This window comes from Balaenoptera musculus, chromosome 3 (genome assembly GCF_009873245.2).
Source record: "Balaenoptera musculus isolate JJ_BM4_2016_0621 chromosome 3, mBalMus1.pri.v3, whole genome shotgun sequence".
Taxonomy (NCBI): domain Eukaryota; kingdom Metazoa; phylum Chordata; class Mammalia; order Artiodactyla; family Balaenopteridae; genus Balaenoptera; species Balaenoptera musculus.
In genome coordinates this window covers 93,201,623-93,345,801 of record NC_045787.1, presented here as the reverse complement: position 1 = coordinate 93,345,801, position 144,179 = coordinate 93,201,623, and the positions used below count along the sequence as shown (strand labels likewise).

At 37.3% G+C, this 144,179-nt stretch overlaps 2 protein-coding genes across 2 annotated transcripts; both read left to right on the top strand.

Moving 5' to 3' along the window:
• The first annotated feature begins 44,363 nt into the window (after window positions 1-44,363).
• Window positions 44,364-75,836, top strand: CCDC112 (coiled-coil domain containing 112). Its single transcript, XM_036849344.1, has 10 exons — window positions 44,364-44,648; window positions 57,271-57,392; window positions 61,006-61,127; window positions 64,294-64,383; window positions 68,108-68,183; window positions 68,581-68,971; window positions 72,106-72,519; window positions 73,965-74,060; window positions 74,775-74,893; window positions 75,107-75,836. The coding sequence occupies exons 1-10, from the start codon at window positions 44,532-44,534 to the stop codon at window positions 75,135-75,137; spliced, it is 1,578 nt and encodes a 525-aa protein (XP_036705239.1). The 5' UTR covers window positions 44,364-44,531; the 3' UTR covers window positions 75,138-75,836.
• A 2,871-nt stretch (window positions 75,837-78,707) lies between these two features.
• PGGT1B (protein geranylgeranyltransferase type I subunit beta) lies at window positions 78,708-138,134 on the top strand. Its single transcript, XM_036848124.1, has 9 exons — window positions 78,708-78,857; window positions 86,340-86,458; window positions 97,812-97,879; window positions 101,662-101,813; window positions 103,155-103,287; window positions 116,293-116,338; window positions 124,172-124,356; window positions 129,904-130,012; window positions 133,902-138,134. Exons 1-9 carry the CDS (start codon window positions 78,718-78,720, stop codon window positions 134,081-134,083), a joined length of 1,134 nt encoding a protein of 377 aa, XP_036704019.1. The 5' UTR covers window positions 78,708-78,717; the 3' UTR covers window positions 134,084-138,134.
• Window positions 138,135-144,179: the final 6,045 nt, after the last annotated feature.

The window sequence follows — 144,179 nt, the reverse complement described above, 5'->3', positions numbered from 1 at the left end:
CTTTAACCAGACAAGCACTCCACTGCCTTAGGGCCTTTGCATTTGTTTTTCCCTCTGCTTGGATCACCCTTTCCATAAATATTTTCACGTCTCTCCCCATCACTTTATACAACCTTAGCTCATATGTCACCTTCTGATCACCCTGTCTAAATGTTCACCCTTTAATCTCTATCCCTTTACTTAATTTTCTTTATATTCTTTATCACTGCTTACTTTATTTTTATTTTTTCATGTTATTGTCTATTGTCCCCACTGCATGTAAACTCCATGAAGGCAGAGATTTTATCTGTTTTATTCACTTCTGTTTTCCCAAAGCCTAGCAAAGTACCTGCCTTAGAGAATAGTGTAAATCCTTCTCTGGGAATATATGGCATTCTCCAAAGCCTCCACAATTTTTCAAACCCAGTGTCCAGCATTTACTTTTAAAAAATTCCAGGCATACCAGGAAACATGACCAAAAGAAAAGAAATAGGCAATAGAAAGAGACCTGCAGATGACCCAGCTATTGAAATTATCAGGCACAAACTAAATTAATATGTTTTTAAAAACCCAGATTAAACATATGAGACATGATGAAGATACAGATGCAATATGGTAAAAAGATCTAACATGAGTGCAGTTGGACTCCTAGGGAAAAAGAGAAGAAATAAGGTAGAAAAAATATTTGAAAAGATAATAGCCAAGAATTTTTCAAAAGTGATATAAAAAAAAAATCCATCCACAAACTCAGTCAGCTTTCCAAGCCCCTAAAGGGATAAATACAAAGAAAACCACAATGAGGCACATCATTGTAACACTGCTAAAAGTGACAGAGAGAACACCTTGAAGAAGAAGGAGGAGGAGGAGGGGAAGGGGGAGAAGGAGGAGAAGAAAAGGAAGCTGGAAAAATAAGGCACTGCCTTCAAAAGAATAACAACAAGACTGACAAATTAGGTCACATTGGAAGATATGGCAGAAGAGAGATGGTGGAAGTCAGAAGGCAATGTAATGGCATCTTTAAAGTGCTAAAAGAAAACAATTGTCAACCTAGAAGTTTCTGCCTAGCAGATATATTCTCCAAAGATGAAGGTAAAACAGTAATTTCTAGACAAATAAAATCTGAGAGAATCTGTCATCAACAGACCTGCACTGAAAGAAATATTAAAAGTTTTTCAGACAAAGGGAAGATTATTTCAGACAGATGTACAGAAATGTAATTGATAACCTCTCTGTGATCCTCTCAACATGGAAACCAGCTCCTCCAAGGACTCCTGCCCACACTGGCACTCTGATTTCCTCTGCAGGCCACCCACACCTTGCCTTGGGGCTCCCATCAAGGCCCTGCTCCCTCTGCACATCCTCATCTCCAGTTGCTGATCCCCTGCCCCCACCTGCATTCCAGAGAGTTGCTTCCTGCTTACCCAGTGACTGCAGACCAGCTCCAGCCTGGGCAAACCAGTGGACTCCTCTACTATCCAGTAGTCTAAGCTACACCTTCTCCAGCAAGGTCTGAACTCCTTCCATGTTTGTCCTTTCTTGAGTACTCTCTCAGATGTAGGATACCATGTAGATTTTCCTTATACTTTATAGTCACTCTTATCAGGGTGTAATAATTGTTTATTAAGCCTATTAACTTTATTAAACTTCTACTGTTTAACCCACTGATTGGATTCAGATTAATACAAAGGACTATGTCAAAATGATAAAGGGTCATTCCACCAAAGAGATAGAACAAATTCTAAATTTGAATTCAGCTAATAATATAACTTCAAATTATACAAAGCAAAAATGGACATAACTAAAAAGAAAAATGAATTAATATATAATTATAGTGAGAAATTTAATATCTCTCAGTAATTGATAGAAAAAGCAGAGGTAGCTTCACTAGATATAGAAGATCCAAACAATACAACTAACGCACTTGATCTAATTGATATCCAGAGTACTCCACTTAAAGACAACAGAATACAGACTCTTTTAAAGGGCACATGGAACATTTACCAAAATTGACTGTATGTCAGCTCATAAAGGACACCTCAACACGTATTAAGGTATTGAAGTCATTTAGAGTATGTTCTCCTACCACAGTGGAATTGAGTGAGAAATAGATCATGAAAAGAAAAAATTCCCAAATATTTTGAAAATCAGCAATATAGTTCCAAATTAGGTGTAACCTTGTGAGGTTTTGGACCCATTCTAAATAATGTTCTCTTTGTTTAATGTAGTTTAAAAACATTGCCTTTAAGTTATACTTGGATCTACCATATCAAAATCACAGGCTCATTACTCATATTTTACAAGGTTACATGTTAATTCAACTTGATCTATGTCCTACTCCCTGTCTTTTATTCACGTCACACTGAGTGACTTTGCATATTTCAAAAAAAAAAATCAAATATGCGTTTAAAGGACAATGGCTCGCTAAGATTAGGGTATTTTTAAAGTGGCCTGCCTTCACCACTTAACCTCTCCATGCCACAGTTTTCTCACATATAAAATAAGAAAGTTTGAATTGGAAGTCTTTAAGAGCTTTCTAACTCTTAACATTTTATGAGTAAGTGAGCTCTAAATATGTACAAGTATTTTATTTTAAGAAGTATATATATTAGATTACCAGAAAACACTGTCAAAGACCATTAATTAAGCTAGATGCAAATATAGTATACTATAGTCTTCATTTACATGGTTTCTTTTTTTTTCTTTCTTACAAATTTATTTATTTTATTTATTTTTGGCTGTATTGAGTCTTCGTTGCTGCGTGCAGGCTTTTTCTAGTTGTGGTGAGTGGGGGCTTCTCTTCGTTGTGGTGCGCGGGCTTCTCATTGCGGTGGCTTCTCTTGTTGAGGAGCACGGGCTCTAGGCGTGCGGGCTTCAGTAGTTGTGGCATGCAGCATCAGTAGTTGTGGCGCACAGGCTCTAGAGTGCAGACTCTGTAGTTGTGGTGCACAGGCTTAGTTGCTCTGCAGCATGTGGGATCTTCTCGGACCTGGGCTCGAACCCATGTCCCCTGCATTGTCAGACGGATTCTTAACCACTGTGCCAACAGGAAAGTCCCCATTTACATGGATTCTTGATTGAGCAAAGAAATATGAACAGTCCAAGTCATTTTTTTTCCAGAACAGTGGTTAATTTTTGGACTTCGGGGTGACTGTGAGATAAAGAAGAAGTAAATCTAGGAGGTGTTAATGATGATGTGACATACTAATGACAGTGTTTAAAATATCCTGGGATTAATCTTGAACGTGCTCATGTATGCTCTCAAGATGATGTTAATGTGAAAGGCCTTTCCTGGAACAGGTTTCTGGTCATCTAGTCTGACTTGAGCTGTCAGATCTACCACCGGTAAATAATTTGAACATCAGATATATTTTATTATATATTTTTTCTCTATGTTAATATTATTATTATTAGGCTATATCGGTATGTTTCCTAGGAGGAGTGGGGAGAACTCTCAATGATATACAGAAGGGTTAACACTGATATTACCTTTGCATTTTCTTTGGAGTTCTTAGTAACTAAAATTTGAATGCAGCCTTTTGCAGTGTGCACATAACTTCTTCATATTTATTTGATACTTGGGAGCATCATGATGCATCAGAAAAAGCAGGGACATTTAAGCCAGACAGACAAAAGCCACACTTTTCAGTTCTAGTGTGGCTATTTCCTTACTCTGAGCCTTCCAAGTATTGGTTTGGCCAAAAAAGTGCCTTCGGTTTTTAAGTAAAAATAAAAGGCACATTTTTACTTTTCACCAAGAACTTTATTGAACAATGTATTTATCCTTTTTTTTCCACTACCTTCTGCCATTTTTGAGGCAACTTCATAATTCCATCTTCCCAAAACTTTTTATCTTTTTGAGCAAAGAACTGTTCCAGATGCCTTTTACAGTCTTCCAGGAAATTGAAATTTTTTCCATTAAGAGAATTTTGTAAAGACTGAAATAAATGGAAATCCGAAGGTGCAATGTCTGGTGAATACAGTGGATGAATCAGAACTTCCCAGCCAAGCTGTAACAGTTCTTTTCTGGTCATCAAAGAAAGATGCGGTCTTGCATTATCCTGATGGAAGATTATGCATTTTCTGATGACTTATTCCGGATGCTGTTCGTCAAGTGCTGCTTTCAGTTGGTCTAATTGGGAGCAGTAGTTGGAATGAATCGTTTGGTTTTCTGGAAGGAGCTCATAATAGAGGACTCCCTTCCCATCCCACCATATACACAACATCACCTTCTTTGGATGAAGACCGGCCTTTTTGGTGTGGTTGGTGGTGGTTCATTTCACTTGCCCCACGATCTCTTCCGTTCCACATTATTGTACAGTATCCACTTTTCATTGCCCGTCACAATTTATTTTAAAAATGGGACGTTTTCATTACATTTAAGTAGAAAATCGCATGTGGAAATACGGTCAAGAAGGGTTTTTTCGCTTAACTTACGTGGAATCCAAACATCAAAGCAATGAACATAACGAAGCTGGTGCAAAAGCATTTTCAACACTTGATTTGGATATTTTGAGTATGTCGGCTATCTCCCGTGTGGTATAATGTTGATTGTTCTCAATTGATGTCTCAGTTGGATCACTATCAACTTCAGCTGGTCTACCCGACCATGGAGCATCATCCAGTGAGAAACCTCCAGCACGAAACTTCGCAAACCACTTTTAACATGTTCGATCAGTCACAGCACCTTCTCCATACGCTACACAAATCTTTTTTTGCATTTCCGTTGTGTTTTTACCTTTCTTGAAATAATAAAGCATAATATGCTTAAAATGTTGCTTTTTTCTTCCATCTTCAATATTAAAATGGCTACACAAAAATTCACCAGTTTTGATAAGTTTGTTTTTAAAATGCACACTGATATGACAGCTGTCACAATACAATCAAACAAAATTGTTTCAAATGAAGTTAAAGACAACTAAGCCCTACTAGAGCCATCTTACGGAAAAAACCGAACAAACCTTTTGGCCAACCCAGTACTTACTTAATGTTTCTGTGCATGCTTTTGACTGCAAGTAACTGAAATCCAGATCGAAACTAGCTTAAATGAAAAAGGCATCTGTAGTCTTTTAATTGAAAAAGCCTAGAGAGGGCAGCTGTCAGGGGCTCTCTCGCCGTCCCTCTGTGACTGTTTTGGCTCCTCCCTCCTCTGTGTGAGCTTCTTCCTCTGACTGGTAGGGGATGGATGTAGCAGTTTCAGGCATCACACTTGAACATCCTAGTATAGCCTTACCAGTTATTAATGTATTAAAGTACTTCGGTACCAGTTGATAAGTACCTGCTAAGTGCCCCCAACATCCAGCTGCTGCAGCATCACGCCCCAGGACTTTCCCACAGTCTAGCACCTAAGGGGGTGATATAGGGCACAACAGGGAACTCCAGACCCTGCTTCAGTATTATGTCCAGCATTCATTCTGATTACCCTGCTGGCACATATCAACATTTGGAGGAAGAGAGTCTATCTTTCCCTATGGCTTTGTGTAAGAGCAAGAAAACTTCTTTCTCAGAAGTTCCCTAGTTCACTGTCCCCCATTTCCCTTTGCCCATACTGGATAATGTGTTCATTTTCTGACCAGTTTCTATGGCTAGGGGAATGTCATGCCCTTATTAGCTTAGAATAAAGTTCAGAAATGGAAAAATGGGATAGGCTCACCCTTAAAGTTAGAGGAAGTGATGACTTCCTTGCTGGGTGCAAAAGGGGTGGATATCAGAATAAAAGTCAGAATATAATTGAGAAGGGGGAAATGGCTAATAGAAAGGCAGCCATCAGTGCCTGCTCTTTTAGTCTCAGTATCATCAGCTATAAAATGGTGTTAATGTTATCTACTTCACAACAATGTAGTAGAGATTAAGTGAGGTCATATAGTACATTACTTAGAACAGAGTTTGGTTCATTGATTCACATTAGGTGCTCAACAAATAGTTACCAACAGTACAAACAATAATAATGATTTGCTGTTGTCAAGGACTCTGAAGGATCTGAGATTTCACACCATTTGCAAGCTTAACGAGTTAGCCTGCCATAGTTTAATGGATCTTGGCCGAATGTACAACACCTCTAGGTCAGAAATAAAGAACTTTTTCACTCCTGGCATTAACAGTAGCCAGAGTATCAGCATTTACTGTGCCAGTTCCTTGAGCCCCAGTTCCCACGTGGTGATTCTAAGAAGCCCAGGTGACACCTTGAAATGCAGTGAGTGACATTATAAGGGAGAAACTCTGAGCTTAGGGAAGCCAAATATTTTATAAAGGCAGTAAGCATGCCTGTTCTTTGCTCCAGAGGGAGACATGATCTCTGTCTTCCAAGGCTGTTCTCTGTATAAACATTCTTGAAAAGATATCTCAGAACAAAAGCAGCCTGCGCCACTAGTCACAAGACATGCAGAAATTCAAGAGTCCCCGTGGAGAATTATCTTCCAACAGTTGTTTGCTGGTAAATGGGGAAAAAAGTTTAAATATTTTTCCTTAGCAAGCAAGTTTAATTTTTCTTACTTGAAGCAGTTGACTAATATTCTTTTAATGTAAGATTTGCCATGTGTATAATATGTTGGTGGGGGACCAACTGTTCCTGGGCCTTTATATGAGAAGTCTTAATAGATGAAGTGAAACTTATTATGTATAATCATTATCCATGTCCACTCACAGTTTAGTGTACACTGATAACTGGGCAGGTCTAACTGGAATGCCTTAAAAATAACACAGGTTAGTATAAATTCTACCATATCCCTGTAAAACCCAGCCCAACTCTCATCTGCAACAAGATAATGTCTCCTCACTTTAAATTAAGTGGACAGGCATTGGTCCAAGATGGCAGACTAGAAGGATGTGCTCTCACTCCGTCTTATGAGAGCACCGGAATCACAACTAACTGCTGAACTATCATCGACAGGAAGACACTGGAACTCACCAAAATGATACCCCACATCCAAAGACAAAGCAGAAGCCACAATGAGACGGTAAGAGGGACGCAAACACAATAAAATCAAATCCCATAACTGCTGGGTGGGTGACTCACAAACTGGAGAACACTTATACCACAGAAGTCCACCCACTGGAGTGAAGGTTCTGAGCCCCACGTCAGGCTTCCCAACCTGGGGGTCCGGCAACAGGAGGAGGAATTCCCAGAGAATCAGACTTCGAAGGCTAGCGGGATTTGACTGCAGGACTTCGACAGGACTGGAAGAAACAGAGACTCCACTCTTGGAGGGCACACACAAAGTAGTGTGTGCAATGGGACCCAAGGGAAGGAGCAGTGACCCCATAGGAGACTGAACCAGACCTACCTGCTAGTGTTGGAGGGTCTCCTGCACAGGGCGGGGGGTGGCTGTGTCTCACCGTGAGGACAAGGACACTGGCAGCAGAAGTTCTGGGAAATACTCCTTGGTGTGAGCCCTCCCATAGTCCACCATTAGCTCCACCAAAGAGCCCAGGTATGCTCGAGTGTTGGGTCGCCTCAGGCCAAACAACCAACAGGGAGGGAACCCAGCCCCACCCATCAGCAGACAAGCAGATTAAAGTTTTACTGAGCTCTGCCCACCAGAGCAACAGCCACCTCTACCCACCACCAGTCCCTCCCATCAGAAAACTTGCACAACCCTCTTAGATAGCTCTGCCCACCAGAGGGCAGACAGCAGAAGCAAGAAGAACTACAATCCTGCAGCCTGTGGAACAAAAACCACATTCACAGAAAGACAGACAAGATGAAAAGGCAGAGGGCTATATACCAGATGAAAGAACAAGATAAAACCCCAGAAAAACAACTAAATGAAGAGGAGATAGGCAACCTTCCAGAAAAAGAATTCAGAATAATGATAGGGAAGATGATCCAGGACCTCAGAAAAAGAATGGAGGCAAAGATCAAGAAGATGCAAGAAATGTTAAACAAAGACCTAGAAGAATTAAAGAACAAACAGAGATGAACAATACAGTAACTGAAATGAAAAATACACTAGAAGGAATCAATAGCAGAATAACTGAGGCAGAAGAACGGATAAGTGACCTGGAAGACAGAATGGTGGAATTCACTGCTGCGGAACAGACTAAAGAAAAAAGAATGAAAAGAAATGAAGACAGCCTAAGAGACCTCTGGGACAACATTAAACGCAACAACATTCGCATTATAGGGGTCCCAGAAGGAGAAGAGAGAGAGAAAGGACCAGAGAAAATATGTGAAGAGATTATAGTCAAAAACTTCGCTAACATGGGAAAGGAAAGAGCCACCCAAGTCCAGGAAGCGCAGACAGTCCCATACAGGATAAACCCAAGGAGAAACATGCCGAGACACATAGTAACCAAATTGGCAAAAATTAAAGACAAAGGAAAATTATTGAAAGCAGCAAGGGAACAACGACATACAAGGGAACTCCCATAAGGTTAACAGCTGATTTCTAAGCAGAAACTCTTCAAGCCAGAAGGGAGTGGCATGACATATTTAAAGTGATGAAAGGGAAGACCTACAACCAAGATTACTCTACCGGGCAAGGATCTCATTCAGATTCGATGGAGAAATCAAAAGCTTTTCAGACAAGCAAAAGCTAAGAGAATTCAGCACCACCAAACCAGCTCTACAACAAATGCTAAAGGAACTTTTCTAAGTGGGAAACACAAGAGAAGAAAAAGACCTACAAAAACAAACCCATAACAATTAAGAAAATGGTCATAGGAACATACATATTGATAATTACCTTAAACATGAATGGATTAAATGCTCCAAGCAAAAGACACAGGCTCGCTGAGTGGATACAAAAACAAGACCCATATATATGCTGTCTACAATAGACCCACTTCAGACCTAGGGACACATACAGACTGAAAGTGAGGGGATGGAAAAAGATATTCCATGCAAATGGAAATCAAAAGAAAGCTGGAGTAGCAATACTCGTATCAGATAAAATAGACTTTAAAATAAAGATTGTTACAAGAGACAAGGAAGGACACTACATAATGATCAAGGGATCAATCCAAGAAGAAGATATAACAATTATAAATATATATGCACCCAACACAGGAGCACCTCAATACATTAAGCAACTGCTAACAGCTATATAAGAGGAAATCTACAGTAATACAATAATAGTGGGGGATGTTAACACCTCATGTATACCAATGGACAGATCATCCAAACAGAAAATTAATAAGGAAGCACAGACTTTAAATGACATAATCATGTCCTGGGTCACAAATCAAGCCTCAGTAAATTCAAGAAAATTGAAATCATATCAAGCATCTTTTCTGACCACAGTGCTATGGAATTAGGAATCAATTACAGGAAAAAAACATAAAAAACACAAACACATGGAGGCTAAACAATACGTTACTAAATAACCAAGAGATCACTGAAGAAATCAAAGAGGAAATCAAAAAATACCTAGAGACAAATGACAATGAAAACACGACGATCCAAAACCTGTGGGCTGCAGCAAAAGCAGTTTTAAGAGGGAAGTTTATAGCAATACAATCCTACCTCAAGAAACAACAAACATCTCAAATAAAGCATCTAACCTTACACCTTCTCTAAAGGAACTAGAGAAAGAAGAACAAACAGAACCCAAAGTGAGTAGAAAGAAAGAAATCATAAAGATCAGAGCAGAAATAAATGAAATAGTAAGAAAGAAAACAATAGAGCAAAGATCATTAAAACTAAAAGCTGGTTCTTTGAGAAGATAAACAAAATTGATAAACCATTAGCCAGACTCTTCAGGAAAAAGAGGGAGAGGACTCAAATCAATAAAATTAGAAATGAAAAAGGAGATGTTACAACAGACACCGCAGAAATACAAAGCATCCTAAGAGACTACTACAAGCAACTCTATGCCAATAAAATGGACAACCTGGAAGAAACTGACAAATTCTTAGAAAGGTATAACCTTCCAAGACTGAACTAGGAAGAAATAGAAAATATAAACAGACCAATCACAAGTAATGAAATTGAAAAATCGAAAAGTGATTAAAATTGAGAAAGTGATTAAAAATCTTCCAGCAAACAAAAGTCCAGGACCAGATGGCTTCACAGGTGAATTCTATCAAACATTTAGAGAAGAGCTAACACCGATCCTTCTCAAACTCTTCCAAAAAATTGCAGAGGAAGGAACACTCCCAAACTCATTCTATGAGGCCACCATCACCCTGATACCAAAACCAGACAAAGATACTACAAAAAAAGAAAATTACAGACCAATATCACTGATGTATATAGATGCAAAAATCCTCAACAAAATACTAGCAAACAGAATCCAACAACACATTAAAAGGATCATACACCATGATCAAGAGGGATTTATCCCAGGGATGCAAGGATTCTTCAGTATATGCAAATCAATCAATGTGATACACCATATTAACAAATTGAAGAAGAAAAATCATATGATCATCTCAATAGATGCAGAAAAAGCTTTTGACAAAATTCAACACCCGTTTATGATAAAAACTCTCCAGAAAGTGGGCATAGAGGGAACCTACCTCAACTTAATAAAGGCCATATATGACAAACCCACAGCAAACATCATTCTCAATGGTGAAAAACTGAAAGCATTTCCTCTAAGATCAGGAACAAGACAAGGATGTCCACTCTCACCACTATTATTCAACATAGTTTTGGAAGTCCTAGCCACAGCAATCAGAGAAGAAAAAGAAAGAAAAGGAATACAAATTGGAAAAGAAGAAGTAAAACTGTCACTGTTTGCAGATGACATGATACTACACATAGAGAATCCTAAAGATGCCACCAGAAAACTACTAGAGCCAATCAATGAATTTGATAAAGTTGCAGGATACAAAATTAATGCACAGAAATCTCTTGCATTCTTACACACTAATGATGAAAAATCTGAAAGAGAAATTAAGGAAACACTCCCATTTACCACTGTAATAAAAAGAATAAAATTCCTAGGAATAAACCTACCTAGGGAGACAGAAGACCTCTATGCAGAAAACTATAAGACACTGATGAAAAAAATTAAAGATGATACAAACAGATGGAGAGATATACTGTGTTCTTGGATTGGAAGAATCAATATTGTGAAAATGACTATACTACCCAAAGCAATCTACAGATTCAAGGCAATCCCTATCAAATTACCAATGGCATTTTTAACAGAACTAAAACAAAAAATCTTAAAATTTGTATGGAGACACAAGAGATGCCGAATAGCCAAAGCAGTCTTGAGGGAAAAAAACGGAGCTGGAGGAATCAGACTCCCTGACTTCAGACTATACTACAAATCTACAGCAATCAAGACAATATGGTACTGGCACAAAAACAGAAATATAGATCAATGAAACAGGATAGAAAGCCGAGAGATAAACCCACGCACCTATGATCAACTAACCTATGACAAAGGAGGCAAGGATATACAACGGAGAAAAGACAGTCTCTTCAGTAAGTGGTGCTGGGAAAACTGGACAGCTACATGTAAAAGAATGAAATTAGAACACTCCCTAACCCCACACACAAAAATAAACTCAAAATGGATTAGAGACCTAAATGTAAGACCAGATACTATAAAACTCTTAGAGGAAAACATAGGAAGAACACTCTTTGACATAAATCACAGCAAGATCTTTTTTGATCCACCTCCTAGAGTAATGGAAATAAAAACAAAAATAAACAAATGGGACCTAATGAAACTTAAAAGCTTTTGCACAACAAAGGAAACTATAAACAGGATGAAAAGACAACCCTCAGAACGGGAGAAAATATTTGCAAACGAATCAACTGACAAAGGATTAATCTCCAAAATATATAAACAGCTCATGCAGCTCAATATTAAGAAAACAAACAACCTAATCCAAATATGGGCAGAAGACCTAAATAGACATTTCTCCAAAGAAGACATACAGATGGCCAAGAAGCATATGAAAAGCTGCTCAACATCACTAATTATTAGAGAAATGCAAATCAAAACTACATTGAGGTATCACCTCACACCAGTTAGAATGGGCATCATCAGAAAATCTACAAACAACAAATGCTGGAGAGGGTGTGGAGAAAAGGGAACCCTCTTGCACTGTTGGTGGGAATGTAAATTGATGCAGCCCCTATGGAGGACAGTATGGAGGTTCCTTAAGAAACTAAAAACTGCATTACCATGTGACCCAGCAATCCCACTACTGGGCATATACCCAGAGGAAACCATAATTCAAAAAGACACATGCACCCCAATGTTCATTGCAGCACTATTTACAATAGCCAGGTCATGGAAGCAACCTAAATGCCCATCAACAGATGAATCGATAAAGAAGATGTGGTACATATATACAGTGGAATATACTCAGCCATAAAAAGGAACGAAATTGAGGCATTTGTAGAGACGTGGATGGATCTAGAGACTGTTATACAGAATGAAGTAAGTCAGAAAGAGAAAAACAAATATCGTATATTAATGCATATATGTGGAACCTAGAAAAATGGTACAGATGAACCGGTTTGCAGGGCAAAAATAGAGACAGAGATGTAGAGAACAAACGTATGGACACCAAGGCGGGAAAGTGGCAGGGGTCGGTGGTGGTGGTGTGATGAATTGGGAGATTGGGATTGACATATATATATACCAATATGTATAAAATGGATAACTAATAAGAACCTGCTGTATAAAAAAGTAAATAAAATAAAATTCAAAAGAAAAAAAGAAGGAAAAATAAATAAATTAATATATTAAGTGGACATTTAAGGTCTTGGAAGAATATGGAGAAAGGGGGATTGGGGTTGTCTGGGAAAAGAGAGAAGGGCTAAGAATGTACAACAGGAAGAGATCCATAGCTACTCAATTGTATTATTTAACCATACACAAAGAGATATAAAATTTTCTCTAAATGTATAGCAGCACTAGCTCTCCCCTCAAGTATCACGACATAAGCTGACCTTTGCTTCATCAATTCCAGTGTGTAGGACTCTAGTGGACTTTGGAATCAAACAAGATGTTCCAGCCTCTGCTGCTGACTAACTCTGTGAGTGTCCACAAGTTTCACATTTTTGCTTCTTAACTGGAAAGTAGATATAATAATAGCACCTACCTCATAAGGCCATTATGAAGAGTAAATTCTGAAAATTTACTCTTTAGCATAGAGTCCAGTATACATTGTTAGTAAATGGTAGCTGATATACATGTTGAAAAAATTTTAGTGATGATAGTCTTAATGATATATGAAAAAAAAATATGTCCTGTCCTCCATCCATATCCCTCATACATGTGGGACAAAAGCCATTTTATAAACCAACTACACATGACGAGTGTAGACTGGTCATCTAAATGATGAGGCATCCCAGAGACTCAGTGCCACCTCCAGGCCACCATGAGGTGTCTCTGGGTAATGTTCATCTGTCCATTTCCTGTACTCTGTGCAGTCATAGAGCCTGTTCCCAGCTCCAGAAGATGGGTGTAAGATGCAGTAGTTAAATTTCAGAATGTTCTTTATGCATTCTGGTTCCACTTCTTTTTTTATTGAATTATAGTTGATATACCATGTTGTATAAGTTTCAGGTGTACAACATAGTGACTCACAGTTTTCAGGGTTATATTCCATTTATAGTTGTTATAAAATATTGGCTGTATTCCCTATGCTGCACAATATATCCTTGTAGCTCATTTATTTTATGCATAGTAGTTTGTACCTCTTAATCCCCTACCCCTGTCTTTCCCCTCCCCCCTTCCCTCTCTATATCTGTCTCTCTTTTTTTTCTTATATTCACTAGTTTGTTTTATTTTTTAGATTCCACATGTAAGTGATATCACACCTTATTGTCTTTGTCTGACCTATTTCACTAAGCATAATACCCTCCAAGTCCACCCATGTTGGTGCAAATTTTTATTCTTTTTTATACATACATATACACACCACATTTTCTTCATCCATTCATCTGTTGATGGACACTTAGGTTGCTTCCATATCTTGGCAATTGTAAATATTGCTGCTATGAACATGGGGGTGCTTGTATCTTGAATTAGTGTCTTGGAGTTTTTGGGGGGATATGTACCCAGGAGTGGAATGGTTCCACTTTTTGACTGTAAACTGATAAACACCTCAACAAAAAGTTGTAATATTTAAATAAATTATGTTTATAAATTTCTAACTAGCACCGTTTCTGGCACATTTTACACATTCAATAATTATTTATTCTTTCTTTTTCTCTCTGTTGTATTAAGGTGGACCAAGTATTTTCTCCAAGTGGTTGTCAACTGACACTTTTGGGGTCTAGAAGGAGCAACTCGTTCAGCAAATCTTAAAGTCCTTAAATTTTAGTGAGCATCAGAATCACTCAGGGAGATTGTCAAAAATGCAGAATTCCCAGGCCCCATCCACAAAATTTTTGAATGAATAAATCTGAGGTGGTGCCCAGTAATCTGCATTTTTAACAAACTCTCCAGGGGATTCTTCTGGTGTCAGGGATGCGTGGACCACACTTTGAGAAATATTTCCTCAAATGTACCAAACTGTTTTGGGCTCAATTATCTATGTAATATTATGTATTTCTATTTCTCTCTTACCATATTACACTATAAAAATTTGCTTTTTGGAATGAGGTATATAGAACAGTGGTAGAGAAGATCAAGTAGGGTGAGGGAGGGCAACTCTTCTATTTCCACCCCAGAGCACTTATTTGTCAAACCTAGAGTTGACACTACAAATAAAAAGTGAATTTTCCACTGATTAGGAGACTCTGTCTTGGTTTGAGAGAAGAGAAATGGAGAAATTTTCTAACTTTAAGGGTACAGAAACACATGAAAGAAAAAGGTTATCAAAGAATAATGAAAAGGGTTTTTATTAAGTAAAAAGAACACCATCCATTAATGTGGTTGGTCAGTGAGGATTCAGGTTATTATACAGCTAAATACAGAAGTGGTTTATATGTTTTCAGTAACGAAAACAGACCCTCACGTTCTAATTATGTTAATTAATATCTGCTGAACTTGAGAAGAGAAAAATCATAGGATAAAATTGATAATAAATACTCTGCACTCTTCCATGGTATCGTGTTGCACATGGAAATACCTGATGGGGGGTGGCTGTCAGTTTTTCCCTATAACGCAGGCCTGGGGACAAGTGGGGTATTGTGGCCTGTTCCCAGCTGGCTATTTCTAAGAAATGAAGGATTTCTGTGACAGAGACTCTGTGTTCCTGCAGGAACTTCCCTATTCATTATTCAAATCCATACAAATCCCTGGAACAGGTTCAGCAGCAGAAGTTCCTTTGCTTCAGGACGGTGAGGTATAAATAGTTTTGTAAGATTGAATGCCTAGGTCATCTCATAATATTGAGAATATTGGAAGGTAACTGTGAATCAGGTTTCAAGCTGTTGTACCATTTCTTGAAAAAAAAAAAGTATATTTTAATTTATCTCTCAAAGGTCTAATGAATTTAATTGCTCCTATTTTGAGCCTGGCTTCAAACAGTACACCCAGTTAACCTGGCTGTGTTTAAAGGAGGAGGAAAAATCATCAAATCAAATAAAAAGGCAACACTCAGAGATACAAAACTGAAGACAGTGTTACTCTTTATCGAGTCATTTTTTGAGAGGAGTTGTGTGACCTGGAGGCCTGAAATCTCCAGGCCACCCTAAATTTGGAGGTGAACATGGACGCAGTGAAATGGAATGGTTGACTTTCTTCACCAGGAGGAGGAAGCTGATCTACAGCCCAGAGAAGGGAGAAGAACCTTTCTTCTCTGTCTCTGACATAGGCAACATCACACCCCAACACCTTCCTAGGAAAGAAAAGCCTTCCTCCACCACCTTCCCAAATTCTATCACAAAGGACGTGATAGATGCTATGAGAGATGCTGATCCAAAAGCTTTCCTACAGTATTTTTAAATGAAACAGAACACCGTTTACCAATTATTTTCAATCTATAAGACAACTGTGACTTACTGTACATACCTCTTTTCCCTTGCCCTTACTTAGATATAACTGTCCAGCTATACGTCCATCTCTTCCCTCCCACTCTCAGACTCACTGTTCAGAGATCACTTCCCCAACCCTTTCCACCGTGGTCACTGACTTGTCTCACTTCTTATTCCCTCTGTACAGAAATTATCAAAGGAGATTGATGAAACACAGAAAGCAGTAACTGCATCTTTAAGATGCATCACAATTTCTCTGTGCGTTTGTGAAAAGCACTGGGTTTGAGAAAACCAGATAACAATAACCAGCTGATACTTCAGGAGCGCTTATCATGTGCCTGGTCTTGTTCTAATTTAAATACTTCATCCTCATGTCAGGCCTATGTTTATTATATCCATTTTACGAAGAAGTAAATCAAGGAGGAGAAAGGATAAATGACTTGGCCCAAGGTCACAGTTCACAAGGCTTGGAGCCAGGATTGGAATGCAGGCAGTATGGCTGTAGAATCTCTGCCGCTAGCCACTGTCTAAACAAGAAGATTAACCAACAGTGTGCCGTCAACCCCCATTCTCCTGGCCAGACCTTCAGTGGACCATGTGACTTGAATAAAAGTGGGGAAGAGGAGGCACTGCTGCTGTCCCTCAGAGTCAGGAGGACCAGCCTCACCCCCAGCTGGAGAACCCTCAGAGGGAGCTGACGGTAATGTTACGTGAGCCCCCTCAGACGTGGGCTCTGGAAAATAGGCCTCCCTCTTTCCTGAAGCCACAGGACTCTAAAGATCAGTTGACATTGTGCCGAGCAGACTGTCTCTGAGAAAAGGGAAAAGTTTCATTTCCCCTTTAGGTGTCAAGACCCCCATCACATGTGTCGGTGGGGAGGGAGGCCACTGTCTTCTGCCCTGGCTCTGTGGTCTTGAGCCTGCTCAGCTTCATTCCCTAAAGCAGAGGTGCCAGAGCTCCCCTCCACCGCCCCTCTGGTTGGACAGAGGTCCTGCGCTGTGAGGATTTGGTGCAGATGGAGGGGTTTCCTCCCGTGAGCAAACAGGACCCTCAAGGCCCCGGGGGTGGCAGTGGGAGGTGCTCACCTGAGAGAAGGAAGACACGCTTCTGTTAGGGCCTGGTCCAGCGTGGCCCCTGGGCACTCACACAGCGAGCGACACTCACGGGCATCTTTCCTGTAGTCCACTCACTGGGCAGCCCCTTCTTTAGTGTATCCCAGGATCAGATTCCAGGTGCAGAAGAGTATGTAAATTATACCTGTTTTAACCACTTCAGATATATATATAAACTCTCAGAAAAATCGCTAGGTATTGTCTTCCTTTCTCTTTTTCCTTTCTCTTCTCCTCTGTTTTTCTCCCACACGATGAAAGCACAGAGTATCTTCTGCGATTTTCGACAGCAGTTCACTTGGCTTATATCCCCTCCACTGTGTTTTCATAATAGTGCTTCCAGTAATTTCTAAACTTCAACATAATGCGAAGCTTGCTTATCTTTGACAAGTAGAAAACCACTTTTAGAGAAACAAAAGTGCATACTTATGTTGACATATGTTTGCAATAACATGGAAAAAATATGTGAAAAGAATACACCCCAGGTCATGAGCATTGGTTATCTTGGAAAGGGGGTAGTAATAGGGAGGTAATGGAGGCAGAGTTTATATTACTGTTTTCCTTATACATATTTTTATTGTTTCACTTGTCAGAGTAAACATGTTTTTTTTTGTAAATTAAAATAGAGAACATTTTAAGAGGAAAAAGTGGACTTCCACTTCTAGAAGGATGGAATAGACATACTTTTCTCTATTCCTCCCACTAAGTGCAACTAAGAACCCTAGACATTATATATAAAACAAAAATTAAAATACTCTGAAAGGTGGAGAGAGAAGGCAGACCGTCCACGGACAGAGGAACCCACGGAACAACTTGGTGTTTAATTCTCTGGGTTCTCCTTCCGCCTCCTTTATCCCTGACTTGGAGCTAAAGAAGCCAGCACCCAGAAAAGCCAGTGGTTGCAGACACAAAAAGAGCCCAACAAAAGCCAGCGCTCTCTAACCAAAGGACCCGGAAAAGGGCAGCCTAGTAAGACAGAAAGCCTTTAGATAATAACCACTCTCCTCCAGCCAGACACCCAGCGAAAGTTAAGTGGGGAGCCTAGACTTCCACCCTCAGCAGGCTGGAAGGAGATGGTGTCAGAACAGGCCAGGTCGGAAGCCATCCCTGTCAGACAGTAACAGGCCCTTCCCTTGGCGGTGTCAGGTGAGAGCGTGGGGGAGCCTGGCAGGGTCAGTAACGAGGCACTCCTCCTGCTTCCCACCGGGGTGGCGTCAGGTCAGTCACCACCACCCAGTGGCACTGAGACTCCCTCCCTCCCCAGTCAGTGCCAGTGTAGCAAGGGACTTCCAACCCCTCCCAGCCAGGGAGGTACCCACGGAGGCCTAGTGAGAGCCAGAGCTCCATCCCTGCCTAGCTGTAGCTTCTATCACACCAATTTTTAAAAGCTGTGAGACTCAGAATAAGCACAGTGAGAAGTTGCATGTTTACTTGACTAATGAACTACTAATCAGCACTTCATTAAATCTGGTGCCTTGGATGTTTGAAATATCTGGTTTCCTCTTTGTTCTCAAAACTTGAATATTTAAAAAATTTACATAAAACAAGAATATATTCTAATTTGTTTTAAAAGTTCAAAGTATATAGAGGTATATAGAAGAAGAAGACAATCATGGCTAGCAGTTTGATATATGTCCTTCCAGGTGATTTTATATCCATTTATATAAATACACATGTATATATTTATAGATCTACGGATAGAAAAATGTCCATTGAAAATTTTAATGTAAGTGGAATTAGGTTTTATGGGTTGTTTTACTACTTTTTAAAAACTTAGCACAATATCATGGAGACCTTTACATACTAGTACATGATAGTTACATGTCAGTACAGTTTTTTTCTCCACTGTTGTGAATATATCACATGTGTATATCATAACTCCGTCATTACCATAATGAATATCTTTGTATTCTTTGGGCACATATATATATATTTTTTTCTAAGGAAACTAGCTAGAAGTTCAATTTCTGGTTTGAAAATCACGCACATTTAAAATGTTTGACCCATGCCGCCACGTTGCCATCAGTAACGCCTGTACCACTGTGTACTCCCAGCGTTGTGGGACCCTCGTGTCCCCGTATCTGGGACCCAGCGTCTGTGATCCGGGAGCACTTGCCCTCTCCAGCAAAGTCCTCTATCAGCCAGCCCTGTCTTCTCGCTGTCTTTCAGGGAATTTTCAAAATGTCTAGTCCATTAGTGGCAGTCCTTGTTTTTTAGCATGACTTTATTATTTATTTTTAAAATATGTATCCTGTTAATTGAGAAGATTTAGAGAGGTAGGTGTGTGTGCTCAGTCTGACATCTTGTTCTGATCTTTCAGCTCTGCATAAAGGAAGATGAGTGGTTCAGAATTGTCACAAGAGAAAGACTTGCTAAGAATCTTTACATAGAAACTCTCTAGGAAATTTTCCTCTTTTGGAAATCTCTGACTCTGAAATCTGCCAGTGGGCTCTGTGAAACATCATCTGTCATGCTAGTTTTTTTTTGGTTGAATGCCTCTAGCTGTGGGTCATGGGGGCAGAGGACATAGATTTTTATATCATCCTAATGGATTAATGGCTCGAAGTCAAATCCTGGCAGAGTATCAAAGACTCACATCAGAAATGCAAGGGTGAAAGTTCCCTCTCTTGAAAATGTATAATTTGGGACTTGTGTTTTAAACGTTGAATATATTTATCATTTTCTTTTAATCTAAGAAATCAAAAGAAAACCACATGGTGCCAAAGTAGGAAAGAAAGCCTGCAAAGAACACAATAATTTTGGAAGCAATAAAATCTACTTTAAAAGATTTGCTTCTTTTGAAGAGCAGCTAAATGACCTCATGTTTCATATCAGATTCTCAAATCTGAACGTTTGTATTCTGTCTGCTTAAAAGTCCTGTACAGGAGTCCAAGCAAATGCTTTGTTCAGCTGCTTTGTTCCCTGAGCTGCGTCTGCTGTGACAGGATTTCACCTGCTTCAGTTGGCAGGAAGGTTTCTGGCCATAAACTCCACACTCAGGGCTGGATCTCAGTAATGTTGTGAAGTGAAGAGATTTTTTTTTTAGCCCCCGGCTTCCCAGTTTGAACAATCTTTTTCTTCTTTCTCTGCATTTTCTTCTGTCTCCTACCTGTTAAAAAACTTTGGTTCTTTGTTAGATTTAGGTGCAAATAACTGACAATAGCTTAAACTTTTACCCCTTTAAAAGTACCTGCATTTGATCATTGGTACTGTAACTGTGGCATCCTGGTGTCAGCAAGCAGGTGAGGGGCAGGTGAAGCAGGACTCTGTGGGCACCAGGGCCTTCCAAATCCCACATAGGTGAGGGGGAGGCTCTTTCATCTGCTGCCTGGGTGCCATTTCTCTTCTCACCAGGACTCTCACCCCATTGTGGCCAACAGGGTAATACTTTTATGCCTCTTCTGTTCAAAGGAGAGTCAAAAGTCAGCAGGGCTTCATATAGTAACTGCTTCAGTATGAACCCCTCGGAGGCCTCCAGGGGAGGGAATTGGTGAGAGCAGGTGGGGCTCTGGCCCCTCCCCAGCCCTGTTCTTTAAGCAAAGCAATTATTTTTTCCTTTTCTTCAGTGTAAAATGTTTGAAAATGGGGTTCTGTGGCCAAAAGAAGGAAAACAACAGTGAAGGAGAAAAAGTTCTCTGGAATGGGAAAGATCTGGGCTCTAATTCCTGCTTCCTGAAGCTCAGGTGAGTTCAATATGCAGTGGGTGATATGAATGAGTCTCAGTGCCACGTCTGGCCAAAGGAGATTGTGCCCTACAGCCACATCCCAGCTCAGGACGCACATTTGTAGAGAGGGGATCTCTTCACTCCATCCTTGGGGCAGGAAAGATAATATACATGAGAGGGACATTTTCAGTAAACATGGAAAACCAGACTGTGGTAAATGACATGTGGTATTTTCACTAACTCTCCAAGCCTCAGTTTCCTCATCTGTAAGATGGGAGTGATGGCAGCAACCTCATAGGGTTGTTGTGAGGATTGAGTAACGAGTAACATGCAAAGCTCTCTGCCCAGTGTTTGGCCCACAATCAGTGTAAGTGCCAGCTATTACCATTAAGTATATGCTGTTCTATTTCACTCTCCAGTCTCTTCATGTGGGACCATGTGTCTCCCAGATGGACAGGAAGTGTTTGGATGGCATTATACTTCTTATCCTATATTTTTAAACTTCCATTTCCCTACAACACCTAGCGCAGTGTCTGGCATATCATGGATTCTCAACAAAAACCTGTCAGTTGAGTCATTAATATTGCAGCTGAGATCATCGACTCTTTTTTCTTCTGCAGTCCATGAAATTGTGTCACCTCGGCTGCCCTCATTTCTGTTTGTTCTTTATATATAGAATGCTACCTTTACTTCTACCTTTACTTTTGATTTTTTTTTAGAAAAAGAAGTTTCTCCAGTTTGATCTTTTGGTCTACCTACATGAAAATGTAAAGGAAAAAAGGGATAAAAATCAACTTCTGTGTTTTTTTAAATGTACTTTTAAGTCAACTCAATAAGAGCTTATATTTTCTGCTCTTAAACTGCAGGATATTGGAAGAATCTTTTGGTTTCACTTTGCTTTATACTCTCCTCTTGTAAAAAGAGGAGAAAAACATGTTCTTGAGTGCTGCGGAGACTGTCTTGTTTTTATAAGATTAGAGAGGCAAACATCAATAAAGATCAACTGCATAAAGTGTATTCAGTAGTAGGGACATGAAGAGGATTACATTCTCTTCCATCATTGGGTGGATTTTAAGTTAAAAATAGATCTGATATAAGGTTAACTTTGTAATTTATGAGGTGGCAAAGTAAATGATTTAAGTTTTTAAAATATGAATAATAAATATTTTAGCTAATATTGAATAACAAAGGAGTTTTCTTATTTAATGTATGCTTTAAAAACAAATAGGAACAAAATGGTATAGTTACTCCAGAATACAGTTGGGTAGTTTCTTTAATACTAAACATGCACTTATCACATGACCCAGCAATTGTACTTTGGGGCATTTATCCCAGAGAAATGAAAACTTATGTTTACACAAAAATTTGTACATGAATATTCACTGCAGCTTTATCCATAATAACCCCAAACTGGTAACAACCCAAGTGTCCTTCAGTGGCTAAATGGTTAAACAAACTGTCGTCCATCCATACTCAGCAATAAAAAACCCAACTATTGTTATACACAACAGGAATTATGCTGAGTAAAAAAGCCAATCTCAAAATATATGATATTACATACTATATGACTCCATTTGTGTAACGTTCTTGAAATAACAAAATTAGAATGATGGAGAACAGATTAGTGGTTGCCAGGGGTTAAGGAGGGAGGGCATAGCTATAAAAGAGTAGCATGAGGCAGCCTTGTGTTGATGAAACAGTTCTGTGTCTTGATTGTGGTGGTGGTTACATTCATCTACACGTATGATAAAATTGCATAGAGCTGTGCACACACACATACAGGCACACACATAAGGGCATGTGAAGCTGGTGAAACTGAATAAGCTCTGTGTATTCTACCAATGTCAGTCTCCTGGCTTTGGTATTGAACTATAGCTGTGCAGATGATACAGTTGGAGTAAACTGGGTAAAGGGTATTTAAGACCTCCCCGTGTATCTAACTCCAGATATGTCTATTAATCTCTTAAAAATCCAGGAGCGTTCCCCAGCATGGCTATTAAAGAGCACACATACTTATCCATATTTTTAGAGAAATAAAATGAAGCATAAAATGTCTCACTGGATGTATAGTTTATGCTACCGAATTTCTGTTATGCCAGAAATTCTTTATTCTCCACAGTTCTCTATATTTCTTTCCCTTTTATTTGATCTTCACAATAATCACATGAAATATGTAGGGGAAAAAACAGAAGTAGAAACATCTTAGGCTGCTAATATTACTGTTCTTCTGTGAACTGCCAAGATGATCACACATACCCAGGCACAGGTGTCCTCAGTAACCCAGAGACCCCTGGTATCCCTCAAATATTACATCAGAAGGGCAAGGACACAAAAATGTGGAGTGCCTTGACCACTCCTCCGAAGCACTGTGCTGATGCAAGCATTGTACTGTTTGATTCATTCCGTTCCCCAGCAGTTTGTTCTTTCACAGTCCTATGAGGTAGGCATCTTATAAAGAATCCAGGTAACTCGTAAACTTCGATGAAGTCTGTAGACGACTGAGCGCAGGGCTAGTCCTGGCCGTGGCACACTTGAGGTGCCTCTGTGCTCAGTGTCCGGAGTCACTCTGTGTGGGTGTGAACTTCAGCTCTGCAAGGTATGAGCTGTGCCATCCAAGCCAGTTACATGGCCCCTCTGTGCCACGGTTCATTTGTAAATTAAAGGCTATAGAGTGTTTTGAAGATCAAATAAGTTAGTACATGTAAGTCACTTAGACCACGGGTCATCAGTAAGTCATTTAGATCAGGAGCTGTCAAGCTGTGTCCTGTGGGCCACATCTGGCCCCACCCCTGTTCAGGAAAATTAAGTTTCGCTGGAACACAGCCAGACTCGTTCCTTCCGTATTACCTGTGGCTGCCGACTTACTACAGCAGCAAAGTTGAGCTCTGCTAGCAACAAGACCAGATGGCCCCCAGACTGAAAACACTTCCTGTCTGTTCCTTTACAAAAGTTTGCAAACACCTGAGTTGGATGAATGCTTGGCGAAAACTAAGTGCTCAGGAAGTGGTGGCCATTGTTGTCACTGTTATTGTTAAAGTTGACCCTGAAGTCTTGGAGAACAGGCTTGCACCATCCATTGAGGGCTGGCACAGTTCATACTTCAAGTAGTTTATCCTTCAGTCATAATTCTGAAGTCTCTCACTTAGAAAACGTATACAGCTAGCCATGTTTTAGGCCTGTGTCCTGAGGGCAGTAACCTGGTAGAACTGGTTTATACTTTCAGAGAAAACTACAGTCACTCTAATTAATCAAGTACAGCTGACCTGTCAAAAATTCTTGGTTTTTGGCAGAGTTGCAGCATAGCTTTTCCAGGTCAGACAAACAAATGTGTTTGCTAGGAAAGCATGAGGCAATGGACTGATTTTCTCCTATACTAGGTCATGATGGTCATGTTCTCTGGTGCTAGGAAAGGTCATCACCTAGAAGGCCCTGCTGTTTCTGGAGGTCAAGTCTAAAGATAATAAGGAGAAACATCAGAAGCTAATCTGGATTTGCAAAAAATAGGAAATAAAAGTAACACTGACCCCAGTAGAACTCCTGGATGAATTGGGATCAGCCCAAATTATAAAGCTAAAATAGATCCACTTGTCACATAGCATTCAGCTCCATCTTTGACAACACAGAGCAGATTACATCCCTTCCTTGACTAAAATCTTCCACCAACTTCTCCTTTTAGCATAAAGTCAGAATTCTATGATCTTACACTGCTACTTCTCTGACCTCAGTCTGCCACCAGTCTCCCCCTTGCTCACTTGGACGCATCACATAAGCCTTCTTTCCTTCCCAGCACGTCCAGAGGCTACTGCCTGAGCTGTTTGCACTTGCTTTCCTCTCTCTTCTCTCTGCCTGGAACCCTGTGTCCCACATCTCCACAGGGCTGGTTCCTGCTCATGTTTTGGGTCTCAGCTCAAATGGCACTTCCCCAACCAATTTTCTCTCAAGATCACCCGCTCACATTCTCCATTACATCTTCCTGTTCCATTCTGTTTGTAGCCCTCCTCACTAACTGAAATGATCTTATGTATTTGCTTACCTGATAACTGTCCTCCACCATTAGTATACAGGCTCTGTGATAGCCTGGAATTTCCCTTGTACATAACCGGTGCTTAATGAATAGTTGTTCAATGAAGAATGAATGCTCCAGCAAGGTTTTTACCTCACAACTTACCAAAAAACTCTGAGGTAAAAAAAAAATAACTCTCTAGGGAAAATTAATTTAGGTCAAAGAGTAGGGTGTAGTTGGAGTGCAGTAAGGTAGCAGAGACTGTGTCAAGCAGAGCTCTTTGGGATGTGCTTTCGAAACGTGATCTACTGATGCATGCATCCTGTCTCCTCCCATTTAGGCAGGACTTTCCTGCTTACAAAGTCTGTGGAAGTGTGCTTTACCTAGCAATTCCATTCCTCCTTGTTAATCTTCATCAAGCTGCCTTTAAAGCCAGCAGACGAATGGAATGTCCCTGAGTGTTGAGTTCACCTAAATGCCTGCAGGTAATTTTTCCTTTCAGGTAATTTTTCCTCTGGCATCGTGGTCAAAAGGTCATGTCCCTCTTTCAGTACAGAACAAAAATCACTTATAAACACTTTTTGAACTTTTTGTTAATCGTTCCATTTCCAGTTTTTAAAAAAATGTGGAAAGTTATTAACACATAAAAGCCCATTAAGGAAAACAATTTTGTATCTGAGAGTAGTTCTCTAATATTTTCACAAAAAGTAAAACTGGATTGTCATATGGAAGAAATGATGTCATTAACCCTTGGAAAGACCTCTAACAGAAGTTCTTTTGTACTACTACCAAAATTAGACAAACATTCCACCCAGAATGAGAGATCTAAACAGCCCCTTAAATTATCTATACTGGCAAAATAAGGCTGCTGTGAAAGCAGGCATCCGTTCTTCAGGAATCTCTCTTAGGACCAAACATGTCTAGTTCGTTTGTCAATAGCACGTGGGTATTATCATTGAAAATGTATTTAAATTTTCATACAAGGTAAAATGTACACAGTTCATACATGTGAAAGGTTCTAGATTAACTTTAGAAATGAAAAAGAGAGGAGAGTTAAAAATAATTAAAACTACTGGTAAAACTCAGTGCATTTAGATGAAAAAAGCTTAGCCTAGTACAGATCTTATTTTCTAGCCCAGATATTATTTTTTTAGTTGTGTGGTAAAAAGCTTGCTGGTTCATTCACCGTTCATGCATTCATTCATTCATTCAACAGTTACCTATTAAGTTTCTATTATGTACCAGGTGAAATTCTAGATTCTCACAGGACTTATATACTAGCAAAGGGAGACAAACAATTATCAAGAAAGAAATTTAATTTCAGATTTAACACTGGAAGTTTTAAATGTCAAGCAAGCTGTCTGAAAGAGTTACAGTCTTGACCAAGCTTTAATATTCTTCATGTAAATTATTGGACATCGATCTGGGCAGGCTTAGGGAACATTAATTCTAGCAAGAATTCAGAATTTCACATAGACACAGATTTGAGTGAGAATTTCAAAGTGGGATAGATGAGAAATGTGTCTTCCAGTAGGATTTTATTTTTATTGAATTGAAAGAGGATTGGGCCCAGATTTTACTGAAACAAATTAAATATTGGGCATTTGCTCTAATTATGTAACTAAATGCATTTTGTAAATGGAGTTTATAAAATAAAAAAAGCTTTTCATCTATTTGGTGGATGAGAAAGACCAGTCTTTCATGGAGCGATACGTTTTGCTGTTCTCCACGGAGCGCTCCTCTGAGATGGGTCTCTGAAGGGGAGCACACGTGTGTAGGAAAACTCAGGGCCTTACTTGCTGACTGCTGGGGCTCTGCCATGTGCAGAGGGCTTTATAGCCATCACCTCATTTAAACCTCACACACAGCCCACCAAGGCAGGTAAAGGAAATGGACGGAAACAGAGAAGTAATTTGCCCAAGGTTTGCACAGCTAGTAGGTTAGTGGGAGGATCTAGATTCAAATTTAGGTCGGACTCAAGAGCCCGTAAGCCCTCAACCACTTCACCGGGACCTCTCTCAGTTGAGAAATGTGTGGTGAACTTGAATTTGAATCGAGAAAGCGTTATGGGCTGTTTGACTGTTTCCCTAAAGTGAACTGCTCAGATCCCCTGGACAAACTCCAGGCATTTGACAGGCTCATTTTGACGATGCCTGACAAAGATATTTGGTCCCAGTACATAGTTTTCACTGTGGATCTTCACTGTGGATTTTGCCTTAAATTTTTGTTTTTCCTACAAATTTATTAATAAACCCTATCAAAAGGAAATTCGTGACATAGTTAAATGCTAAGAGACCAGGGGACAAACTTAGCCCTGGAAATAGTGACCTGATTTCACTAGATATTACAGGAAAATTACTGATTTATAGGTCACTGGTTTTTTTCTACCAGAAGTGTTTGACTAAATTAGGTTACAGCCTGCAGGCCCTTCACCTGTCTCTCACATAAATAAAATTTCCCAAGAGTGCCCTCTCAGCCCTACTCACTGCATGGCTGACACAAAGACATTTCAGCTAGTCTAAACTACCTTTTGTTTGTTTGCTTATTTCAGAAGAAACTCGGTTCCCTCAGATGGATGTGGGAGTGATAGGAAGATTTGCTTAAAGCCAAAGGTGAGTGATAAAACGTAATAGTCTCTAAAAGGATCCTTCTATGATTCTAGAATTCTTTGATTATAGGATATGGAATAGAAATTAATGAGACATGTTTCACATAAATGAGCAAATCTAGGATTAGAAGTATGTCATAATTTAAAGACAACCCCAAATTTATTTTTAGGCTGCATGAATCCTTCAGGGTCCTTGATTTAAAAAACAAGAACAAAAAACAAAACACATTCTAGCTGGTTTAAGGAAAAAATAATTTTTTTTATTAAAGGTTTTAAGTAGTTCTCAGAATCCTGGTGAGGGCCAGAGAATCAACTATGGATGCTCTGAGACCAGGAGCTACATGCAGGTTACATAGGGGGATGGCCCTAGGGGACACCTCACTGTCCCTAGGCCTAGACAGCTCATCTCTCGCCCCCAGTGGTGGACCCTAGAGGCTACTGCTAGGACCTCTGGTCATGGTCTCTCGAAGGTGCTGCTTCTCCCTCCACCTGCCATGATGGATTCCGTGAGGAACCTTGCTCCCTTCCCCATGGAGTTCTCAGTCAAGTGGGTCTGATTGACAGAACCTGGACCCTATAGTTGGACATTCTCCAAATATAAAATAAGCCCAAAGATAATGAGTAGCCAAAAAACATGACAAATGCCCACTTCAGTAAAGCAGTATAACCTCAGCTTCTCCTCGGTGCCTGGAGACACTGAGTCATGGCTTTCCAGGGCAGTTAATGCCCCACAGGGCAGACTTATGACCAATGGGAAGTGAGGAGTGGGAAAGAGCTGACAGATAAATTCCTTTCCCTTCCCTTCTCCTGATGGGCTGCCTTGAGATGCAGTAGCTTATCTGGTCTTACTGAACACATCGCATGAGATGGAGCGTTAACTATACTCGTTATCAACCACAGGCTGACTGAAGCCTCCCTCACGTTGCCTCTGCCTCACTCCTTTTCCCCTCACTCTTGTTTCCCTGAGATTATACCTCCCTAGAAAGTGGCAGCTCATCAGCTTTTCCCTTAGGCTCTGGATTCTTGCAACCCAGGCTACAAGAGCATCTCTTGCAGTTGCAGTGTATTCTCACTAGAGTCTTTGCCTGGTCTCTAAGACCAGCTTCAATTATTTTCTCTAGAAAGCTAGTAATAGTAGCTCGTGCTGATTTGAAAACCTGCGTTTGCCATAACTGTCACTCATGTGGAAAACTTTTCTACTGTCTCTATTTTTTCCTTATGCACAAACAAAAAAGAAAGAAAGGAAGGAAGAAAAATTCACTGGGAGGTTGGGTTGTGAGAGTGGGGGTGGAGGAATTAACTTGTCATTGAGTCTCCTAGCTTCTAGTTGACGCTCTTCTAATTCCCTAAACAAGCCATTGTGTCTCATTTCTCTGCGCCCTCCCTCAGATTATTTTCTCTTCTAAAAAGCTATTTGGGGCTTCCTGGTGGCGCAGTGGTTAAGAATCCGCCTGCCAATGCAGGGGACATGGATTCGAGCCCTGGGCTGGGAAGATCCCACCTGCCGCGGAGCAACTAAGCCCGTGCCCCACAACTACTGAGCCTGCGCTCTAGAGCCCACGTGCCACAACTACTGAGCCCGTGTGCCTAGAGCCCGTGCTCCGCAATGAAGAGTAATCCCCGCTCACCACAGCTAGAGAAAGCCCGCGCGCAGCAACGAAGACCCAACGCAACCAAAAATAAATAAATTAAATAAATAAATTTATTTAAAAAAAAAACTGTTTGCCCTTTCTTTATTTTTACAGTTAAATATTTCTTGTCCTTGAAGACTAATCTTGGGTGTCTCCTCTTTAAGGAAACTGTCTTGACCCCCGACCCAAATCTAATTTACATTGAGCTGTGTATTCCTATGGTACCCTGTACATCGTATTTATGTGGGCCATGCTGGACTTCAGCTATTGGTCTTCCCTAAAAGCCTGTCTTCCCTAAAAGATGGTAAGTTTCTTGGGGACAAGGACCATGTCTCATTTGGCTTTGTAGCCCTGGCTTAAATCAATATAACTGGCACATAATGCTTACTCAATTTAAAAAAAGCTGTTGAATATGTGATTAATATATGTGGAATAACTGGTTGAATAATTCCATTCAGGATCCCTGTGCCATGTTGTGGCAGTGCCTGGAAAAATCCCCCATCTAAGCCCTTGGCTGGGTGGAAGAGTTGTTCCACCCTTGCACCCACCTAAGAGATAGTCAATAATTGCACTGCACTGTTCTACTTGACAAATCCCAGTAATTTCCCCAGGAAAGAAGAAAACCCTATGAAAGGGTTTAGTGTCGTATTTTTTCTTGGCTCCTAAGTGAGTGAGTGAGGGTAATAAGAAACAAAATTTCTACTAAAAAAAATAAGTAAAGTGTAATTTCACCTAGAACTTGCCTCATAGGTGACCAGTGTTTTTGTCATCCACATACCACTTGGTCAGTGGACAAAAATAGGTGTTAAAAAAAGACATTTAATTGTTCCCATGTTTGGCAGCCCTGTCTAAAGTTAATCCTCATTTCATATATGTGTCCAAATGTGTTCTAATTTTTTGTGTAGAAGATATCTACTCATTCATTTATTCATGGATCCATTTAACAAATATTTATTGATGCCTGCAATGGGCTTGTTTTGGGCTAAGGATGCAACAGTGAGCAGAACAAAGCTCATTTCTCATGGAACTTGCATTCTAATAGGGGAGGTGTACAAACATTGTAATCCATATTCAATAATTCTTTCTTTAAATAAATAATTTTTAAACATTATTTATTTATAAATAAATAAAAATAAATAAGTAAATATAAATTTATTTATATTTATTAAGCACTACTGATGACTAGATGGTAAAGATATAAGGGTGCCCCGTGGAGGCTACTCTCTAGATCAAATCAAATGCTGACAACTGTTAACGAAGGAAAAACAGATGAGAAGGGATCCAAATTTCGGTAGGGGTGGAGGTGGCCAAAGAAGGCTTCCTTGGGAACTGACATTCAAACCGTGTGCAGAAGGATCATGACTAATAAGATAAAGGGAGGGTTAGAGGTTCACTCTACATTGCACTGCTAACATAGGCAAAGGGATACTTGGCACATTTGGGGATCTGAATGAGGCCCAGGGTAGCTGGAGAACCAGGAGAGAAAGAGTGGGAAACAAGAATGGTGGTCAGGGCCAGATCACACAGGGTTTGTAGATCATTTAAGGAGTCTCGTCACACACACCAGGGGATAATAGATTATCGAAGACTGAATGAGATTGTTGGTAAAAGGAGTTTGTGAACTTCAGAGTTACTAGTCTCTATTCTTTTGGCTTACATTCTAGTATGAGTAGTTGAGCTTTTTAACTGTTTACATCATGTAGAAATTAGTATTAAAAGCTGTTCTAACAATTTTCACTAAAAAGAACTCAAATTTAGTATAAAATTTGGGAAACTCAATCTGTTTAAAAGACTTGAATGTCAGTTGACTATATTTGCGAATCTGAATATGAGAGTAAATGTTTTTACTTTTCTGTCTGGGTTTTAACTGGTATGTGCCTTCATATCCCTACTGCTGATATATCCTAACAAGAACATTCTAATTTTTATGCATGAAAGATGAAAATATTATTCTTTTGCAAAGAATCAAATATAGACTCCCCACTGTTGTTTATTGTTTCTCAGGTGACATCTGGTGGATAAAAACTGAAATGCAATTCTCTGTAGTTTAGGAAAGGTGAGGTTCTCAAATGTCTTTGGGAGGAAATCATTAAAGAATATGAGCTAAATTGGTTGAAGATTAATTTTGCTTACACTTTTGGCATTATATTTTCTGCATTAAGTAGGCATTATGGTATCAGATGTAATGGAGAGAACACTCCAGTGCTCCGCTGGATTTGGCAGGCTTTGAGTTCTGCTCAAACCTCTGACAGTAAATAGCAAAGTGATTTGCTTTTGTTTTTGCTTTTCTAAAGAGCTTCCAAATTAAAGCAAGAGATTAGCTACAGAGGGACAAGAATCAGATTGCTATTGGACTTCTCAGTGGCAATACTGGATAAAAGAGACAAGAGAACAATATCTTCAACGTTCTGAGGGAAAATTTCTTTCTATCTAGAGTTCACTACTGAATCAGGTTCTCCTTCAGGTATGAGCAAAATAAAAGCATTTTCAGACATGCGTGGGTATGAAAGTTATCCTTTTGCATAAGTCCTCTCTGAAAGAGTTACTAATTTAAAATGTCTTTGTTAAGCACTATGTTTCAGTTTATTTTTAGATATTTTCTTTTTTGCTATTGCAATTTTGGTCTTTATTTCCATTATGTTTTCTTTTTTTACTTTGAGATGTAATTGACATATCCATGATGTTTTCTACTGGTTGTTTGTATAGATGAAAGCAACTGATTTTTGCACACTAATTTGATACCCATCCATCTCATAAGTCCTCATACTGTTTGCAACAGATTTTTAATTGAGTTTATTGGGTTTTCCAGGTATACAGTTATCTATAAATAGTAAAAAATGTACCTCTCTTCCAATGTTTATACCTCATCTTTCTCTTATTGCATTGGTTAAACCTCTAGAGTTATGCTAAATAATAGTGGTGACTGTAGACATAATTGTATTGCTGTTGATTTTAATGGGAATACTTCTAGTGTTTCCTCATTAAACATAATGCTGGCTTTTAAGATCTTTCCTATTTTATGAAGATTTTTAAAAATTAATTATGGATACTGAAATTTATCAAATGCCTTTCCTGCATATTTGAAGAAAATTGTACATTTTTTCTTTCTTTTAATCTGTTTTATCAATCAGAGTTCACTTGGCAGAAAACAGAAAGGGATTTAATACAGGGAATGAGCTGCTTATAAATCAGTGGAGAGCTAGAGGTTCAAACTCTCTAGAAATAACTCCCAAATCCACACTATAGAACTGGCCCACCAAGAGACCTGCTCCCTCTGCCACAGTAGAAAGTCATGCTCCCACCGTTAGCTCTAGGAACACACAATCTTAATGTGATCTGGGAATGAGAAGTTGCCACCAGAATTCTTAGCTGCCGGAACACACCTTCTTATTTGTCACCTCTGAATCAGAAAACTAATGCTAGAACTGTCAGCTCCAGAGTTTCACTATGTCTGCTATAATGCGTCCCAGTAAAATGTGTGCCTTGCTACTATGTCTTCCCCTATTTAAATGAGTTCTGAAATCGAATTTCACACAAGTGTATCTGATTGGCAAAACATAATTTACATTGAGGACCCTAGCTGCAAGGGAGCCTGGGAAATGAGGGTTCTGAGCTTTCCAGCCTCTGCAGTATACATGGCACACTAAAAAGAGGCTGAAATAGATGCTGAGTGAGCCAACCAACTGTACCCAACCACTTCCTAACATAGGAAATGAAACTGAATCATTCTTATGATACTGGGAGTGGGGGGAACTAGTTTTCTTTTAATTCTTCTAATACGCTGCTGGATTCAGTTTGCTAAAACTTGGTAAACATTTTCTGCATCGATATTCATAACTGATTTTTGTCAGTAGCTTGCTTTTTCGTGTTATTGCTGTCAGTTTTTGGTAACAAACATATGCTACTGTTATTAGAATTTGGAAGTCTTCCTCTTTTTGTCTCTGCTCTGGAACAGTTTAAAAAGCATTAGAGTCTGTTTATTCTGTAAGATTTCCTAAAATCAGCCTATGAAGCCCTCAGGGCCTGGTGCTCTTTGGGAGCCTACCATTTTAACAATTTCTTCCTTTTTCTTAGGTTTTTAATATTTAATGTTTAGAATTTTAATTTGCCAACTTTAGTAAACTGTGTTTTCTTAGAAAAATGATTCATTTCATCTGGATCTTCAAATTTATTTGCAGATAATCGAAAAAAATAGTCTCCTGTGATTCTTTTTTTTGTATTTTTATTATGTATATTTGTGCTTTCTTAATTTTAATTCTTGATCAGGTTAGCTAGTGGTTAATCTGTCTTAACTGGTTAAATTTATTCATTAGGATTATCATTTCTCTGTTTTTTATTTTATTATTTTTTTCTTTCACATTTCTTAATTCATTTCTCCTTTTTTCCATTTTTGATTATTGATTATTTTTTCCCCTATCTTCTTGAGCTAGGTGATTAGTTCATTTATTTTTATTCTTTCTTATTTATTAAGGTAACTACTGAAACTGCTAATTTTCTGCTGAGGATGGCTTTAGCTGTATTACATGGATATTAGTTTGTAATATTACCAATGTTTTCTAATTAAATTGCAGTTTTAGTTTTGATATCCTCTTTGACTCAGGATTTTAAAAATTTTATGTAATAGGGGCTTTCTGTCTTCTCAGTTGATTTCTTTCGTGACCAGAGAATTATATCTGCATTATTTCTGCTTTTTGACATTTATTGAGGTTTTTGTGGCCTAAATATATGGTCATCTTTGTGAATAGTTTATGAGTGTTAAAAAAGAAAGTATAGTCCCTGTTTTCAGTGAATAGAGTTCAGGATATGTCAAGTAGAATTACCTTATAAATCTATCATCTAGTCTACTCTTTATTGAAAGCCCCTTGTCTGTGACCTTCTCCAGGTAGTCTCCCCGTGGCTTGGCAGCCTTAAAGAAGGAGAGCAATTCTGATATAGGTGTCTGACAGCTACAGTCCCAAGCTCTGCCAAGAAAGTGAACATCCCTGCCTCCCCAGCTAAGAACTAGTCCTTGCAGAAATATTGATAGGCAGGGGAAAGAAATCTGAAAGAACTAGTCATTATGTCTTATTCATTTACACTGACCAATAGCCAAGTCAGGCACACACTTGGCTTTACATATTTGTATAAAACCAAAACCTTTCCTTTTTTCTTTCTTTCTTTCTCTTTTGATTCCACTGAGGTTTCCACCAAGTACTTCCTGCAGACAGATGTGTAACACCCTCTGAGCAGTCTTTCAGTGCTGCCTACTTCCATGCCCAAGTCAGGATGGCACTTCCTTGTATTTCCCTGTTCTTGGAAACCTGGTTTGGTGTCTACAGTCTTTCCTTGATAACGGCCCAGCGCTTGTTGATTTTCTTTCCAACGTGAGCAAGCCATGCAGTGTCTCTGTGCTCCAGATTATGCCCATCACTAGACATTTACTGGTGTTATCAGCACCGGCTAGTGTTAAAGTGTTAAGTTTATCTCAGTCTATGTGTAACAAAAATTCAAAAAGCACTGGTTTTAAAAATAGTTCTTTTTCTTACATAAAAGGAAGCCCGGAGGCATCCGGTACAGCTGCTCAAATTAATACATGATAATTGTAAAAAATCTCAAACATTACAGAAGTCCCAACCATTCGGTAATATTTTCTTTATCATTTTCATGATGTACAATTCCTTAACTTCCACATTTATATATAGAGATCTGTTTTTGATTTAAAATTCTCAAGCAAGAGTATAAACACTTAATTGAAAAGTTATTTTGTTCCTGTGAGCTAGGAGTTCCTGAAAATTTTCCCATAAATCCAAGGGAATATATAGATGATATATGAGTTTAATTTTCTATCTAATTGTAGAAGAATGACCCTGTGATAACTTCTGAAATTAACTTTTTAATGATAGGTTCCTGTTCATCAAATGGGTTTGAATTTTCAGGGAAAAGTGCTCTATTGGGACTAAGTGGTGTAGTCATAAAACTGTCAACCATACTGAAGATTTTTCATTTCCCTGAGTCTGATCTGAAGGATGTAAACCTGGGACTACCTGCAAAAGAATAATCAACATCCATTCAAACACAAGTGATTATCTTCTTTATTTTCTACTGGCATCCAGGAAAAAATTATTTTTCAAAAGAAGAAAAATAGACTTGGAGGTTTTTTTGCTTTAGGAAAATAAGTTTTAACTATTAAGTCAGATCCAGGCTTGATGCTTGGCTCTGCCATATTCTAGCTGTATTATCTTAGAAAGTTTGTTGACTAAGATTCTCAAACTTTATTTATTTACAGCAAAGAGTAGCTATGTGTGTTGTTAAGAGTGTTTGGCACACGATAGGCCATCAAAAGTAAGGATTATTATTTTTAAAGTAAATATTCACATTTTTTCCTTTTATCTAGACCTACCTTTAAATTGTTTTAACAGCTACGTTTGGTGTAAAGATTCACTGTTGTTGCTTTGGCTGTTGTTGTTATTGTTCAACAATAAATATTTTTGCCCCATCAGGGAACTGACAGTCTGTTGGAGAGTATCTGGTTAGGGAACTCTGATATTACTGAGGAACTATAAAAAAAGAGCTGAAAGACTGGGAAGTCTTTACACCACTTTCTCTTTTCTGTTTCTAGAAATATAGTTCAGTTTAAACAATTGAACATTTTGTATGGGGATAGTCATTTAAAGGTCAGTGGAAGGAGTTCAACTGTTTTTATTTGAGAATAAAAATTGTGGAGGAAGTTATCACCCCTTACATAAGTAATATTGATTAGCTTTTTTTTTTTTTTCCGTTAGGGGTATCAAGAGGTATCCTTTTTTTTTTTAACATCTTTATTGGAGTATAATTGCTTTACAATGGTGTGTTAGTTTCTGCTTTATAACAAAGTGAGTCAGCTATACATATACATACATCCCCATATCTCTTCCCTCTTGCATCTCCCTCCCTCCCACCCTCCCTATCCCACCCCTCTAGGTGGTCACAAAGCACCGAGCTGATCTCCCTGTGCTATGCGGCTGCTTCCCACTAGCTATTGATTTTACACTTGGTAGTGTATATATGTCCATGCCACTCTCTCACTTTGTCCCAGCTTACCCTTCCCTCTCCCCGTGTCCTCAAGTCCATTCTCTAGTAGGTCTGCATCTTTATTCCCATCCTGCCCCTAGGTTCTTCATAACCATTTTTTTTTTTTAGATTCCATATATATGTGTTAGCATACGGTATTTGTTTTTCTCTTTCTGACTTACTTCACTCTGTATGATAGACTCTAGATCCATCTACCTCACTACAAATAACTCAATTTCGTTTCGTTTTATGGCTGAGTAATATTCCATTGTATATATGTGCCACATCTTCTTTACCCATTCATCTGTTGATGGACACTTAGGTTGCTTCCATGTCCTGGCTATTGTAAATAGAGCTGCAATGAACATTGTGGTACATGACTCTTTTTGAATTATGGTTTTCTCAGGATATATGCCCAGTAGTGGGATTGCTGGGTCGTATGGTAATTCTATTTTTAGTTTTTTAAGGAACCTCCATACTGTTCTCCATAGTGGCTGTATCAATTTACATTCCCACCAACAGTGCAAGAGGGTTCCCATATTGATTAGCTTTTATTCTGATTGCAGAAGTCAATATGAAGCAACCTTATTCCAGCCCTGTCAGTTTATACTGGTGAATTCTATAGCTCACCATAAAATTATCCATTTGTTAGTGTATTTAAGACAGTAATACAAATATTTTGTTAATAATTAAGCCTATATAAAAGAATAAATCTGGTGCCCAGGCATAAGAGTATATTTGATTGTGCCTAACTGTCTGGAGCAATTCCACACACTTTCAGCGTATTATTCTGTAGCTTTGGGATGGATCATAACTGCTTCACCATTGTTCAATTTGCAATAGTGATCTCTACATAATTATTAAAACAAAACATTTGCCTCTTCTAAGTCCTAGTTTCATGATCTGACTTCAAGGAAACCCAAATTGACAGCCTTTCTTTTTATGTTAATTTTTATTGGAGCATATTGCTTTACAATGTTGTGTTAGTTTCTACTGTACAGCAAAGTGAATCAGCTATACATATACATATATCCCCTCTTTTTTGGATTTCCTTCCCATTTAGGTCACCACAGAGCATTGAGTAGAGTTCCCTGTGCTATACAGTAGGTTCTTATTAGTTATCTATTTTATACATAGTATCAATAGTGTATATATATCAATTGCCAATCTTCCAATTCCTACCACCCCCCCCTTCCCCCTTGGTATGAATACATTTGTTCTCTACGTCTGTGTCTCTATTTCTGCTTTGCAAATAAAATCATCTATACCATTTTTCTAGATTCCACAGATATGCATTAATATACGATATTTGTTTTTCTCTTTCTGACTTACCTCACTCTGTATGACAGTCTCTAGGTCCATCCACATCTCTACAAATGACCCAATTTCAATCCTTTTTATGGCTGAGTAATATTCCATTGTATATGTGTACCACATCTTCTTTATCCATTCCTCTGTTGATGGACATTTAGGTTTGACAGCCTTCTTCCATCTTCCTCTCTGGAAGAAGTGTGAGAATTGGAAAGAAAGCGATAACATGATCTCTGTTTGCAGATAATGTAACAGAATAAAAGGAAACCCTAAGATAATCATTCTAAAAATAAAACCAAAATTAAGAGAATTGATTAAAGTAGCAGTATAAATAACTAATAAAGAAAAATCAATAGTTTCATATATCCAAAGATTAAATAGCTAGATGATATCAAGGGAGGGGAAATCACACTTGTAGTTGCAAGAGAATATTTTTTTTAAACTTAGGAATAAGCTTAAAATGTTTACTCTTCAAAGATGCAAAAGTAGACTTGAACAAATGTAAAGGCATCCCTTGTTTATGGGTAGGGCAACTCTACATCATACTTATGTTAATTCTTCCCAAGTTAATAAAGAAATTTAATGTGATTCCATTAAAAATATTGAGATTTTTCTCTTAAAGTAGACTATTGATTCTAAAGTTCTTTTGGGAAATGAGTAAGCAGGAAAAGGAAGGGAAACCCAAAAACAAGAACAATGAGAGGAACTAGCCCTGTAAGATATTAAAACACTGTATAATTTCCCTATAAATAAAAAAAGCATGTTCACTGATACATAACTAGATATACAGAATGATAGAATAGACAAAAAATTCAAAATAGAACAATTATATGTGAAAAGTTAAGTGACACCTCAAATCACTGGGGAAATATACTTTTTTAAATAAATAGTTTTGGCATAACTAGATAGCCTTTTGGGAAAAAGTAAAATTGAATCCATATGTCATCCTGGATATCAGAATGAAATCCAAATTATCCAGATATCTAAATGTAAAAAGTAAAACTGCACAAGAACACAAGGATTCATTTCTTTATAAACTGGGAGTGAGAAAAGCCTTTCCAACTATGATTACAAATCCAGAAGCATCAAAGAAAATACTAAAACATTGACAAACTTGACTACATAAAAGTAGAAAGAACTTTTTCAAAGCAAAAAAAAAAGCAAAAGTCACTAAACAAATTAAAAACCTAGAAGAAAATATTTGCAATTTATATGAAAAAATTATATCACAATCACCTAATTGATAAAGAGCTCTTAAAAACTGGGAAGACCATACACAAAAATAAACTCCAAATGGCTTAAAGACTTAAATGTAAGACCAGACACTATAAAACTCTTAGAGGAAAACATAGGAAAAACACTTTTTGACATAAACTACAGCAAGATCTTTTTTGACCCACCTCCTAGAGTAATGGAAATAAAAACAAAAATAAACAAATGGGACTTAATTAAACTTAAAAGCTTTTGCACAGCAAAGGAAACCAAAAACAAGACAAAAAGACAACCCTCAGAATGGGAGAAAATATTTGCAAATGAAACAACAAAGGATTAATCTCCAAAATATACAAACAGCTCATGGAGCTCAATATCAGAAAAACAAACAATCCAGTTAAAAAATGGGTGGAAGTCCTAAATAGACATTTCACCAAGGAAGACATACAGATGGCCAAGAGGCACATGAAAAGATGCTCAACATCACTAATTATTAGAGAAATGCAAATCAAAACTACAATGAGGTATCGCCTCACGCCGGTCAGAATGGCCATTATCAAAAAATCTAGAAACAATAAATGCTGGAGAGGGTGTGGTGAAAAGGGAACCCTCCTGCACTGTTGGTGGGAATGTAAATTGATACAACCACTATGGAAAAAGTATGGAGGTTCCTTAAAAAACTAAAAATAGGACTACTATATGACCCAGCAATCCCACTACTGGGCATATACCCTGAGAAAACCATAATGCAAAAAGAGACATGTACCCCAATGTTCATTGCAGCACTATTTACAATAGCCAGGACAGGGAATCAACCTAAATGTCCATCGACAGATGAATGGATAAAGAAGATGTGGCATATATATACAGTGGAATATTACTCAGCCATAAACAAATGAAATTGAATTATTTGTGGTGAGGTGGATGGACCTGGAGTCTGTCATACAGAGTGAAGTAAGTCAGAAAGAGAAAAGCAAATACCATATGCTAATGCATATATATGGAATCTAAAAAAAAAAAAAATGGTACTGATGAACCTAGTTACAGGGCAGGAATAAAGAGGTAGACATAGAAAATGGACTTGAGGACATGGGGTGGGAGGGCGAAGTGAGAGTAGCATCGACATATATAGACTACCGAATGTAAAATAGTTGGCTGGTGGGAAGCAGCAGCATAGCACAGGAAGATCCACTTGGTGCTTTGTGATGACCTAGAGGGGTGGGATAGGGAGGATGGGAGGGAGGCTCAAGAGGGAGGGGATATGGGGACATGTGTATGCATATGGCTGATTCACTTTGTTGTGCAACAGGAACTAACACAGTATTGTAAAGCAATTATACTCCAATAAAGATTTATTTAAAAAAAAAAGAAACTGGGAAGAGGAAGACTAAATACCATTGGGGAAAGATGTGAACAGAGTTTAAAGAAAAAGCTGACATTCTTCAACTTACGAAAAAAGGCTTCATTCATAACAAAAGAAAGGTATATTAAAATTACTGAGAGATACCATTTTTCACCTATTCAGATTGCCCAAAATACAAAAACTTGAAGAAATACTGTGATGGCAAATAATAAGGAAACAGGCACCCTCAGGCATTGCTAGTTGGAGTACAAAATGGTACAACTTCTATGGAAAGGAATTTAACAATATCTAACTACATTGCCTTTGCATTTATCACTTGACTCAGCAATTCCACTGAAGATACACTTCCCCAAATATGAAATACTAATCATTACTTGTCATGGGGTTCAGGGCGGGCCACCCCAAAATATGCTACTTTGGCATATTGATTGCTTTGAATTCAAGTTACTTGAGAAACAGCCAGTGCAAGATGGACACCCTGACCCTTCCCTCTTTCCGCCTGAAAGCAGGAAATAAATCTCCCATCTGAAAGGCAACCTCTGAGCACCAAGACGTAGGGACATTTTTACCTCCAGGGATAGAAAATTCAGGGTGGAAAAGGCTATGTAAACTAATTCTGCTTAGTTTCTTCACTAATTAATACCCAAGCCTAAGTGTCTTTGTCAGTTCTTCACAAATTTATTGTTTCTTTGTCTAAAAAGTATAAAAGCTGCCTGCTTTGGTCATTTCTTTGAGTCTCATGTTTCTGTGAACTCCCATATGTATGAAATTAAAATTTGTCTCCTGTTAAATCTGTGTCATGTCAATTTAATTATTAGACTCTCAGAAGAACCTAGAAAGGTAGAGGAAAATTTTTTCTTCCCCAATACTTGTAACAGCAAAAGATTGGAAATAACCCAAACATCTGTCAATAGATGCCTGGTTGAGTAAAATAGAGTGTTATGCATCCATTAAAAAAATGAGGAAGGTTTCTGTGAACTTACATCAAGCGAGTTATAAGATATATTGTTAAGTGAAAAAATGTAAGGTGTTAGAGTATTATATATGTGTTATGAGTTGAATTGTGTCCTCTAAAGAGATATGCTGAAGGCCTAATGCCCAGTACCTGTGAATGTGACCTTATGTGGAAACAGGGTCTTTACAGATATAATAAAGTAAAGATAAGGTCATACGGGATTAGGGAGAACCCTAATCCAATGACAGGTGTCCTTATAAGAAGAGGGAAATTTCGACACAGAGACACAGACACATAGGAGAGAAGGCCATCCAACCATACAGGCAATGACTAGAGTAATGCTTCCACAAGCCAAGGAATACTACAGGGTGCTAGTGACCACAGATGCTGGGAGAGAGGCATGGAACAGATAACTCACTCTGAGAGGAAGGAACTCAGGAACCAACTCCTTAGGAACCAACTCTGCCGCCACCTTGATTTTGGACTTCTGGCCTCCTGAACTGTGAGAGAATAATACATTTCTGTTGTTTTAAACCACCCAGTTTGTGATACTTTGTTATGGCAGCACTAGGAAAATAATACAATATGCTACATGTTTTTGTAAGAGAAAAGGAAAAATAAGAACACATATATATACTCATTTTTGCAAAAAAAAAGTAAAAGAGCAAGCCAGAAATTAATAAAAAATGGTCACATATAGAGGATCAGTTGAGAAGGCCATGGAGAGGATGTGTTTGGGGGCAAGACTTCCTTAAATATGTCATATCATTTTGACTTTACATATATTACATATGTTTTACATATTTTTTAAAAAGGATACCAAAAAGAAAAAAATAGAGGAAACACTAAAAGTGAAGACAAATACAATCAAAAGAATCTGACTCATAAAAATTGATTCTTTTACCACCCAGAAAAGAGAAATTTCAGAAAACTCTTGAACACAACACTCTGACTGAATATCCTGTGCAGGACATATTCTAAGGGCAAAAAGAACTACAAAATGATCTTAAACTTCATTCAGTAGGTTTACTGTTAGTGGTAATATCAGAATTGTAATTTGAAACTACATAATTGTTGCAAGAAAAAGCAAATAAGTAAATATGTTGATATTCTAAGGAAATTCTAAGATTTTTAGTGTTTAAGAGAAAAGAAATACAAATATAAAAGAAATTAAGGAATGACAAACTTCTGATGTAACGTTAGAATTAGTACAAAATGTAAGAAATGAAACAATACAATGAAAATATATTCTGTAGCTCTGGCCACTGAAAGGGCCCCAAAGTGAGGGCCCAGGCAGCTGCCTAATCTTCATGTTGCAAAGGCCTGCTCTGGTTTTCTGTTTACGAGATTCTTAATCGTTTTTTGGAATTTTTCATCCTAATAAACACAGTAAAAAATCTTAAAGCGGCCATCTTGCGTGTTGTTACTATTAATATATTCCCTTGTAGTATCCAGTCCAGTGTTGTCCCCGGCAGAGACCACTCAATTCAAGTAATTGGTTGACTGTTTTCCCTTGAGGCTACCAGATTATTCTAGACTAACAGTTACAGGAACTCAGTGCTGTGACAACAGACCTCATTTTGGGTGAAAGGTAAGTACATAAATTAAAGAGGTCTTACCTTCTCAATACCCTGAAGCTTCTCTCTTCCTTCTAGTGCATGGGGAAAGGAGAGCAGCCCATGTTTTGTCTCCAAATCTGCCAACCACCTTGTGCTGCAACCCTCCAGTAAGGAAGAGCAGGTGCCCCTCTCAGAGACCAAACTTTCCATTTGTGACCTAGACTCCAAGGTACAGATGCCCTCCACTAGTCCCCAGCTTGAAACATACACACACACACACACACACACACACACACCCCACATGTATCTTCTTTGATCACACATCTTCAAGCTACCACCTCATTTCACTGGTCACCTGCATCACAGAATCATCAAAATAGTTGTCTAAAGACATCATTTCTACTCCTCACCTTCATCATCTCCTCAACTGTCTCAGCCAGGCTTTGGCCCTCACCACCCCACTGACAGTGCTCTAGTCAGGGTGGCCAGTGGCCTCCTCATTGTCAAATCCAACCATCAGCTGTCTGTTTTCATGTCACTCAACCTCTGGGCAGCAGACCACACAGTTGATCATTCTTGAAACACTTTCTTCCATAGGATTCCGGCTTTCCTCCCTTCTCACAGACCTCTCCTATCAACTCCTCCTGTCTGTGTCATCTGTGTTGGAGGGCTCTAGGCCTCAGTTCCCAGACTTCAATTTATACTCTCCCTGAGTGATCTCATTCAGTCTTTTAAGATGTTTTCTACATGGAGATGAAGACCAAATTCATTATTTAGCTCTAGTCTCTTTCCTGGGCTCCATCTGCCTGTTTAACGTCTCTACCAGGATGGTCTCTGGAGTTAGGCCAGCTAGGCTTGTATCCCAGTTCCTACTTGTATATAGTCTTGTGTTACTTAACATTATCCATGAAATGAAAATGATAATAGTACCTACTTTACTAGATTGTTTAGAACAGTGCTGGCACAAAGTAAGTGCTCGATAAATACCCTGTTTGTTTACTTGTTTGAATTCCCTGGTAGAAGTTTGGAGAGAAGGAACTTCGTGTGTGTGTCTAATTCAACAGTTAATTTTCAAGGTCTGGCATATAGTAGCAGCTGGATATTGATTGAATTAATGAATCGATGAATGGATGAATACATTCGTTTAAAGGAGGAAAACGCAATGCATCCACAAATCAGCTGAATTGCCACTGGTTTCCAATGCCTTGACTGCAGGAGTCATCTCTGGCTCTTTTCCACCTTCCCAACACTGTATCTTTGGAGTCTCTCTTCTCAATGGCCAAGTCCTAGGAGTGTGACATCCCTGCGTCTGATACCTGATAGTGTAGGGCATGCTCTGTTTTTTTGTTTTTTTTTTTATAAATTTATTTATTTAATTTATTTATTTTTGGCTGTGTTGGGTCCCCGTTGCTGTGCGTGGGCTTTCCCCAGTTGCGGCGAGCGGGGGCCACTCTTCGTTGCGGTGCGCGGGCCTCTCATTGCAGTGACCTCTCTCTGCTGCAGAGCACAGGCTCCAGGCGCACGGGCTTCAGTAGCTGTGGCTCGCGGGCTCCAGAGCGCAGGCTCAGTAGTTGTGGCTCACGGGGCCTAGCTGCTCCGCGGCACGTGGGATCCTCCAGACAGGGCTTGAACCCGTGTCCCCTGCATTGGCAGGCGGACTCCCAACCACTGCGCCACCAGGGAAGCCCGGGCATGCTCTGTTTTGTTTGAAAATGTGAAATATAGTCTGTCGTTCAGGCTCATCAATAATGTTTTTTCATTTAGACTCAGTTTCACCAGAACTTAGCAGAAACCTAGAAAGAAGTTCTATTATGTAAAGTATATCTCTCTATGGATGTATAGATATCTATGTATATCATATATCTCTGTATAACACGAATAAATTTAAGTAGGACAGTGAAAAACAATGAATTTTCCCGGCGGTTAAGGGACAGGGGCCGGGGAGAAAGATTTTTTGCCAAATAAAGAGTAGATAACGTGCACTGTAATACAACCGCGCCGCAGAGCACAGCGAAGCCGAGCCCGCCACCGGCCCGCGCTCCCGCCCGCGCTCGGGCCCCGCCCTGATCCCGACCCCGCCCCGCCTTGCACCGCGGCCCACCTCCGCCCTGCACTCCCGCCCCGCCCTGCGCTCCGGCGTCGTCCCACATCTCGGCGGCGCTCTCCCGCCCCGGGGAGCCCTGCCGCCCAGGCGGAGCCAGGCTCTCCCCACGCCCGAACCCCTCCACCCCAGGCCTGGGGGGCCGCAGCGCACCGAGCGGCTCGGCGTGGAAAGATGGCCGCCCTGACGACGGTCGTGGTGGCGGCGGCGGCCACAGCTGTAGCGGGGGCTGTGGCGGGGGCGGGCGCGGCCACCGGGACCCGCGTGGGAGCAACGCCTGTGCCGCAACAGGTAAATGGAGGAGGCAGACGTGGGCCGGGGGGCTGCAGGCGCCGGAGGCTGGACGGGGCCCCAGGCTGAACAGGTGTGCTCCGTAGCGCGGCCCCGGGAGGCGGGAGGCGCGGTGTTAGCCTCCCTTTGCTCGGGGCCTGGCACACGCCAGCGTTTCGCTTTGTTCGCTTGTGCGTTTAACTGCTTTTACGGAGCCGCCTCTCTTGTGGTTTTGGAGTGGAGTAAGATCTGGGTGGAAACGCTGGCTCTGCCTCTTCCTAGCGTGTGATAGGAACATATTTAACCTCTCGGTGACTCAGTTTCTTCTCGAAACGTTGGAACTGATAATATGCACCTTCCCGAGCCGTGCACATTGTCTGGGAAGCCCCTGGTACAATGCTTGGTTGGAGAGAGATTCGGTGCCCAGTGACTGGTGGCTGCTGTATTATTGTATCAGCGCTGGGAACACAAGGAGGAGTCAAACATGGGATGGTCTGAGGCTGCCAGAGATCTTCTCAGGACCCGTTTCTCTGCAGTGAGGACCAGAGGATCCCCCAAGGAGAATTGTTGGATCCAGCTGCTCAGGTCAAAGATCTTGACTCCTCTCCTTCTCTCACAGCCCACACCCCATAGCATGGGCAGTTCTTGTCTGCTCTACCTAAGGAATAAGTGCAGAATCCCACTCTTCTCACCACCTCACATGGTGGTCCACACCATCATTTCTCCCCCAGCAGAAATACTTTCCTAGTTGGTTTCTCTTCTTCCACTCTTGCCTTCCTGAAATATTCTCAACAGTCAGGTGATTGAGTCCAATAATGACACTTGTCTGCTCAGATCCCTCAGAGTAAAAGCAAACGTTTTTACCGTGGTCCACAGGGCCTCTGAGCTTGCCCCTACCACCTCCCTGTCACCTCATCCCCAGTCCCCTGCCCTGAGTCTCCTGCAGCCATACTGGCTTTCTGGTGGTCCTTCAAACAGGTGGAGCACACTTCTCCCTCAGGATTTTTGCAGTTGCTGTTCCCTCCGCCTGGAATCTCTTTCCTCATGGTCTCATGGCCAGCACCATCACCGCCTTCGGATATCTTTGTTCAAATGCCATCAGCTCAGTGATTCTTTCCTTGACCTCCCCTTACTGAATCCCCCTACCCAGCACACCCTGTTGTCTTTTCTGGTTTTGTTTTTCTCCATAGCACTTATTACCATATAATATATTACATATTTTATGCTTACTTTTTAATTTTTCTCCACCCTGCCTGGGAACGTAAACCCTGCCCTCTATGAGGGAAGAAACTTTTGGAAGTTTATTCACTCTTGTATTCCCAGCACCAAAAGCTGTGCCTCTTTAGTCCAGGAACATAGTAGATGCTCATTAAATATTTGTGGCTTAGTCCAAACCTGAAAGAAGGCTGTTAGGAGCTGAGGACAGCTTCTATCATTTTCTTCTTCTAAGGAAATACAGTGTCTTTACCTGTTTCAAGAAATTCAGGAAATTCCACCTCAGACAAATTTTCTCACACATCCTCTGTATTTCTTTTTATTATTCTAACTCTGGCCCAAATGTCTCAGGAAAAAAATATAAAATACAGAAAAATACATAATAGATATATATTTTTTTCAGATATATTTTAAATACTTTAAAAATATTTTTTAAAATGTATGGCCCTAGTGTTTTAGCCCTCTTGGTGGCTCTCTCCATGAAACCTTTCTGGCTTACTTTAGTTGAAAATGATTTGTTCTCTAAATTCTTATAACCATGTTTTACCTCCTGGTTTGCATTTCTCACAAGTTGCCTAATACTGTTATTGATGCACACTCTTGCCTACTACAGTGATTCTCAGAGGTTTGCCTTCCTTGGTGTTGGATCAGAATCACCTGTGGAGCTGTTTCAACTGTGACATCGGTTTCTCACATTCAGCAATGTCTGGAGACAGTTTTGGTTGTCACAGCTGCAGGTGGACTGTGGGGTGTTTGTGTGTGCTCCTAGCATCTAGTGGGTACAGGCCAAAGGACAGCTCCCCCCCAAAAAAAATTACCTGGTCAAAAATATCCGTAGTGCTGAGGTTGAGACACCCCACTTTATACCCTCTCACTAGTTTAGGGAGGGCAGAGCCTCATGGTTGACAGTCACAGCAGTAGCGAGGTAGAATTTCTCAAGGGTGTTTGGGTTTAAAAAAAAAAGAAAACAATTAGAATCTCTACTGTACCATACTGCTTTTTGAGGAGTTTAACTATGTGTTATCCCTCTGTGTATTCCCCCCAACGTACCACATACACATACACACAGACGCACACACATACGCACTGTACACTCAAATTCTACAGCCTCGCACTGAACTTGGATATTTGTCATAGGATTTCATGAATGAGTATTCCTATTGATTCTAACAGTGAAACCAACTAATGTTTTCCTGAGAAGAGATAATTTTCCTCATGATATTAGAGATGTCCTCCAAAATATCTGAAGTTCCTATATTAGTCTGCTAGGGCTTCCATAATAAAATACCACAGACTGAATGGCTTAAATGACAGAAATTTACTTTTTTACCATTTTGCAGGCTGGGAAGTCCAAGATCAAGGTGCTGTCAGGGTTGGTTTCTGGCTTGTAGACAGTCACCTTCTTGCTGTGTCCTCACATGTGCACACGCAGAGAGAGAGAGTTTTCTGGTGTCTCTTCCTCTTTTTATAAGGACACCAGTCCTAATGGATTAGGACTCTATCCTTATGATCCCATTTAACCTTAATTACTTCCTCCAAATCTAGGGCCTCAACCTGTGAATTTGGGGGGTGATAATTCAGTCCATAACTGTTAAATTATTTTGTCCATAACCCTTAAATTATTTTGGAATAATTATCTTTGAAGTTTTAGAACTATTTTATATTGTGTTTTATTTTACAACCTCCATAGAGTGTGGAATCCCATAAATTTCTCATTCATTTTGAAAAGAAATAATGTACCCTATCTGTGCATTTTAATACTTGTATATTATTTGTTCATAATTCTCCTCAGCCATTGCCTTTCAAGGCCGAAGACTATGAATCTCTTGATTGTCCTCTCAGATGCCTTTTCCCTTTTTATCTTTTCAGCAGCTGAATATAACTTTTTTGAAGTATCTCTAGCAGTATCACACTAGTGTATGTTCTGGTTGTACCAAGATAGAGCTGTGTCTGCTGTTGTTTTGTTTCTAGTGCCCTTCCTGTGATGACTTGTATTTATGGCATTTGGCTGCCTGGAGTGGTCCTTCAGTAATAAGCACATTGCTTTTCTGACTTTAAATGATTACTCAAAATGGATTTCCTCTAGAAGATCACACACATGAATAGGGCTGTGTGTATGTTGGTAGAGTGCAGAATCCCCCTTCCCCCTCAAGGATAGTCACATCCTAATCCCAGCACCTGTGACTATGTGACCTTAACATGATTGAAGGAACTTTGCAGATATGATTAAGTTGAGGATCTTGAGATGGGGAGTTTATCTGGGTGGGCCGATATATTCACAAAGGTCCTTGTAAGAGGAAGCAGGAGGATCAGAACCAGTAGGAGAGGTAACAGTGGAAGCAAAGAGGGTGAAGTTATGTGAGGAAGGGGCCATGAGCCAAGGAATGAAGGTGGCCTCTAAAAGCTGAAAAAAAGGTAAGGAAGTAATAAATTCTCCTCTGAATCTCCAGAAAGAACACAATCCTACCAACACCTTAATTTTAGACTTGACCTCCAGAATTGTAAGAGAATAAATTTGTGTTGTTTAAGCCTCTAAGTTTGTGGTAAACTAATTTTTGGTAAGTTTGTTATAGTAGTGATAGGAAATGAATGCAACCAGAAGAAGGCCTGAGCTCTCACCTTTGGCTGTCTTGAAAACTCTGTGCAACAGGTAGTGAAGGCTAAAGTAGAGTTTTAAACTGCTTGCCCAAGTACTGATGGCACACTCCAGCATGTACTCAGACCACCTCAGCAAAGACTGGGGACTTAATTGGTTCAAGACATCTAAGAAAATCTTTGACCAACCAGTTGTTCACTGACAACTAAGCTAACGAAACAGGGATTTCAGTGCCACACAAACAAAGAATACAGACTTTACGGAATTGGTTCAGAAAAATGACTAAACAAACAGTGACAACAACAAACCTTGGAGAGGGGAAAGAATCTCATTTTCAGAGTTGCCACATTATATTATTTAAAGTGTTGAGTATTTGACAGACAAATTATGAGATATGCAAAGAAACAAAGTATGGTCCACACACAGAAGAATTAAAAAGAAAAAAGAACAGTAAAAAGAAATTGTCCCTTAAGATGACCAAATGTTGGACATAATAGACAAAGACTTAAAATCATCTACTTTCAATATGTTCAAAAATCTAAAGGAAACCATTTCTAAAGAAATAAAACAAACTATGAGAATGGTGTCTCACCAAATAGAAAATATCTATAAAGAGAAAAATTATAATAAAAGAATCAAATAGAAATTTTGGAGTTAAAAAATACAAGAACTCAATTCACTAGAGGGACTCAACACTAGATTTGAGCTACCAGAAGATAGGTCAATTCAGATTATCCAGACTGAGGAACAGAAAGAAAAAAAGAATGAAGAAAAATGAACAGAGCCTTAGAGACCTGTGAGATACCATCAAGTGTCACAGCTAATGAGAGTCCCAGAAGGAGAGGAAAGAGAAAAGGGGGGAAAAGAATATTTGAAGAAATGATGGGTGAAATATGAATCTACACATCGTTGGAACTCAGTGAACTCCAAGTAGAATAAACTCAAAGAGATCCATACCTAGACATGTCATAATCAAACTGTAGAAAAGACAAAGACAAAAAGAAAATCTTGAAAGCACCAACAGAGAAGCAACTCAACATATACAAGGGATCATCAGTAAATACTGGTTTCTCAACAGACACCTTGGACTCCAAAGGCATGGAATGATAGACATAGTCAAAATGCTGAAAGAAAAGGACTCTCAACCAAGAATTCTGTGTCCAGAAAAATAATTGTCTAAAAATGAAGGAGACTACATCAAACTAAAAAGATTCTGCACAGCAAAGGGAACATCAACAGAATGAAAAGACAACCTACTGAATGAGAGAAAACATTTGCAAATCATATAAGGAGTTAATATCCAAAGTATATACTCGTACAACTCAATAGCAGAAAAAAAATCAGATTGGAAAATGGGCAAAGGAACTGAATAGACATTTTCCTCAAGAAGACATACAGATGACCAACAGGTACTTGAAAAGATGCTCAGCATCATTAATCATCAGGGAAATGCAAATCAAAACTGCACTTTTTAGAATAGCTGTTATCAAAGGGACGAGAAATAACAAGTGTTGGTGAGGATGTGGAGAAAAGTGAACCCTTGTTCACTGTTGGTAGGGATATAAATTGGTTTAGACTCTCTGGAAAACAGTATGGGGGTTCCTCAAAAAATTAAAAATAGAACTACGATATGATCCAGCAATTCCGATTCTGGGTATTTATCTGAAGGGAATGAAAACACTAACTTGAAAAGATACGTGCACCCCAGTGTTCACTGTAGCATTATATACAATAGCCAAGAAATGGAAGCAACCTATGACCACTAATGATGAATGGATAAAGAAAATATGATACACACACACACCACTGGAATACTATTCGGCCATAAAAAGAAGGAAATCTTGCCATTTACAAAAATGTGGATGGACCTTGAGGACATTATGTCAAGTGAAATAAGTCAGACAGAGAAAGACAAATACCATATGATCTCACTTAAATGTGGAATCTAAAAAAAAAATTAAACTCATAGGTACAAAGAACAGGTTGGTGGTTGTCAGAGGCAGGGGATAGGGGCTGGGCAAAATGGATAAAGGTAGTCAAAAGGTACAAACTTAGTTATAAAATAAATAAGTCCTGGGGATGTAATGTACAGCATGGTGACTAGTTAACAGTAGTTGCTAAGAGAGTAGATCTAAAAAGTTCTCATCACAAGAAAAACATTTTGTAACTCTGGTAATGGATGCTAACTAGACTTGTGGTGAGCATTTTGCAATATATACAAATATTGAATCATATTGTACATCTGAAACTAATATAATGTTATATGTCAATTATATCTCAATTTAAATATCAAAGGAGATTGGAATTCAAAGGGAGCTTAGAGTTTATCTAATAAAATATTTTCATAAAAATAACTTTAAAAATAAAGTTGAGACTTAAAGATATTAAATAATTTGCCTTGATTTCTGTTATCAGATATACATCTCAATAGATGCTCTGTTTCCAGCATAGTGTTTCTGCCAATGCAACATGCTAACTCAAGCTCTAAGTGAGTTGATTTGTTAAAAATATAGATAGTATTATCTCTTACAGCATAGTAAAACCCAAAGACTTTATTGTTTGCCAAGTTACTTTTCATAAAAAACATATAAAATGGAAACCTAGGTTACAAAATTTGCTGCCACTAATTATAAGGACATCTTCACTCTATTGTCCCCAAAATATAATGGCAGTAAAATATAATGGATAATGGTAGACTATGGAAAATTGAATACATATGCACAGGTCCTCTATTGGCTCCCATGTAAATTCTCCTAGAAGTTCACATCCCTGGAATTCACATAACTAGAACAAGTAAGTGCACTTGACCCTTAAACAACACGAGGGTTAGAGGCACCAACCCCTGCATAGTCAGAAATCTATATATAGCTTTTGACTCCTCAAAAACCTAACTACTAATAGCCTACTGTTGATCTTTTGGTCAATTAACACATATTTTGTAAGTCATTATACTGTATTGTTACAATTAAATAGGCTAGAGAAAGTAAAATGTTACTAAGAAAATCATAAGGAGGCAAAAATACATTAACAGTACTGTACTGTACTTATCGATACTGTAAGTTTACATGATTTGTTTATAAGATGAATTGCCAGTCAGTATCTGCATCAGTATTGTCATATACAAAACACTATAGATGTTGTACATATTACTAACACTAGACATCAAAAATGAAAACATAATGTGAAGAAGAAATTCATATTTATTTACAAATATAATGGTCCATGCACTGATAATGAAGAAGCAGCAATATGATTGCTTTATGGTAGCCTAATATAGTCGATATGTTTGCTTCACAATAGCCTAGCCTGTACACGAATGAATCATTATAAAATTTTTATGGCATACAATATTATCATCATATTCATAATGTAACACTGGGAACATTGTTCCATTTTTTTCAAAAACCACTTACCTGTGATGATAGGCTGCTAGGCACTTTCTCCAATTAAGAGAGAGAAAAGCATACTGTACGGTAATGTAATTCTTTGAAAGCAAAGTTATAAAACAGTAAGAAAACTAACACGTTATTAATTTTATATGACTATCACTCACCTTATGCCTATGTAAGGATAGACTAGTATCTACATATATTTCATGCATTCATGACATACCTAACTTTTTCTTAATTTTTTTGATATTTCTAGGCTGTGTGATTCGTCTGTTTTTTCAAATTGTCACAAATCTCCAAAATTTTTTCCAGTATATTTATTGGAAAAAAATCTGTGTATAAGTGCACCTGCTTCAAATCTGTATTGTTCAAGGGTCAGCTGTATAGTATTTCTCAGAATTGGAGCATATTTTTCTCAGCTAAACATAATTTCCCCATATGATCAAGATTATATTATACTTATAAACTAATGAACAAATTTTTAAAAATTGTATTCTCTACACACATTTCTCAAGTAAAATGTAAAAATCTTTAGTGAAAAAAATGGAGAAATTTAGACAATCCCAGATTTTAAAAAACTGAGAGGATTCATTGCCAGCATATCTGCCCTACAAGGAATACTAAAGGAAGTCCTTCGAGCAAAAGTAAAAAGATACTAGGTAATAATTCAAATCCAAATGAAGAATAATATCAATAAAGAGTACTGGTAAAGGTAAATATAGAGGTAAATATAAAAGTCAGTATAATGTAAAGGTATATAATAATAAAGGTAATGTATGATAATATAAGGTAATATTATAATAAAGGTATATATAAACATATATTTATAATATATAATAGTAAAGACAAATGTAGAGGTAAATAGAAATGTCAGGGTTTTTTTGTTCATAACAAATTTCTTTCATAAAATAGAGAAGGGAACACTTCTCAACTCATTCTATAAGGCCATTGTTACCTTGATACCAAAATTAGACATCACAAGAAAGAAAATAACAGATCAGTATCTCTTATGCATACAAATGCAAAGATTCTCAACAAAACACTATCAAGCCAAACCTGACAACATAGGGGAGGATTTTACACCATGATTAGTTGGGATTTATTCCAGGCATATGAAAATCAATCAACATAATAGAACTTATTAATAGAATAAAGGACAAAAACCATATGATCATCTCACTAGATGCAGAAACAGCAACTGAAAAAATCCAGCACTCTTTCATGATAAAAATATTTGACAAGTTAGCGATAGAAGGAAACTCCTCTGCCTGATAAAGGCATCTATGAAACACCAACCTTTAACATAATACTTAATGACGAAAGATTGAAGACTTCCCCATAAGATCAGGAATAAGACAAGAATATCCACTCTCACCACTTTATTCACTGGAGATTCTAGCCAGGCAACTAGGCAAGAAAAACAAAAAGCATTCAGATTGGAAAAGAAGAAATAAAACTATCCTTATTTGCAGATGACATGATCTTGTATATAAAAAATCCTAACTAATCCTCCAAAAAAACTATTAGAGCTAATAAACAAGTTCAGCTGTTTGCAGGAACTTGCAGGAAACAAGAGCAATGTACAAAAATCAGTTGTACTTCTATACAGTAGTAATGGACCATTCAAAAATGAAATTAAGAAAATAATGCCATTTTGGAGTATTACTCAGCAATAAAAAAGAATGAAATATTGCCATTTGCAGCAACACAGATGGACCTAGAGATTATCATACTGAGTGAAGTAAGACAGAGAAAGACAAATAGTATATGATATCGCTTATATGCAGAATCTAAAAAATAATACAGATGAATTTTTACAAGATAGAAACAGACTCACAGAAAAAACAAAAACAACAAAAAAAGTATGGTTACCAAAGGGGAAAGAGGGGGAGCAGGGATAAATTAGGAGTATGGAATTAATAGATACGTACCACTATATATAAAATGGATAAACAACAGAGATTTACTATATAGCACAGGGAATTATATTCAATATCTTGTAATAACCTATAATTGAAAAGAATGTGAAAAAAATGTAAGAATCATTTTGCTGTACATCTAAACTAACACAATACTGTAAATCAACTATACTTCAATTAAAAAAATTTAATATTCCATAGTATAACGAAGAATAAAATACATAGGAATGAATTTAGCAAAAGAAGTGCAACACGTTTAAGTTTTTGAAACATATGTTTCGAAAACTCAGAAACATCATTGAGAGAAATTAAAGAAAACCTACCTAAACGAACGTTTTTTGTTCATGAATATGAAGACTTAATATTCGTGAGATGGTAGTACTCCCCAAATTGATTTACAGATTCAATGCAATCCCTATCAGAATCTCAGCTGCCTTTTTTTTGTTTTTTTTGCAGAAACTGTCAATCTGATCCTAAAATTCATATGGGAAATTCAAGGGACCCAAAATAGTCAAAACAATCTTGAAAAAGAACAAAGTTGGAGAACTCCCACTTCTTAATTTCAGAATTGACTATGAAGCGACAGTAATCAAACAGTATGGTACTGGCACAAGGATAGACATACCAGTGAGAGTTAAGAGTAAACCCTTACATTTGTGGGCAATTGATTTTCAACAAGGGTGCTAATATAATTCAATAAGGAAAGAATGGTCTTTTCAACAGATGGTGTATTCACATACAAAAGAGTGAAGTTGGACTTCTCCCACACACCACATATAAAAGTTAACTCAAAATGGATTAGAAACATAAATGTGAGAGATAAAACTGTAAAACTCTTAGAAGAAAACTTAGATGTAAGTCCTCATGACCTTTAATTAGGTAATGGTGTCTTCTATATGACATCTAATGCACAAGCAACTGAAGATAAAATAAATTGGACTTCATCAAAATTTAAAACTCTGTGCTTCAAAGGACATTATCAAGAAGGTGAAAAGACAGCTCAGAGAATGGGAGAAAATATTTACAAATCATATTTTGATAAGGACATATCTAAAATATGTAAATAACTCTTACAACTCAAAAATAAAAACACAACCCAATTTTAAAAATAGGGGAGGATATAAGTAGATATTCCTCCAAAGAAATAGCCAATAAGTACATGGAAAGATGCTCAGTATCATTAGTCATTATGGACTAATGAAAAACCACTGTGAGATACCATTTCACATCTATTAGGATGACTGTAATAAAAAAGATAGACAATAACAAGTGTCGGTGAGGATGTGAAGAAACTGGAACCCCCATATAGTGCTGGTGGGAATGTAAAATGGTGCAGCCAGTGTGGAAAACAGTTTGGCACTTTTTCAAAACTTTTGTGCTTCAAAAGACATTATCAGGGAAGTGAAAAGGCAACTCAGAATTGGTGAAAATATTTGCAGATCATTTATCTGATAAGGGACTTATAAGAATGCTTAGAGCTTAAAAAAGAAAAACATGAAAATTTTAAATGGGAAAGTAAAAAAGAGTTACCTATGATCCAGAAATTCCACTGCTAGGTATATACCCAAGAAAATTGAAAACATATATTCATACTTAAACTTGTACACAAATGTTCTTAGTAGCATTATTCATATTGACCAAATAGTGAAAGTAACCCCATTGTCCATTAACTGATGAGTAGGTAAACAAAATATGCTAGATCCGTATGGAATATGACTTAGCCATAAAAAGGAATGAAGTGCAGATTCATGGTACAACGTGGATGAATCTTAAAAAACATTATACTAGGGACTTCCCTGGTGGCTCAGTGGTTGAGAGTCCGCCTGCCAATGCAGGGGACACGGGTTCAATCCCTGGTCCAGGAAGATCCCACGGAGCAGCTAAGCCCGTGCGCTGCAACTACTGAGCCTGCACTCTAGACCCCGCGAGCCACAACTACTGAAGCCCACGCGCCTAGAGCCCGTGCTCCGCAACAAGAGAAGCCACTGCAATGAGAAGCCCGCGCACCACAACAAAGAGTAGCCCCCGCTCCCCGCAACTAGAGAAAGCCCGCGCAACAACAACAATCCAACGCAGCCAAAAATAAATAAATACATTAAATAAATTTAAAAAAAATTATACTGAGTGAAAGAAACCAGACAGAAAGGTTGCATATTGTATGATCCTGTTTATATTAATTGTCCAGAATAGGCAAATCCATAGAGTTGGAAAATAGATTAATGGCTGCCTAGGGGTATGGGGAGTGACTGCTTAATGAGTATGGGGTTTCCTTTTGGTATGATGGAAATATTCTGGTACTAGATAGTGTTGATAGTTGCACGACTTTGTGAATATACTAAAAACCACTGAATTGCAAACTTTATGTATACATTTTATGGTATGTGGATTATATCTCAATTTTAGAAGTATTCCCTAAATTCATTACTTTATTCTTGCTTGCTTCTCGAAATTTAAAGGCTTGTTTCCTTTTTTCTTTATCTCCCACATCCAGGCTGTCAGCAATTCCTCTTGGTTATACCTCCCAGATATATTTAGTCTTCTTACTTTTAATCTTCACCATCACCCTGGTAGCCCTGAACACCATTCTTCCTTGTCTGTGTTGCTGCGTCACCTGCCTCATTGATTCTCCTGCTTCCAGTCTTGCCTCACCTCCTCCTCCACCTTCCATCAATTTATTCTTCAAAAAAATAGCCAGAAGGATTTCCTTTAAAAATTAAGTGTATTGTGGCATTCTCCTACTCTAAACCCTTCAGTAAAATCCAGACTCCCCTAGTGACTTAAAATGCTGGTGTGATGTGCCACTTGCCTACCTCTGTATCCTCATCTCCTACTTTACTCTGCACTTTGCTAATCTCGTGTCACAGTTGCCTTTTCTCTGCTTGAACTAGCCAAGGTTTTTCCTGCTCTAGGGCTTTTGCACATGCTAGTCCCTCTGCCTGGCACACCTTTCCCTATAGTTTTTGGCATGGCTGGCTCCATTCTTCCTTAAACATCATCCCCTCAAATAGACCTTATGTGGCCATTCTAACTGAAAAAAAAAAGATGCTTTGCCCCATTATCTTCATCTCAACATTGTTTATTTCCTTAATAGCACTTACCATGTTGTTTGTTTTTTTTTTAAATTTATTGCTTATTTACTCTTTTCTTTTTAAGTCTGTTCCCCTCACTAGACTTTAAGTCAAGGGCCATATTATCATGGGCTATCATTGTTTCCCTAGTGTCTAGTGCAGCACCTGTCACATCATAAGTGTTCAATACATATTGGTAAATGACTGATTGAATGAAAGAATTAGATCTTTTTCTGAAAATCCCTGAAGACTTTACATATCTTACTTACTAATTTAGCATTTTAAGATAGATATTCCTTCTTCCACAAAATGCATTTTTAAAAATTAAATAAGATTGGCCCCCAAATTATCCCCTGAGAAACTCCATCATTGATGGTTTTTCTCTGAAAAAAATTCCACCTTCATCTCCTACCACTTTTATTATTGAGGATAAATTTATTTTTGTTTTCTATTCAGAATGATGGCTGTTTTGGTACTTCAGGTGGAATTCGTCCTTTTCAGCTTCAAAACTGGAAGCAGAAAGTTAGTCGGACTAAGAAAGCAGAATTCATACGTACAGCAGAAAAATTTAAAAATCAGTAAGTATAAAAACATTATCTTCAAATAACATTACTAGCTATTTTATGGTGAACAGTATAAAAATTCTACTCCACCCTATTCAATCCCACACTAAGTTACGAAATTCTAGTCACTAGTCTTTCAGATGTAAAACAAGAGAAAGGTGAGAAGTGTGAAATAGACAAATGATAATAAACTATTTAGTATAAAGTTAATTTTAAGTAGAGTTATTTAAATTTTATTTATTTATTTTTACCATTTTGAGACAGTGTATATCAACAAAAACAAAAGTTATTTCTTTAGATCACATATATCAAGTAACAGATTAAATACATTTTTACTAACCAAGGTGAGCACTTAGTAAATCTTTCTGAGTGAGTGAATAATTTTAATGAAAAGTCTGTGCTGTACCCTTGAGTTTTTTTTATTGGCCTTTTCTTTGGTTTCCCTTCCTTGGTCTCTGCCCTTTCAGATCCATCCTGCACATTATGACTAGAATAATTGAGAAGTTGGCATTTATTTTAAGCTTTAGCGTATATGTATTTTTAAAATAACCAGTGATAGTTACTGAATGTTTAACATTATCAGTAGCACCATATGATATGATGAATATCATGAGTAAAGATAAAAGAATTAGTATTCAGAACACCCAACCCTATCCTATAGTTGGAGGCTTTGTAAAAACACTGCTTTGAATTTATACAAAATCAGTTTGCTAAGGAACCAAGAGAAAAGGAGTCATTTGTAAGAAAGAGTCTCTGGACCAGAATTAGTGGCAGTTGGGTCTGTTTAGAAATTCTACCAATAAAAAGTGTACTGTTTGAATTTTGAAAAGTTATACCATACTGTAGTCTTGTGAGATTGAATTCTCACTGTATTTGTATAATTCTTGTATTTTTAATACTCAGAATTTGATAAAATACAAATTTTTTTAAATTTCCAAAATGCATTACCTTAGATAGAATTGGTTAAGAATTCTGGTCATGTTTCTCTCTAGATAGGGTAATCCACCAGGCGGTTAATGTCCATATATATAGCAAACCAGTAGATTACGCCAGTATAGATAGATACCTTGTCTATCAGTATGTGTAGGTTTTGTAACTGATTAACCTTCCTTCATCTGTTGTAAGGTTTTAGAAAAACTCATTGAAAGAGTATTAGAAAAATCCATTGAAATTGAATCCAACAATTCTCATTGGACACAAAGGAAAGAACACCATTTGTAATATAATTGTTTTATTTTCAGAATAGGTTATACATTCACATAATTCAAAAATCAGTTCATATCAAAGAGTCCACAGTGGAAGGTCTTTGTTTCAAACACTTCCCTTCCCCTCAGATAGCCAGTATTTTTAGTTTCTTGTGTATCCTTCCACAGATATTTTATGTACTTATAAGGAAATAAAAAGACATATTCAGATGGTTCCTTTTTTATATAAATGGTAGCATACTGTATACACTGTTCTGCATCTTGTTTTGTTTTGTTTTTTTAACTTAAGAATATATCCTAGATACCAAGGAATTATTGATTTTGTCAGGCATGATAATGGCGTTATAATTATATACGTCAAGTATCCATAATCTCTAGAAATGCACACTGAAGTATGTTGGGGTGAAACTACATAATGTAGTAGATTTACTTTGGAATACTTAAGCAAAAAAGGAAGAGAAAAGATAAGAAAAGGTAGCTGCACCAAGAGAGGAAAAAGGTAAAATTGTTGAGTGAATCAGAGTGATATGAGGTATATATCATATGAAGCTATCTGAGGGGAGTCAGTTTACCATTCTCTACTTTTGGGTATATCTTAACATTTTCATATAAAACCTTTGTTAAAAAAGAGTGTATCTTGGAGTTCTTTCCTTATCAGTACATAGAACACGGTACTACTGCATTGTATTCCACTGTAGGAGTGTACCATCATTTATTTAACCTGCCCCTTAGTGATAGACATTTAGGTCATAGCAAATCTTATGTGATAACAAATAATGCTGAATTAATTGCAGTTTCAAAGGTTCACATTATTTTACACATGTGTGAGTGTATCTTTAGGAACAATTCCTAGAAGTAGAAATGCTGGGTCAAAGGTATATGAATTTGCAAATGTGATGAATATTGCTAATTTGTCCTCCATAGGCAATTTATGATTTCACCAACAATATATGAGAGGACCCATTTCATCACAGTTTTATGATCAGAATATATTATTTAAAGTTGTGATTTTTTTCTCTAGTCTGATAGGTATACAGTGTTACCATGGTATAGTTTTAATATTCATTTCTCATGCTATGAGTGAGGTTGAACACCTTTTCATATGTTTGGCAAGTTGTCTCCATTATTACGTTTTGAATGTCTTTATAGGTTAATATTTCTAATCCAGGAATATCAAAACATAACTTACTTACTGTCGTCGCATATCCTGTGTCCATGACAGACATTTCTATTTGATCACAGTAACTTCCCCCACCCCAACCAGAGACTAGATGGGCTGGAGTCCTCAGCGCAGGACTCCAGTAGCCACCCTCAATCTGTTAGAGTTGACCTGCAGACTGACATCTATTTGACGTCTCTGTTCTACCCCTCCCTTCCTTTCCCAACATATGTGCAAGTTATGACCTCCTCAGCCTTTGGGGCAGCCAGGTAGGGCCTGTGACATTCTCATCTGTTTACCCCAGTATGCCTTATGAATATTAAATTTTTCTCTATGTGTGGCAAGTGAAAAAGATTGGGAAACTCTACCTTAGATAGTTGCCCCTCGGGTTATATGAAACTAAGTCAGTGGCCAGAGATACTCCACCACTCATTAAATTCAGGATTAGTGGAGAAGTAGTCATATTAATTTCCACCTTGTGGGAGAAAGAAAACAGGTGTTGAGGAAGTAAATTTCTTTGTCCAACTAAAAAAAGTTTCTTGATGGTAATTGTTTTGTTTTACCCCAGGGTTCAAGCTCACATTAAAAGTCCTACCTACCAATAGGTGGATGGACTAAAGCCACGGAGCAAGGATGAGACGAAGGAAGCTTTGAAGTAAATGTAGACAGTATCCCTTAAATATATGAAAATTCCCAGATTGTTTGCCTCTTGAAGTTTTAGTTTTACTAATATTAATGACTTGCATTTCCATAGTGCATTTTACTATATAAAGATCCCTCACATATGTCATCTCATACAGTATTAATCACAGCCCTGTTGGCTAGTCGTGAGTTGTTATTACTCACTTTTTAGTGGTGAGGATGTTCATGCCTGGAGAGGTTAGATGTCTTGGCTGCAAAGTTAACAGTATCTCCTATTGAAAGCAGCCATCCGCAGTGGTGACAGTTTTCAGCCCACGGTGAGACTGAGTTGGAATCAATAGCCAAAAGTTTATGTATTTTCAAAGCAAGTCTAGGATTAAATTTTCTTAAATTAACATTTTGTAACTTAAGTAACAATTCAAGTTACTCTTGATTTTAGTTGAACTTAACAGGTTTCTAACTACTATTTTGACTCCTTAGCCTTATTGATCCAAGTAATTATATTTTGAATCCTTAGATGAGTTAATCCAAATATAAAGTACAGATTGTAAGTATCTTCATATTTTAAACAATTAAAAATATACTTAAATCATATTTACACTATTTGTTTCTTTCCCTAAAGAGTTATTAACATAGAAAAAGATAAACACAATCATTTCTACAACCAAAAAAGTGACTTCAGAATTGAACATAGTATGCTGGAAGAATTGGAAAATAAATTGATTAACAGCCGGAAAACAGACAGTAAGTTGAGTTCTTGATGAACAAAACCTGAGATATAAAGTTATAGTTTTGCCCTGTGCTTTGTCTTTGTTCATTGACTGTGTTATTTTCTCTTTCAAGATACTTTCTAGCTGGTAATGAGTTTATCTTTTAGGGATATGTATTTATTTTTTCGGGTCACTATTTAGTTATTCTGACTGGATTGTTTTCTGTGTATATTTCTTTAATTTTAATAGGAAAAAGAGGGTTTTGTTTTCTGGTTGTCAAATCAATTAATGCTATTAAATTTTTTTAAAGTAAAAGGAAATTGATTCCTGGGCTGTCTGATCTCAGCTCATCACCACGATCTTACTGACTGAGCCCCGGACTAAGTAAGCATCAACAGATTCAGAACCTGTACTTAGTGGTATGAAGTGGTCAAGTCACATAATTGCTTAAACTGGAGTTTACGTGTCTGTGATATAAAACCTACCATTTCTACCATAGTAGAGCTGTCTGTGCATCTGATGAAATAATATATAAGAAAGTGCCTTAGAGGTTGTACAGTGAATATGTTCTGTTGTTTGTTGTGAATATTAATCATTGTTAACAGCGTACTAAATGTTGGCCTAAAAAAGAATTCTACAAGAATACTTTGTTTCCTTGTAGAGTAGATTTTATATGCTGCAAAGTCCTTATGTTATAATAAAAACATCTTAGCTTTGATTAAAGGAAAAATAATGGTTATCAACCCACTAAGCTTTATAAAATATTAAGACTTATTATATAGAGATTATACTGCTCATGGGACTCCCTTATAGTCAATTAAAAGAATATTTTAATAAGTTTTTCCTTTCAGAATGTAAGATTGCGCTATTTTAAAAAGTCATCTTTTGTGAGATAGTGGCAAGAATCATTCTCCCTCTTGTGTTGGAATGATAAGACATAACATAGATGCCAAATTTCCATTTCTCCTCTTTGATTCATAAAGGAATCTAAACATCCCTTGTTTAATATTTCTTAATGTCCCTCAGTTCTTTTACAGACAACAGCAAGGCTGATCTTTCTGTCTGTCAGTCATGCCATTAAGTAGAGTGTCTCCATTCTGTGCATTTTAAGTTATTTGATTTTCCCCCTTTTAAGGCAACTTTATTTTTATCATTTTATTTCCCTTCTACAATTTTGCCTCTTCTTTATTCACACTTTGTGTTTATCTTATCTAGGAGAAAAATGAATGCACTGTGTTAGTATAAGGATGTAGAAATTTCCCCTTCACATATTACAGCTCAGGAGTACTAAATACATATTCCTTACATCACATATCATGCCACAATTTTAGCCTGAATTTGTGTAATATTGTACTTGAATGGTTTGCCTACAGTGCAGAATGTCAGTTCCAAATGAATTAATAAAAGATTATTTGCCCGGACTTCCCTGGTGGCGTGGTGGTTAAGAATCCACCTGCTGGGCTTCCCTGGTGGCGCAGTGGTTGAGAATCTGCCTGCCAATGCAGGGGACACGGGTTCGAGCCCTGGTCTGGGAAGATCCCACATGCCGCGGAGCAGCGGGGCCCGTGAGCCACAATTACTGAGCCTGCGCGTCTGGAGCCTGTGCTCTGCAACAAGAGAGGCCGCGATAGTGAGAGGCCCGCGCACCGCGATGAAGAGTGGCCCCCGTTTGCCACAACTAGAGAAAGCCCTTGCACAGAAACGAAGACCCAACACAGCCATAAAAATAAATAAATAAATAACTAAATAAATTTAAAAAAAAAAATTAAAAAAGAATCCGCCTGCCAATGCAGGGGACACACACGGGTTTGAGCCCTGGTCCGGGAAGATCCCGCATGCCACAGAGCAACTGAGCCCGTGCACCGCAACTACTGAGCCTGTGCTCTAGAGCCCACAAGCCACAACTACCGAAGCTCGCGCACAGCAAATAAGACCCAACGCGGCCAAAAAAATAAATTAATTAATTAATAAATTAAAAAAATAAAAAGATCATTTGCCCTATAGCGGTATCACTGTAGCTGATCAAACTATGGCAAAAATAAAACAACAAAAAACACTTTCCTGATTACTTTAGTAGGGAAGTTTCTTGACCTAAAGTTTCAACAGTAAGACTCTATAAAATACATTGGATAAAGTTTCTACTTTTATGGAACGCTTGCATTTAATAAAAAATAGAACAAGCCAAAGTCACATACACATATTTGAGGTTTGTTTTGAATATTAGCACTGGCTTCAGGCCTAAAGGTAAACTTTTTAAAAAATAATTGCTTTTAAGGACTTTTGAACAGAGCCTTTTGGTGCTTCATGTTCATTTGTGGAAAAGTTGCAAAAAAATAAGGGGGGTGCATAAGTAAAATACCCAAAGATGATAAAATATTATTATTATATGAATATGTATATGAATGTGAATATTTGACTTTAGCTTAATAATTTAAGTAAATATTAAAGTAAGATTACAACTTCAGAAAGAAAATACGAAAGAAGAATCCAGTCTTCCTGCTGCTGATACGGAACATCTGAAAATGGCTTTGAGACCCTCTTCTGTTCTTCAGGCTCTTATTGTGGGCCTAACACTTTACTTCAGACTGGTCCTTTGGCTGAGCTTGGCAACATGTAGCATACATACCAGTAAATGGCACCTGAGACATCTCCTCAAGGCCATGACTGTGACACCAGTGGGTATCACCAGCCCCATCTTAGAGGATGTGGTTAGATGAAGTTAATTCTCACTAGGAAGTTTGTCAGTATTCATAGAATTAATATTGGTTAGACAGTTTTAATATTCCAACAATAGTTGAGGTCAAAATCTATGTCCATAAATTATAACAAATTAAAAGAGAAAGAGAAAAACTGTTAAAGAACAAAACATGACTAAACCTATGCTACTGATCCATGTATTTGAGTGTCCAATAACTCAGTCTCTAGAGTTTAAAAAAATATTTCCAAGGACATTTCCGTGGCACAGGTTATAGTAAGATTTAGCCTATTGTGCTTTAAAACATTAGAGGAAATTGAGAGATGCTTTAGTTAGAGCAAGAGTTTGTTCAGGCTGTATTGACACTTATAAATAACCATCTTTTGTTCATTATTTAATTGCTCTTCACTATCATTTACTAAATGGTGGTGATCAGTCTTGTGTGAAGAATCCTGAACCACATTTGTCATAGAGTTATTTTAAAGTACATACTTCTCCCTTACAGGAGTAAAAATCCAGCAACAATTGGCCAAAATACACAACAATGTAAAGAAACTTCAGCATCAGTTAAAAGATGTGAAGCCTACACCTGACTGTAAGTAAATTTAGATTTTATATTTTTTCTTATGTATTAGTTTTTACTTTTGTTCATTAGAAAAGTTTATACTTTTCTAGTAAGAGTTTTTCTATTTGGCATTAATGGAGGAGCTAAGCCCTACTTTTTGGTTAGGGATTAATAAGGATACATCAGAAAACTGTAGTATCTGGTGTTTATGTATTTTTTTTATCTTTAAGATGCTATCAAACCCTTACAAATTATGAAGTAGACAGAACAGATAATAGTGTCACATACAGGATGAAGAATCTGTGGTATGCAAAGATTCAGAGTCAGCTGATGAAGAGGAAAAAAAGACTGATTTCTTGATTCTTAGCCTAGTGTTTTCCCATCATTTGCTTTTTGAAATTATTGCCTTTCAGAGGCATTTCAAATACCTAAGGGAATGGCTAAGTAGTATTGGGGCAAATTCTAGTCATTTGTGAAAAACAAAATTGTATCCTTACCTCCTTGCTTAAGCCAACATTCATTCCTGAGAGATCAGAGCAATACAGTAAAGTGCTCAAGTTGTATGGACCTAAGAATCAGACACATGTTGGGTCAAATCCTTGAACTAGCAGTTAAGTGATTTTAGGCAAGTTACCTGATCTCTTTGAGCTTTCATTTACTTAGCTCTAACATGGAGATAATCATACAACCTAACTCATAGAGTTGTTGCAGGAATGAAGTGAGACAATGCACATAAAGCATTTATGCACTGCTTATAACATAGTAAGCAATAAAAAATAGTAAATATAATTATTATTTATTAAATTAATACATGAAACCATTAAAATATTAGAAAGGAACATGGGTTAATATTTTTGTAATTGTATTATAATTTATAAGAATGACAAAGATCAGAAACCATAAAGAAAAAAGTGGACATAATTGACTATTAAAAAATACCTTGGGGGCTTCCCTGGTGGCGCAGTGGTTGAGAATCTGCCTGCCAATGCAGGGGACACGGGTTCGAGCCCTGGTCTGGGAGGATCCCACATGCCGCGGAGCAGCTGGGCCCGTGAGCCACAACTACTGAGCCTGCACGACTGGAGCCTGTGCTCCGCAACAAGAGAGGCCGCAATAGTGAGAGGCCCGCGCACCGCGATGAAGAGTGGCCCCCGCTTGCCACAACTAGAGAAAGCCCTCGCACAGAAACGAAGACCCAACACAGCCAAAAATAAAATAAATAAATAAATTAAAAAATACCTCAAACCCATAAGCAAAGTTGAAATACAAATTAGGAAAATATTAGCAGTATATATGTAACTTAAAAAGCTAATATCCATAATGTGTAAAGAGTGCCTACAAATTAGAGCAACAGAAAAATGGGCAAAGATTGTAAGTTGCATATTATAGCAAAAGAAACATAAAACACATGTGAAAAAGTGCTCAGGCTTATTAAGTATTATAAAAATATCAATTAAATCAATGACAGTAAATTTTTGTTTATTTTTGAACTGGCTAGAATTACGTGGGAAGGAGCACTCCCAAGAACTGTAAAGAGATAGAGCCTCTTTGAAGGACAGTGTGACAGTATTTAGCATACTGTAAAGTGGGCATACCTTTTTGATTTAGCATTTAAGGTTATCAATTATCCCCTAAAAGTATTTATTTGAGGGGGCAGGGATAGACTGAGAGTTTGGGATTGACATGTACACACTGCTATGTTTAAAACAGATAGCCAACAAGGACCTACTGTATAGCACAGGGAACTCTGCTCGATATTCTATAATAACCTAAATGGGAAAAGAATTTGAGAAAGAATAGATACATGTATATGTATAACTGAATCACCTTGCTGTATACCTGAAACTAGCACAACATTGTTAATCAACTATACTCTGATATAAAATAAAAATTAAAAATAAAATAAAAATATTTATTTGAGCATGCAAAAATGTGTATGCAAAGATAGTTACTACAGCATTGCATCTATTTAAAGGTTCATCAGTTGGAGAATTAATTAAATGAATTAGGGTAGCATTAGACAATGAAATACCATGTAGCCATAAAAAGAATGAAGTAGCCATATGTATATTGATATGGAAAATTAACTACAACATTTTGTTAAAGAAAAAGTGCATGTCACAAAAAAATATATGTGGTATAAAACATTTTTTTGGAAAACATAATATTTAAGATATGTGCATAGGAAAAAATCTGTAATCAAAAAACTGCAATCATAAAAATTCTTTTTTTTAAATTAAAAAAAAATTTTTTTTTAATCAGTCATCAGTTTTATACACATCATTGTATACATGTCAATCCCAATCTCCCAATTCAGCACACCACCATCCCCACCCCACCGCGGTTTTCCCCCCTTGGTGTCCATACGTTTGTTCTCTACATCTGTGTCTCAACTTCTGCCCTGCAAACCGGTTCATCTGTACCATTTTTCTAGGTTCCACATACATGCGTTAATATACGATATTTGTTTTTCTCTTTCAGACTTACCTCACTCTGTATGACAGTCTCTAGATCCATCCATGTCTCAACAAATGACCCAATTTCGTTCCTTTTTATGGCTGAGTAATATTCCATTGTATATATGTACCACATCTTCTTTATCCATTCGTCTGTCGATGGGCATTTAGGTTGCTTCCATGACCTGGCTATTGTAAATAGTGCTGCAATGAACATTGGGGTGCATGTGTCGTTTTGAATTACGGTTTTCTCTGGGTATGTGCCGAGTAGTGGGATTGCTGGATCATATGGTAATTCTATTTTTAGTTTTTTAAGGAACCTCCGTATTGTTCTCCATAGTGGTTGTATCAATTTACATTTCCACCAACAGTGCAAGAGGGTTCCCTTTTCTCCACACCCTCTCCAGCATTTGTTGTTTGTAGATTTTCTGATGATGCCCGTTCTAACTGGTGTGAGGTGATACCTCATTGTAGTTTTGATTTGCATTTCTCTAATAATTAGTGATGTTGAGCATCTTTTCATGTGCTTCTTGGCCATCTGTGTGTCTTCTTTGGAGAAATGTCTATTTAGGTCTTCTGCCCATTTTTGGATTGGGTTGTTTGTTTCTTTAATATTGAGCTGCATGAGCTGTTTATATATTTTGGAGATTAATCCTTTGTCCGTTGATTCGTTTGCAAATATTCTCTCCCATTCTGAGGGTTGTCTTTTCGTCTTGTTTATGGTTTCCTTTGCTGTGCAAAAGCTTTGAAGTTTCATTAGGTCCCATTTGTTTATTTTTGTTTTTATTTCCATTACTCTAGGAGGTGGATCAAAAAAGATCTTGCTGTGATTTATGTCAAAGAGTGTTCTTCCTATGTTTTCCTCTAAGAGTTTTATAGTGTCCGGTCTTACATTTAGGTCTCGAATCCATTTTGAGTTTATTTTTGTGTATGGTGTTAGGGAATATTCTAATTTCATTCTTTTACATGTAGCTGTCCAGTTTTCCCAGCACCACTTATTGAAGAGACTGTCTTTTCTCCATTGTATATCTTTGCCTCCTTTGTCATAGATTAGTTGACCATAGGTATGTGGGTTTATCTCTGGGCTTTCTGTCTTGTTCCATTGATCTATGTTTCTGTTTTTGTGCCAGTACCATATTGCCTTGATTACTGTACACATTAAAAGCACATTTTTTTCTTATCCTTTAGGCTAAGAAATGTTTTTAAATTAAGGGAACATTCTAATTTTCTAACTAATTTTTAATTCTTAGTCATAATAAAATATGACATAACATAATTTTTCCTTTTTTTTTTTACAGTTGTTGAAAAGCTCAGAGAAATGATGGAAGAAATTGAAAATGCAATTAACACTTTTAAGGAAGAGCGGAGGTTGATGTATGTTTTAAATACATTTTAATATACAATTATTTACCTTTTTTTCAATAACTCTTTACTAGGTTGTTGTATGTAAACTATTTTATTGTTATGTATTTAATACTAGTCTTACACAAAGGCAATATAAAACTTCTTTTGCTTTAGGTTTTAGACTGCTTTTCATGTTTGAAGTGAATTTTCATTTATATTTGGACACTATAAAATCTCAAATAAGAATTTGAAAGATTGTTTTTTCTCTGAGGAAACTCTTTTAAGGCTTAGATTTATAAACGTTAATAATGTAAGGTGGAGAAGATGACATCAAAAGAGTTGGGAATAATAAAATTTGAAGAAAAATGAAGGGTTAATATGGATTGGTTTGTATCTTATTTTTCAAACTTTATTTTTAAAATTTTAGCTATGAAGAGCTTATTAAAGAAGAGAAAACAACTAATAATGAGTTGTGTGCCATATCAAGAAAAATTGACACATGGGCTTTGGATAATTCAGAAACAGAGAAAACTTTCAGAGCAATGTCGAGCAAAGTTCCTGTGGACAAAGTAACACCAAGTACTCTTCCAGAAGAAGTGGTAGAGTTTGAAAAATTCCTTCAGCAAGCAGGAGGGCGACAAGGGGGCTGGGATGATTATGATCACCAGAACTTTGTAAAGGTGAGAAACAAGCATAAAGGGAAGCCAGCATTTATGGGAGAAGTTCTTGAACACCTTCCTGGAAGAACACAGGATGAAGTTCGACAGCATGAGAAATGGTATCAAAAATTTCTGGCCCTAGAAGAAAGGAAAAAAGAGGTAATAACAATTATAATAGCTATTATTTGTTGTATATTTTTGTGTTCTAGGACTGTGCTAAACTCTTTAACATGTATTATTAACTTTACAACAACCCCATGAGGTATGTTACAGTTTTTCCCGCCATCTTATAGAGGGTGAAACTGAGGCATTGAGAAGTGAAGTCATTTTAGTGGAACTATAGTTGGACATCCTCAACATCCAGCATATCTACTCCAGTAAATAATACAGTGGGTCAGAAAACATCTGACAGTGGGCAACACCCTCTGTGTCCACTAGAAGTGTGGGAAATGCAGATTTACCCGGGCTTTTGATAAAAGTCATCTTACCAGCAAAGGACACATTATTTTCAACAGAAAATAAAGAGGCAGTAGAAAGAAAACTCTTTGACTCAAAAGTTTCTTTTAGTTTTGGCACTTCAGCCTCATTGTTTATTTTAAAAGACTCAAAATTTTGGCAACTCCAGAGTAAAGGGGTAACTCTTAATTGCAGCAAATACCTAAAAAGTTCCATTTTCACAAAAATATTATTCTGGCTCTGGTTTAGATCAGGATTTCTCAACATTGGCATTGTTGACCATTTGGGCTGGATTATTCTTTGCTCTGGGGGCTGTCCTGTGCATTGTAGGATGGCTAGCAGCATCCTTGACCTCCACCCATTAGATGCTGGTAGCACCCCCTGAATTGTGATTATCAAAAATATTTCCAGACATTACCAGATGTCCCCTGGAGGGTAAAAATTGCCCCTGGTCAAGAACCATGGGTTTAGATAGTCTAAGTCTGAGTCACTTTTTTGTAGACTTCAGCTAGATAAACTTTAACTCGATTGGTTTAACAAGAAAGGTATGACAATTCAACAAACAACATACCTAAGGAGCGTTAAAGAAATATTTGATTCCACGTGTAGTCTAAAGTTTTAGAAGAAATAGCTGGCATTTGTTGTTGCAGTTGTTTCTGTCCAAAATAAGTTGAATGTTCGTAAGGTTGAGACTTGAAACTTTAAGAAAAACTTTGAAACATAAGTCATTTTTAAAAACTCAAAATAACAAGCAATTAAGAATTATTTGGGATTTCTTTTCTCCAGGCAGGATACTGAAAACTTGAGGTCCACAGGCCAGCAGAGTGGTCTGTGGACCAGCGAAGTCAGCATCACCTGGGAACTTGTTAGAATTTAGCAGGCCCCAACCCCAGACCTAATCTCAGCTCTGGGGGCGGGGCCCCAAAATCTGTGTTTAAACAAGTACTCTAGGTTATTCTGTTAACAAGCTAAAGTTTGAGAACCACCTCTCTAGGGAAAAGGAACAGACACACTGCTTCTTGTAATGAAGGTAAACCACCTGGATTCCAGCTTTCTCTTCTTATTCCCAGCCACTCTGTTTCCTGATATCTGATGATTGATTGGCTGTAGGGGTGAGGTAAGAGGGGGTGTGAAGGTGGAGGTGTCATTTACTGAAGTAGGACATGGTGGAAGAGAAGAGGGAAGTTTGGGGGTACAGCATCAGGAATGCAGTTTCAAATCTGTTGAGTTTAAAATGTTGAGTAGGAAATTTACCATTTTTATCTCCCACTTCCTTTAATATATCCTGTATTTTGCCTAAATGAACACACTTATTTTCAGACATTCCATGAACTTTCTGGCCCAACTACCCTTGCTTATCTTGTTCTCACTTTTTGGAACCTCCTTCTTTCTTCCCCCTTCCACTATCAACCTACCCAAATCTGCCCAGATCAGATGCTGCTTCCTTTCTGCCCACTCAAACATAAATAGTCCGCTCAGAATTTCACTAGTACTTGTTTATACGTCTTGTGTGATGTGCGATGGCACATTCTGTATTCTAGTATTTATGTACATATCTCACCTCGAGCAATGCTGCTCAAACGTGGTGCATGGACTGGATGTTAGTTTGCAAACTATTCTGGTCTTCAATGAGTTATCATGATTGCATGAGAATCAGCTACCCAGTAAGCACACTATTTAGTTCAGGTGACTGCTTTTTCATAGAAAACTTTCTCATTGAGGAAGCAGTACACTGATTTACATTCTGGCATGAATTCCTGATATTGTCGTGGACCAGTACTTTGAGTAGCACTATACTAGATGGCATTTGGTATTGTTTTAATCATCTATGGTTCCCGTCACATTGTCTTGCATATAGTACACATAGCATAAGGATTTATTTAATGAAAATGAATGATATACCATAAGGAAAGATGAGGAAATGATTTCCCAACTTGAGGGGAAAGTAATTCAGTGGATGTTTCCTTTATGGCATAGAGAAGGCTGCTAGAATTTTAAATAATCTTTACATACCATATATAAAGATCTGAAGCTATTTTACCTTTTACTTTTTTTTTTTTTAACACTTATGAAGCACTATGTGCCAGGCATTTACTCATTTAAACTTCACAATAACCCTATTTGAGAAGTGCTGCCTACCACTTACAGATGAACAAAATGAGGACAGAGACATTTAGTGACTTGTCCAAGGTTACACCTAGTAAATGGCAAAACCAGGATTTGGTCCCAGATATCTGGCTTCAGAGCACATAACTCTCAACTACCCCACTTTTAATTCCTCTTCTGATATTTGACCAGAGATAGGTCACTCAGAAAGGATTCTAATCCTAGAAAGAGGATTTGGAAGCAGAAGTGAAATGATCAGAGGAAAGGGATGTTTCCCCTGAACACAAATGAAGGAGGTAAAGGGGAGGAGGATACTTCATGAGGTGTTGTCCTTGTGCACCTGGGGATTAAAAGAGGAAGAGAAAGGCCGATGGAATAGCCATTATTCAGAGTTTTAAAAGATACATTAAATTTTTTACAAACAGAAGTAGAAAAAACCTGCGTTGGTTTAAAAAAACACTTTTAAAACCTAAGCAACTAGCATCCTGCATCACTATTGTAGAAAGAAAGATGGATTTGAGGTTGTATTTTAAAATGTTTTTGGCGGGAATTTTCTGGCAGTCCAGTGGTTAGGACTCAGCTCTTTCACTGCCGGGGCCCAGGTTCGATCACTGGTTGGGGAACTAAGATACCGTATGCTGCGCAGTGTGGCCAAATAAAAAAATAAAATAAAAAATAAAATGCTTTTGGCTATTAAAAATATTTTTTCTTACTATGTTTTAACCATTTAGTCTATTCAGAATTGGAAAACCAAAAAGCAGCAAAAAAAGGAGGAAATTTTCAAGTTAAAGGAAAAAGCAGAGAACATACCAATGCTTTTTCATAATAAACAGGAAGATAATCAAAAGCAAAAAGAAGAACAAAGAAAGAAGCAGAAATTGGCAGTTGAAGCTTGGAAAAAACAGAAAAGTGTAGAAATGTCAATGAAATATGCTTCCCAGTTAAAAGAAGAGGAAGAGAAGGAGAAAAAGCAGCAGAAAGAACGTCAACGCCAATGTAAACTAAAATTGCTGCTAGAAACTTATACCCAGCAGAAGAAAGAACAGGAAGAATTTTTGAGACTTGAAAAGGAGATTAGGGAAAAGACAGAAAAGGTAAAAAAAAGAAAAACCGCTGCTGATGAAATTTCCAGGTTTCAAGAAAGAGTGAGTAAATACATTTCCTAAATAATTTTTCAGTGATACACATGGAGGTATTACTTCCAGGTTCAGTTCAGCAAAAATTAATTGAGTCCTTATATATCTGGCCTGGACCTAGCATTAGTACACCAAAATGAGTGGGCCACGCTCCCTGCTTTCTAGTAGATTATAGTCTACTGGGAAAGACTGGTGTGCAAATAGAGGACTTCAGTATAATATGGTAAACAGTGTGGTGACTGAGGTGTGGACAGAGAACTTTCGGAGGTGGATGTGCAAGGAGGAAAGCTTACCATAACTGTGAGTGTGAGACAGAAGGTGATACTTGAGTTGAGTCTTGGAAGAGAAGAAAGGGGAAGGAAAGGGGAGATCTTTCTTAGTAGAGTGAACATGAATGGGCAGCTTGGAGGAGTGTAACAGAGTAGTTTGTGGGGGAAACTGTAAACACTTCAGTATTTTTAGGGCATCATCTGGGAGATGGGAACCAGCAGGAGACAAGTCTGGAAAGGTAGCGACAGGCCAGGCCATGAATGTCTTGTTTTCTCTGCCAAACTGGCTGGCTTTTCCCCATAGGTGATTTGCTTACTAGTTCACTGTCCATCTCCTTACCATAATGTAAGCTCCATGAAGGCAGAGGTTTTGCCCTTTTTGTTCATCCTTTACCCTAGGGTCTAGCACATTATAGATACTCAACATATACTTAAAGGAATCAAGGTTATGGCTGAGAGGGAGGATTATAGGTGATTTTAAACAAATGTATATAAGAAAAATCCTAATCAAAGAAAGAAGTTGCAATCTTATTATCAGACAGGGTGGAATTCAGTCCAAATGTATTAAAAAAGACAAGGAAGGGTACTTTAAAATGAAGAAGAGTACAAATGAGAGGTAAGTGTTATGAATTGTTATATGCATCAGAATACATAGGAACAACCCTCACAAAGCAAAAAATAAGGGAAATACAAAGAAAAATAATAGAAAAAAACACATTACTAGTGGGATTTCTTTTGGTTCATATATAAAAATCTCCCTAAATAACAAAAGATCCACTCCCCAAAAAGGCAAGCAGGTCACATAATTAAAGGCTTAGAAAAAAAAGAAAACCTGTTATACAGAAAATATATGAGAGGTCTAAAACCAGACATATCTGTATTGATAAGTGAAAATAGGCTAACTCACCCATTAAAAGAAAGGAAGTTTTAGACTGAGCCATAAAATAAAACAAGAAACACCTAAAAGAAGGTGATTCAGAAAGGATGTGATGTATTATATTTATATTCAGAAAATAAAGCTCTTAGCTTTTTTTGGATAAAGTTGATATTAAAGGAGTATTGCTACTTAAGGTAATTTAATTTTACTTTAAACTTTATTAAAGTTTACTTTAATAAACTTTGAAACAAATTCTAACTAATTTTAATTTCTTAATGTTATCTTTTTTGTTGGTATATGTCTTTTAGGATTTACATAAACTTGAATTGAAAATTCTAGATAGACAATCAAAGGAAGATGAAAAGGCAGAAAAACAAAGAAAACTGGCAAAATTAAAAGAAAAGGTACTCAGTACTGAGGTTAATTTATTTTCATTGTTATTATCCTAATTCATTGATTTGTAAGGATACAAACATAAAATCCATTTTCTTTTTATCTATCTCCTTTATTTCATACTTATTTATTTACATATTACAAAAAATAACTTGGTACAACTTAAGCAGCTGTTGTTTGAATTCTACCATTTCACATTATAAGCACCTCATTTTCTTTTACCCTAAATTCCTTCTCTCTTCCTACTCTTCATTCTTTTCTTCATTCTTCCTATGTGAGCCTATATTTTAGACCTATAGCAGCTATGAGCATTGTTTAATTTCATTGGTGATAAAGATACTGGTGACTCTCATGGATAAAACAAAGGACTTACTGGTGTTTATTTATCTTAAATTTATTGTCTGGCTATATCACTATCATACTTTGCTGCATTACATTTCCCTCATGATAGAAATAGAAAAAAATACAACAGTGGAAGTAGAATAAAATAATTGAACTAGAAAAAAAACCTAAATTAACACTTTATTAATAGATTGATATAATCCAAATTTTATTTTAGCTATATGAGCACAATTATAAGTTTACTGAAACGGTTTTATTTCTGTCTAGCGAATATCAAGTATTTTCCTTAAAACTGCTTTCTTTCCTTAAAACTAAGTATCTTACAAGTACAAACTTAATAGTTCATATAAATTAACTGGCACTCATTTTACTTCTGATTACAGGTTGAAAACAACATTAGTAGAGATCCCTCTAGACTTTACAAACCTACCAAAGGTTGGGAAGAACGGACCAAAAAGATAGGACCAACAGGCTCTGGGCCACTTCTACATATCCCACATAGGTAAAAAGGAGTTAGAATGGGTGTTCACTCTATAATAATTTAATAAACTGCATATAAATTGTATATATTTTATGCAGTTTATGTATGTATATTGTATTTTATAATAAAAAGTTGATAAAACAAATCTATATACTTTTTTAAAGTTAACATTTAATCAGGACTTTAAAAAAATATCCTATATATTTGTAATTGCTCTTTTCTTCTTCTCCTTAGGGCTATTCCAACCTGGAGACAAGGAGTTTAGAGAAGAATATGGGATTATGAAATTGGCATTCAGTTGATGAGAACGTTAGCATATTCCGTTACAGGAGAGAGTGACTAACTGTGTTCTTGAAATATTACTAGCCTAGTCAGATTGATTATTGTGTTGCATGTGAATTGGCAGGTAGTAAGTTCATGAGGCATTGTCATTAGTATTTCCTGTTTATACTAAGAGGGTAATTAATGTGTAAGTTGGCCTATTATTGATGTAAAAGTTCCTTGAATAAGTCTATGGTAGAAACAGTATTTCATTTAAATACTTAGAACATTTGAAAGATACTTTGTTTTTGTCATGGCATAGCAAAATAGAGGCAATCTTAGAGTAACATTTTTAAACCAAAATTGTAAGATTTATAACTTGGAGCTAAATTAACTTGAGTAACAAAAATGTAAATTTTTTTTTTTTTTTGAGTTATGAAATAAGTTGGTACTTTTTCTAAGTTTAACAAATTGGTAATTTGTCAGTTACCACATTTTTGTGTACCAAATATTTTGTATTTGTTTGAAGCATGCTTTGTTTTATATAGAGAATATTTATTTTAAAAATATGCCTCTCATCTCATATATACCCTATTATTTGTATTATTGATATTTAATCTTTTTGGTTTCCTTTAGCTATTCCAAATCTCCTTTCAGCCTTTCTGGACTCCACACATTTATAAAATCTTGTGTCTTTCACATCTTCTTGGCTGATGCAGTTTTCTTTTCTGCTTTGTTTGCCTCAAAATATGAAAATCTTCTGTTTTGAAACATCATCTGAAATAAGCTGGCTTTAGAATACTATGATTTCTCTTAGTGGTATTTAAAATGTTTTAAAATTGCTAGACTAATATATTTGGTCAAAAGAGTTAATTTTAAAATTTCCAAACTTCTGTAAATGAAAACACAATTTAACTTAATTTGACTCAACTTTTCCTGTTAAAAAAATCTTAGTTCCTAACTTTAATTAGTTCCCATCTTATAAGAAAGGCATCATATACATAAGAAATATAGAAACTCATTTCTTATAACTTTTATATTAGAGTATCTTTAATTGTAATTTGATACATTTAGGTCAAATGACTCAGAAATTTACTATGAGTAGTAGTCAAAACCTTTTCTTATTTCAAAGTTAATATTCAAAGTAGATGGCCTCCAAATTTTGGAAACTGAATTCTGATTATACAATTATTGGTGCAAAGTGAGAGAATTAATATAAAACATCCTCAATCAGGAATGCCCATTTTATTTATTGTACTTGTTCTCCTTAACTTTTTAAAATGATTTGAGGCAGTTTAGAAATAAACGAACAGGACAAGGGAATTTAAAAACAGAATTGAACAGCGACAAGATACAGAAAAGTAAAGGTTTCTTATACATTACTTTCTAATGTGTTCCTTTTTGTTGTACACAAATACAGCTTTTAGTTTCCTGCATCTAAGGTAAGCTTACTGGGTGATATGGTTCTTATAGCTTTTTGTTTTATTTTTTGTTTTTTTTTTTTAAATAAAAGTAAGTATGGAAGTATTTTGAAGAAACTAGTCCTTCTAACTGAATCTGTTGATAAATGAGGAATTTATCATATGGATCCTTTGTATAAAGGACGTAGAATAAACATAATTAATAATGTCTTCAGTTACAGGCTCATAGAAGATATGTCAAATAAACATTTCTTATACCAGATTAAACAATATATTAATAAGAAATTTAGAAAAAAACACTAAAGGAAAAATGTTATAAAGCACCCATAATTCCACTACCCTAAGGTAATTTCTTCCAAAAATACACCTACATATTTTAAATAGGTAGTCTTAGAATACATTTTAGATATTACACTGTAATCGCTTAACATTACATCACATATTTTTCTATGTTTCTGTATAGTTCAAACATTATCATTTAATGGATAAATAGTATTCAATTTTATAGATACTCTATCATTCCAATACTTTGAAGACTTGTGCTATTTACACTTCTTAACTAATAATGTAGAGTGACATTTTATGTAGGGGGTTAGATTCTGTCACATGTATGTCAAAAATCTTGTATGGTCAGAATCACCCATGAAAAGGTGGGTGATTACTTACCTAGGAGGTATATTATCTCTCAATGAGTCCACCATAGAAGTATTTCCTCCAGATTTGGATCAGATTAGTGGTTCTTGGGCTGAGAATCAGATGAAATATTGGCTTCCCTTTAAGAGCCAGGTTGAATAGGATTGTCTTTCTGAGCTTATATAGAATGTGCATAATTGATTCTAGTTAAGTTATATGTGTGTGATGTAATTTCACTTTGAACATCTTCAGACATTTTGTGGTGTATATGTGTAAGTGAGAGAGAAAGATCTTCATTGTAATAATGGAGTGAAAACTCCTCTGAACTGGGCACACCTAAAGGGCAAGGACTGTTGGCCTCTGTGTTTGTAGGGAAGCACCAAGGACAGCCCTCTGCCCCTACCTGGCAGTTGTTAATGCAATATTTGTTAAAGACATGCAGAAGTACCTGTGAATAATTAGTTACTAGTACCTAACATTATGCAAGGTGCTTTGGATTGGTGAATTAGGATAACTCCAGCCCACATGGTATGTTTTTTAAGAAATACATTTTCTAAGAAAGCTAACAATTGAAATTATGCCCAAAATTCTATTGGTTGATTGTAAGAACCAAGTTCAGGCCTGATCCTTGCGTGGAATTTTTTCCCCCAAGACTGAATCGTAAACTTTTAAAGGGAAGAATATATGGTTGAAGCAACTTAAATACCTCTTTTTGAAGAAGAAAAAAAAAAGCTAGAAGCCTATGTTATTTCATTTTTTAGCATATGCGTAGAGAACACGTTGCGCTTATTTTCCGTCGCAAATTGATCCAACATTGATGCTGGATGACACATTGACTCAAGGAGTAAAATCTTTGTCCCGTGAAAGCAAATGATACAAACCCTCGCATGCGAGTGAACAGGGTGTGTGTGTGTGTGTGTGTGTGTGTGTGCGCACGCGCGCGCAATTCCTGGTATTCTATAGGACTAGGAACGTCTCTGAACTTTTGTAACATCGATAATTATTTAATAAGCATTTGGTTATCCCCATAACCAAATAATTTGATTTGTAGATTGAGTTTCTCCATCCATTCAGCTTAAAACTGTGGCCTTCCAAAAATGAGTCTGTTGGCAAATTTATACTGGCCCGTCTCTGTTTTCATATGTACCATCTTCATGTTCTTTAGGGCATTACTTTTCTCAAAGCGAACTTGAAGCTACTGACCTTGCACTTCCTCCCAAATATCGAAGATAAAAGTTCTGGAAGGATTTGTGGATTTGTGGGCTGATTTTTACAAGGCTTGCGAGGTGTTTCCAAACCTTTGGAGCTTAGAGTAGAAAAGGCGGGGTCGTGCGCTACCTACGGAGAAATAGGAGGGAGAAAGCGCCGCGTAAGGCCTTCCGTTGACAGCGTGTAGCTTCAATCACCGAAGTGGGAAGCGGAGAGCGCACGCCCCCTCCCCACCCGACCCCCAGGTGTCGCCCCTTGGGTTTTCTTCGCGCCGCGAGCCAACTGCTTCCGGGTCGCGGCGGACGTCGTTTCCGTAGCAGCATGGCGGCCACGGAGGATGAGCGGCCGGCGGGGAGTGGAGAGGGAGAGCGGCTGGATTTCCTACGGGACCGGCACGTGCGGTTCTTCCAGCGTTGCCTCCAGGTCTTGCCGGAGCGCTACTCTTCGCTCGAGACCAGCAGGTAACTGGTGGCCACAGTCAGCGAGGCCGACACAGGGCCCGGCCCCCCGGAAAGGCGCTGCGGAGCCTGATGGCTAAGTGGGCGCCCGCTGAGGGCTGCGCCACCGCCCACCCGGCACTGCTTCCCCTCCCGGGCCGGGCTGCAGTCACCCTCGCTCCCGCGAGCTACGGCGAGAGGGCTGGGGCGAGCTGTAAGTCGAGGGCTTTTGGAATCTACAGGTTCCGCCCTTTTCACTTCTCAACCATTTTTTCGTCTCAACTCTGAGCTTCCTTTTTACCCCTGCTCCGAACCTGTGAGTCCCTTGGCCTCGCTTCCGAGTATAAATAGAAAAAGACAAAGGGTTTGTCATCGTATTTTACCTAAATAGCCTCTCCAGTGCTTCCCTTTCGTCCATAAAGTCATTAATTCTTAATTGAATGCCTGTACGGTGTTCAGTGTATAGGAGCGGTAGGGAGCCTCTCCGGTTTGCGTAGATAAGAACTTTCCAGGAATCGTAAATCTAATGATAGGATTGGCGGAAGAGGTGCAGTGTTGCTGGAAGCAGCCTGTTAAAAGTTTATTTGCAATAGCATTGTGAGTTGGGGTGGTCTGAGGACTGTGGTCTGGCAGAGGCTAAGAAATTGTGAATTAGTCATTCAGAGTAAACGTCTGGGGATGAGAATAACGAAAGGAGGCGGCGGTCTTTGCTTTGCACTGCTGTGTTTAAAAGTGAGACTCCAAAGCTTCACGGGACTGGCTTGGAAGAGAGAGCCAATTGGTTTTGCTCTGATCTTTTCCGTATTTTCGTAACTGAGTCTGTGGTGTATTTTGAACACTTCAGTTTTGGAAGTTTTATAGATTACTTTCGCATACGTGGTCAGGAAATATTTATTATGGTAGGTGCTGGAGGACAGCTAAACAAGACGTACAGGCAGTTTCAGTAGGGCAGGTTCCTAACCCAGATTTCCTTAGAGAGACCTTCCTTAATCACCCTTTCCAAAGGAGACTACTTCCAGTCACCACCTGAAATTATATATTGATGATACCCTTGTTTCACACAGGATTGTAGACTTCATGAAGGCAGGATTTTTGTCTTTCTTGTTTACGTCTGTAATACCAGGGCTACCCTGTCCAATTTGGTAGCCACATTTGGATATTTAAATTTGAATTAATTAAAATTAAATCAGATTAAAAATTCACTTCCTCTGTTTTCAGTAGATACCACTTTTCAAGTGCTCGGTCACCACATTGGCCTGTGGCTTTTGTTTCTATCTCAACATTTACGTCATCTCAGAAAGTCCTACTGGACAGCACTGCACTAGAACCTTGACTGATATCTGGCATAAGAGAAAGCAATAAGTACATATTTGTTGAATAACTATTCCGAGCTGAGCCCTGAAAGATGAACAGATTTTTGCTAAAGAAAGAGTGAAGCATCATTTATATTCCTTTCTCCATCCATGTATATTGATTGACTAGCAGAGCCCATACCTTGATCTAAATTAACATTTCCAAGACTCAGTCATTGATTGTAATGACGTGGGATGTTTAGAAATATATTGATAAATCACATTTATATTTTATGAGGATTAATTTTATGTGAATTTAAAGCATTTGAATAAAAAAAAATCCATCCTATTTTGACTGTTAAACAGTTGAACTTTGCTTGTAGCTGTCACAGGTCTGTGGTTGCATTTTCAAAATGCTAGTGTGTTTGGTCTATATAAAATTCAGCAAGGACAAAATCATACGGACTAACACATGTTGGCAGTAAACTGTAATCCTGCTCACAGCATAAGTAAAACAGCAAAAATTGTCTGATTAAACAACTAACTTAACAATAGATTTAATAACTTAGTATGATCTTAGGATTTACACCAGGCATTGTATATTAGGTAATAGATATGTAATATCACAGTGCACTAGTTAAGAGATATTAATTATATCCTTTTTATGCCTCATGTTTGTCACTTAAGTATGTTTTATCATTTTGTTTTTTTTTAATGGCTCAATTCATAACCACATTTAAGATAATATGCACATACTGGTTTTTGTGGTGATTTTTTTTTAAAGTTTTTCAATTTTTCTCTTTCCTGATTCACATTCTTTACTTTCCTTAGTTCAGCATTAAGTCCTTTTGTGGTGTATGTGATTCATAATTGACTTTAAGATGCTTGTGAAGAAGCTCCAACTTTTTAAGCAAAGGTGACTGGTCACGAAATTTTTACTAATAGCAGAGTTTTAAGATAAAACAATGTATTAACTAAGTCATAATTCTTAGCTAGTATTATAGTTCAATTCCACAAGCATTTATTGAGGGACTAACATGTATCTGGGTATGGGGATAGGTATAAAACAATGATTCAGGTTTTCCCGTGTTCATTTCTTTTTACTGATAGATGTGAAACAGCTGACTCCTAGGAAGGCTAATATTGAACTAGACATTTAGACCCTTATTTTCTGACCCACCATTTTGAAAAAATTATTCTATTTCCCTGTTTCTTTTAGCCAGATGAATAGAATAATTTTAATTTTCCTAATAGCAGTGGCTTTATGAAAATTAAAAGGTATACTGTTTGTTGATTCACTCGAGGTTTTTCTCTTATATTAACTTACGAAAAGTGATGGTTACTAGTTAACTCAAGTGAATATAGACCTTGGATTGTGAGCTTTGTCAATTAACAGGTTTCTTTTCATGAGTGGTTTAGAGAGCTTTTTGGTTATGTGATATTGTTGTCATTTGTGTTTGGGCAGTGGGCATTAGAGTAGGCCTTTTTAAATTGAGGAGCAAAATATTGACCATTTTCTTTTATGTTATTTTTACAGACCCAACTCTTCTAGAGGAAGGGTTTCGATGATTTCCCCCCCCCCCGCAAGACATTCACAATCTTTCTATTCTGGTTTCCTCCACATCCCCTCTGTATCCTGTGTCGTAACCGCTTAGCTGCCTACCAGCCAGCAACTTCTCTGTCCTTTTGTTCCCTCCCTTATCTGAAGTATATCACAGTCTGGCAGCGTGTCTCTCAAAGTGTGTTGGTGAGGGAGGCTTTTAATCAGTGATAACAGAGTACTTATAAAAATACGCATACCTGAGCCCCTCCCCAGATCTACTGCATTGGACTTTCTGTATGGGCCTGGGAGTCTAGCTTCATAATAAGCATCCCAGGTAGTTCTGATGCACACTAAAGTTTGAGACGGTTTGCCTAATAGGAGAAACAAAAGTACAAACAGATTATTTAATACAACAGTGCTTCCCAGCTCTAATGTGCATATGAATCACCTGGGGATCTTGTTAAAATGCAGGTTCTCGTTGTGTAGGTCTGGGTGGGGTCTGAGATGCTGCAGCTGTGACAGGCTCCCAGGTGAGGCTGATGCTGCTGATCCCCGGGCCCACTTTGATTTTGTTTGCACCGTGATTGTGATATCCACAGGGCGTTCCGGAAGCACCTAGTGATCAACCTGAAGAGACACTCGCGGAAGAGTCTGAGGCTTCCTGGAAGAAGTAACCCTGGAGCTAAATATTAAAGAATGTGTTGAGTTTTTGTGTGGGTGGGTGGATTATAGGCAAAAGGACAATAAATAAAGACAATAAAGATAGATAAGTGAGTGTTGAGCAGGGAAACACCACTCAGTTCTCTGATAGTGGTTCAAAATGTAAGGCAGGTGTGGTAGGAATTTAGTATGGAGAGTTAGACGTAGGCTTTGTTTGCCATGTCAAGAACCTGGGAATTTGATATCATTTAAGTGACGGGCAGTTGCCAAGCAGTGGATCTTCCTGGTTAGATATGCATTTTAGAGTGATCATTGGATTTGAGATTGGTTATTGTACCAAGTGGGGCAAAACCAGAACCAGGGACACCAATTAGGAAGCTGTTGCAATAGTCCAGGAGTCAAGTGCTGGAACAGCAAAATTAGGGATAGAAAGGAGGGGATGAAGAAAGAAGGAAGAGTCCCAGAATTCTAGGGTTGGAACTAGCAACTGGTCTAGAGAACAAGAGGCCAAAGGAGCAGATTTAGAAAGGAAGAGGATGTTATCTGTAGTAGCGCTTAGAAACATCATTTAGTTTACCTGCAAACTGATCTACTGATGAAGCAACTTGATTGTGGTGGGGGGGTTGGGGGCGATGGGGGGGGGGGGTGGGCAGGGTGGTGGCGGGATGTTACTTGTTCATCCAAGTAAGATAAACCTTTTATATGTACTGTTCAGAGGAGGAGAAGGGGCAGGAAGACATGGCTTAGTTCAGTTTTTCAGAGTTCAATTCTAGGGAAAGGAAGAAAGGAAGAAAACAGATGCTCTCCAAAGAAGTAATAAAGTAAAAATCACTTCGCTGGCCTGATTTTAGGTGCATGCATTGGCAAGATTACCCCTCTAGATGCCTGAACCAAGGCAGGTTGCCTAGCAGTCTCTACCCCAAGCAGCAGTCAACTGGGCACCATAAAACCCTACATTATTTCTCCCAGAGGCCCACAGCCCAGAATTCCTTTTTGTTCCTTGTGACTTATTTAATTCTCTCCCTCTCAGTGTTTTAGGACTACTTGAGAACTCTAGTGTGGTCGGAAAAGGAATACTTTATTATCCTTAGAGGAAGTCTGGATGTTTGCTCCAAACTGACTTCTTGGTTCTGTCTGCCAGCCACTGCTGGGTGCTTAACTTGATAAACAGGCTTTTCACTATAACGTTGTTAATCCTATAAACCTTAGTCTAAACTGCTGTGAGTTGAAAATGCTGGACTTTGAGAAGCTTTTAATAGTTAAGTATGCAGGACTTTAAAATGACTGATTTCTGGTGTTTGCATCCATACCGTGGAGCAAGTAAAACAAAAAAACAGATCATTCAGGTATCTCTTATATACAGATAACAGTATGACTTTAGAGGAGAGTTTCTAGACATCAGCGCTGTTGACATTTTGGACCAGACACTTCTTTGTTGACTGGGGCTGTCCTGTGCATCATAGTACATTTAGCAGCATCCCTGGCTTTTACCAACTAGATGCCAAATAGCACCCTTCCCTAGTGGTGAAAACCAAAATTGTCTTCAAAATTGTCTTCAGTATTGCCCTAGTGGAGAATCGCTGTGCTTCTAAAGCCTGGCTGCCCTTTAGAATCATCTGGGAAGCTTCCCATCCTCCACCCCGTCCCCACTTACCCAAACACCAGGTCCCAGACCCTACCTTCCATCTAGAATTTATGATACCTTTGTCGTGGAGTAAGGCCTAGGCCTCTCCTGGTTTTGTTGGTGGTGTATTAAGTTGTTTGTTTTTAAGCTGATTCTGATTGCACCACATTTGAGAAACACCCCTTTGACTCAGAATTCCTTGAGTAGTTTTTATTGGTTATCTAGCATTGAATCTCAAGTTACTTGAACTCTTTGGACTTCATTATCTTGAACTAGAAAATTAAAGAGATGGACTAGATAATTTCTGCTTTTAACTTAAGAAATAATACCTACTTATTTTTATAGCCCTTTGGATATGTTTTCTTACAATATTTTTTAGTAACAGGAAGATGATTGTTTTATCAACACCTCATGTTGTTCCTCACTTTTATCTCTCTTCCTTTTGCTTTTCTCTGTAATAATGATTTAATAAACTAAAGTATTAGATGCTTAATTTTACCAGACTGTCGTCATTCACTTTATAGATTACAGCCAAACTGAACCCTATGATAGCTCTCCAGGAGGGCTAGAGGTAGTATCGCAGGTCTTTTATTTGTTAGGTAATTCAATAAATTATTTGAGTGCATATCATGCACAAGGCAGACCTTATCTCATGAAACATAATTAGCACCAAGAGCAGTGATTTTCACATGTGGGTACGGTTAGGTAGAAATATTCCCCATGTCTAAAATATTTTGTTTTGGAGAAGAGCGGTTGGGGGGATGGTGGAAGTTGCCAACTAATGAAAAGGCCTATATAGTGTAAGTTAGTCCTGTCCCTTCAAATCAGGGAAATACCAATAATAATAGCTTCCACTTATTTAGTGCTTGCTTTTGAGCAGGTAAGCACAATAACTGTGTGAAGTTTAATGATTTACAGATAAGGAAGCTGACTTAGAAAAGACTTAGAAAAGGTTAGGTAACCTAACCAGATTACATATGGCTAGAAATTGACCAACCTAGGATTTGAGGCTAGCTCATTTTATTGCAGATTTGGGCTCTGAACTACTGCTTCCCACATAAAGGTGTTCCACTGCCCTTAATTTATTCCTGATCTTATCCAGATAAATCACCTCCCTAATTCAAGTGGATTTCAGTGATTTGTTAGAATTAAATTGAGATAATATATGAGAAATTTCCTAGCCCAGTGCCTAATACATAGTAATAATCTCTCGATAATGTGAGTTTCCTAAAATGTGTTGTTCTTGAGTGTACCAGTATCTCATTAGTTTTAGTTTTTGCCTTTAAGCTTTGGTTGGAATTAAATTGCTCTCTGATTTCTCCTCCTGTTATCTAATGGATGCCAGCCTTTTCAACCAGGGATCAGAGAGAGAATTATACCCTTTAAAAAAATGAGTGACTATTTTCTCATTTCTCCTAAAGTTGGTAATACCATTCTAGATGCAGAGGAGAGAAGTTAATTATATACAATGGTTGCCTTAGGGCATTAAGGCTTAATTTTCTCTTGGAATCTCTGTTTAGAAGGTTATAGAATGCATCAAGTGGCTCTGCTAGAAGATTTTAGACCAGATAATTTGAAGTATTAGTTTATCAGTATTAGTCATAGGAATTATTAGAATATGGAAACGAGATAACCATGCTCAATCAAACAACACTGTAGAATGTATCTCAACAGGAAAGGAATTATATGAAACAAACTCTTTAAGTAAAAAGCAACCACTAAGGGGACTAGTTTTTATACGAAAGCACAAGGCTTAGATTTCTGATTTAGTGCACAATCTTGGAGGGGAAGGATATTGCTTTATAGTGTTCCATTTCATCAAAAATGTTCCTCTCTAGGAACATGGAAATTGAAATGCATTTGCATTTTTTAAAGTGTTCCTTAGTCCCCAAAATTCATTATAAGTTTTTTCCAAGGGGTCACATTATTCATAAACAAATTTGAATAATGATAGATTTATTCTACCATCCTTAAGAATTAAGCACCAGCTGCAAGCATAATTGCTCTTGGCAAATCAGTGAAAATCGAGATTTTTATATATTTTCCACCTTTTTGGCCTTATATATACTGATTAGGTGCAGGGAATTCTCTTTTTCAAATCTACTTTTAGCCTTCAGGTTGCTCATAAACTGGCTTCAGTGAATTCATGTATACTTCCGATGAGTAGGGTTAATTTCTTAACCCTTAAATGTCCCTTTATTAAAAATTAAAACAAAGGTTTGATTGATACTATTAAATTATAAGAATAAATTGGTTTTTTCGGCTTTTGCAAGTTGGGAATATTGTTTAAATTATTGTAAAGTTGGAATGAGTTTATTATTTTCCTGAACCAGAAAGACTTCATTGGTTTGATAGTTAAGATGGAATTTTATATTTTTTTCATTTAGGTTGACTATTGCATTTTTTGCACTCTCCGGGCTGGATATGTTGGACTCCTTAGATGTGGTGAACAAGGATGATATAATCGAGTGGATTTACTCCCTGCAGGTCCTTCCCACAGAAGACAGTGAGTGAGTTTTTAGCATTTTGTTTTTAGTGTGACTAGTTGTACCTGGCATAACATGTGTTGCACTTGGACATCTTAGTATTTGTTCCTAAACTATTAACATATTTTATTCATCTGTGTTTTCCTCGTAACACTCCTTTGTGTTCAAACACAGTGCTGACCAAGTCCAGTCATTAATCTCTAGAGAGAACAATTTAGCGATGTCTAAGGTTGGATGGAGATTCACAGTTGTACACCATGCTGTGTTGCGTATTTCCACGCTCACGACTGCTTGTTGACTACTTGTATTCCATATTTATGTTTGATTAGTTCTGTAGCATTCACTCTATTTTTCATTCCCAACCATTCTTTTTGTCTCTTCAGTGAAAAACTCTTTGCTGTCAGAAAGTTTCATTCCAGTCTCTTGGCCATTTTCCCTCTAATGTTCCATTAGTATTTCTTTAATGGTTTCTTAGAGCTCTTATTTATACTTCAGTCATTTTTATGCTTCTTCAAACTTTATACATTTTGATCAATTAAATAAATTCTCAAAATTCATAAATTATTGATCAACTAAATACACACAAGTTTTATAAACTCTGTTGTTCACTCCATTAAGTGTAAAATACCTAATATCTATTTAACTTATAAATGTTGGAAATTCTAACATTGAATTGAATTAGAGCAAGCAGATAAACTCACAGAAAATCATGCAATTTTTGTCTGTGGTCACTACTTACCTTTCATTTAAGAGTCAGCATTTATAAATTAACTGTGTGGTTCATTGGTTGGAGTAATCATGTATAAATCTCACCCAGGTGAACTTTGGGGAAATAATAAGCTAAAGCTTTATTTAGAAATAAAGTGCTTTGATCTATTAGCAGATGCTGTTGGACATGGTTTGTGGCTTTCTACTTTAGTGTTCTTGAAGTTTGTAGTATTTTTTAATACATAATTTAAAAAATCTGTGCCTGTTGATGAATTCTTGTTAAAAAATGATTAAGCATTTTTAGATCTATCAGAATTTTATTACATAAATATCTAATCACTTTTCACCAACTACATGAAGCAGCATATATGATATATTGGTGAGTAGTTATAGATTCTAACATGTTGGTGAGCAGGATTTATTGAATGTTTTGCTAAGAGTACTCTGCCAAACCTGTGGAGAAGGGCTGTGATAAATTATAAGATATGGTTCTCATTCCCTGGGAGCTTTTGGCTGAGGTGAGGTCACAGTTCTAGTGACCTACAATATGGGAATAATTTGTGTTTTCCTTTTTTAATCAGGATTTTTTTTTTCACTAGTTTAAGTGAAAGTCTGGAATTTTTTAAAAAGTTAGATATTAGACAGATGTAAGGTAGCTTTGTTATAGATTATGTATAATTTTTGTTTGTTTACTAAAAATACATGTCCTAATCAAATTATACATTGTATTTTCTTAAATATATTTCACTGATACAGATACGAAATTATACACTGTGGTACATAGGAAAGCTATTGTATAAGTTTTTGTTAAAATATATATTATTTAAAAAAATTATTTATGATATTCATTTCCTTGGAATAAAATAGCTATTGTCTCTCTAGAAATGTAAGGACCATAGCATTTTAGTGAGAGACTCATGCTATAGGTTACAATTACCAGAACACTAGTCACTTATTCACTATGCTTCCTACTTTCTGTTTTTTTTACATTTTTATCTACCTTTAAGGACTGTTTGCCGGCTCCAGCTAATTAATATCCATATTCTTTTTGAAGCCTTCTTACTTTTCTCATTATTTGATCTTTTGTTGTGAGAGCTTTGCTGTTATCTGGACTTTCATATTATCCCTAATAATTGTGTTTGCTACATACTCACTAGAACGGCCAAAATGGAAAATAACAAATGTTGATGAGAATGTTGCACAACTGTAACTACTATTTTACAACTGCTATTTAGCAATATTTACTACAACTGAACATATGTACAGTCTATGAACCAGCAGTTCTACTCCCTAGTAGGTATCCAACAGAAATGAAAAAATGTATTCACCAAAAGATGTGTACTAGAATGTTGATAGCAGTATTTTTCACAGGACTCCAGAGTAGGAATATACAAACTACCCATCATTGGTATAATAGATAAATGATATATTACAATTCACACAATGGAATAGTATACAGTAATGGGAAAGAACAATTTAGACCTACATGCAGAAATTTGCATGAATGTCACAAACATGTTTTGAGATAAAGAAGTATATAGTGTATTATTCTATTAATACAAAGTGAAAATGTAGGTAAAACGAATCTGAGCTTTTGGGGAGTGACAAGAAGGAAGTAGGATGGGGCTTCTAGGCTGCTGGTCATGTGCTTTTTCTTGAGCTGAGTGCTAGTTATACAGGTGAGTTTACTTTGCAGAAGTTCATTAAGCTGTTTATTATACTTTGATGAAAGTTAAAAATTTTTTTGAATTAGGGTGTACTCACCATCTCTAAAGATCCATCAGAATTCTCTTTCCCATTGTACTTTCAACTACATGGACTTCATTGGATTGAAGCCCATTGCTAATTTTTTAATTTTTTTAGTCATTGTTGCTTAACTGTTGCTTAAAATATTTTTGCTTACATCTGAATTGTAAACTTCTGGAGGGCAGTGAATGCGTCAGTCTTACATTTCTTTTCCCTTTTGGTGCCTAGAGCATTGTTGTGTTATCAACAGTTGCTGGACTGCTAAATTACCTACACCTTTTCCTACTTTTCTTCTTTTCTGTATTTTCACGTTTAGCCTAGAGCGTCCTCTGGCTCCTCAAATATTTTCTCATTCATAAGGCATTTGCAGACTGAATAGAACATGCTTTCTGTAACTCTTAGCTCTGTATTTGTCCTACTTTGTGATATCACATAAAATCTTAGGGAATTTAAAAATCTTAAAAGTGTTAAACAAAACCCAGAGACCATAAAGGAAAAATATGGTAGATTTGACTAAATAAATATTTTTAAATGTTATGTAGGGAAAGATAAAGTTGGATAACTGACGGACTTGGAGGAAATTGTGCCAATATATATACCAGACAAAATATTAATATCCAAACTATAAGGAATTGTTAAAGATAAAAAAAAATGACACATTGCCATTTAGAAAATGACAGAATTTATGAATAGGTAGTTCGCAAAAGAAGTACAGATAGTCATTAAATACATGAAAAGAGGATTAATCGATACTAGAAATTAGGGAGATGCAATAGAAACAAGGATGTTAACATTATTTTTTATGTAACAAATCAATTTAGCAAAAAGTTTTTAAAAGTTGGTAAGAATGTGAGGAAAAGAGCACTTTAATATTCTTTTTTGTTTGTTTGTTTGTTTTTTAACATCTTTATTGGAGTATAATTGCTTTACAATGGTGTGTTAGTTTCTGCTTTATAACAAAGTGAATCAGTTCTTTTGGTGGAAGTAAAAATTATTGCAGCCTTTGGAAGAGCATTTTAGCAGTGTAACTTTTTATCCTCACATATTCTCGTGTGTGTTGTAGTTAGTTAAATAATGGCCCCCAAAATATATGCCCATCCAGAACCTCAGAATATGACCGTATTTGGAATAAGGTATATATAATTAAGGTAAGGATCTCAAGATCAGTGTCCTTCCAAGAGAAAGGAGAGGGAGATTTGAGACACAGAGGGGAAGGCCATATGAAGACAGATGCAGAGATTAGAGCGATGGGTCCACATGGTAAGGAACATCAGGACTCCCCACAGCCACCAGAAATTAAGAGGGGGCATAAAATGGATTTTCCCTTAGAGCCTCCAGAAGGAACCAACCCTGCTAACAACTTGATTTTGGACTTCTGGGCTCCAGAACTATGAGAGAATAAATTTCTGTTGTTTAAAGCCACCAGATTTATGGTAAGTTGTTACTAACCTCAGGAAACTAATACATGTGCACAAAAATCTGTATAGAAGAATGTTTTGGCATTGTTTGTTACGGTAACAAATTAGAAACAAAATAAATATCCACCAAAAGTGAAACAGTTAAATAAACTATGGTCCAGTAAAGAGTACAGCCCAGTAGTAAAGTGACTGAGGTAGATCTATATATGTACCGACATGAAACTGTTCATCAAATATAGTTAAATGATAAATGCCAACGTGTACAGGGGTGTTTTGTTTTACTGATCTATTAACATCAATGTATAGGAAAAACTCTGAAAGCGTGCATAGACAGTCTTTGTGGAGGGGGAAGTAGATGAAAACAGAGGTACGGGATGGCAGGATAAGGTACTTTAGTTTTATTCTATATATCTGCATTGTTTGAATGCTTACAATAAATACGTTTCTGTATTAAAATTCAACATAAAAAACTTTAGCTTAACCGCTCTTCAAAACACAACAAAAATAAACAAAAACTAAACCCATTTATATGATTATACGCAAATATCCATATTTTGCTAATGGCAGAAGCAATGCTGTACATTATTTAATATTTTGTAATTTTCAAAGACATCATCAAATTTGTTCTTCCCCTAATCTGCCTTCCCCAGAAGTGGAGAAAAAAATGAGAGGCAGAGTGATTAAGAGACCTGCCCGAGGCCACACACAGATGGAAAGTAATAGAGTCAGACTGAAATCCCTGGCTTCTGACTCCAGGTCCCAGTGCTGCTTTACTGGTGAAGTATATAGGTCCCTGGTGGAGACTATCATGAATGGAACTTAAGTACATTGTGAATATTTAATCACAATTAACCCTGGCCTTCCACTTAATTCCAGGGTTGTAAAGACCCTGTGGTATCCTAGTAATAAGTGTGTGGTCAGACCATTGGAGAGTTGGGGCCCTTCTCATCAATATCGGGAAGTATTTAGGAAACACAAGGGATCAGGCTGGGAATTTTGTGTTACCCTCTCTGATCAGGGACACAACCAGAGAATTTTGGAACTAGAACCAAACAGGGAATATTATAGTCCATCATTTTACAAATGAGGATATTATCATATAGCTAGTTAATGCTAGGGGCAAAATTAGAATACAGTTTTCCGTTTCTAATTTTCAGTTTTTCTAATACTAGTCCCATGAATAGGTTCTCTGTTTATCATGTATGTTTTTCTGTAAGATATGGATTTTTTTCATGAGAACTCTGAGGCTGTCTTATGGTGATAAAGGAAAATAAATTTGGTATCTCTTCTGTAACAGAGCTCATAAAACATTAGAATTAAGTGTTTGGAATTGTAGATAAGGTGGTTTAATATTAAAAGGTAAACTGTTTAATGATTTTAGTTTTTTAGTAGACTTAACAGTCAGCTTGTGCCTTTTTTTTTTTTTAACAACATGCTGAAAATGTAAGTATAGTTTCATGTGGCTAAATTGAGCATGTTGCAGATTTTAGAAATTACAGAGCACCTGTTTGGGAAGCATTGTAGATCAAGAACTTTTTGCAAAGATAGTCTCACAGTGGTTGGTTGGTTGGTTGATGTCCCCAGTTGCCCCTAGTCACATGTCTGGTAGGCTATACTACAGGTCTTTTCACAGTCCACCTGCAATTCCAAATAATCAGTTTACCATTTGGTTGGATGAAACACTATTAAATTTCTAATCTCTATGAGAGAAAATCTCCCACCTGCCTTCTGTTTAATTGCCCTGTTCTAAAACTAATCTGTGAAATTTAGAAAATAGATTAAAAAAAAAACACTTTTAAAATTATATAATATTTTATGTACCTTGTCTGGGTCTCTCTTGACATCCTGAAACAGTTGTGTAAGGTGTGTCCTTTTACTAGGAAACCTTGTGTTTCTTGAGACCTGTGAGGAATTACTTCTATAGCCATAAAATATAAACGTCCATTTTAACATTAAAAAATCACCACATTCCTCACTTGAATTCTCTTTGCTTAGTGCAAAAACCTAACATTCAAAATGAGAATTAGAAAGTTAAGAACATGACCAAAACAAGTTTTGAACTATATTTAAGCAGCATGACCACCATTAGTAATATGATATTTTAGCCCAAGAGTTGTCCTTTATTAGAAACACCTAAATATAATTTTTTAATGTATTTTTATTTTATCATTCACAATAAAATTTTCTCCTAAAAGAGGGGAAACACATTTTCTTATGAAAAGCAAAATAACTCTGCTGATTAAAATAAATCTTTTTAAACTCATTAAAGTTTTACATTCTACGGGTTTATAATCATTTTCTTTGCTTTTTAGAGAATATCTAAATGCATTGTCTTTGTGATGCTTGACATATAATTGGTGTTTATATGAGCTTAGTAGTAAAATCCTAGGTTGTAAATGAGATATGACCCAGTCATCAAGCAGGAGTCAGCCTTGTAGCTTAATAATTGTCTTTCATGTGCAAGCATGCAGATAAAAGGATTGTTTTCCTTATGGTTGATAGCTAAACATTTTATATTCTCTAATAACACATCCCTCTACGTGCTCACACATAAATGCACATATATGTATTATATCCATCTGCATATGCCCATTTTTGCTATTTTCCTTTTCTTTCCATCGACCCAGTTTCATTTTTTAAAGTAATCTGGGTTTTTTTGATACATAGCTATCTAGACTGCGTCCATAAAACAAGGAAACTAGTTTGACTTTATGGATGCATTCACCAAATCAGTGGTTCTCAATTCTGACTGTGTATCAGACAGGGATTATTTTTCTTTCTTATATATGATTGTTCAGGCCCTACTGTGAGAGTTTTGATGTGGGCCGAGGTTAGGACCCAAGAGCATCTATATTTTTTCAAACTGTACTTGATTCTGTTGGTCAGCCAGATCACACTTTGTTCGCTTCGTTACTACTGAATAGGAACACGAGATGGTGCTATCTAAAAACCTCCAAAGAGGTTTAAACTGTATCCTGAATATGCATGCAGTTGTAAATTTGGAATAAATTGCATGTTTATACTTTGATAGTTATCATGAACAGGTAAGCTTACTAGAATTATAAAAGAACGCACAATAGCAGACAAATCTTGACAGGAACCAGAAAGAATGGCCTAATGAATTTTTTAAGATGATGATATGTACTCCATTTTGGAAATGGAAGAAAAGGTATTTTTATTTTAAAGAAACTTTCCTTGATAAATTGTAACAGAAGCTGTTAATTTCCTCCTATTTCACTTTTGATAACATCTAATTAGCTGATGTTAAATGGTTACTATTTATTGAGCCTTAGTCACTGTGCTGAACACCATCTAAACATGCCCTTGAACCTTTAGAAGAACCCTGCTAAATATTGATTGTAGTGTATTACTGTTCCTAGTTCAAAAATGGAGGGAACCAGCTCAGAGAGGTTGTTACTTGCCTATAGAACACAGTGCTAGCAAGAATAGGATATTCAGTTTGATTCCAAGTGTCCATGCCACAGCTCCTAACCTTATGTGGTATTTTTGAGCATCAATATTTCTGCTACTTTTCAGAAAAGTTAATAATTTAAGTAACATAAAAACATAGAAATGAGCAAATAGAAATGCCATTCATTTATTTCTAAGGAAATAATTTCATTGAGAAACAGATATTTATTAAGCCCCTACTATATGTCAGCCTCTGTAAGGCTGACAGAGGCTAACTGAGTTACTTAGTTAACCTAACTAACTTAGTGGGGGCTCCAGAAAGGCTTCCTAAGGGAAGTATAAACTCAGACCTGAAACATGGAATCAGAGCTTTCTTCCATCAAAAGTAGAAATAGGATTTTATTTTCATAGAAAACTATCAGCAGATCAGTAGCTTGAAAGGATAATTTTTAAAAAGGCAGTCTGAAGGAAATAAAACTGATTGCAAAAATTTAAGTCATAATAGGAAAACATTTTAGGCATCAGATCAAATATAGGGCCTAGGAAAATATACCTTTTGACACTACCCCTCACCCAATTAAAGGTGGATTAAAACAAGTGACGCTAAAAGGATAAAGGCACCCATAGCTTGGTAAGGAAGGGATAATTTAATTTTAGATTTTAAAAGTACAGTGTTACATCCAATTTGGAGTATGGAAGGAGTATTAGGCAGAATTCTAAAGATGTTGCCCCCTCTCCCACCAAAATTCCTGTTCCCTGGTTATTTAATCAAACACTGAGTTCTACAGATTTTGCAGGTGAAGTTAAGGTTACTAATTAGCTGACCTTAAAATGTGGAGATTGTCAATGAGTGTTATACATACAGGCACAGTATAATCACATAAGCCCTTAGTAGAGAAGAAGGCAGAAGAGTCAGTCAGAGAAATGCAGATGAAAGAGGGCAAAAGAGAGATGCTGCAGAAGGGGCCGCCAGAGAGAGTCTAAGCATGAGACGGATTTGAGCACCATTGCTGATTCTGAGATACAGGGGCCCAGATGCAAGAAATAGCAAGAGTGCCCTTTAGGAGCTAAGGGGGTTCCCCAGCTGACAGCTAGCAAAGGAATGGAGACCTTAGTCTTAAAACGGTAAGGAACTTGATTCTGCCAAATAACTTGAATGAACTTGGAGGCAGATTGTTCCCCAGAGTCTCTAATAAGGAATGTAGCCCTACCAACACTTTGATTTTTAGCCTGGCAAGACCTGCCTTGGACTTCTGACCTTATAGAACTGTGAGATGATAAATGGGTGTTGTTTTAAGTCGCTAAGTTTGTGGTAATTTGTGATGACAACAATGACTAATAAAGAGAACAAAATTCACCTTTATTCATATCCTCCCACACAGTATTATTTTATTTATTCTCTTCCAGGCTTTGATGATAAGCCCACTTCGCCTAATTATAAACATAATACACATATATTTTTGTATCCTGCTTTTTCTCTCTCTTTTTTTTTAATTAATTAATTTATTTTTGGCTGTGTTGGGTCTTCGTTTCTGTGCAAGGGCTTTCTCCAGTTGCAGCGAGCGGGGGCCACTCTTCATCGCAGTGTGCGGGCCTCTCACTGTCGCGGCCTCTCTTGTTGCGGAGCACAGGCTCCAGACGCACAGACTCAGCAGTTGTGGCTCACGGGCCCAGTTGCTCCGCGGCATGTGGGATCCTCCCAGACCAGGGCTCGAACCCGTGTCCCCTGCATTAGCAGGCGGATTCTCAACCACTGCGCCACCAGGGAAGCCCCCCTGCTTTTTCTCTTAACTTGAGCATATATATTTCTCCATGTTACTATGTAGTTTTCCCTAATCATTACTTTTAATAGCAGTATTATGTTCCTTTGAGTATAGTATGTTATATTTAACCTGTTGGATTTTTGTGTCACTTCAAAATTTTTACCATCATAATACTATAGTGAGTGTTTCTGTGCATATGACCATCTCATATTTGAAGTTACTGAAGTGGATTTTCAGGTGCATCATTACCAGTCAGAAGGTATGAGCCTTTTTATAACTCATTATATATTGGCAAGTCTTAAATGGCTTACCAATTTAAAATTCTTAAGCAAAGATAAGAGAACCATGTTCATCAAAATCGTTATCACCATTAGATAGCATTCTTTTTTAAATAATTTTTTTCGTTAATGGGGGAAGATGCTTGGTGGAGAGTTTTAAATTTAGGGATAGTTTCCTAAATTACTCAAAGAATTAATGTATAAGCTACTATTCTAAGTATTTCAGGGGGTATAAAGCTGAATAGTTTATAGTACCTGAAAACCAGTTATTATGATTAGTCATGTACCAGTCATAAGAGATATGAAGCTAGTTCCCCACCTTGGAACCTGTTTTTAAGTCAACTTGATTTTTTTATTAGCAATGCATGTACAGTCTGTTGGTACTACATTCCTACCTTCTGTTTTTATCATGCTGATTTTATAATAGTTCTCAAAACCATAATTATTTTCTTATTGTGGGTATGACCATTTTTTTCATTTATATTTTTTAATTTCTGTTTTTTCCAGCTTTCTGGAGATATTATTGACATATATATAAATTTAAGGTGTACAGCATGATTATTTGATACACGTATATACTGTGAAATGATTACCACAATAAGGTTAGTTAACACCTCCATTCCCTTCACATAATTGCCTTTTTGTGTGTGTGGTGATAAAATTTAAGGTCTACTATTTAAGGTCTTAACTTCCAAGTATACAATACTGTATTGTTAACTATAACCACCATGCTGTACATAACATTAAATCCCCAGAACTTATTCATCTTATAGTTAAAAGTTTGTACCCTTTGGCCAACATCTCCACTGCTAGCCCTGACAACTACTATTCTACTCTCTATTTCTATGAGTTCAGCTTTTTTAGATTACACATGTAAGTAAGAACATACACTATATGTCTTTCTCTGTCTGGTTTATTTCACTTAGCATAATGCCCTCAAGGCTCATCCATGTTGTAAAAGGCAGGATTTCCGTCTTTTTGATGGCTGAATAATATTCCCGTGTGTGTGTGTGTCTGTTTGTGTCTGTGTATGTGTAACATATATGACATCTTATCTGTATATAGCTCACATTTTCTCTACCTGTTCATCCATCGTTGGATACTTAGGTTGTTTCCACGTCTTGGCTGTTGTGAATCATGCTGCAATGAACGTGGGAGTACAGATATCTCTTTGAGATAACGATGTCATTTTTGGGGGGATATATATACCCAGAAGTGAAATTGCTGGATCATGGTGGTTCTATTTTTAATATTTTGAGGAACCTCCATACTGTTTTCCATAGTGACTGCAACGATTTACATTCCCAGCAGTAGTCACAAGAGTTCCCTTTTCATGGATGTAGATATTTTCTTTGTTAAGTTCCCAGTTATATTCCATTGACATCTTGAAAAATGAAAAATTTTAGGTAAGAAAAATATCAGTGTGAGTAAACATACTTTGAATAACTAGAGACTAAGTGCTAACTTACAGTGTTCTTTTGTACTTCAAAGCAAAGTATTGGACTTAGAATGAAGGTCTGTCTAATACTAAAATACAAAGTACATATATTTTCTGTGACTGTAGAGCAGTTTATACCTTTACCTTGCTCCCCTATAAAGAAGCCGTGAGATAAGTAAAAAGGCACTGGATGGGACATTAGGTGTCTAGATCCTTTTATGTTGCTAACCAGCTATTACCTTGAACATGTCACTTAACATCTGGGCTTCTGCTTTCTGTTCTGTAGCATGAGGGATTGAATATGTTGATCACATGAAAATGGTCATTTAGGAAAAGTATGAAAGCATTTTGTACTCAGTGAGTTAGGCTTAAATTAAAGGTACCTGGTAGGAGGTCATTGTTTTGGTTTGGACTGGTTTGGAAATTAAATGAAGAAATTCCCATAAAGCTCCTAGAGCAGACATTCAGTGTTGGCTAGCATGAAAATGGAGACAGTGACAAAACTTTGGTACTAAAATACTCTGTTTCGGAGAGACTGTATAACTGAACTGCTTTAGAATCTGTACAAAAATAAGGTACACTTTAAATAAGTACATATTTTTATTTTCCAGGATCAAATCTAAATCGCTGTGGTTTCCGAGGCTCTTCATACCTGGGTCTTCCATTCAATCCATCAAAGGTTAGTTCTCTTTGCATTAGGAGGAAGGAGGAAAGGGAGTGGAGAGATTTTAGTAAGAAAGAAAACTAAGAAAGTAACAGAAAGAACCAGGCCTCCAAGTTTCAGTGTAGCTAAATACTGTCTAATAAACTGTGTGTTATGAACTGGAACTTTTTAAGGGAAAGCTATACCCACCTTACTTCCTGGAAGAATGCACAGTATATAAATGAACAGAAATTCCTGTTGTTAAAAAATTATGTCTTTCTTACTGTCGTCGTGTATGTGTGTGTGTGTGTGTGTGTGTGTGTAAAAATTATTGGTGATTTATTGGAGAAAATGTAAATAAAGCACTCAAGAACATGATACTTGTTCTCTAAGAAACCAATGAACCATGTGTTATAGAAGGACTTTATATTTGGTTCACATTTCTTAGGAATGAAAGAGAAAGCTCTTGCTAAGCAGTGATTGGAGACCCAAGTAGTGATGAATTATGATGACCTTCCTGACGGTAGGCAGACTGTCTTCAGGGTTATAGGAAGAGGCTTTGGTACCAGCACATGCAGGTATAGAAAGCAGTGAATCCTAACATATGAGAAGCTTTTTTCCTTCTTCAAAGAAGCAGACCCCAAACAAACTTTTGTAGGTGTTTCATCTGTGTATAAAATATTTTTCTGCAGTAGAAGGCAGAGAAGAACTTCATCATTTTGTGGAAAGAGACCTCACAAAATAGAAACTTTTTCCTTGATGGGGGTCAGTCTGCTTATATAACGGTTACAAGCCAATATCTGGCTACACTGAGTACATCAAGATTTATATCCCTTTCCAAGCTGAAGGTAAATGACACGTTGCCAATTTTTCCACTCTCTGCTTCAAAATTTTGGAGTAAATAGCAGTGATTTTGGAAAGGTGACATGATTTGATAGAGGCACTACTTCAACTATCTTCCTCTGCCTTAAGCTGTAGACCAGAATGCCTGTGTCAAAGTGATATGACTTTGCTAAGGTGTCTCCAATCATGTATGCCAATTGCTTTTAACAGAGAATCTAGAAACTAAGGATCCATAAAAATTGTCCTTTTTCCCCATACATATAATACTTTCCAACTTAAGCCAGTCCTGAATAGAGGTAGCTCTCCATTTAGTCATAATGGACAGGATATCTAAAAGTCATGACACTGATAATAATGACCATTATACAGCACCATACACTATACAGATGTATACTTACACTTGTTGGGGTAAAACAGTTCTTTGATAACATTACTTTTAAGAGACAGCCCCCTTACTCCCCTTACCCCCTCCCAAGGCATTTTCGAAACAACAAGGATAAAATGTAAGAAGAAACCATTTTTTGCCTTTGATTCACAGTGTCTCCTGAAACCCATTTTGGGCCCTTAATTCATCGAGACCCTGGCATTTTCTGGGGAAGCTAGGTCCCACTCCATTCTGTGTTGCATTAATCTGAATCTTGAGTGGTAGAGGGAGCTAGAGACTCTAGGTGGAATCATATAGGGCCACAAGGAGTTGTCACTTAGGGTGGTGGCTGAGAATCCAGGAGACAGATGAAGCCAAGAGAATCTGAGGAGGCACATATGATTTTCCAATACAGTATATAAATAGTATCATTGCTTTTTCTTCTGAAACCACCTATGGGCCATTCACTTACCTGAAAAATGTCCAGGACCTTTAGTGGCCATAGAACACTTTTTGAGAAACACTAATGGATCTTCTCAACCCCCTTTTCTCACTGTTTTCCTTCAACAAATCCCATATTCTCTATTAAATTATGTACTGTCCTTAACACATACTACATAGCCTGGAATCTGCCTTCTCTGCTTTCCTTTTACTTTTTCTTCTACCTGTAAAGCCTCCTCTTCATTTGTACCTAACCAAGCTCCTCTTCTGCTGCAGAAAAAAATCCTTTATCCATGTATTATTGTATCTCCATCATGACACATACAGTATTCTACTTTGTACTGTACTTAATTCAAGTAGCCCTCTTCTCCCTTCAGGGTTAAGGTCCACATTTGATTTCTGTTCGGATTCCCCACAGTGCTTTTAACATAGCAGATATTTAGTTTGAGTACCAAAAAATGAAATGTTACAGGATTTCTAACAAGGTGATTATAAATGTGGAATAGGATATCCAGGAGTATTAAAGCTTGAGTTCTAAGGAGGAGCTCAGAATGAAAGAAATACCACAGTGAAAATTTGCTTGTCATATTTGTGAGACCATATAAGGAATTGTATATGTAAGGCTGGATAGGTGGGGTGAGTTCAGATTATAGAGGATATTGAACACCTTTGCAAACTTATTCTGTGAAGAACTACAGAAGGTCAGTGAGCAACAAAGTATTCTGATTAAGTCACTAGTGGTTTCAAGACCCTTGAGTCGTGACTCCAGAGAAGTAGTGGCCCTTTTGATATTTGCCTTGCACTTGCATCATCATCAGTAAGATAACTAGCATCTGTATAGACAGTAATTTTATTTAATCCTCACAGTAACCCTGTGAAATAGGTACTAATATCTCCATTTTCCAGAATGAGAAAATGCAGCAGTGAGTAGTGGAGCCAGGATTTGATGCCTCACAGTAGTGTAGAAGCTAACATTTATTGTAGAAAGCAGAGGAGTCTATTTTAACCAAAATCTTGGTACAAGCTTCATTTTAACTTTCTAGTGTTATAGGCAGTTACTCTAGTATTTGAAGCAGTTATTGATGAGCCCAAACTAAAACAGAAGGAAATCCTGTGAGAAAGATGAATTTAAAATGCACTCTTAGTCTATCAAAATTAAAACTTTCTTAAACTGAGAAATAGTACAATGTGAAGTTTTACATTTTTTAAGTGAAATCATCTTTTTAAAATAACCGAACAGGATTGGCTATTTGAAAATAATTATAAAACTTTAAATGCTTTGTGTATTGCAGAATGTAAAGTTACTTGGTTTTACATTTTTACTTTTACTTTAATAAGTTTTTAAATTAATTTTACCTGTGCCAGTGCCAACTAGAGTCTACAGGATTTCCTACAAGGAGTCACATATTTTATAAACCTTAAGAGATCTTTGATAACTGTTGATAGTTTTGTTGAAACAGTCAAATCAGTGAAACTAATCCAATAAATATTCTGGTTATATGAGTTTCCTAGTTTGACTCCCCAGCTCTGCCTGGGCAATTACTAGTCTAACAGTCTTCACAAAAGACTTTTTGCAATCAATACTCATTTGGTAATTTAAACTTTAAAAGTTAGATTGTTTTATTTCTAGAGAATTTTTCAATATTAGTATCTTGAGCTCTTCTTTGCATTTTTTTGTCATTTGTTATTCTAAGTGTTAATATTATTAGAGACTCAAATAATTAAACCATATGAGAATAGAATAATGTTTTTCAACTGTATTGTTTTGTAGGATTTTTAAATGGTGATCACTACTGTGGTATTTAATTTGAATTTGTACAGCATAAAAAATAATTATTTCTACATGCTTTTCTAACTTTATAAGACTTAAATTATAAGTGATATGGTTGGTCAAATAGGAAGTTGAAATAATTTGGTTTATTTGAATATCAGATCTACTTCCATAAACTTGAGGATAAAATTGAAAATTATGTAGCCTGGAAAGTATGCAATAATACTTATGTTGAGACATACACGAAATTGAGTTTTGTTTGTCTCTATCAGATGTCTATGCAAATCAGTATAAACAACATTTAATTTTACTGTTTACTGAAACCTCTTGTCAAATTGCATAATGAAATAAGATCTCATTTCAGTTTTCTAATTAACATTATATTAATTTTGAATCTAGAATCCAGGAACAGCTCATCCTTATGATAGTGGCCACATAGCAATGACCTACACTGGCCTTTCATGCTTAGTTATTCTTGGAGATGACCTAAGCCGAGTAAATAAAGAAGCTTGCTTAGCAGGCTTGAGAGCCCTTCAGCTAGAAGATGGAAGGTATGGGTCATTTTTTGTTACTTGTCTTGTTTTTTTTAAGAAAAATCATTTGGAATTAAAAATAGATATAATACTATACTAGAATTGTAGAGTTTATCATAAACTCTTATTAGAACCACCTAAAGTTCACTGTATACATATGGTTTAAGTGCCTAATCAGTGAAATATTTCTTATGTGAATGAAAATAAAAGTAATCACAATAACAATTCCATTCTTTCTTAGTTCATTTTTCTTTTTTTTAAAGGCGATAATAGATCCATAAATAAATGGTTTAATAGTTTCCGGATAAGGATCTACTTTAATTTACCTTCTGGGTAAAAACAATGGACATTTTGAAGCAGACGTACATTTAGTCTAAACTTTTATGCCTTAAGACATAGTGATGGGGGAAAAAGGGATGAACATTGAATATTATTATATTCTAGTGTAGCTAGTTTCTGTGATATTATTAAAGGATAGAAAAAGTAGTGAGTTCATTAATATTTGATGGTTTGAGTGGTGTGTCTAACAAAAGAGTTTTAAGGTGAAACTTTTTTTTAAGTCTGGGAAGTGATAAAGCAGTAGTGATGCTGTCTAAAGAAAAGACTTTGCAAACAAATCCTGCCACGTTGTTATATCTGTACTCCATCTACTGCTGTCTCTATTTTCCTGTCAGTATTAAAAACACTGCTGTTGATGAGGGGAAAATTAGTGGAAACATATAAGGTAAATTGACATTAATTGGAAATACTGTAAAACTAAATATTTACCTCAGCAAGTACATGTGACTAATTTCTCCATATTTCATTATAGTCTTTGGTCACTGTTATCTTATCCTTATTTATAAATAAAAGAATAGACATAAAATACAAACTATTATGTACTTCTCTAAAACTAATTAAATATGTGAAAATTAAAACAATATGATCAGTTAATTAATGGTTATCTATATATACATTGAGAAGAAATTTCACATAAGCAGAACTTGGGCTTGAGAATTTCTTACTACCCAGTAGGTCCCTGCTACTTTTTCTGCTATTAATTCTGAAGCCACTGTGCCATAGCTTTCCATGGCTGAGAGAAAAGAAACTTACTCTGAGTGGTGGCATCTGGGAAAGAGTAACTGTGGTAGTGTGTTAAGCTACCCAGAAATTGAACTTGGGAGTACAGTGTTGATTTAGAGATAGTTTTATATTATTCAGATTAATAGTCCTTTATTGAATAATACAAGTAGTATATGGTTTTTAAATCTGTATTTAGTGATAGCTTTTTCTGTGAGTGAAGACATGAAGTAGGTGTTTCTAACCCCCCTACCAAAAAATAAATTATAGTACAGTGAATCATATGGTTATTATTTTCAGTTTTTGTGCAGTACCTGAAGGCAGTGAAAATGACATGCGATTTGTATACTGTGCTTCCTGTATTTGCTATATGCTCAACAACTGGTCTGGCATGGATATGAAAAAAGCCATCAACTATATTAGAAGAAGTATGGTGAGTTATGTTGATAAATTGACTCTTTGTTTTAAGTTATTACTGCTGATATATGGGGGCTGGGGCATGCCTCATCTCTTCTAGCAATAATTTGGAAATAAGGATAATAAGATTGCTTTCTGGGTACATCATATATCAGAATAGCCATTTAAGAATAATATTCAAGGAAAGTTTGACTCTTTAGCCATTAAATTTTAAATGTAATCTGATTGTGTCCAAAGAAACTGTCTTGAGGAGAAAGAGGTTGGTCAGCCTTAGAAGCAAAAAATAGTAAAATCTCAAAGGTAAATGTTGATAACCTATCTTAGTAGGGATCATTGGGAAGTCGCAGCCAAGCATAAAGGAGAATTACAGTGCCCTTGGTGAGATTATTCCTATATTGGGTGTGAGGTGTGAGTTCCTTAAGCCATTTTGACTAGCAGGATTGACTGGGCTGACAATAGATTTTTGGATCACTTTTGGTTTCTTAATACTTTTATGTGGGTTTTTTTTTTTAATCTAAGGTTTATTTTAAGGAGAATATCAAGTAGAAATTTTATTCTTTCACGCAATACAATTTAGTCTTTTTATCAACAATAGTAAGGAAAACTTAGTTTAGTCTCAGCCAGAACTATCCTTTGCTTTACTTTTTAGTCTCTCATATACAACCAGAGAAATAGAAGTGCTGCTTCCCAGGTCTATTTTACTTCCTAAATATGAAATTTTTATAGATTAGAATATTTTAGGCTGTTAATTCAACTTTCACTAGTCCATATTTCAGAACAAAAATGTAAGTTCTTAGAGGAATGGAGTTATTTTTAATTGAATGTGTGAATGTGAATCAGATTTTATAGAATCTATAATAGCACAGGTTTTTAAAAGCCTGTGGAGGCAGAAAGAGGAAACTTTTAAAAGAGTTTTAACATCTTTATTGGAGTATAATTGCTTTACAATGGTGTGTTAGTTTCTGCTTTATAAAAGGAGTTTTAAGAGGAAAGGAGATTTATGTTACAGACAGAGGTGGGAGATATGCATTTTGGCATGAATATTGCAGAAATAACACCATGTTCTTCTCAGTGCATTGTATTTGGAGGTACAACATGTTGATTTGCTCTATTATTGGTGATGTTAACTTTACTCACTTGGTTAAGGTGGTGTATGCCAGATTTTCCTCTGTAAAGTTAGCATTTTTCCCTTTGTAATTATGTAGTATCTCATGGTGAGATACTTGGAGACTATAAATATCCTGTCCCTCATCAAACTTTTATCCACTAGTATTAGTATGCATTGATGATTTTCCAGCTCTATCATTCATTCTGTAATTATCAGTTAAAATTCTACAGTTACGAAAAGCTTTCCCTTCACCTTTATCTACTTATTTATTTATTTAATTTAAACAGGCACTCTAGATTCTTGTTTTACTCAATGGATTATTATCTGTAACTATCATTATTTATTTTGATGCTGTCCCAGATTCAGCCAGCAAAAACCCCTTCACCCCTTCACCCCTTCAGCCAGCAAAAGCCCCTTGTGCCCTTTTGATATGTCCCCTTCATTCTTTGAGCACCTCCTTGTCTTCTGGCGCAAGATATTCCAGGTTCATAGTTTAATTTCCCAGCCTCAGTTCTGAAATTGGTCATTTCTTCAAGGAATTCTAGTTCTTATTGGAGGGTGGTGTTTAGAAACCACGATTTGGGCACAAAATGTGCTTATTGGTACTGGGATATCACTGCTTCTGGCCCCTCTCTCAGAGGTAGGAAATGTATATATGTATACACAGATATCCCCCTTACACACTTATACACATCTATATCTTTTTCTCTATCTATCTGTCAATCAATCAAAAACCATGAGTTCACACTAATACCTCAAATTTTAATCCAGTACCACTAGGTTCATTTTAACCTTCGTCTTTTCATTTGTAACTCCCTTCTCAGACAGTGACAAACCTGGCTCCTATTATCCAGAATGCATTGGTTCTTTTTGTTTAGAGCCTGAAGGTATGTAGTCAAAATGTTATATTTAAGAAACACTTGAGTTACTTCTTTTATTCCCTCCACCCCCAACCTTTAGTTTGTTTATGTTAATTTATTTGAAATAAAGTTGTTTATTTGTTTCTGTTTGGATTCTATTTTAGGATTCCCCCCCAACTTTGTTGATTTTATTTCCTTAATATGTGAAATATTAACTCGGTTCTGAAAGTCATAACTCTACAAAAAGTTACATTCAGAGATGTGTAACTCACAGGGCTTCCTGTTCCTTCTATCTCCACCCCCTTCCTAACTCCCATGTTTACCACCTTGTTCCCATTCACTCTGTAGGTAAAGGTTCTCATTAGTTTTTGGTTAGGCCTCCCTGTACTTCTTTTTGATGAACAGATATGTACATTTGTATTTCTGCTTTCTTACTCAAAAGAGTACTTTTTTGCAGTTTGCTTTTTTCATTTAACAATATAGCTTGAAAACCACTCTATATCAGGTCATAGAAATTTTCCACATTTTTTTTTAAACAGTTTTGTAGTACTCCATCACGTGCACATGTCATAGCTTTTTCCAACTCCTCTATATATAGGCTACGTATTTTCCAAATGTGAACAATGTTAAAATTCATACCTTCTGCATCTGTGCTTATGTATTGTTGGGGATATAACTTCAGAATAAATTCCTAGCAGTGGAATTGCTTGATCAAAAAGTAAATGCATACGGGGGGATTGGTTCAAGGTGGCGGAGTAGAAGGACATGCACTCACTCCCTCTTGTGAGAGCACCAGAATCACAACTAACTGCTGAACAGTCATCGACAGCAAGACACTGGAACTCACCAAAAAAGATACCCCACATCCAAAGACAAAGGAGAAACTGCAGTGAGACGGTCGGTAGGAGGGGCGCAATCACAGTAAAATCAAATCCCATAACTGCTGGGTGGGTGACTCACAAACTGGAAAACAATTACACCACAGAAGTCCACCCACTGGGGTGAAGGTTCTGAGCCCCACGTCAGACTTCCCAACCTAGGGGTCCAGCAATGGGAGGAGGAATTCCCAGAGAATCAGACTTTAAAGGCTAGCGGGATTTGATTCCAGGACTTTGACAGGACTGGGGGTAACAGAGACTCCACTCTTGGAGGGCACACACAAAATAGTGTGCACATCAGGACCCAGGGAGAAGGGGCAGTGACCCATAAGAGACTGAACCAGACCTACCTGCTAGTGTTGGAGGGTCTCCTGCAGAGGTGGGGGGAGGCTGTGGCTCACCGCGGGGACAAGGACACTGGCAGCAGAAGTTCTGGGAAGTACTCCTTGGCATGAGCCCTCCCGGAGTCCACCATTAGCCCCACCAAAGAGCCTGTAGGCTCCAGTGCTGGGTCGCCTCAGGCCGAACAACCAACAGGGAGGGAACTCAGCCCCACCGATCAGCAAACAAGTGGATTGAAGTTTTACTGAGCTCTGCGCATCAGAGCAAAACCCAGCTCTACCCACCACCAGTCCCTCCCATCAGGGAGCCTGCACAAGTCTCTTAGATAGCCTCATCCACCACAGGGCAGACAGCAGAAGCAAGAACTACAGTCCTGCAGCCTGTGGAACGAAAACCACATACCCAGAAAGATAGACAAAATGAAAAGGCAGAGGACTGTGTACCAGATGAAGGAACAAGATAAAACCCCAGAAAAACAACTAAATGAAGTGGAGATAGGCAACCTTCCAGAAAAAGAATTCAGAATAATGAGAGTGAAGATGATCCAGGACCTCGGAAAAAGAATGGCGGCAAAGATCGAGAAGATGCAAGAAATGTTTAACAACAACCTAGAAGAATTAAAGAACAAACAAACTGAGATGAGCAATACAATAACTGAAATGAAAACTACACTAGAAGGAATCAATAGCAGAATAACTGAGGCAGAAGAATGGATAAGTGACCCGGAAGATAGAACGGTGGAATTCATTGCCACGGAACAGAATAAAGAAAAAGGATTGAAAATAAATGAAGACAGCCTAAGAGACCTCTGGGACAACATTAAATGCACCAACATTTACATTATAGGGGTCCCAGAAGGAGAAGAGAGAGAAAGGACCCAAGAAAATATTTGGAGAGATTATAGTATAAAACTTCCCTAACATGGGAAAGGAAATAGCCGCCCAAGTCCAGGAAGCGCAGAGAGTCCCAGGCAGGATAAACCCAAGGAGAAACATGCTGAGACAAATAGTAATCAAATTGGCAAAAATTAAAGACAAACAAAAACTATTAAAAGCTGCAAGGGAGAAACGACAAATAACATACAAGGGAACTCCCATGAGGTTAACAGCTTATTTCTCAGCAGAAACTCTACAAGCCAGAAGGGAGTGGCATGATATTTTAAAGTGATGAAATGGAAAAACCAACAATCAAGATTACTCTACCTGGCAGGGATCTCATTCAGATTCGACAGAGAAATCAAAAGCTTTACAGACAAGCAAAAGCTAAGAGAATTCAGCACCACCAAACCAGCTCTACAATAAATGCTAAAGGAACTTCTCTAAGTGGGAAACACAAGAGAAAAAAAGGACATACAAAAACAAACCCAAAACAATTAAGAAAATAGGAATATACATGTTGATAATTACCTTAAATGTGAATGGATTAAATGCTCCAACCAAAAGACACAGGCTCATTGAATGGATAGAAAAACAAGATCCATATATATGCTGTCTACAAAAGACCCACTTCAGACCTAGGGACACATTCAGACCGAAAGTGAGAGGATGGAAAAAGATATTGCGTGCAGTGGAAATCAATAGAAAGCTGGAGTAGCGATTCTCATATCAGATAAAATAGACTTTAAATTAATGAATGTTACAAGAGACAAGAAAGGACACTACCTAATGATCAAGGGACCAAAATCTAAGAAGAAGATAATAACAATTATAAATATATATGCACCCAACATAGGAGCACCTCAATACATAAGGCAGATGCTAAAAGCTATAAAAGAGGAAATCGACAGTAACACAATAATAGTGGGGGACTTTAACACCTCACTTACACCAATGGACAGATCATCCAGACAGAAAATTAAGAGGGAAATGCAAGCTTTAAATGACACAATAGACCAGATAGATTTAATTGATATCTATAGGACATTCCGTCTGAAAACAGCAGGTTACACTTTCTTCTCAAGTGCACATGGAACATTCTCAAGGATAGATCACATCTTGCGTCACAAATCAAGCCTTGGTAAATTTAAGAAAATTGAAATCATATCAAGCATCTTTTCCAACCACAATGCTATGAGATTAGAAATAAATTACAGTAAAAAACACCGTAAAAAACACAAACACATGGAGGCTAAACAATATGTTACTAAATAACCAAGAGATCACTGAAGAAATCAAAGAGGAAATCAGAAAATACTTAGACACAAATGACAACAAAAACACGATGATCCAAAACCTATAAACAATCTAACCTTACACCTAAAGGAACTAGAGAAAGAAGAACAAACAAAACCCGAAGTTAGTAGAAGGAAAGAAATCATAAAGATCAGAGCAGAAATACATGAAATTGAAACAAAAAAAAACAGTAGCAAAGATCAATAAATCTGAAAGCTGGTTCTTTGAGAAGGTAAACAAAATTGATAAAACTTTAGCCAGACTCATCAAGAAACAGAGGGAGAGGATGCAAATCAATAAAATTAGAAATGAAAAAGAAGTTACAACAGATACTGCAGAAATACAAAGCATCATAAAAGACTGCTACAACCAAGTCTGTGCTGATAAAATGGACAACCTGGAAGAAATGGACAAATTCTTAGAAAGATATAACCTTCCAAGACTGAACCAGGAAGAAATAGAAAATATGAACAGACCAATCACAAGTAATGAAATTGAAACTGTGATTAAAAATCTTCCAACAACAACAACAACAACAACAACAACAATCTTCCAACAAACAAAAGTCCAGGACCAGATGGCTTCACAGGTGAATTCTATCAAACATTTAGAGAAGAGCTAACACCCATCCTTCTCAAACTCTTCCAAAAAATTGCAGAGGAAGGAGCACTCCCAAACTCATTCTACTAGGCCACCATCACTCTGATACCAAAACCAGACAGAGATCTACAAAAAAAGAAAATTACAGACCAATATCACTGAGGAATGTAGATGCAAAACGCCTCAACAAAATACTAGCAAACAGAATCCAACAACACATTACAAGGATCATACACCATGATCCAGTGGGATTTATCCCAGACATGCAAGGATTCTTCAGCATACGCAAATCAATCAAAGTGATACACCATATTAACAAATTGAAGAATAAAAACCATATGATCATCTCAATAGATACAGAAAAAGTTTTTGACAAAATTCAACACCATTTAGGATAAAAACTCTTTAGAAAGTGGGCATAGAGGGAAAGTACCTCAACATAATAAAAGCCATATACGACAAACCCACAGCAAACATTATTCTCAATGGTGAAAAACTGAAAGCATTTCCTCTAAGATCAGGAACAAGACAAGGATGTCCACTCTCACCACTCTTATTCAACATAATTTTGGAAGTCCTAGCCATGGCAATCAGAGAAGAAAAAGAAATAAAAGGAATACAAATTGGAAAAGAAGAGGTAAAACTGTCACTGTTTGCAGATGACATGATACTATACATAGAAAATCCTAAAGATGCCAGCAGAAAACTACTAGAGCCAATCAATGAATTTGGTGGAGTTGCAGGATACAAAATTAATGCACAGAAATCTCTTGCATTCCTAGACACTAAAACGAAAGATCAGAAAGAGAAATTAAGGAAGTGATCCCATTCACCATTGCAACAAAAAGAATTAAATACCTAGGAATAAACCTACCTAAAGAGGTAAAAGACCTGTACTCAGAAAACTATAAGACAGTGATGAAAGAAATCAAAGATGACACAGACAGATGGAGAGATATACCATGTTCTTGGATTGGAAGAATCAATATTGTGAAAATGACCATACTACCCAAAGCAATCTACAGATTCAATGCAATCCCTATCAAACTACCAATGGCATTTTTTGCAGAACTAGAACAAAAAATCTTAAAACTTGTATGGAGACACAAAAGACCCCGAACAGCCAAAGCAATCTCGAGGAAAATAAATGATGCTGGAGGAATCAGACTCCCTGACTTCAGACTATACCACAAAGGTACAGTAATCAAGACAGTATGGTACTGGCACAAAAACAGAAATGTAGATCAATGGAACAGGATAGAAAGCCCAGAGATTAACCCATGCACCTATGGTCAACTAATCTATGACAAAGGAAGCAAGGCTATACAATGGAGAAAAGACAATTTCTTCAGTAAGTGGTGCTGGGGAAACTGGACAGCTACATGTAAAAGAATGAAATTAGAACACTCCCTAACACCACACACAAAAATAAACTCAAAATGGATTAAAGACCTAAATGTAAGACCAGACACTATCAAACTCTTAGAGGAAAACATAGGAAGAACACTCTTTGATGTAAATCACAGCAAGATCTTTTTTGATCCACCTCCTAGAGTAATGGAAATAAAAACAAAAATAAGCAAATGGGACCTAATGAAACTTAAAAGCTTTTGCACAGCAAAGGAAACTATAAACAAGACGAAAAGACAACCCTCAGAATGGGAGAACATATTTGCAAACGAAGCAATGGACAAACGATTAATCTGCAAAATATATAAACAGCTCATGCAGCTCAATATTAAAAAAAAACAAACACCCCAATCAAAAAATGGGCATAAGACCTAAATAGACATTTCTCCATAGAAGACATACAGATGGCCAAGAGGCACATGAAAAGTTGCTCAACATCACTAATCGTTAGAGAAATGCAAATCAAAACTACAATGAGGTATCACCTCACACCGGTCAGAATGGCCATCATCAAAAAGTCTACAAACAAGAAATGCTGGAGAGGGTGTGGAGAAAAGGGAACCCTCTTGCACTGTTGGTGGGAATGTAAACTGATACAGCCACTATGGAGAACAGTATGGAGGTTCCTTAGAAAACTAAAAATAGAACTACCATATGATCCAGCAATCCCACTACTGGGCATATACCCTGAGAAAACCATAATTCAAAAAGAGACATGTACCCCAATGTTCATTGCAGCACTATTTGCAATAGCCAGGACATGGAAGCAACCTAAATGTCCATCGGCAGATGAATGGATGAAGAAGATGTGGCACATATGTACAATGGAATATTACTCAGCCATAAAAAGAAACGAAATTGAGTCATTTGTAGTGAGGTGGATGGACCTAGAGTCTGTCATCCAGAGTGAAGTAAGTCAGAAAGAGAAAAACAAATACCGTATGCTAACACATATATATGGAATCTAAAAAAAAAAAAAATGTTTCTTAATGAACCTAGGGGCAGGACAGGAATAAAGATGCAGATATAGAGAATGGAGTTGAGGACACGGGGAGGGGGCAGGGTAAGCTGGGGCGAAGTGAGAGAGTAGCATTGACATATATACGCTACCAAATGCAAAATAGCTAGTGGGAAGCAGCTGCATAGCACAGTGAGAGCAGCTCAGTGCTTTGTGACCACCTAGAGGGGTGGGATAGGGAGGGTGGGAGGGAGGCTCTAGAGGGAGGGGATATGGGGATATATGTATACATATACCTGATTCACTTTGTTATACAGCAGAAACTAACACAACATTGTAAAGCAATTATACTCCAATAAAGATGTTAAAAAAAAGTTCAAGAAGATTTCTCAGAAGGGAAAGATCTGAGTTTCCAGATATCCTGAAAAGACCACTGAGGGCCCATTATAATGGATGAAAATAGGCTCAAACCCAGGAACATTATTGTAAAATTTCACAACACTGGGACAAAGGGAAGATCCTTCTTTGCCTTGACTCCTAGAGGATGTTCTCCACCAAAACAAAAGAGTAAACCAAGAAAGAGGAAGAGATAAGAAATCCAACTCAGGTGAAAAACATAGGAAGTTCCAAGGTTGATAGTGAAGGGAAGTCCCCAGATGACAGCTCTGCAACAGTATGGAGAGCACTCAACCCAGATAGGACAAGGGTGGAGGAGTGGGGGGCTCTATTCAAGAGAAAGACAGACACTGGTAGGTGTCTAATGGTGGTTGACTGTGTCTATCAGAAGGTGTGTCTATTAGACGGTCAATACAAAGTAAAACACACAGATGGGGGAAAAGGTAACAGTTAATTTCAGGAAAAATAAGAAGAAAAGAAACAACCATAGTCCACGATGCTCAACTGTGAATTGTATTTTCGTAGACAAGTTACATAATCACAGAAATTGATTTAAGCAAAGTGTAGTATCCTTGGAGCATGGGGCACAGGAACAGAGGGGAATGGGGTGTAAGAGAGTTGGATGCTTATCTACCATAATAAATGATAGAATATGTCTAAAAGTCACAATTTAAAACAATATGATCTAGGCATATTATTTGGAAGCACCAAGATGTATACTCCAGAAGAAATGGCCAAATACTGAAAAGTGGTTGCCTCTGGAAAGGGGTACTGGAGGAGTGTGAGGAATGATGCAGGGAATCACTGTTTTGTTATAAATTTTTGTTGTAAATTTTTCAGTACCATTTAACTTTCTAAATGGTGGATGTGTATACCTTTGATAAAATAAGCTTTTTTAGGGTTTTTTAAAAATAATTTTTTAAAAGCATATGTTATGCTTTTTTCAAAATGAAAAAATAAAACAAACATAAAGGGAAAAAAAAAAGAATTACCATATGACCCAGCAATCCCACTGCTGGGCATATACCCAGAGATAGCTATAATTCAAAAAGACACGTGCATCCCAGTGTTCATTGCAGCACTGTTTACAATAGCCTGGTTATGGAAGCAGCCTAAATGCCCATCGACAGACAAATGGATAAAGAAGATGTGGTACATGCATACAATGGAATATTACTCAGCCATAAAAAGGAACGAAATTGGGTCATTTGCAGAGACATGGATGGACCTAGAGACTGTCATGCAGAGTGAAGTCAGAAAGAGAAAAACAAATATCGTATATTAACGCGTATATGTGGAATCTAGAAAAATGGTACAGATGAACCAGTTTGCAAGGCAGAAATAGGGACACAGATGTAGAGAACAAAAGTATGGACACCAAGGGGGGAAAGCGGGGGGGGGGTATGGTGAATTGAGAGATTGGGAATGACATATATACACCAATATGTATAAAATAGATAACTAATAAAAACCTGCTGTATAAAAAAACAAATGCATACATAAAGTTTATCAGATATTGCCCATTTTCTCTACAAAAGGTATGAACCAATTTATATTCCCACCAGTGTATGAGAGTGCCTGTGTCCACACAGTCTCACCAGTAGAATGTGTTGTCACACAGTTTTTATTTTTACCAATGTGATGGGTGAAAAATGGTATCTCAGTGTTTTTAATTTGCATTTATTTTATTAGGAATGAGTTTGACCATTTTCTTAACTTTAGACTGTACAAAACCAGGCCACAGGCCAGATTTAACCTGTAGTCCCCAGTTTGCTGACCCCTACTTGTAGTCCATTACTTTTCCTTTTTCTTTAGGTATTCCAAGTTTGTGTGTTTTCTTTCTTTGCTTAGCTTTCATTTCAACCACTTTCTCTCTGACCCTTTTTACTTCTTTATCTCATTTTTATTCTCTTTGCTCTTTTCAGCCTTTCTTAAATGTCCCTTACTGTGTTTTCCTGAAATCATTTAATTTTTATTTCTTCCTACTGTTTATCCTTTTCATTTTTTAACATTAAATCTCTTTTCATATTCCCAAATGCTTATTTGAGGATATGCAATTGAGTTTGGGGTGCTGTATTACAGTTTTTGTTTGCTTTATCACCATTTATTGGAGGTGAAGGCAGATTTTCCTATGCTGGGATGTTTTCATTTTGATGGTTGTGTTTTCATCTCAGCGTTACTTTGTGTAGATTTGCCTTTTTCTGTTTAGTCATTAGTGGATTTTTTTTTTCTTACAAGAATTCCTAGTTTAAGAGTGCCCTCTTTTCAACGCAGAGAAACAAAGTATGATTTCTTTAATTTAGAGTGTCTTTTTGTTTGTTTGTTTAGTGATTGGGGAAGGTTTGTGAGTTCTGTGATTTTCTGGTAGGAGAAAGGTTCTCTTGTTTCCCGGGTTTTTGCATTTTGCTCTTTGGAGTTTTCATTTATTTGGTCTTCAGTGGGCCCTTCTCCCTTCCTTTTTTAACTGTCTTCACCAGACTTATGCCCATTGAATGCTGCCACCTTGACTTGCACACTCTCCTCGGTCTCTTCTCTGTAGTCACTGTTCAGTGTTACCAGAGCTCCTACAGTACAGGCATCCTCGCTTCGCCTGGTAGTGCCAGACTGTAATGATGCTCTTGCAGGCTGAAATGACGCAAAGTGATTTTAATCATCAGTGGGAAAAATGACACTTGTTCTGTGACCTTTATAATTTTTTGCCAAAACATTAAAAACTATTACTGTTATAAATGGACACAGAATGTTTTAATGGTAAAACCAATGTTTATTTATTGTACATCGTAATTTAAAACATTAGCAATATTGAAAATTAAAGTGTTTTCTGTGTAAAAAAATTCATCAATAGTAGTTTGAACAGCACTGTTTGTCTTCTTCTCATTATATAATTTATAATATGGAGCAGGCACTTTTCTGTCTTGGTAAATGATCATACTCCTTTCTAAATTTGTATCAGCTTCCAACATTCTGTCCTTTGCATTTTCATTGTTGTGAAATATCTGAGAGTTCCTTTTATGTAAAGTTTTTGCCAGCATCTTTTCTCTAGAACATCTCCATCTTTTTCATCAGAGCCACTTTCCTCATTTATGTAGATATTTCGCCTTCACTTGATTTTTCTGACTGCATATCTAGTCTCAATCAGCCAGCACTGTCATGATAGCTGTTTCTTTTATTACTCTGTTTGATCTCAATTTCACTTTCAGTGTTACTGCTTTTCATTTCTTTACTGCATTTTCATCTTTGGTAGCCAGTCTCCTTTTTTGATTATATTTTTGAAACATCATGTGGGTTTATTACTAAAAGACAAAGAGACAGCACAGCCACATACATTGCTGTCTGTGTGTGAACTGAATAACATGTGCAATGACCAGTTACTCACAGACTTTGAAAAAGGTGACGTGATTGGTCACTGATTGTGATACACATCTATTATGTATGTAATGGTTTGTGGACTGAGGAGCTAGCAGCAAGTTTGTACTTTATGCAGTTGCTCACAGTTAATATATTGTTATTACTGAAATTTGAACCATACTATGTTACTTAACTAAGCCAGGGTACCTGGAATTTGTGTATATTGGAACTGTGCAAAGCAAGGATTGCCTGTATTTCACACTCAGGCTTTTCCTAGTGATTTAAGCTAGTGATTTTAGGTAATCTCAGACCTGCCATTAGCACCCCTCCTCTCTCTTCCTCACAAGTTTTCATAGATTGCCCTTGCTCTCTGCAAAAGTATGTCAGGAGTGTGGGATTTGATGCTTCTTTTTCTATAGACAGGAAATTTGAAGCTTGAGCATGTCTTCTAGCTTTGACAAGGTTTCTGTTTTATGTAGTTGTATTGTTCTTATCCTGTTTTGATTTTGTGGGATATGTGGGGAGATTCAAATTTAGGCAGGCACCATTATCATCGGCTACCCAAGAGCCTCAAAATAGATTTGTTTTGTGTTTATGTTATAGGAGTATAAAATCCTTACACTTTCCTTAAATTCATATATTCTTGCAAGTGGGAGAGGAATAAAGGTTGGGGCTTCTTATTGGGTAGAAATTAAATATGTAGGTGCCATCTTTGAACAGTCTATTCTCAGAATATGCCTAGTGCATACATTTACTGATTTGGCTTGGTGAATAAGACAAGAGCAGGTACTTGAAAATGCCTAGATCTATTTCATTGTGGGAAAGAGTGCATATTTTGAAAAATATAAAGGAGAACTAAAATTAGATCAAGAGACAAAAAATTAGCATAATGACAACTTATTTATTTATTATTATTTCCCTATTAAACTGAACATATTTTTCTTTTTCAGTCCTATGACAATGGGTTGGCACAGGGAGCTGGACTTGAATCTCATGGTAAGGCATCTTAAAATAAATGGACATGTAGTTTCTTTTGTTCCTTCAAATAACATCATGGTATCTTCAACATGTAGGACCTCAGAAGTCTGTCTCAACTCTTGGTGCAGCCTGACTGTCTTCTTTCCTACTTCTCTCTGTTGACACTGCTGTGCCAACTCGAGCCTCTCCTAGGTCAGTAACCATTCAGAGATTATTCAGACCAGAATGTTCATACAGTACTTTCTGGTGATCATTTCAGCTGTTAGTTGCATGAAAACATCTTGGGATGATTTAAAATATTGTTAGAAAACAGCACGTTTTCTTCTTTGGTATAATACTAAAAAGCTAGATACAGAGTATTAAACATGAATCAATGAATTTGTGAAGAAAAAAATTTTTTTACCTTCCTTAATATAATTGTCCTAAGTCATAGTGATAAAACATTTTGCCACATAGCATATGTTCACTACGTACATTGATACAGTCTCTCCTTTCACACTTTTCCTCAATTTTGGCAGAACCAGAGTGAGCGACAGTCACTCAGTTTGTCAAAACATCAATAGCCTGAACTCTTTGAAGTGGAATATATCATGTAGAAGTAAATGTACTTCCATGCTCCTTTTTTAAAAAAAAAAAAAAAAAGAGCCCAGATCAGGGAGGCTCTCTGAGTGAAATCCTTGTTTCCTCTTCATCACAGCAGTGTTTTTGCGCTCACCTGTGTGTCCATCCCTCTGCTTGCACGATAGAGTAGAAAGAACACATGAGCATTCAGGTCTCAGCCCTAACACTAGCTATGTGGCTTAGGCCCCTTACTTAATCTCTCTGAGGATTTCCTCATCAACAGAATAGAAATAATTATATCTTTCTTTAAAATTATTGTTAGAGATATGAGGGAAACTGGTTTGTAAACTGTAAACCGTGTATAAACATTTTTTTAAAACACATTCCTTGTGCTTTCCCTAGGAACTGTCCTATCAGGTGTCTCTTCCCTCTCTGACATTTTCACTCCCTCCTTCGGTGGTATTTGTAGAGTATATGTGTCACTACGGGGCGTATAGAAAACTGTCTTGGATTTTCCTCTGAAGCCGTACTACAATTAGGACATCATAATTCTTGTGTATGTCTATATGAGATTGGGGGTGGCAGTAGCAATTATGTCACTGGTCATCACCACTTGGTAAGGAGGGATATACTTGTAGTTGCACAAAGAGGAAATCTGGCGTCTATAAGAATTTCTGAGAAGACGAGGTCTGGGCTCACTATCGTAAAGGATGTTAATGGGCAAGCTGAGGAGATACTTCGCAGTGCAGGAGACCTGTGGAACAGACACTATTGTTCCCCAGAAAATGGGATTATGTTCTCTGGGATATGAAACAGAGAGGGCCACTCAAACATGATACTCTCTGATGGAAAAAAAGTCTTGCTGAGTCACACAAACAGTGATTTGGAGTCAGTATGACTCGAGTAGGATCACACCCAGCAAGATCATCATTGATGGGCTGTGGTTCATGCCAAAAAGCTTACATCTTCCTTTTACACTCTTTTTGTCTTGGTAGGTTTAAGGTCTAAAGCCTGAGAGGAGGGCTTCCTACTCAGGGTGCCACAGTACCGGGTGTGCTGCAAATGGGCTATAGGCATGTCAAGCTATTGCTGCCTCAGCCTTTGGAGCAGCCAAGACCTGGGTGTCTAGAGCTCCCGTTTAGGTGCCAGGAGCTCACTCCTCAGGTCACCGCTGTGTGTCCTACAAATGTCAGACGTTTTAATGTTCTTGTGTGCTGTGAGGTTAGATAGGCTGAGAAGTACTACTCTAGAAGGCTTTGGTATAGCCTCCCTTCCCTATCTTATCACTGTCTACACTGGCAAGAGAAACCTCTTTCTAAAAAGTAGTCCTGCAGATTGGGCACTCTGAAGTCATGGTGTTCTCCCTTTTTCTTCTTTTATTAATCTTTTTAGAATAGTGGTCCAGGTATACTATTTGCCCTTCTACACAAATGGCTGTTCTTTAATTTTTCTGTGTAAGATTCAGCAACTTAAATGAAATATTTCTTTTAAAGTCACGAATGATCTACATTTCAAATCCAGTGTCTTTTTCTTATTCCTCATCTTCTATTTATTGAAGCAAATGAAGCTGTTAGCCTCTTCCCCTTCTTTCTTGAAGTATCACATTGCTCTTGTCCTTCTTCCTGACACGTTGTTTCTGGCTCCTTCACCATTTTTGTTTCTTCCTCTCACCTCTTTATCTTAGTGTCCAACTTTCTTCTTTTCTTTGGATCATTCATCTTTCTAAATATCAGGACTCTTATACTTGCTATTCCTTCTATATAGAATCCTCCACTCCCATCCCTAGCAAACACCTGGCTTCATTTCACATCCTTCAGGTATTGGCTCAAATGATATTTTTGGATAAGCCCCCTTTTTAAAATTGCAAACCACCCACAAACATACCTCCTGTTTAGAATTGCAAACCAACCACAGATACGTACCCCATTCTCTGTCCCCCTTTCTGGCTTTATTTTTCTCCATATCACTTTTATTTTATTTATTTGTTTATTGTCTGTCTCCACATAATATATGCCTCACAAGATCAGAGGTTTTGGCCTGTTTTATTCACTGTTGTATCTCCCACACTTGTAACATATGGCACATAGTTAAATGAACTAACAGATGGTTCTCTATCAATCATCCCTGGTGTGATGGCACCCACACTTTGTTTCCAAATCTATACTGTTGCTTCTGAGCTGCATACCGCCTTTCTGTGTGCCTGCCAGGCATAGCTAGCTACCTTTGTATCTCTCAAGCTGCACATTTTTAAAAACCATCATCCTCCTCTTTCCTTCCTTCCAAGTCTGTTTTTTTTTTTTTTTTTTAAATTTATTTATTTATTTATTTTTGGCTGTGTTGGGTCTTCGTTTCCGTGTGAGGGCTTTCTCCAGTTCTGGCAAGCGGGGGCCACTCTTCATCGCGGTGCGCGGGCCTCTCACTGCCGCGGCCTCTCCCATTGCGGAGCACAGGCTCCAGACGCGCAGGCTCAGTAGTTGTGGCTCACGGGCCCAGCAGCTCTGCGGCATGTGGGATCTTCCCAGACCAGGGCTCGAACCCATGTGCCCGGCATCGGCAGGCAGATTCTCAACCACTGCGCCACCAGGGAAGCCCCTCCAAGTCTGTTTTTGCTATTCAGGAATGTGGAACTATTCTGACCTACTGATTTTTCAGAGCCAGAAATCCAGAATTTGGGGTGTTTAATCTCCTGTTCTGTTTTTTGTTGTTGTTGTTCTTAACTTGCCAGTCACACCAGTCCTCCATTAGTCACCAGTTTATAACCTTTTACAGACTTAAAAGGAAAAGAATTTATTTATTAAGCAGCTGCTCTGTGCCAGCTAACAGTTATTCTCACTTAATCCTCACACTAGCCCTCCGAGAGTGGACATCTTTGTATTAGTTAGATTCAATCAGAAGCAAAATCACTATAAATATTAAAGACTAGGAATTTATTATAGGAGTAAGATTTTACATGGTTGTGGAAGAAGATGGAGAAGGCCCTGAAAGCGGTAGTAGGTGGATCAGGGAAGAGTCACTGACAAGCTCTCCTGAGGCACTGGCACAGGTGGACAAGTGAGACCTTGCAGGGGAATCTGGAGAGCCAGGCGCATCCAGCTGCCAGAATGTAACTGGAAGGCTCTTGTTCGTACATCCATTTGTGGGCCTGGTTTCACTAGAGCAAGAAGTAAAAAGAACTTGGATTCCAAGTATATGGGAGAATAAGGGCAAGCTAGACTCTCACAGCACCTCTACCCTTGTCTCTCACCTCCTGTGCCCACAACCAGGGCAATGGCTACTGCTTCACTTCCACCTTAGAGATCTCACACAGATTTCTCTAGCTTCAGACCACATAAAGAAGGGGATTCTGGGAAACAGTTCTCGCTTAGCCAAGTTAACACAGCATAAAACCACCACAGTGATTATTGTCGTTTTACTCAGAGAAGGTAAGTAACTTAACTCCTAGGCTCACATATCAGGTAAGTGTCTTGAAACCCTATGCTTGTTCAGCAGTACCATTCTGCCCATATTTAAATCCCTTAGTTTAGTTCTCCGTGGTCCAGTGCCAGCCTAGCTTTGTAGATACACATGTGAGAGATCCCTTCCATGCGCTCTAGGTTGCAGAGAAAATGTATTCTCCAAATGTTCTTACATGCCTTCTCACCCCTGGACTTTGCTAATGTTCTTTTTCCTATACTTGAAATGCTTCCCCTTTACTCGCTTCTCTTCATTTACCTTTTCTTAAACTTCAAATTTTACCCATCTTTCTATGCCTAGTTTCACTGTCACATTCTTTGTAAAATCTTTCATTGTTTCTTGTCCCCCCTAGCCCTAAGCAATTTCTCCCTTTTCTATATTCCCGTAATACTTGGTTCGTACCATTTACTTCCATTTACCTTCTCTGCTAGGTTGTAAGCTGATCGTGTCTTATTTATGTCATACTCCATATGCCCTTGAATATTGTAGTTGTTCAGTACATATTCGATGAGTTAGTTATGCTGTATTCCACTCTGCATCCCAAAGCTGGGAAGGCTGAATTTAGAATGTGTACTTCTGCTACACTTTGATGTTAATCAAGTTTCTTCATGTGCTTTTTGTCCTAATTCTGCGGTCTAAATGCTACTTAATATACTGTTTTCTTTTTCTTTTTAACTCAACTGCTGTTCTCCAACACCTGCTTAGCCTGGAGTCCATTTGTCACGAAAACTAAATAGGCACATTGTACCCTTCTAGGCCATGATTATCAAATGTTATGATTCTGTTTATCCTAGTGATTCTTTTATGATATTACAGTTCTAGGGGAAAATGTTCATGTGTTTTGGAAGAATTAGATTTTCCTACTTTGCTAGGATTGAAACTACTTTTCCTCTTGAGATTCATAATGTAAAAGTTCAGATATATTAATTTGATTCCGTGATTCTTTTAGAATATCTCTACTCCTCAATCCAGAAGAGAAGTATTAAACTTTACTTGGCCTGATTTCGTCTAAGCATTCGACTCCCTTGAATCTACCTCACTTTACCTTTTTCATGTGGTGTTTAAGAGTAAAATGGTGTACTTATTTGTGTACCTGTTTACTTAGCTTTCTACTTTAGCTGTATGTTTGTTGACCATCTTAAATTACACATTTCAGAGCACATAGATTCTTTCAAATTATTTGGTATATACAAATAGATACTAAGAGAATGCTTAAAAACGAGCTTTAAAACCTTATGGGAACAATAAGTTAAAGCATAAGTAAAGCATAGCAAACAGAACCAGAGTCAGGAACGCCTCCTTTACCCTGCAACTGGAAGAACTGGGGTAGGTTGTAAAGAAAGAACCAGTCCCTCCCAGCTATGATTTTTTTATGACTGTGGTATTCTGTGTACATTAATTATCCACATAACTGAAGCATTTCACTTTAGGTGGCAAACTTTCAGCAATTTCAGGTGGAAATCTTTCCCTTATTTGAATGTGCCTTAATATTCTCGTACTCTTACATGCCTTCGATAAAGAAGGTTATTTTCATAACCTTCAACCAGGGCATGATGAACAGAATTTAATCTTTTCTTGATGAATTCAGATCATTATTATGAGAAGGAATTCTTAAATTGTACTTTATATAGTGACGTAACATTCTCGAAGTTTTTTGAAGCTTGTAGGAATCATTGACCTAATCCTATTTAGCCCCAAAAGGATATTCTAGTTGAGTTCTTATGCGTGCTTTTTCTTACTGTACTTATTGTCAGAATGTTACCTGTCTTTTCTTGCTGTTTTTATGTCTGCCTCTAACGCTCTTCTAACATCCTACTTTTAATCCAGGTTTTTAGTACTGGTTTTTAAAAATTGTTTAGACAGGAACCTCTCGGGGGTAAATGTTGATAAGTGAATTTTAGCTTAAAGAATAGACTTTGTAATGACTGTGTTTGGCTACTCAGAGACCAAGCATGCTTCAGAAATTGTCATTTTCAAAATCTGGTCATTTGGGCAAAGGAAAGAGTATTTTTATTTTGAATTGTGCCAGTTTGCTTTAAAAAATCCGAACAATTATTTTGGAGAGTAACAATTAAATGTGTCTTTATTTCTTGGTAGGTAGTTTTAAAGATTATGTACTTTCTCTTAGAGGCTTTATATTTAATGATGTAATAATACCTGAAGTCATGGCCAGCTTGTCATGAAAGAGAAATTGAAACTAGTAGGTCATTGAAGGGGAAATAAGATTGATAGTTGCTGAATAGAAATTATTCTAAAAGGTTATGATAAATTTGTTTTTTGTTTTAATTCACTCATGACTAACATAGATCTCCCTTTTTTTTTTCCATTGGGAAAAATTCTGAAGACTAAATAGTTCTTACAGTGTGACCCTTTTATTTATTTATTTTTATTTTTTTGACAGTGACCCTTTTAATGTGATAGCTGCCTTGCATTTTCTAGAGAGAATGCTCACTTTTCCTTTGCCAGAGAATGCAACCAAGATTTGTAACACCAAAAGGAAAGTTACAGGATGAGGCATATTAGGAACAATCTATTTAAAGAGATGGAATTAATAAAAATCACTAGGTCAAGTTGTAATAAATTGGAAATATAAGTATTTTCAAATTGTTTGGAGTTGACAGCAGATAACGCCAATGGAAAGTGGTGGGGGTTTTTTTGTTGTTGTTTTTTCCTTTATGGAAAAATACTGACTTTTCATTTCCCGAGGAAAGTAATTACCTTTGTGACTATACTGGTTCTATTGATGCTATAACATTTTAATAAACTTAGGGGTATAAAACAACACAAATTTATTCTCTTACAGTTCCAGAGGCCAGAAGTCTGAACTGCATCTTACAGGGCTTCAAATCAAGGTGTCAGCAGGGCAGGTTTTTTCTGGAGGCTCCAGGAGATAATCTGTTCCTTTGTCTCTTTCAGCTTCTGGTGGCTGCTGACATTCTTTGACTTCTTGTCTCATCACTTTAGTCTCTGCTTCCATAGTCACAATGCCTCCTCTTTGACTGTAGTTTAATCTCCCTCTGCCCCCCTTTTATAGGGACACTTGTGGTTACACTTAGGGTACACCCCATCCAGGATGATCTCCCTGTCTCAAGATCCTTAACTTCCATCACATTTGCAGAGTCCTTTTTGCCATATAAGGTAGCATGCCCATGTTCAGGGATTAGGACCTGGATATCACTGGGGGGCATTAGTCAGTCTACCATAGTGAGCATGGACATGTATTGTGCATCTACTTCCAGATACAGTTTTCTTCTCCACACTACCCCCATCCCCAACACACACACACACACACACACACACACACACACACACACACTCTTTCCTTTTGCTGAAACTTTTCTTCCTTAAATTTCTTAAGCTGACATATAAGCTTCTAGTTTATGTTATATGTGAAAATCAGTCTGCAGCTTTAGGCAGATGGAACCTCAATTCATAAGCAATATACTGTCTTTAAGGGAATTAAAATCAGACTCAGGTGATAGAGTAGTAGGGAGTAGGAGTTCTAGATTTTAGTTTCAACTCTCCCATTAACCATATAATTTTGAACTACTTTCTAAATCTCTTCATTTAAAAAATTGTTCTTACAGCTTTAAGTTATTTTAAAATTTTTTTCTATTTCATCAAGTTCATATTGAAGACTCCAGTGCTTAGTGGTTATTTTAAATAGTGAAATTAAGGTAAATAAAATAGTGAAATAAAAGTAAATTAATTGTCTTTTAATTTTACTTTTATTTCACTATTTTCTGGAGTTATTTAACCCTTTTTTTCTTCAATCATTTCATATTATTTTCCTAGACATCTAATAAGTTTAAAGTATTGTGTGGTTTTAATTAACAGGAGGATCAACTTTTTGTGGCATTGCATCACTGTGCCTGATGGGTAAACTAGAAGAAGTTTTTTCAGAAAAAGAATTGAACAGGATAAAGAGGTGGTGTATAATGAGACAACAAAACGGTTATCATGGAAGACCTAATAAGCCTGTCGACACCTGTTATTCTTTTTGGGTGGGAGCAACTCTAAAGGTAAGAGAAATAATAAAAATGAGAAACCTTTACTCTTTGTTAATAAAAAAAAAAAACTGTGCTTAAAGGGTTTGGTCTTTGTAATGTTCATTAAATATTGTTAGCTTTAGGGCAAAAGGTTTTTCCTTTTGCTCTGGCAAAGCTAGTCTCTGTATGGTTTTTCCACAGAATTCAGTTATCTGTTGTGCTACTTAAAAATTTCTATTCTTATAAAGCTCTAGTGTCCCAGAACCTATGTAAGAAAGTAGGTGTAATGTCATAAAAAACTTGTACCTGGAACTGATCAGTGGTCTATCTAGTGGGGAGATCTGTCTGAACATACCAGTAAAGGATTTATGGGAAAATTTAATCTTAAAAGATAAACCATGGGTCATTCCTTTAAAAACCATCTAAGGTTTTCTATTTTGTATTAATTTATTTGTGTAAGCCTTCTGAAATTATTGATGAATATGTTCATACATTTTCCCCATCTCTGCTACCTTTTGATGTACCTAAATACATAAGCTTATTAGCCATTGAGTACCCACAAGTTTTCAATACCTTAAAATTGCCTTTTTTGCCTTTAAAAACATATCACCTAGGCCTGATATTCAGGAATCTAACCAAAGTCTATGTTCATCATCTATACACAGTAAGTCCCCTGCATATGAACAAGTTGCATTCCGAGAGTGCGTTCGTAAGTCCAGTTTGTTCGTAAGTCTAACAGAGTTAGCCTAGGTACCCAACTAACACAATCAGCTCTATAGTACTGTACTGTAATAGGTTTATAATACTTTTCACACAAATAATATGTAAAAAACAAACAGAAAAAGTAAAACATTTTTAATCCTACAGTACAGTACCTTGATAAGTACAGTAGTACAGTACAACAGCTGGCACATGGGCTGGCATCGAGTCAACAGGCAAGAAGAGTTACTGACTGGAGGAGGGAGAGGAGGTGGGAGATGGCTGAGCTGAAGGATCGTCAGCAATAGGAGACGGAGGGCAAGCTGCAGTTTCACTCATGCCTGATGTGGATGGCACAGGTTCTGGTTCCTTGCTGGATTCAATTCTATCTACCCTCTTGAAAAAACGATCCAGTGATGTCTGGGTAGTAGCTCTTTTTTTCTCATCACAGATGACACGCTAGCACTGGATTGCATTCTGAACGGCTGCTGCAACCTTCGTGTACCGTTCTACATTCGGGTCCTGTGCCTCAAAAACTAACAGTGCCTCCTCAAATAAAGAAAATCCCCTTGCCATTTCCTGCATCATGAATCTCTTCGGTTCTTCAGTTACTACTTCTTCCTCTTGTCTCTCTTTATCCTTTCTCTGGGCCTCCAGTTCCATCAGGTCTTCATTAGTAAACTTCTCATGTTGCACAGCAAGGAATTCAATGAAGTCGTCCTCTTGCAGATCTAGCTTGAAATAAAGATACTGTACTACTGTACTCTATACAGTACTCTACAGTAGAGTACACAAAAAGCACAACCACTTGTAGAGGATGCACGCATGTGACAATGTACGCCAGACATGTGAACTGACTTACGGGATTGGATGTGTGAATGCACGTTCGCATCTTTGAATGTTCACAACTTGAAGGTTCGTTTGTGGGGACTTACTATAATATCCTAATTTTTTCTCTTAAACAAAATTCATACATGTGGTTGAAATGAATTGGGAAAATAGAACAATTTAAAGTGAAGGCAGTAGCCTCTGTCTCTCTTCTCACTTCTAGTGCCATTCCTCAGGTGCACCATTTTAATTTTTTTAATTATGAAAAATTTCAAACATACTCAAAAGAAGAGAAAATAGTGTATAATGAACCCTTAATATGTTCATCAACCAATCTCAACAGTTTTCATCCCAAACAAAGCCAGCCTTCGTTCATCCATATACCTACCCACTTCCCTCACCCTCACTGACTAATATTTTAAAGCAAATCCCAGATACCATTTTCTATATTATCTGGAAATTTTTCAGTATAATCGCTAAACATAAATAGCTTTTTAAAAAATGGAACCGTAATGTCACTTCTAAGAAATCAGCCATAATTCCTTATCATTAAATATCAAGTCAGGATGATATATATTTCCTATTGCGTCACATCAAGAGGCATATAATATAATCTCTGGCTGTCTCTCCTTTTGATCAAAGGGCTCCAGAGTTGTCAAAACTGATTAATCCATTATAAAGTTCCCCATCAGCCTTCTTTGTTCACTTTTTTTATGGTGTTAAAATATATGTAATGTAATAACGTTTAACTATTTATAAGTGTACAAATCACAGTGTTGTGTAACCATTGCCACTGTCTATACCCCAAACATTGTCATCATCCTAAACATAAAATGTGCTCATTAAACAGTAACTCCCCATTCTCCCATCCCTCCAGCCCTGCTAACCTCTATTCTACTTTTTGTCTCTGTGAATTTACTTATTCTAGGTACATCATATAAGTAGAATCATATAATCTACTGTGTCCTGTGTCTGGCTTATATTTCTCAAGCTCCATCCATATTGTCACATATATCAAAATTTCGTTCCTTCTTATGGTTGAGTAAATATACCTGTTGTATGTATATACCACATTTTGTTTTTCTGTTCATCTGTTGATGGACACTTGGATTGTTTTCACCTCTTGGCTATTGTAAATACGGTGGCAATGAGCACTGGTGTAAAATAAATATCTGTTTCTGGATAATTACCTAGGAGTGGAATCTGTGGATTACATGGTAATTATGTGTTCAATTTTTTGAGAAACCACCAAACTATTTTCCACAGTGGCTGCACCATTTTACATTCCCACTAGCAATGTATAAGGGTTCCAATTTCTCTACATTCTCACCAATACTTGTTTTTTCTGTTTTTTTTTCATAATACCATCCTAATGGCTATGCGGTGACATCTCATTGTGGTTTTGATTTGCATTTCCCTAATGATTAGTGATATTGAGCATCTTTTGATGTGCTTATTGGCCATCCTGTGTATCTTCTTCGGAGAAATGTCCAATTTATCTATTTTTTCTTTTGTTGCCTGTGCTTTTGGTTGTTATTCCATGAAATCATTGCCAAATCCAATGTTATGAAGATTTTCCCCAATGTTTTATTCCAACAATTTTATAGTTTTAGTTCTTGAGCGTAGGTCTTTGATCCACTTTGAGTTGATTTTTGTATATGGTATAAAGCAAGAGCTTCAGCTTCATCCTTTTACATGTGGACATCCAGCTTTCCCAATACTATTTGTTGTAAAGACAGTTCTTTACCCATTAAATGTTCTTGGCACCTTTGTCAAAAATTGCCTGTTTATTTCTGGGCTCTCCATTCTATTACATTGGTCCTTACTGTTTTAATTACTGTAGCTTTGTGGTAAGTTTCAACGTCAGGAAGTATGAGTCCTCGACATTTTTCTTTTTAAAGATTGTTTTGGCTCTTCAGGGCCCCTTTCAGTTTCATGTGAATTTAAGAATTGGCTTTCCCATTTCTTAGGAAAAAGGCTGTTGAAAGTTTGATAGAGTTTACATTGAATCTGTAGATTGCTTTGAGTAGTGTTGACATCTTAACAATGTCAGGTCTTCCTATCCATGATGATGGAATGTTTATCCATTTATTTAGATCTTTAATCTTTCACCAGTGTTTTATAGTTTTTTGTATACAGATCTTTCACCTGCTTAGATAGGTTTATTCCTAAGTATTTAAATTCTTTTGGAAGCTATTATGAGTGGAATTGCTTTCTTAGTTTCCTTTTGGATTGTTTGTTGCTGATGTATAAAAGCTTCATCATCTTCATATGGAATGGTTTTAGCAGCCGTTGAGGATCATTACTTAGGTCCATTATGTCATTGGGGGTTGCTAAATGGTGATATTCTATCATTCCCTCTAAATTTATTAACTAGGATTCTTTTATAAAGAAGAATTTCACTTTAAGGTATGGTTGTACAGAGAAAGGCAGATGATTCTTCTCTTAATTTTAATAATGTTCATTCAGTCAGTGAGTTGGTTCCCTAGCATCCTGTAAAGTTTTCCAATAAAATAATTGGGTTTTAGGGTTTTTTCTTTTTTACCCTTTGAATATCACTGTGAACTCATTGATTTTAATATATTTTATCCATTTTAGTCCATTACATTGTTCTTTTTAATGCTCAAATTGTCCCATCTTTAGCCAGTAGGAGCCCCTTCAAGTTGTTTCTTGAGTCTTTTTGATATGACCTTGGTGGTCTTTGACAACTTTCTAAAGGCAACTACTTTTAAACCTTTTTAAAAATTTTAATTCTTATGGATAACTTTAAATAATAACTTTAAATATGCTGATTTCTTGACTTAACACCTTTAGACATTATCCCAGCTATGAAAACATATTCCCAACTATGAAAAATGAAGGTTTGGCCTCCCCTTTTTCCAGCAAATTGTTACTGGTATATATTTTTTTTAGTTCTGAACCATTTCTCTTCCTCTCCTTCTAAACCTTTCAGTTTACCTTTACTTTTACAACGTCAACTTAGGTAACATTCATATTTTGTTCAGTAACAGTGATCAAATATTTTATGCTTTGCCTGTAGGTTGATTTTAAAATTTGAAAACCAGTAATCACATATTAGGGCTTATAAATATTTTTTATTGCTAAACCAAGTACAGTGTTAAGATTATTGTTCCTTCTTTCTATGTAATGACCTATTTGCCACTTAATGAAAAATGTTTCTAGCATCAGGAGTCTAAAGAGTCTCTGCTTATATTCTGTTAATTAAACCAAATGAATGAATAAGTTGGTTTCTTATTTGTACTATAACCTTATTACTGGTTTTGTTTCTCTTTTTGAGAAATAATGCTTCTTTATTAATCATTAATACCTTTCGTGGCTCTCTGATTTATTGACACACTTTCAGCTGCTTTGTGACACTTCTTGAACTTTCTTATCTACTGCTCAGCACCCCCCGACCCTGTTCTCTTCACAGTTTGACAATCCTTTATTTTTTTCTATTGAATGGGATCTTCAGAGAAAGGACAAATACATGTCCTAAATCTTTAAGCTGCATAATTTTTTATGCTAAAATTGTATTTGTCTCACCTTGTATCTTTCCTAATTAAAGAGCTTTAATTTTTTACTATTCTCAAACAAAACTGTCTCTAGCACGTGGTTAATAATTTTTGTTGCTCTTTTTTGAAATATTTTTAGTTTTCATTACCAGCAATTTGTAACTAATAGTTCAAAAGCCTGTCATAAGAGTTAGAATATAGGTTAATAAAATTGCCCTTTTAAAAATAACTGATGAAGTTGAACATACTGGGAAGTTGTGTTTTGAATGTAGCTAAATGTGATGCAGAGAAGTCAGTTGGGTATGGTTCAAAAGAAGGAAATAGTGAGTGGGTCAAGAAAAGGAGAGTATATTTGATAAGATGATAAAAGAAAGTTAATGTGCTTGAGAATTTTAAATGCTTAAGCCCCCTAGGCTTGCTCTGAGAGCCTTACTTAATTAGAGAAAAGCATATTTAAATTACATATATCTGAAAATTGAGCCAAAGGTCAATATGAAAGTTTTATGTCAATAAATTTATATTTGTCATGTCATTTCAGCTTCTGAAAATTTTCCAGTATACTAACTTCGAGAAAAATAGAAATTATATCTTATCAACCCAAGATCGCCTCGTAGGGGGATTTGCCAAGTGGCCAGATAGTCATCCAGGTAATTTATTTTTTGTATAAATCCAGAGCAACTTTTGTTTTGTTTATTTTTTGAGTAGATCTTCAAGCATCTTTGTCAGAAAGGGCATATGATAGAAAATATAGGCACAGTTGTAAACTTACCTTAAATAATGTTTTTAAAAAGGTAAATTGTTTAAGTTTACGGTAGATTTAGGGTCTTTGGGGTGTAAAGGAAGGATTTGATTATCAAGATGTATTGGTATAGTTTGCCCTTTTTTCCATATATTTCACTTAGCAGTGTTTCATTTTGTTGCGGGCAGTAAGGCAGATGGTCTGAATGGTCCCTGTCCAAAATAGAATTGGTTCATCCAAGATCTTTAGGATTACTAGCTATCACTTGAGCTCTGCAGAATAAATTACTCTTAAATCCAAAAGGGAGCTAGTTCTTACCCTTTTCATAAGTCATTAAATCAGAAATCTCAAATCCTGAATACAGGTGTCCCTCACTGTCCATCCTCTTATTCTCTGAATTTTGGCAGATTCAGGTTATTTTTTTTAGATGAATACTTTTGCTATATGAACTCTCAAACCATTCACTCTCTAAAACTCAGGAACCAAATAGATTCAGACAATACAATATTCCATGCTTTCCCAGCTCAGGAAAGGCATGGATGTGAAGAACAGAGGATTCTTGTATTTCATAAGTACTTTTAAAAGAGTTCTTCAGAAATAATGACGTTTCTTCAAAATATGTGGATAATTCTGCTATTTTCCAAACCTAGACAGGCCATAGTCTAAGCCGCATGCTCTAATATAATAAAGTCAGTAACTACGTGGATGCCATCTACAGACCCCTCAGGCCTAGCCTGCCAGCACAGCTCATCATCTCCATGTCCTGCCCCAAACCTTTGGTGGCACTAGGCCCAAGTTCAGGCCTAGGATTCTGCAGATGTCTTACTAGTCTTCCTCTAGTCCAGTGCCCCTCCTAGTGACACTTTCGTGTGTGTGTATGTACATTTGCTTAAATGAGAGGAAAGGCCAAAGCTCTTTTCAGACTCCCAAAGGGATCTCTGATGCAAAAGAGAACCTCTAATCTAAACTCTTCTATTAAGTCTGTTAAAATTGTTCAAAAACTTTCTTAGCACTCAGAGTCAGGTGGCATGGCACACAAGGCCCTCCCAAGATTTGGCTCCTCTCCCACCTCTAGCATCATTCTCCAAGCTACTTGCCCTTCCCCCTTAGGGTTCACCGCCAGCAAAATGAATCTATTTATAACTTCCAGAAAACTCAGTTCAAGACTTTGTTAACAATAAGTCAGAACACTGACACTTTTGATAAGCAAATTGACTAAGTATTAGCTATAAATATATGACAGTGGATTGAAGGAAGGATTGTTTTTGCAGCATTGCAGTACTGTCATGGTTTTCATTATGAGTCTAGAACCTCTTCACCTCCTCTCTTGTCATGGAACGGTTACAGTCAGAATATGTACCTGAATCGAGATACAGATAAGGGGCGCATGGAATCATGTTTTTTTACCTGAAGTGAGCAGGAATATTTCCTGACATCCATATTAATGTGTATTTTCATGCAAAATATGCTTCTTTTTTTAAAAAATGTACAATGCTTTTAATTTCTAAAGCAAAATAATATTTTTAAATTTGGTATCTATAACACATAGCTATAAATATGTTTGAAAATTGCCTCAAGAAAACAATTCTTTTGGTATTGATTCCATTGTTTTCAATCAGTACATGGTACTATTTTAAAAAATAATGTACTGTTTTAACAAATAATGGGAATAGGGAAATGACAGTCTCTTGAAAAGCATTTGTTATATAAACGTATTGAGATACATTTAGATTTTTTACAGTAGCTTTTTTAAAAGAAAATTCTTGGAGCTTTTTCCTAGAGAGATCAGTTGTTAAGTTTAACATTTGAGTAAATACTTGGATGTAATATTTTTTATAGATATGTTACAATGTCTTCAGATCCTGTACATTACAGAGCATAGGAAGTCTTTGTATGATAAATTGAATTTATGTGGAAAAGATCTGTTCCCAGAGCTGTTATAAAAATAATTTTAGTAAGAGTTTTTAAAATTAGCTTATTCTTGGTTCTAATAAATCAATCTAGTAGCAGATTTGACAGAGATTTTATATACATTTATAGGAAAAACTTATGAAAACAATGAAGTTTTATTATGAGGAAAATATATATTTCAGCATCTAAAGTGCTTGAATACGTCACTACCTACAAAGAGTTTTTTTTAATTTGTTTTTGAGGATTGAAACGTTTAACTTCTATTTCATTAGCTTTTACAAAAAATCCTTTTGAGAAAAAAAATTATTCTTACATTACTGGAAAGTGTAAGATCCTATTTTATTTATTCTAAGTGTATTTTCTGTTGCATTCTTTTTTTTTATTATTATTAATTTATTTATTTTTGGCTGTGTTGGGTCTTCGTTTCTGTGCGAGGGCTTTCTCTAGTTGCGGCAAGCGGGGGCCACTCTTCATCGCGGTGCGCAGGCCTCTCACTATGGCGGCCTCTCCTGTTGCGGAGCACAGGCTCCAGACGCGCAGGCTCAGTAGTTGTGGCTCACGGGCCTAGTTGCTCCGCGGCATGTGGGATCCTCCCAGACCAGGGCTCGAACCCGTGTCCCCTGCATCGGCAGGCAGACCCTCAACCACTGCGCCACCGGGGAAGCCCTTCTGTTGCATTCTTTTCCTAGAAATGTTTCCTTATTTCTACACAATAAAATTTAATGTTGCTTTTTAATTTTAGAAAAACTGCAAGAAAACTGTAATAGTATAGGAAAAATCAAGTTTATTTTTTGTGGTCTGAAAATTAGAGGAAAATGAGCTAGAAGAAACCTAAGTATTCTCTGAAAAAGACATAAAAGGGGATTAACATGGACTTTCATTGGTGAAATAACTTTTTCACAAATAACATTGAGTAAGCACAACTATCTGTCATTCCTTTTTTGAAAAGTAAATGATACTTTTTAAGTAAAACTTTCTCTTTAATTCTTTTGACACAAAAGATGTTTTGAACTTTAATAGCTCATGAGACCATAAATGATGACAAACTCAAAAACAGAAAAAAATTTTGACTGCTACAAAATCTGCTTTTTGTAGTGTTCCCATAACTGCAGTTCTCTGAGCTCTTTCAGTCTCAGGCAAGCAACAGCCATGTGAGTTCAGTGGCCATTTAATGGAAGAAAGTTGCTGCTCCCTGAAAGATGGGAAACGGTAGTGAGGCCACTGTAGAAGAATTGTTATGGTATGAACACTCACATTATTATGACCAAATAGAATGTGTGAGTTTGTTTTTATTGTCAGGTCAGATATTTTTAGAATGACTGACATTACCTGAAATAGGGAAATTAAATATGGTACAGCATTCCAGAATGGATTATTTTGCCTAAGCTTCTTTCACTTAACATAGTATTGTCATCGTATATGGTTTAGGAACTGTCAGAGGTAAAACTTAAGGGGGAGGGCTAATGCTACTTAGATTCTGAGGTTTATTTTCACTTTTAAGAAAAAAATTTCTGTTTATGATATAAAGCTCCTTGTTTCCATATTCTATAGTAAGCAAAAGGGAAAACCCATTAGAGTGAGAAGTCTTTTATATCACTGGTACTTTTCCTTTTTGTTCTTTAATCACAGAGGATGTTGGTAATGTCACTTCTTCAGCTAGGAACTGTTCTCCTTTGTTAGTGATGTTTTCTTGATAATGTATCATCTGATTTTGATCACCTAGTTTTTAAAAATTTGAGGTTTGAGACTTTGAGAAAGCAAATATTTCAAAAACTGTATTTAGTATTTTTCTAAATTTATTTTTAATGTAGTGATGGGCTGATAAGTAGCTAAAATATTTTGTACAAATAAGAATGCCTGTTGTGATAAAACTGCCTTATTTTCAGATGCTTTGCATGCATACTTTGGAATTTGTGGCCTGTCACTAATGGAGGAAAGTGGCATTTGTAAAGTTCATCCTGCCCTGAACGTAAGCACACGGACTTCTGAGCGCCTTCGAGATCTCCATCAGAGCTGGAAAACCAAGGACTCTAAACAGTGCTCAGAGAATGTACACATCTCCACATGACTAACTTTAGATTGGGAGGGTGGGGGGGATTTGTAGCCTAACTGTAGCTCAAGGTTAAAAGCCATGTATAACCAAGTGTGCTCTTTTTTTTAAGAGGTAGAGTCTTACAATTGAATCTTGTGCTGATGTCACTTTGGTATATGGTCTTGAGCCAGTAACCTTCGTACTAGGTTTCAAGGAAATCTTTGTTGAAGTTTGAACCACAGTGGACTCTATTGTGGTTCTTAAATGTTTATATACTGTATTTCTAAGTTCTTTGAGGCAAACTAACTGTATGTATGAAGGTTATCTTTTTAAAAAGCTCTTCAGTACAAAATTGTATCATAAATACAAATCTTCAGAAGGAGTTTACAGTTCACATAGCATTGATAATCTTCAGGTGAACACTTAGTGATCATTTAAAAAGCTTGACTGCTGATGGTAGAACATTGCTTTAATGAATCAAGCATCTGGGATTATTCTTTGAAAACAGATGATCCCATAATTTTTAAAAAGAAGACTTATTTTGACTTAAGTAAAATGTGCCAATTAAACTTTTGTGGCCTATACAAATGAAATTAACTTCATAGCAAGAATGAATAGGCTTAACTAATACAATAATTTTCTAAAGGGAGATTGTTTTAAGAAGACTATTATGTAACTGAGGGACAAGTAATATAACTGTATGTGATTGTGAATGGGAAAGTTTTGTGCTGTGTGGGTCATTTATTTTAGATGTTGCTGGGGTAAATAACAGTTATGTTTGATTTTACTCTCAAATCATTAGTTGCTTTTTTTTCCTTTCTGCAGAGAAAAAAGTCTTATCTGGAAGGAAAGCCATTTAATGGTTTTGTTTCTTTTTCTGAGATATGTGATACTGTAAATTATACTTGTACTTTTATAACTGAGTTATTTTTAGCCATTTGGATTCTTATTTTTAGTTTGTTGCCCCAGTGTGTTAGCTGCTCTAATTTCAAACTGATGATTTTCTAATTTTTTCAAATGAAATAAGTAAACATTTAAGTAAAAAAAATAGCACCACTCAAGTAAAGTTAATGGTGTAGCTCCATACACGGTCATTCATATTTTTGTATTTTCAGGTAAGTGGGAAGGAAATGTACCATTTAGGGGTTAAGGACTGGGGTTTTGCTTTTCTTTGTTTTGTTTTCTTCATTCTGTGACCTAGCTAATTGTAAAGGAGTTAGTATAAAAACTCATCTTTATTAGTAATCAATTTATCAGTAAATTACATCTGTCACTGTTGCTCTATGACGTTCAAAGTTATGAGAGTAGTGCTGAAATGGAGAAGGAAATCTCTTCACCAGAGGGACTGGGTTTCATTTAAAGTCTTGGTGATAATAAATGTTGGATTATTAGTTTTACAAGTATCAGTGTAAAAACTAAGTTACTAGTATCACTGTTTAGGTATTGTAATATTTAAATTTTTATTTTAATTTCTTTCCTAGAGTGGAGAAAAAATACCCTTAAGTAATGGTCCTTCCCAAAGGAAACCTAGTATATACTTGGAGAAATGATTCATTTATTATTGGCATGCTTAGTTTTAAATCCCAATTTGCCAAAGTCAAAAAAAAATTTTTTTTTAATTAGAAATAAAATCAGTTTTCAGATGGTGGGGATAAAATAAGCCTAACAACAGATGTCATCCTTCCATGAGTTATTCCAGTTTGTACCAGTTTAAATTCTGACAAATTGACATCTACATCTCAAACTAACTCATTTTGTAGACATCAGGAGTTAAAATGGCATATATGTAACGGCTTTAGAACTATTTAAAAAGCCCCAGTTTTTTTTTTCCTGAATTGCCGTTCATGGTTGGAAGCTTAAAAAGTTAGTAATAGTAGCTGTATTCATATGAAGGAGAATTCCAAGGTCAAAGTATTTCAAAAAACTACTAAATATTTTCTAACTCCTTGTGTAATTTAATAGCATAAGATTATATATTACAATATGATTCTAATTGATATACTCGTGAGAGACCTCCTTGTGAAACTTTATGGACCAGTGAATGTTCACATTCCAAGCAGCATATTGACCAAAAAAATACCAGCCCATTGTGAATTGTGGAGAAACTATTACCAACTTTTTCTAAATAGTTACCTACAAGAAAAGTATTAATAAAATAAATTATAAGCACTATTTCATATATATACTTGGTTCTTTAGCAGTGGTGATAGAATAAGAAGGGGAATATGAAGTCTCAGTAACTCTGTTCCCTATGCTCTACGGCCAACTCCAGTATGGTATTTTTTAGACTATGGTAGGAGAGGCCTTGTTTTGAGCATATGCATGAAAACAAGGTTCATCAGGTCATATAACAGAATATCAACCTATTTATCATCTACAGTGCTTTTAGATTTGACCTATAATATGTGTACATTTTAATTAGATCTTTAAATAATTATTTATAAATATTCAAATTCAAATAGAAGTTTTGCCGACAGTGGTACATAGTCTGAAACTGTTGGGCCTGATAATATTTGAGAGTCAGTATAGTAAGGAGGTGCTCTGGAGTCAGATGACTTGGGTTTAAATCCTAGATCTGCCAGTTCACCAGTGTAATCTTGGACCCTAACTTCCCCTTTGATAAAATGAGGGGGGGGAAATCTAACTCTAACAAGATTGTTTGAAGATCAAATGAGGTAATACATATAAAGTACTTAGCATAGTACTAAGTAAATAAAGTAAATTCCTGAAATAAAGTAAATTCCTAATTATAATCTCTGTCATAACCATCATAAAATTGTTTTTAAAACCTCTTTTCTGTAATAGAGATCCCACAGAGTTTAAACTTGAGGAAGATGATGGCAGCATTTTAGTTTCTGAATCTCCCCATTTGAATCCAGAGTAACTAGGATAGCTATTCTACAAAACTAGATGACAGGGTGTCCCCATGAACTTCAGAATACAGTTTTATAAGGACAAACCACTGACCAACATAGTTTCAGCATCTGTGTGGGAGGAAGTGAAAGGCAGGCAGCTGGTTTCTGACAGCCTTGAGAATAGAACTATAACATTGCCCCCATTTTCTCACTAGAAAGTGCAGTGGGCCAGTCTGAGAACAAAAGCTGAAACTGGGAGGGGTTCTACAGGTCCCCATTTGCAGGTAAGTGTTAGAGCAATATGATATGGTCTGATGATTGTGCTAGAGCAGTCTGGGCCCTGTCCTGTATACATCTTAAAACTAATGAGATAAAGCCTAGCTAGAAATAGAATCCAAATTGGACAGGATAGGTACAATAGGACAAAGAGAAGAGAGAGTCCAGATAAATGTTGGGAAGGAAAGTCAGTATACCTAGACATTATATGTGGACATAGATAATCTTTTAAATCACTTTGTGAAAATGAAACAGGAACTTTAGGGCCATAGAGCAAAGAAAAGTCATCCTAGGGCACCCCTTCCTCCTAAAAGTACAGGAAAACTCATTTCACCCAAAAACAAAACCAAAACCTGAGAAGGATTACAGTCAAAGCCCATTCAAAGTTGTTTTAAGGAATAAAAGAATAAGCAGCCCAATATCCCCACAGACATTGGAAGCACACCAGAAGGACATGACCACAAGACTGATGAAAACCTAGTATTTATTGATTTAAAAAAAAGCCATTATGACAGGAAATTTATAGTTGTAGAGCAATATCAATAAAAATGAGAAAAGCTAAGAATTACACAATCGAGTCTTAAAAACTGGAGGAAAAAGCAAACCAAAAGGAAGTAGAAGGAAGGGATTAATAAAAAGGGGGAAGGAGGGAAGACAAGATAGACAAACCACCAGACAATCTTCAAGAAAAAGGAGGAAGCAAAAACACAAAAGTTTAAATGACAAGAGAGAAATAACCATAAAACAGGAAAATTTTCAAAATTATAACACTACTTTGAGTAATTTTATATAATAAATTAGAAAATATTAACCTTTCTTAGAAAAATGCCAATTGCCAAGATTACCGAAGTAGATACAGAAATTCAAAACAAATGGACTCTTTACAAAAAAAAAAAATCAGGCCCAGATTGTTTCAAGGGTATTTCTACCAAACTGTCATGATTAAATAATCCTAATGTTGTTTAAACAATTCCAGGGGCTATAAAGAGACTCTTGAACCTCAAAGGGCAAAAAACACAAAAAAGGCTTCTAAATTCATTTTGTAAAGTGAACATGATAAGCATTGTTTCTAAAACCTGACAAAGTTTGTACCAAAGAGAAAATTATAGACCGTTCTCACTTATGAATATATCAGTACATAAATGTTAACAGTACATTAGCAAACAATTCAACAACACTTTCAAAAAATATTAAGTCATGAGTAAGTTGGATTTATTATAGGAATCTGCAAGACTATTATTAGACAATCCATTAATATTCATAATATTAAAAGAGTTAAGGAGAAAAATCATATGATTATCTCCATCTTTGCAGAAAAGACACTTGACCAAATTGAGCTCTCATTTATGTTAAATATACTCAATAAGTAGAAATTGATGAGTAATTCATTGACATTGTACCTCTGCCCAAAAGCCAGCATCTTAATGTCGATACTAAAGTCAGGAACAAGGCCCACTATCTCCTCTACTATTTAACTTTGTGTTGGGGGATTTAGTCAATGAGATGAGACAAAAGAAAACAAAGACATGAATTGAAAAGGAAGAGGAAAACTATTTTTTAATATGATTTTATATCTGGAAAACACAAAGGAATTTGTTGAAAAGCTGTAAGAGAACTTAGTAAAGTAGCAATTACATACAAGTAACATACAGCTATCAGTAGCCTTCACCAGACACAAGAGAGTGCATACTCTGATTCCATTTAGATGAAGTTCAAAATGGGCAAAATTGTCTATGGTGTCAGAAATCAGTGCCCCCATTCAATCACTACCTCCCTCCTCAAAGGTAAGCACTATCATGACTTAAATCACCATCAGTTATGTCTGGCTTTGAACTTTCTGTAAGTGGAATCATAATCGAAACATTAGTTTTCAGCTGGTTTCTTTTGCTCCACAGGGACTGGAAGAGTACAAGGCAGAGTCTGTGGTGCTGGCGATGTTCTGTTTCATAACTTAGGTGCTGGTTACATAGGTGCATTCACTTTATGAATATTTATCAAGCTGTACACTTATGATTTGTGCACTTTTCTGTATGTGTAATTACAGTTCAATAAAAATGTTTACTAAAAAGAATAAAAGACTATGTATATAAACCTAAACTAGTTAGAAGATGTTCTTGAAGAGAAGATCCCTTTTATGATTGCAAAAAAAGAAACAAAAACAAGAAACGTATATGTAAACTTGACGTCCAAAACCTGTATGAGAAAATCTTAAAACTCTTGAAAGCCCTCACATGGCTCTGGTGCACACTGAAATTTGAGAACCAATCACTGATTTAGAAAAAGCAGCTTGGGTAGGAGAAGCAAGTAAGAACCCCATAATTATTTGCAAATGTAAATTTTAAAAAGAGGTTTTAGTTAACAGCTGAGTGCGATTCAACAGTGTGATCTTTGCTCCCACCCCAAAAAAGCTAATGTGATCTTAGTCTGTGGTAATAGGGTTGAAATGTAATGAATGCTCAGCTATGCAAAGAAAATATATGACATTTATTTTCTCAAATGGACCCAATCTTCATTTGCCCGTATCTTCATCTGTCAAGGGGTAGCGGAGGCTAGGGAGCGGGGCCATTTATATTTGTCAGCTAACAAACAATCTCAGTCTCTTCTGATATCAGTGTTTTTTTTTTCTCTCTTGCTCCTTGTTGGCTGAGTGTATGTGCCTCCTGGAAGTTCGTGGGGGCCTCTGTTGCAGGTTGCTGCTCTGATCTGGTGTCTACTAAGGTGTCTGCCGCCGGTCTAGTGTGGCCTTTGCAGGTGGGTTGCTGCCATTTGCCGCTAATTGCACAGTCCCAGCACTGTGGCCTTTTTGCTCTAATCCCAGGCCACCGCCAATCTCCCTGATTTTAGTGACGCTGTATCTGCACCCTCCTGTCTCCTTCACACACACACACACACACACACACACACACACCCCACCCCATCTCTTTGGCCTATGCAGAAGCTCCTAGGTCTTTATTCCTGAAACACTGTCTTCATTTCATATATCTAGTAACCTCCCCTCCCACTTCAGTGGTACTGAGCCACCCTGGAATGTAGAGGTAAGCTAAAACTATTTCTCCTAGGACTGCAGCCTCTTCTAGGAAGCCTGGAGAAGCAGGTCAGAAGGCCACCTCACGTACCACATGTCTAAATATTTAAGAGTTACAAATCACACCAGAAAATTATGTTCTATCCTCCTAGACTGACAAATATATCGTAATAACAGATTTGGGAGGGGAAAAAGCAAGTCATACCGAATAATTGTGAATAGCATAAATGCACAATTAACTTCACTTTCCACCCCAGGCCGTGATTTGGCAGTCGGTGCTGCTGGGCTGGAGCAGAGCAGGCAAAGGGGAAAGATTTCTCCCTGATTTGCTGGCTTGCCCGCCCTGGCTCCCTGCAGTCATTAGAGAGATCCACAGATTACACATCCACTTCTTCTTCTTGGAGGGAGTGTAGGGGGTGGCTCTTTCACACCCACTTGATCTCTCTCCACCCCCTGCACCTCCTGCATCTGAGCACAAGGTTCTCTTTACTACACACAGTCTGAGTCAGGTGATCTTCGCCCACATACGTGTCCAGCCTCCTACCCTACCAACATCACCCTATCGAGCATCTCAAAGGAAACTGAGGCTCACATCTAGAAATCTTGGCCTCCTCAGGGTTCCCAACCCATGGCCAGCCCTCTTTCCCCACCCTAGGCCCCCTCCCACACCTTGAGGGGTTCCCTTATGCTTATGACAAGCTCTGTATCATCTCCAACTCCCCCAGGCAGCTGCTCCATCATCACACCTTGGACCCAAGTGTGTACACACACCCTGGCAGCACAGTCCAAAAAGGACCCAGGAGAGAACCCCATGCAGGCCCTGGAAGTGGGCTCACGTGGGAATTCCATGATCTCTGGTAGCTGGGGGCATGCTCTAGAAAGGGGGCCCACCAGTCTTATGGGGAGCATTGGAATGGGGCCCTCTTGCCCGGGTCTAAGGGCAGTACTGACAGACTACCAGCCCCTATGTCCTTAGTTTCCTTCACACCTACTAGGCATTCCACGCACCTCCTCTCCTCTGCCCATCTCTTTCATCCTTTCCACACTTTCCCAGGGCTGGGAGTAAATAAGATTTCTCCCCTTCGTTTGTGTCAGGGACTTTCTTCATTTTCTGAGTTCTCTCTACCATTGCCTTGACATGTTAATTGGAGGGCTTTTTTTGTTTTTGTTTTTAATTTATTTTTGGCTGCATTGGGTCTTCGTTGCTGTACGTGGGCTTTCTCTAGTTGCGGTGAGCGGGCTTCTCATTGGGGTGGCTTCTCTTGTTGCGAAGCACGGGCTCTAGGCGCATAGGCTTCAGTAGTTGTGGCATGCGGCCTCTAGAGTGCAGGCTCAGTAGTTGTGGCGCACGGGCTTAGTGGCTCATCGGCATGTGGGATCCTCCCGGAGCAGGGCTGGAACCTGTGTCCCCTGCATTGGCAGGCAGATTCTTAACCACTGCGCCACCAGGGAAGTCCTTAACTGGAGTTTAATTTATAAAATCCTTTCTCAAGTGACAAAGGCTAGCTTTAATGATTCTTATTTTGCTGCAAACTCTAAAGCTGCTTATTCCCTCTCTTCCTCATTGCTGTAAAATGCTAAACCTCTCAAGATAAATGAGTGCCTCTGGTGGAACAGGAAATGCAAAGGCAAAAAAAATCACAGTTTTTCAAAGTTACTATCCCTGCCTATTAAAGTATCATTTTAATAGAAGTAGGGCAGCTAAAATGAAGGAGGTGACGGACACCACTGTGTACTGTTGGTTTCAAGGTACCACATATTACAAAGGTCAGAAGTGGGAAGATCAGGCTTTCTAGGGGGGCAAGGAGAAATGGGCCATATTTATCATATTCAAATAGCTGAAGAGCCGTTCTGTGGAATAAGGTTTAGATTCAGTGCCAACTCTAGAATTTCTGTTTAGTGGGGGCTTAGGGGGTGGCCATCGTAAGAAGGGGAGGCCTAGGGGACTTGCCTTGAAGTTGATTTGCATATCACCGAACTCTGTTTATTGTGTGATCATTTGAGCTGGCTTTAGAGCTTGTGAGGATTAGGGGTTAATCTTAATGTATACCCCTCCTTAGTCACATTCTGGCTCCACCAGTAACTGGACTGCTCAAAACTTTAAACATGCACAACAAATACTATTTTTCGAATAGTGGAGTTGATAAATGAATCAGTATGTGAGAAAGATAAAGGACTGCAACGTCAGAGCTGTGTGAAGCTGGAATGGAACCAGTAAGCTCCCTGCCCTGGAGAAGGTAAGCTCAGCTGGAAGACAGGGAGGAAGCAGAGGACTGCAGGCTGGCAGTGCATAGCTAGACTCACTTTCAGATGACAGTCAGTTTGGACAAGGAAGTGTCAAACAGGAAAACAGACACCATTATTTTAGAGCATTACCCCATTTCTCTAAAAGTCAGCATGCCTGTTGCCTGTTCTTGAACAACCTGCATTTTCAGAGTAAACAAATCATCCTAGTTGATGAGGGAAAGTTCCAGTTTTCAGAAAAATTCTCAGTTTAAATGTAAAAGGAATGATGGGGGCAGAAAAGAACTATTTTGCAAATGCTCATAGATTCTAGGCTAAAACCATCAGTGGATACTGAAACCATTGGGAGAAAAGGTGATGGAGAATGTTAAAATGGAAGGCTCATGCTGCCAGCACCTGAATCCACTAATCAACCCTGCAGTCTCTAAAAGGAGAACAATCAGACAGTAAGAGCCTCCTGATTAATGCCTCGTGAGGTACACAGTACTAGCTACAAAGTATCCTTGCCAAAAACAGCAGAGACTGAAGCTAGTCAATCTGTAGAGCTAATGTCTAGATCTCACCAGTGAAATGGGAAAAGTAAAATGGCACCACGAGGAGGCATCCAGCTGTGTCAGAGGTAGCACATCCTAAAGATAAATCTGGTTTCTTCAACAAGCCAATGGCATAAGGAAGTGGAAGGAGAGGGATAAGGTAGACTGTTCTAGATTAAAAGAAATGTAAGAGACACAGGAACACATGGACCTGACTTGGGCTTGGGTCCTAATTTAAGCAAACTAACTTTCAAAAGACATTTTTGAGAGGACTAGGGAAATTTGATATGAACTAGATATTTAGTGATATTAAATAATTATTTTAAATTTTGTTAGTTGTGATAATGGTTTGTGTTATACAAAATTTTTTTCTCATATTATAGAGATACATTCAGAATTTGGATTGACAAATTCAGAGCTGTACTTTAAAAAGGTGAGACTCACCTCCAAAGCTTTTCATTCAGAAGGTTATGGTAGAGACAGGAATCTTTTTAAGTTCCACAGGTAATTCTGATGAGAAGCCAGGTTTAAGAATCACTGTATTAAATAACTCAAAAGGTCCATTCTAACATGGAGAGTAGATGAGCTTAAGGTGACTTCAGGCTGACAAACGTATGTCTCTTAAATGGTAGTTGGGAGCAGGGTCTTTAGGAGGCAAAGTATATATATGTACCTCCCCCTGCCCCTCCCCCCCGCGGCGCCGCGCGGCCCCGCCCAGCCCTGCCCAACCCCAGAAGTCCATCAGTACTAAGAAGCCTGAAGATTTGGAAGAGAACAAAAGAGGTAAGGATCCCAGCAGCTCTTGGATTTTCTCTGGCAGACCTAGCTAGATGAGGTTATGTCCAACACCGGAGAAGGAAGATGTTTTTATTGAAAACATTGAGGAAGTGGGGACTGGCTCGATGTTAATTACTATATTGAAATATTTAGATTTTATCTCTAAATCCCTCCTAGATGAAACCTAAAAATGCAGGAAGAATTTCTAGGTAGAAGGCCTATTAATATGTAAGTAGACAAATGAGTTTCTGGAAGCACTACTTCTAAGTTTTTTTCAAACATTGTACTACCTCCTCTGAGGAGAGGAAATACAGATTACAGAACATAGAGCTCCAAACCAAATTATTTCAGCTTTCATTTCTACAACAGGTGTGTACCAATATTACTTTAGTGTCTAAATGACTTCAGAGAGCTTACTCCAA

Coding starts and splice junctions, on each gene's coding strand:
- CCDC112 (XM_036849344.1), top strand. CDS start 44,532: ATGGCCGCCCTGACGACGGTCGTGGTGGCGGCGGCGGCCACAGCTGTA. Junction 44,649..57,270: donor CAACGCCTGTGCCGCAACAG/GTAAATGGAGGA, acceptor TTTTCTATTCAG/AATGATGGCTGTTTTGGTAC. Junction 74,061..74,774: donor TGGCAAAATTAAAAGAAAAG/GTACTCAGTACT, acceptor TTCTGATTACAG/GTTGAAAACAACATTAGTAG.
- PGGT1B (XM_036848124.1), top strand. CDS start 78,718: ATGGCGGCCACGGAGGATGAGCGGCCGGCGGGGAGTGGAGAGGGAGAG. Junction 97,880..101,661: donor TTCCATTCAATCCATCAAAG/GTTAGTTCTCTT, acceptor TTTTGAATCTAG/AATCCAGGAACAGCTCATCC. Junction 103,288..116,292: donor ACTATATTAGAAGAAGTATG/GTGAGTTATGTT, acceptor TTTCTTTTTCAG/TCCTATGACAATGGGTTGGC.